At 41.3% G+C, this 144,179-nt stretch overlaps 2 protein-coding genes, 1 long non-coding RNA gene, 1 other non-coding gene and 1 pseudogene across 5 annotated transcripts; 4 read left to right on the forward strand and 1 right to left on the reverse strand.

Annotated features, from left to right (window-relative positions):
- The first annotated feature begins 1,398 nt into the window (after positions 1-1,398).
- On the forward strand, positions 1,399-57,223 carry SCAF4 (SR-related CTD associated factor 4). 2 transcript variants are annotated; one of them, XM_040621037.1, is made up of 20 exons: positions 1,399-1,875; positions 23,153-23,236; positions 24,125-24,169; positions 25,703-25,864; positions 26,969-27,104; positions 27,419-27,558; positions 28,176-28,352; positions 32,494-32,669; positions 33,329-33,437; positions 35,071-35,235; positions 35,763-35,848; positions 36,520-36,710; positions 37,632-37,732; positions 38,164-38,277; positions 39,212-39,368; positions 40,572-40,729; positions 42,279-42,444; positions 42,535-42,621; positions 42,775-42,966; positions 55,929-57,223. In XM_040621037.1, exons 1-20 carry the CDS (start codon positions 1,846-1,848, stop codon positions 56,858-56,860), a joined length of 3,408 nt encoding a protein of 1,135 aa, XP_040476971.1. In that variant the 5' UTR covers positions 1,399-1,845; the 3' UTR covers positions 56,861-57,223. The 2 variants fall into 2 exon arrangements, with proteins under 2 accessions (XP_040476971.1, XP_040476972.1); XM_040621038.1 differs by having other exon boundaries at positions 42,841-42,966.
- LOC121100396 lies at positions 12,437-16,220 on the forward strand. Its single transcript, XR_005832144.1, has 2 exons — positions 12,437-12,579; positions 14,076-16,220. It is a non-coding gene; the product is annotated as an uncharacterized LOC121100396 (long non-coding RNA).
- Positions 57,224-59,544: 2,321 nt separating the features above from the next.
- Positions 59,545-67,363, reverse strand: SOD1 (superoxide dismutase 1). The gene is made up of 5 exons (XM_040621040.1): positions 67,231-67,363; positions 63,440-63,533; positions 61,959-62,028; positions 61,012-61,129; positions 59,545-59,922 (listed from the first exon to the last, which is right to left on the reverse strand). Exons 1-5 carry the CDS (start codon positions 67,300-67,302, stop codon positions 59,815-59,817), a joined length of 462 nt encoding a protein of 153 aa, XP_040476974.1. The 5' UTR covers positions 67,303-67,363; the 3' UTR covers positions 59,545-59,814.
- Positions 67,364-88,351: 20,988 nt separating this feature from the next.
- On the forward strand, positions 88,352-88,452 carry LOC121100586 (annotated as a pseudogene).
- A 29,555-nt stretch (positions 88,453-118,007) lies between these two features.
- TRNAP-UGG lies at positions 118,008-118,080 on the forward strand. Its single transcript has one exon. It is a non-coding gene; the product is annotated as a tRNA-Pro (tRNA).
- Positions 118,081-144,179: the final 26,099 nt, after the last annotated feature.

Raw genomic sequence — 144,179 nt, forward strand, 5'->3', positions numbered from 1 at the left:
ACATGGTAAAGAATCTACAAGTGTTTACCATTATTCTACCTTCACTGGAACCTATTCCTTCCTCCCTATATAGCCCCGGAATTGACTTACAAACCCACCACCCACAACTCTCATCAAACCAGAACCTTGAGCATTCTCCTTGACACCTCCCTGTTCCTTCACCTCAGTCATTCTGTCCCAGCCAGTACATTCCACTTTGTAGTATCTGACCTTGTCTTTCCTTCTCCACTCTATTGCCTTAAGTCCTCGCATCCCCTGGGACTTAGAGCCATTCTTTACCTGACCTCACTTTTACTGCTACACCTTTGTTCTGAAAGAGCACATTACATGACACCACCCTGCTCTTAAAATCTTTCAATGTCTCCCCACTGCCTGGGGGACAAAATCCAAACTCCTTGGAAGGGCACAGAGGCTCTTCAGGACCTGGTCTCAGTCACTCCCTCTCAGTCCACCCTATTCCCTAAGCTCCAGCCGGTCCTCCTTGGGGGTAGGTGATGCCAAAGCAGTCATCAGGCTGTCAGTCCAAAACTTCTCTAAAGGCGCTGCTTCTTCCAGATGTAGCTTAGGTGCCACTTCCTCTGAGAGGCATTCCTGGACTTCTAGTCGGATGCGTATCTTTCTTCTTTGTTCCCCCTGGGTCTCTGCCCTAACATTTATCATGCTTTAGTTCTTATCTGCTCATTTGTCTGTCCTCCCCACTACACTGAGCTGCCTGCCGGCCCCAAAATTGCCTTTTATTTCCATATCCCCCAACCTAGCACAGCGGCCTGCAAACAGTTGGTACTCAAGGTACGTGAACCAGGGCAAAGTGTTTCCGCCAAAAAGGAAACGTTTGGGGGGAATCTGTATCAAGGTTTAGCGAATCCCGCGGCACAGGGCTTCACAGGGGTTCCTTCAGGCCTGCGTGGGTATCCGCTGCCTGCACGTCGTTCTCAGTGGTTCACTCTCGCAGTTAGAGCAGACGCAGGGCTGCACAGGCAGAGGCTGCACGGGCGCCTGCAAATGCACGCTCAGCGGGCTGAGGTTAAATCCTGCGCCCTTTGTTCCAGGCAGCTGAGAGCGAGCGGGTCGTGCCCACCCGCCTCGGCCGGGTGCAGGGCCTGCTTGGGCAGAATGGCACAAAAACGCACCGAAGAACGCCGCGTCGGGCAGGGGCGCGCGTGTGCGCGGGCCCTCTCCGTGCCAGCCTCCCGACTCCGGGGTCCCGCGCTCTCCGGCGCCCTCGCCGGGGCCCAGCCTTAATGCCAGGAATCTCCCGGGCTCGCCGCCACCGCCGGCGGGAAAGGGCCGGGCGTCCCGGCGTCACGCGCCAGCAGCCGGGCGCGCGGCGCGCGGGACGGGGGCGGGACGGGGGCGGGGCCAGCGCGCCCAAGGCGGGGCGGGGCGGGAGCCGGGCACAGGAAGCGCTGGGAGGCCCGAGCCATCCCAGGGTGCCCCGCGCGGCGTGGACTCGGGCCGCTGCCGCCATCCCGCTGGCTAGAGGGGGAGAGAGGCCCGCCCGCTCGCCGGTCGGGCCAGTGTGGGGCAGTGCGTGAGGGCGCGGGGGGCCGTGTCAGCGAGACGCAGAGCGCAGCCGCCACCACCAAACGGACATGTTGGAGCCCAGCGCCGCCGCCGCCTCCTTTTCCTCATCCTCCGAACGGGACTGAGAGGGGGCCCGCCACCCTCCGCCTCTGCCGCCCGCCCCGCCGCCTCGGCCGCAGCCTCTTCCTGCCCGTCCTCTGGCTCCTCCGCTCGTCGCTTCCCCCCGCCCCTCGGGCCTGGCCGGTTCCCCGGCCCCGCTCCGCCGCGGCGCGAGGTCTATGTGACCGGCGGGCCCGGAGCAGCCGCCGCCGCAGCGCGAACATGGACGCCGTCAACGCCTTCAACCAGGAGGTGAGGAGTGCTCGGGGCTAGGGGGTGCCGGGCCTTCCGCGGGAGCCGGGACTCCGTTTCTCCCGCCGCCGGAGGTTTAAAGCTTTGGTCGGGGTGGGGACGCTTCCTGCCCGGGTTCCGGGGCGGCGGGGCCTGCGCGGAGCGGCCTGTGGTCCGGGAGAGGTCGCGGCGGCTACGGGAACCGACCCCACACCCCTCCCCCATCGCCCACCCCCGGGCGGCGACCTCGGGCTGCCCCCCTTGGCCCCTTCCGGCCTCCCCCAGACCGCCTCGGCGCCGGTTACTCTAACTTCGCCTTCTTTCAGGTCCCGGCGCTCTCGCTCTCTGCTCCCAGCCCCGTTACTGGCTTCGCAGTGCCGGGAGCCCGCAAGGGGCTAAGAAAGAAGCGCGGGCGGGCGTGTGGGGTTGGGGGCGGGGGAGCGGGAGCATCTGCCGGTCGCTGGGCTGGCGGAGCGGCTGCCTCGGCTCTCCTGTTGCTCAGGCCGCGGCGCGGCGGCGGCTGGACTCTGATCCCGGGTCGGGGAGGAGTTGGAGAGGGTGTTCATCCCCTTCTCCCGGGATTCACACTCTAGGGAAATGGGGTTCCCAAATGAAGAGGGGTGGCTCCTTATCATTTCCAGTCATGAACACAATCCTCTTAATGGGCTCCGTGGCCCCAAAGTGACACCTAAAAAGTTGAATGGGAGAGGAGTACTTGCTCCGCCTCAGTCCGATAGAAAGCCGGCTTTGGCCTCCAGTCCCCCACCCTCGCCCTCCTCCCGCGGTAGTTAATCCGCGCTCCCCTTCTAGGGGAGCATTTACATGTGAAAACCTCCCAAAACCGGGAACAAAGCTGCCTGCCGCCTTAAAGCTGCATAGTTTTATCTCTAGTCATCCAGGTGCAGTTTTTGGAGTGTAGAGTCCACACATCCTCTTCATCAGAATCTATTTGGGGGAGGGGACTTGACCACTGGTGATTTAAAATACGGTTACAGAATGGAAACTGTTGTCATGTGTTGAGTTGGATTCTTTTCCAAACACTAAAGATAAACCCAACATTGAAAAAGTCAGATGTAGTGCTGTAGCTCTAGATGTCTTGATACGGCGTTAAAAACTTGCTGCATCTCATAATGAGATTTTGTAATTTCACTTGTAACAGAATTAACGTGCAATAACTTTCCTTTAGATTTGCAGTTCTGTAATATGGGATCTTCCAGTAACACTACAGTTAGGACGTTTTATTGCCTTACAGATTATCCTAGAAATGATTTGTCTTCAACCGATGGGTGCATAAAATGTCTTAACTGGAGTAGCAACTAGCGTTCGGCAGTGATGATTTTCAAAATAACGAAATAATATTTCATAATATTTGATGGCAAGAGAATTTGTGATAATGCTCCAAAGATTTCAGGTTTGGAATTTTGACTTGGTTTCCTGAAGGCAAAATTCACTGGAATGTTGGCTTTGTGAGGGCAGGGAGTTTCTGTTCTTTTCTCCTTCCCTCACTATAGGAAGCAAATACTTGTTGAATGCTTAAGAATTTTACAAATGGTACAACAGTTTTTTAAAGATTATAAGTGCATTTCTTTCCCAAGATAAAAACTTACTTTTTTTAATGTCCGCTTTCAATGAACGAAGAAGGGGATTTTTTAGAATATTCTTAAGATCAGAAGTATTGAATTCTGAGGTAAGCATTGTGGAAGTTGACATTAAGCACATTAAGCAAAATATCTTATGTTCTGGAAAAGCGTGATCATTAGTTTTTACTTTGAAAAACCAAAATAAGGTATGCTACTGACTTCTCAAAAAAGGGAAATGGTATTTTAACCTTTTTAAAATGTACAAAATGAGAATTTTCCTGTCATTGTTCATCTTTCTGCTCAAATAATTTTTATTTCCATTCCTACTCTTTATGAACTGCAAATTACATTATGTTAGGTGTGTGTTGCCAGTTTTAACTTTCTTCTGAAGAAACTTCCTTCTAGAGAAATTAGTCTGACTTTAAAATTCATCCTCTTGTGCTATTTGATTTGTAGTGCTTCTCAGTTATTTCTCCCTATTCATGAAATGTTATTGGTTAGTTTCCTGTAACCTCAAATCCTCCAAACTTAATTTTATAAACTTTTAAGTGCTGTAAAGCTGTGTCCTGAGTACTGGTACTACCAAGGAGCTCTGTCCCCTAGAGCCTGATCTAATAGAGGACATAAGACTTAGGCAAATACCGTGTGATAGAACAGCTTCCTTTGGGGCTCTTAAAAAGAGCCCTGGGATGGCTATGGGGGATCAGCGAAGACTTGGGAAGAGAAGGTGGAGTCAGTTTTAGGATTTCAGAAGGTGTAGGAAGTAGTGATTGAAGGGCAGTAGTGCAGAGGAGTGAACAGTCGTTTGATTCCAAAGGCTACTGGAAAGTAAGATGGCAAAGTAATTTGGGGCCTGACAAGTTTCATGTCTGTCTAATGTGTTTAAATTTCACTTTTAGGCTCTGGATAAACTGAGATTTTAAGTAGTGGGGTGATAGAATCAAGAAAACTGCTTGGTTTGTATATATTGTAGAAGGCAGAGATTTGAGGAAGATTGGCATTTTGAGGACTGAGGTAGAACTGAGTAAAATCTGAACTTGGCGTGTCTAGTGGCAGGGAGAGGAGGGGAAGGATATGGGCCAGAGGAATCCATGGACCTTGCCATCTAATAGGCTTATAAGCACCTTTTGCCCCCACAGTCTAGGTGCTGGGAAAGGGGTAATGCTATTAACACAAGTCAGCAGTCATCAAAAGCATGTTTAGTGGAAGGGGAAATATGTTTGGTTTGAACAGGTTGAGTTTGAGTGGAAGAGTCATGTGGCAATTTTTGGCGAGCAGTTGGGTGGGGTAGGACTCAAAATTGGAAGCAACCAGGAAATAGAGGGAGACATCTGGGAGTCACTCTCAGATGTGCCCTGGAGAAAATTGAGAGGGGGTGAGAAAAGGAATTAATGTTTAATAAGCATCTATGGCGTATCAGGCATTTTATAAATACATATCTAATATTCCCACAGCCTTGCACAGACATCCATTTATAGATGAGGAAACTGATTTTCAAAGAAGTTAAATAATGATTGGCTCAGGGGCATACTGTTAGCTAATGGTAGAGCTGGTATTTGAATGCACATCTCCCCGTCTTAATTGCTGCCTAAAGATAATATTTTGTATAATACCCGGGGAGCAGTTACAGGTTAAGACTTAAGAAAAAAACTACTAAAATTTGAGAGTAATGGGATCTGAAGTTTAAGGTTGAATGGTAATGAAGGACATAAGGAAATAAAGGTCACAAATGTCTTTTTTGGAAGTTCGGTTCTGAGGGATTTAAAGTTGCTTAAAGAATGAAGGCAAAGAAGAGCAATTAACAGTGTAGTATGCAATGGTGGTAGGCCATTTGTATATTTATATAGCATGTATGTGGTCTTAGCCTTAGTAAGTGATGTTGAAGCCCTGGTCTCAGATGGGAGTAGAAGTTTGAGCATGTTGGGGGAGGGAAAGTGTAGAGAAGCACAGTTTAAAAATAAGAAGGCTTGCTTAGAACAAAATTGTAGATAAAAGGAAGGGTACAGGTAGCATAGGTATCTCTCCTGTATGAGAGATACAGGAAGGAAGATAATAAAAAGAATGAAGTTATTAAAGACACCCATTAAACAGTACTTTCATGGTGAGACACTTTGTTAAGTGTTGTAAAAAGATGAGTGAAAAAAATGGGTGACCAATTACAACTAATACTTAATTGTTTTCTGCTATATTTATATACTCCTTGATGTGAAGAGTTTGGTATTTTGTTAAGTTTGTTGAAGTTGTGGATTGGGTTTTTTTTTAATCCATTGATTTCGTTTTTAGCCTTTAATCAATCTTCTCTGATTCCAAAAGAGCGTATCACACTTGGGGGCGGGGGAGAAACATCTCTGATTTTAAGACTTCTAACTAGGGGCAGCTGGGTGGCTCAGTCGGTTAAGCATCAGACTCTTGATTTTGGCTCAGGGTCCTGAGTTCAAGGTAGTTGGGCTCCGGGCTCAACGTGGAGTCTGCTTGAAATTCTCTCTTTCCCTCTGCCCCTCCCCCCACTGGCACAGGGCACCTCTGAGCACAGTCTTTCTTTAAAATAAAATCTTTTTTTTAAAGACTTTTAATTAAAGTATAAAAATACAGAGAAGATATAACAAGAATGGACAGTTGTTACTATTATAAGTGTTTTTAATTTAAACTTGAAATATCGCAAGTTAAAGTCCTTTCCTCCCACAGAGGCAATCAGAATGAATTTAGTATCAATCTCTGTGGTATCTAAGCAATATATAATCTATTTTGATATGCGTAAGTGGTATGTTGTACATATTTGTGGAGTTTTTTCCCTCAAGTGTTGCTAATATTAAGATTTCATTCTAATGCTGGGTAGTATGCCATCATTTGAATAAACCATATTTTATTTATCTGGTTCCCCAGTTGATGAACATTTAAGTTGCTTCTCAATTATTGCTGACAAACACTGCAGTGAACTTTCTCAAACATGTCTCCATTGTATAAGAGTTTCTCTGGGGCTCTCAAACTTTGATTTTGACTCCTTTAACCCTTAAAGGTTAAGGACTACAGAGAGCTTTTGTATCTATGGATGATATCAGACATATATATACACATATCATATATCTTTGGGATATTTATCGTCTTAGAAATTTAATCTGAGAACTGCATTTATTAAAAATGACAAATCCATTATATTTTACCATAAATAACATTTTAAATGAAAAATAATGTTTCCCCCCAAAAAGTGAGAAGAGTGACATTGTTTTACATTTTTGAAAATCTCATGTAAACTTTGATTTATAAACCTGGGTTCTGATATTTACTTCTTTATTCATTTTCTTGCATTTAGACACGTGAGGTAGCCTCTGGAAAACTTTGTTGTACACTTGTGAGAATATGAGTGAAAGGGGCAAGAAATGTTTTGGTATTAAAATGAAAACATTTTTTTACCTCACAGACCACTGAAAAGAACTCAGACCCCCAGGGATCCTCAGATTATTTTAAAAGAACTACAGTGCTGAGATACTGAGGTGCTGTGTTGAAGTGCAGGAAGAAAGTACGAGAACTTTAACATTCCTTTTTTTCTTTAAAATCAGACAAATTAAGCTTTATGAATACTTTATGTATGAATTTATGTTGGTACACTTATCCACTGGGCTGTCAGTCTTGGACCACCATGTTATCCTGAGGGAAGAGTTGTGTTCCATATCTCAGTAGGGGGCTTGCCACGCCTTTCTTTTTTCCACTGGAAATTTTTGTGTATGGACTGTTGTATGTTTTACCTTTTCATTACTAAGTATGGTTATCTTCCAGACTTTAAATCATATGATGAAGATACTTATATTAAGTATTTTTTTCTTAACCTGTTAATGTTCGTTTTAGTTGATTTGATCATTCCCTTCTTGGAGAGGTCTATCTAAAGCAGTGGACAAAGAGTTGACACAAGATTCTTATTGTGTGGAAGAGATGTAGAGGACCAGGCCACAGGTGAAGTAAAATTGGAGGTTATTTCTTGCCTCATTTGACCATGTTATGCTGTTACCACAGGAGTTTTAGATTATTAAAAGTTATCGTGATATTCCTCTGCTCTTTCTTGACTCTCAGAGAATTGCTTATCTCCAACAACAGTAGAGGTCTGGCCTTATGGTGAGTGTAATAACACTGGCTCATCAGAGCTTTCTGTTGCGTTATCACTGATGTTCTTGTTGAAAATATCCCCTACTGGCGTTTCATTTAGTATTTTGTTTCAGAAAAAAATTAGATGGACACATGATAAGGAATTGGAATAATGGAAAAGTTGGCTTATAAATCTTGTGAAACAGAATTCAGGACATAAAACTACCAGGCAGAAAGTTGACAAAATGGTAGTTGGTATTGGGGAAGGGTATTTTTTGCCAGATATAAATTGTATGTTCTCTGCCATGGAAGCCAAGTGAATATAATACAGCATTCCAGGTAACTTCCGTAGATATCTGCACACATTGAAATCTTGTTTTAAATATATTTTGCTAACATGGTAGGAAAAAAGTTGTTACATAAATGATGAACCTTAATATTATTCACAATATTTTTTGATATAATAATGCCAGATTTTTTTTAAGCATACTTCAGAGCAACAGCATACAGCTTTAATGATGAGCTAAAAGCAAGCTATACTACGTTATCAGCTATATAGAATAATCAGTTCACCCATTATTGGTTCAGATTTTTGGTAACATTAGTTGATTAATATTCTGTTCCTATGGAACAGGAAAAAGAGTTTGGTAGTAGTTCAGCTTGCCTTAGGACTAGGCCTTAAAAAGATCTGTTGAAAGCTTAGACTTGAAGAGAGATGTCTACATTTCTGTGTTAATATTACGTGTGATTAACAGTGTACTATCACGATTTTTTATTTTTATTTTTGAAAACTATTAAGATTTCACAGACAGTATTATAATTTATTATACCCTGGTCACCTTCATCCTATTAAATATTTGCATGGTTTATGATTACATTTCATTGCTTTATAGCTAGAGCTCCTTATTGGTGCTTGTGAAGGCATAAATATAGAAACTGATATTCCAGTGAAGCACATTGTATTGATTAGTAGTGAATTCTCCAAGAAATCCAATATAACTCTGGAGTAAAGTTAAGAATTAGAAGCTAAGGTTTTGATGGAGTCACAGGGCAGTGGAGGGGGGTAGTGAGGGAGATGGAAGGGCTCAGTGAAAAGTAGAGGGCCATCCAAGTTCCTCCGAAAGTTATCATTTGTGTTTAGATAATTGGTGATTTTGGTAGAAACCCATGTGGGTCAGTAATCCTAGTTGGAAGAGACTATAGAGCAGTGGCACGCCTTGCATATTTGACATCCAGAGCACAATTTTTCTTTTTAATACATCATTCTTCTACAACAAAATTAATTCCAGAAATAATCATGAGAATGGCCAAGAAAGAAACCTGAACTTTATGCCAGTTGCAAATATGTATTACAGTGGAAAAAAGTTAATATTTTAAAATTGCGTTGATACTTTTTTTGGGGAAAAAATAGAAAAACTTACATACTGGTCTGTCATAATGACTTCACTATGATATTCCAGTTTCTTTTCAAGCTTTGCCTTCCGCATATTTGTCAGTGACTGTCAAGGTGATCTTCACATATTTGTGTTCCATAGACAGTTATATCCTGCTTGATCAATCTTCACCCATAATCGATTGAAGAACACTTTCTGTTAGTTTTAATTATGGAAAGTTGTACATAAAAGCAACAAACACTAGTTAGGGAGTCTTAAACATAAGTTACCTTTGGTTAGAAATTTAGCAAAAAACCACTTCACAATAAATTCTAGAAATCTAGAACATCTTTTTTTCCACATTGATTGTAGTGACTTTCAAATGTTTCCTCAGTCAAAAAAAAATTCACTGAAATGTTTCCACCAAAAAATTCAGTATAGATTTCTATTAGTTAAACATTCTTTAAATTATGTGTAAATATCTACTTCCTTACATTTTCTTGAGTAGTAATGACATTCTCCATGATTTTTGTTCATGGATCTTCCTGCTCTGTGTTCCACTCTACCTTTGTTCAAGGCTGATTCTGGCTGTTCATAAGTACTTATACCAGAAAAAAAGATGTCAGAAAAAAGAATTGCACTCAGCTATCATATTTTGAATGTGTTCTTTAAACACATATACACGTATATAGGAACCACAGGATTGGAGAAACAGAGCCTGAGTGCAGGCTATACTAAATCTCTTTGTGGTGACTCTCCAGATGAACAGGTATGGCGAATTGGCGTGTTTAGGCACTGACCACAGAACTGGAGGATTTCCTAATGAACTTTCACTTAGAATAGATTGCTTATTAAAGGATATGTAGTAAAAAAATGTACAGATTTGATGCTTATGTATTGTTAAAACTTAACAGTAACCACAGCAGTAGATTAAAACTTAAGCATCTCCGTCAACAACATACTTTAGGGGAAGGAATATTTTATATCTGATATTATTTAGAATTGCCAGTGCTTAGTATGATAAAATGATTTCAGTCAGTTTTATTACTGTATTTAGAGTCTTTAGAGACAATTTACCCACTGATTGCCTGACCTGTATTTGCCTCTCACATTGTCCCACTGTCGGTATGCTGTTACCTTAGAGAGCAACTAGTTGACCAACTCTACAGTCTGTAAATCTCCCTCTGCAATATTTTTAATATATCTTTATGCATTTTATCATGAGTATTCTACTTTTTCCTCCTTTTGACTTTGTCAGAGCTGAGTTTTAGCTGAAGTAAAATTACACCCTGCTGAAAGGAAGCCTGTAATATGGAAATTTACAGTAATATGCCTTTTAAGCCTTTAGGAAACATAAAATATTCTTTAGACTTTAATGGGCGTATATCACCTCGTTCACCTTAATTAAGAGATGCTGAGTGATAAATCACTTTGGAAAGGACAGCCAAGTTTGGGGTTCATTGGAGATAAGTTCAAATCTTTATAAAGGCTTTAATTATTGTTTAATGTAAAAAATAGGCAAATCCATAGAGACAGTAGATTATTGGTTGGTGGCAGGGAGGAATGGGTATGGAATTTTTTGAAGGGGATCAAAGTATTCTAAGACAAAACAGTGCTGATGGCTGCCCAACTCTGAATGTGGTAAAACAAACAAAAAAACCCCGCTGAATTGTATACTTTAAAGGGGAGAGTTTTATGGTGTATGAATTATATCTCAAACCTGTTTTAAAAAATAGGAAAATGTTAGTTTTTAGCACATCGTTTCCATTGTTTTGTTGCTTGATCTGATTTTCTTTCAATTGAAAACAGTATCTAGGAGCTACCGAGTGAATCTGTAAATTATTTTGCTGATCCTGAATCCTAAGTTTGTTTTATAGGGTATCTTTAGTTTTTACATGCTATTTTAAGAAGTAATCCAGTGGGGCCAGTCCAGGGGAAGGACAGAAAAGGAATCCTGCATTTGCTCCTTAACTACCAGCCAGATGTCAGCTAATGGACTAAGAGTTTTATATAGGTGTGTCTTTCCATTCTTTTCCTTTTAAAGGTAAGGAAACCCAAGAGGTGGTGTGAATTGACCAAGGTCACACCATGTAGAAATGGCAGTTCTGAAATACCAATGAGTACTCTTAAGTACCCATCTGACCCCGGTCCATAGGCCCACGTGGTTGCGCTGAAGGTTTTTGAGCAGTGGGTCTTTGTCTGCTGGAGTGTTTATGAGGGGAGAGGGCTCACTAACTTTTTTCAGATGTAACAACTTTTGTACATCTGAAGCATGGTAGCAAGTGCACTATAATGTATACTTTTGGAAGGATTTGTAGAAGTGTAAGAATAATGAAGTTTGGTAAGTTTTTAAATCATGCATAAATAATCCATATTTAAAACTTAAATGCACTTTTAGGCATTTATATTTCTTTTACTAATTTATATTCACAATTAAAATTTTAAATTAAGGATTTTGTAAGTGCTAACATTTTCAGTTTTAGTCCCATACTTGTGCATAAATCCATTCATGACAACTTTGTGGAAATAACTGATTATAAATGAAATGCATTAAGTATGGGATGATTTTTCTTTTTCTTCTAATCAAGCGATTTTATGTCCAGGAACTAATTTTTATTTATTCTATTGAAGTTTAGGAGGAAATATTTAATTCACAAAAATGTGTTTTTTTAAGATTTTATTTATTTACTTGAGAGTGAGAGAGAGCATGAGCAGAGGGAGAGGGAGAAGCAGGCCCCGCTGAGCAGGGAGCCCAGTGTAGGGCTCCATCCCAGGACCCTGGGATCATGACCCAAGCTGAAGGCAGACACTGAGCCACCCAGGTGCCCCTCACAAAAATGTTTTGTAGTCAGTTTGGGGGGGACATAAAGTTCACTAGTGAACAGTAAAAGTAATTTTACAGTCTGGCATCTGCTAGTAGAGCAATGGCATAGATAAAATACTTGCCATTTCTTAAAATCAAATGAAAAGAAAGAAGTGGAGGATTGATTACAGTTCGGTGAGGTGAACCAAAACGTAGCTAAGGAATAGAAAAATGACCTTGTCCTAAGGACCTAATTGTCCTAAGCTGGAACTGAATGGGTTAAAAGCCCTGCTAAAGAGAGACAGCTTTGGTTCTAAAGTGAAAAGTTTGAGTGAGGGGTGCCTGGTTGACTGGGGTAGTAGAGCGTGGGACTCTGGATCTTGGGGTTGTGAGTTTGAGCCCCAGGTTGGGTGTAGAGGCTACTTTAAAAAATTTTTTTGCGTAAAAGGTAGATTCTTGGAAATTATAGGAGAGTTAGTCTTAAGTGAAGAATAAGGGCATACTTTACAAAGTAAGTTGTGAGAAATTAACTGCTTAGAAAATTAGTTCTGCCAGCAGCAAATGGTGACAAATAGGACTTGATGATATAATTTAAAAGCGGGGAATAATGCAGATGATGTTTAAACTGTTGTTTGCCATATTCCATTTTCTTTCTCTTTCTTTCTTTCTTTCTTTCTTTCTTTCTTTCTTTCTTTCTTTCTTTCTTCTTTCTTTCCTTCCTTCTTTCTTTCTTTCTTTCTTTCAGAGAGCTCCAGAGCGGAGGGGGAGGGGGACAGTCCCAGGTGGACTCCCTGCTGAGTGCAGAGCAGACTCAGGGCCTGATCTCAAGACCCTGAGATCACTACCTGAGACAAAACCGAGAGTTGGGCGCACAACCAGCTTTGCCACCCAGGTGCCCCTGCCATGTTCTATTTTCTTAATGCACATAGAAATATAAGTAGTTAACTCAAAAATAGTTTCGTATTTAATATTAACGTTTTTTATTTGCACTTATAGATGTCTATTTTATAAAGCATTACTCCAAATTCTGGAACTAGGAGAAAAGTTGGAGAGTTTGTAGGAGGATGTAATAAGGTAAAACAATGTAGGAAAAGTATGAAAAATTTTTTTGAACTTGAGAATATTATGTGCAGCTCTGTTGCTTGTAAAAATATCTGATTAGGGAATCTTTAGAAATCTGAAAACTGAATTTTGTGGGGAAATAAATGGAACTATTTTCTAGTGTTTAAGTCAAATGAAAGACTGCTCAGTAGGAGCCGGGAGACAATGGTTTCTTTTTCCCGACTCTTTGTTTTAAAAGGCCTTGTAAATTTGCTCCATTTTAGGATATTTCATATTAATGCCAGACTGTCTTGTCTCTCTGTACCTTCCTCTAAGCAAGTTGAAAATTGGTTAAACGTTTGGGTTTCAAAGGACTTTTGACTCTATGGAAAGTATATAGAATTTGCTTGGCAACGAAGTATGTCAGTAGTTAAAGGGATACTTTCTTTAATTCTCAGAGGTCAACAAAGTACAAAGATAGTGACTTCTCAAATCTGCGTTTTATATCCACTGGGGCATCAGTTATTATAAAGATTTAAAGGAGCAGAATTTTGAATTTATTTTTTAAAATATGTTATAATTTTGAAAATTTTTGATGGCTGTTAACTTCAAAGACAAGGTTTAATCATGAATAACTTATATCTGATAATGATGGATCTATATATTTATTGTATTTATTATATTTATAATCAAAAGTTGAGAAATGCATTTGTCTCCCAAAGTTTTTCATTTTTAAAATCAATGGATTTTAATTTTTTTCCTTTTAAAATTAATGCAAGTTATGTAAACTTAAATTAGGAAATAAAAGAAAATACCATCCCACTGAATACCATTAACATTTTAGAGTGTTTTATTAGTCTTTTTTCCCTCCCACTTGTGTTTGGAAATTTTTGTATGGTTACTGGATCTTTTTAATAACAAATTATTTTCTAATTTTAAAATAGTCATCATGGAAGATGTGAGCACATATGATTATTGTTTTAGATAAACTTCTAGAAGTGGAATGTTGGCTTAAAAGACGAGGTTGGGGGGTTGTTTTTTGTTTGTTTGTTTTTTAGTTCTTGATACATAGCTTTAAATTTCCTTCTGAAACTAAAACTCCCCAATTAGGTCTCATCAGCAGAGGGCTGTCTTTGCTCTATGCCAATCTACATTCATGCCAGGTAGACAATTGAAGAATTCTACCTCATTGTTTTAGTTTATACTTCTTTGATTATTGGTAAGGTTGAACTTTTTTCCTATGTTTATTAATTGGCGGTTGGGGTTTCCTTTGTTAATTGAGTTACTTTCCTCTGCATATTTTTCAATTTCACTGTCTCTTACTGTTTGTTCATGTTCTACTTTCAGGTAAAAGGACATGGTTGGGAGAAAGGCATTGTTCATGTGATTGGTTTGCAACTCTCTGTACGTCCCAACCCATCCCACATCATGTTGAATTGCCCAGTATTAAGGAATTATTAGTTTGAACAAACCTTTGTTAAAGTGTATATAATGCATAAAGTGAAAGCCATGTAAAAAGAGCTGTTAACTATCCCTTTCCTAATTGTTCCAGCAATATTTTATAGAGTTGTCTTCAGGCTGTAATTAGATGGACAAAGCATCTTTGCAGAAAAGATGATTTTAAAAAGTTTTTTTTTCATAATTGTTTCCTTTTGTTAAGAAATGCAATGTGTACTTTTATAAATTGTTTATATGTTAATAAACATTAAAGTTATGTTGGATTTAACTCTTGATTTGGTTGAAGCCTATGTGTCTGGTATATTGAGTCAAATGAATGAAAGGAAGATAAACTAGAATTAAATGCTTTGATATCTGCATCTGTCAGGAGGGAGATTTGAATACCAGCCTGTCACTGTAAATGTACGTATTTCCTTTTTGAAGCATTCGTATTTTTTCTTTAAAGTTTGAAAGTAAGTATTAAAAACACCAGCTTAAGGCAGAATTTGTCATCTTGGAGGTGGTAATGGCAAGGAAGGAACACTGCATATATAATCAGTATAATTCGTTATAAAATAAATTTCAGGAAAGCAAATTTTTTAAAGTTAGGGGGAAAAAGGTAGAGGTAAGTATTCCATTGAAAGATTCCTAAAGGAAACATTGAGGGATTGGGGGTTAGAAGAATTATTTAGACTAATATGGTCTTCTGATTCTTTTCACTGCTTTGGTAGCTCTATTTCAAAGATCAGGAGAAGGCACATTCCAGAAATCAAAGACTCAATGCCAATAACTTTTATCTTTGCTAGTTCTGTTAGTTTGTTTTATGAACTTCTAGAAATTTCTAATCTAGGAACCAGAACAGATACAATTCATAGCAGACCAAATTAAGCTTTTTTCTTTTGTGAAGTGTTTTATCTAAACCAAATATTTCAGAAAGATATTTGTCATGATTTCATCATGAATAAGTTAGAAAAATACAGGCAGGATGAGTGTATTTTTAAGTGAATTTTAGCTGACAGGCAGTGTCCAAGGAATATCAGGGTTGTCCCACAGGTAGGTCCTTTTCTTACTAATTTTAAAAAAACCATTGAGTTGGAAGAAGGCATATAAAAGCACATTCATGAAAGTTCATGAAATTTATAAGCTGATCAGAGTAGCTGCTACATCAAGTAGTAGAAAATTATTTCCAGATGATCTAAGTAGATTGAAAGGACTGTCAGAAAACAGCATAAAGTCAACATGAAGATCCAGTTTTGATAGAGATTCCATTGAAAACAGTTTGAGGGTTTTAGTTCATATAGATGTGAGTTAACAGTGAATTAAGCACTGTTGTTTTGTTTTGGTGTTTTTGTTTGTTTTTGTTTTTGTTTTAATGTTCTGGGCCCCCTGAGTGGCTCAGCCAATTAAGCCCCCAACCCTTTGTTTCAGCTCAGGTCATGATCTCAGGGTTGTGAGATAGAGCCCTGTGTCTGGGCTCTAAGCTCAGCAAAGTCTACTAAAGTTTCTCTCTCCCTTTTCATCCGCCCCTTCCTGCCTGCATGTGCTCTTTCTCTCTCTCAAATAAATAAATAAATCTTTTTAAGAAAGAAAGAAGGAAAGAAAGAGGAAGTTCCTCCCTCATCCACTTCAGAATCCTAGAACCTATTATATCTTGTCTTACTTTGCAGATCCGATTGGGTTAAGGATCTTGGAATGTGTTAATTATCTTGAATTATCTAGATGAGCACAATGTAATCCTAAGGGTCCTTATACAAGAAAGGGAGGAAAGTCAGAAAGTGATGTGACAACAGAAGCACAGAGGTCAGGGAGGAGAACATGCTGCCCTGTTGGCTTTGAAGATGGAGGAAGAGACAGACCATGAGCCAAAGGAATGTAAGCATCCTGTAGAAGCTGGAAAAGCCAAGGAACAGATCCTGCCTTAGAGCCTCCAGAAGGAATATAGTAGCCCTGTCAACTCCTTGAATTCAGACTAGGAGATTCTGATCTCCAAAACTGTAAGATAAATTTGTGTTGTTTTTAAGCTGCTAAGTTTGTGGTAATGTGTTATTGCAGAAATAGGAAACTTAAAAAAAAAAAAAAAGCAATCCACTGGATTCCATTAACATGGTAATACATCTGGATGATGTCCATTTGGGGATATCATACTTAAAAGGAATTAGCCAGGATAGATCTAGAAATATCAGTTCACTAATAGTTGAAGAAGATAGTTGAGTGGGAGACAAGTTTAGTTATCTTTAAATATTTTATCATGCAAGAGAGATCACTATTCAGAATTGGAACAGGAGAAGGAAGGTTTCAGAAGGGAGATTGGAGGTTAGTGCACAGGAGGCCTCTGTAACCATTGGAGCTGATTAGTTATGAGTATTAAGCCTTATGTCACTTGGCGGGAGCTGCAGATATATTATAAAAGTAGTTCTAAATTAGGTTTAAGTACCAGATGAGGTACTAAGGTGCTATACAGCTTTAAGAGTCTCTGATATATGGTATTGTCACTGTAGAGAAGATTTCTCTAAATGCAGTGTTTGAGGGGTGCCTGGGTGGCTCAGTCGATAAGCGTCTGCCTTGGGCTCAGGGCGTGATCCCAGAGTCCTGGGATCGAGCCCCACATCAGATTCCTCCGCTGGGAGCCTGCTTCTTCCTCTCCCACTCCCCCTGCCTGTGTTTCCTCTCTCAATGGCTGTCTCTCTCTCTCTCTCTCTCTGTCAAATAAATAAATAAAATCTTTTAAAAAAATAAATGCAGTGTTTGAATAGTAGATATAATACAAAAAAGATATTACGGTAAGCCATAACAAAAAATTTAAACTTGGTGTGTGTGTAAAGATTCCCCGGGCAGTGTATAGCTTTATTTAGTGAGTCACTTATATGTCAGGTACTAGGCTGAGATTTATGTATATTATCTCATTTAATCTTAATAGCCTTATGAGATGAAATGTATACTGTTAATCCCCCTTTTCATATTTAAAAGATCCTCGAGGTTTAGAGAGGTTAATTAAACTTGTCAAAGTTTATACTGTTAAATAGCAGAGTATCATGTAACTTGACTACCTCAGACTATGAATTCAACAGGTGTTACAGGCCAAATATTCTCATACTTTACCTTCTCTTGAAACTATTCCTTACTGATACAAGGGATCGTGATGAATGATTTTTCATAATTTTTAGACTACTTTGTGTATCAGGCTTCTCTGTATGTCATGTAGCAAGACTGTTCACATTTATACTTTTTGTAGTCATTCAGCTAGTGACAGCAAAAAGCCAAATACATCTGTTGCTGGCAAAGTGTGTTTTTTCTACTCCTGCCTTCCACAGGGGTCTTGTACCTTTTTCGGCCTACTGCTTTTGCTATTTTGTATGAGAATTGCCTGGGTTTCTCTGGCTGCTTTGACATATTTGTTTTCATTGACAGATTACACTAATTGTGAATAGAGGCTGTAATAGTAGGGAGAGTGCTGCTCCTGGTGATATTTATTGAGCACTTGCAGGTGATACAGTAGTCATTTCATTTGCAGAAAAACCAATTCAGTTCTCCTTGAAACCTCTGAAGTAGATAACTACCATCTTTTTTACACGTGAGGACACTGCATCCTACAGAGTTATGTAATTTGCCCAGAATTGTGTACATGGCTGGACCCAGAATCAAAACCAGGTCTTTCTGACTTTCCCAGAATACCCAAATACCTGATTTTTTTTTCACTAGTAGAGTTTGTTGGAATTATAGTAAATTTTATGGTTCTCACGCTTTTATATAAAGCCAATAGGCTTTTTTCTTGAGGTTTGTTGGCTGAGATTGGATGTTGGTCAGAAATAACTAGAGCCCAAATTATCTTTACCCCTCTTTCTACTCTATATATACTATCTATTCTAAACTTGATTGAAAAATATGAAATTTTTTTCTAACTTGACGGTCTGCTTTTTTTCCCCACAGTTTGTTCATAAGAAATATGTTAATGGCTTGAAGAATCTATTCAGTATTGAAAGTTGACAGCAGTTAGTTTAGGCTTTATTTCCCTCATTTCTAAAACAAAAGAATTTTTCTCTGAGTCATTGCCTTTGACTGTCACCCCTACAGTAAGATTTATAATTTTACATAGAGAGGTGTTTTTGCATACATACCCACACACAAAACTGAGAAATTTCACCAAATAGTACTTACCCTCACTGTGTACAATGCTGTTTATTTTTTATTCTATTCCACTAAAAAAATTCTGTCACATCCATTAAGCTCATTTTTATATTCTAATGTATCTCAGCCCACAGTTTGAAAAACACTCCTGGATTATTTCTGGATTCTTTCTCCTTTCAACAAAATTATGTGTGGTGGTAATAATAGGTAATGTCTGTTGTGTACTTACTCTGTGCTAGGTGCTGCATTAAGTGCTTTTTATATGTGTTGTTTGTTTTAAACTCCCCTTAGTAAGTAGGGGCTATTATTTTCATCGTACAAATAAAGAAACAACTTCTCATAGCTAGCAGGTGTCAGGATTTGCCAGAGAGTTGATTATTGATCTTGTGTTCTTAACATTACTTTAACAGAAATTTATTGTTTTTAAAAATTCAGGAACTATAATCTGAGTCTTAGGTCACCACAAGGTTGTATACTTCTGAGAGATTCCTCAGCCATCGTGTCAATTAACTCTTTCTTATCTAAGAATATTAAATTTCAACTTTGCTCTATATCCAGTTAAGGACTTAGTACCTCTGACTTACTGCTTGGCTGGACATAGCAGTTTACCTCTTATGTCACTTATTTTTTGTTTTTGTTCCTATTTTCTTTAAGTCTTTGGTTCCAGTCCCTCCATAACAGTTACATATTGGTATACTTTCTTACTTGGATCTACATGCGTGTGTGTGTGTATAATTTTTTAAACTTATTTGTAGAGTCTATCATCTTTAATGTCTGTGTGTTATTCATTCATCTAGGATAATGTATTATAGTATTAATGAAATGATTTCTTTATTGTTAGGTAGTTATTGGAAAGAACTTGAGCTTTGGGTAGTGGTGGACCACAGCTTAAATTTAACACCTAATTAGCTTTATGATTTTGAGCAGATTCTTGAACTTTTGTGCTTCAGTGTTCTCATCTGTAAAATGGAATTATATTGTCTTAACTACCACAACAGCTATTAGTGTTTCTATTTAAATAGGTAGTGTCAGTGCACATAGTTAGAGTAAGGTATATCAATTTCAGCATAATTTCTGGGTCTATGTGACCAGTGAAGGTATTGATCTAGATATCAGGGAACCTTTTTGCCTTCTGAAAGGTAAAGACTGATGAATTTGTGCCTTGAAGAAGTCAATAAAATAAACATTCATTGAGCTTTTAAAAGGTAATTTTTTAAACCTCCAGTTTTGAAACTCCTCTGCCTGTAGTGTTGTTTTTCTTACAAATTATACCAAATACAAATTTTCAGCTTTAATATTTAAGAAAGGCATTTGTAAAGGAAAGGTAAAGAACATCTAAAAAGAAACTTAAATGTGATAAAGGCATTGCAGTGCTCACAAGTAAGAGGTATTTTAGCGGTGGTCATCTGTAAAGCACTGAAACATGCCTTTGCCTCCTCTACGTACCAGTCACCGAGCTTCACACTTCCTAGGCACTCAGAAATTTGTTAAATTAATGAAAAATGATCCAAAACTGCATTTCTACCTCCTCACCTGCCACTTCTTTACCAGTTGGATTTTGAAATCACTTTCAAAAACTGGTATCTGTTCAGCCACCTAATAGTCAAACCGAACAAGGTTTGGTTTGCACTCTTAACCATTGACCATGCCAAATGCCTTTAATTTCTGGTATTTGGCCTGGTTTTATTCATTTGTGCAACCCCTTTCTCTATTCCACAGTGGCATTTTTTATATACTCTAGCTTATATGCTCTTGGCTTTCTTCTTACTGCAAACTTTACCTCACCCATACTCATGGCTTTGACTCTGTGACTTTTCATTTTCTAGCCTGGACCTTTTCTGTGTTCAAGATCCATATTCTCATGTCTGCCTGAATTTCAGTAGCTATCCCAAATTAAATTTAGTATGTTTAGTCATTATCCCTGAGTCAATACAATATATAGACAGGCACAGATGACTGCTTGATATTTTGTCTTTATTCCCCATCATAGTTAATAGTCTTGTATGTATTTAATCCTTAAGCAGTATTGTATTAAGGGTATGAATGTGCTGTTACTGGGAGCTGTAGGGGCTCCTGGGGAGGCTTAGTTGATTCAGCGGCTGCCTTTGGCTCAGATTGAGATCTAGCCCCGTGTTGGGCTCCCTGGTCCAAGGGGAGCATGCTTCTCCTCTCCCTCTGCCTGCCTCTCCCCCTGCTTGTGCTCACTCTCTGTCAAATAAATAAATAAAATCTTTAAAAAAAAAAAAAAAGGAATTGTGAGCTATAAAATCTACACATTATAGTTCAAACCCATTCCTTGGGCATCATCCAAAACAGATACAAGTAACTCTTTTTAGTATCATCTCAAAACGGGTGGAAGAGAATCTGTGTTAGTTAGTATGATTTTTTTCTCCCAAGTTTTTATTTAAATTCTAGTTAGTTATTAACACATGTGGTGAAATTGTTTTCAGGTGTAGAATTTAGTGATTCCACACTTCCATATAACACCCAGTGCTCATCACAGCAAGTAATACCCATCACGCATTTAGCCCATTCCCCACCCACCTCCCTCCAGTTGTTAATATGATTAAATAAAATTATATACCACTAAATTTAATTCCTCCTTATACATTGTAGACACTCAGATGTTGGTTCCCTCTTCTTTTCCCAAGTCATCCTTTTTTCATGAAATGTTTAACACCCTTTTTACTGTCTCTTAGGTAATAGCACTTGAGGGTTCTCTTGCTGGTATTTTGCATGAATGGTTATACTGCTATATGATATAGTCTGTATTTTAATTTTTTTAACAAGGTGTAATTTAAATATAGACTATGGAGTATTTTATCTGATGGTACATTGGTCTGTCTTGTGTGCTCAGTTGGCTGAGGTTTTTTAATATGGCAGGTTGCTTACTGCTGAAGTAATCAGGAAGTGCTTTTCACTTAGGCTGCATGAAAATATGATTCTCTAAGCTTTTAATGACCAGAGAAGTAGTTCTTACTGTTGTTCATTCTTAAAGATCGTGTATCAACTTTTTTGCATCCCCTTTCTCTACATTAAGGTACAGAGAAGGAAATAGAATAACAGCTATAAACAGTTGTCTTAATAAATTTTACAATTTATAAATGGTAAGAATATATCCTTTATAAATACATGCCATATATTTTATGCAGTGTTTACATTTTTAGAATTTGTATTTAAACTTTAATATTTTAAACTTTTTTCAGTTCCCATCGGTTTATATAGTCTCAAAGATTACTGTCTCCTTTCTAATTGTTTTCTGTTAATGAGCATTTATTCTCAAGGATAATTATTACATTGGTAAAGAAATAATAAAGAATCGTGACCTTCTTTAGAGAATCACATTTTTTAAAATAAATTCCTTTGTTAATATCTTTGTGTTTCTCCCATTTTTTCTTATCTTAGTATACCTATGGAAGAATTCTACCTTTCTCTGCTTAAACCAGAGTATCCGGTTCTTGTATTGATTATCTCTGACATTCCATGCCTTTTCTAATATTACTGTTACTGTTAGCTATAGTCTCATTGTGTCTGTAGTTGTCTGAAAAACTGTGAAAATTCTCTGAATTTTTAGGATATGTTGCCAAATAGCGTTATTTACCCTATGAAAAGAGACTTTTATACTTCAGGTTAACATCTTAGTGATCTAGTAAAGATCTGTGTCTTAAAGATTACGTATTTGGAATATCAGCATTATTTGGAAAGAAATGGAAATATGATTCATATAAAGCCCTGAAACTTAATTACTTCACAATATCTTTTTAGGGGTGCGTGGGTGGCTCAGTTGGTTAAGCATCTGACTCTTGATCTCAACTAGGTCTGGATCTCAGGGTAGTGGGTTCAAGCCACACTGTGTTGGGCTCCACACTGGGGGTGGAGCCTACTTAAAAAACCAGACAAACTACAAATTATCTTTTGAGAAGTCCTAGGGTGAGTATGTGCCCATGATTAAACAAAAGCAAGCTGGTGCCTGGGTGGCTCAGTTGGTTGAGCTTCTGACTCCTGGTTTAGGCTCAGGTCATGATCTCAAGGTTCTGGGATGGCGCCCCCACATGGGCTTCCCGCTCAGTGGGAAGTCTGCTGGTCTCCCTGTCTCTCTGCCCCCCTACCTCCCCCATGAGCAGATGAACGTGCACGCTCTCTTAAATAAATAAATTTTTTTTTTAAACCAAAACAAAAGCAAACAGAGAAGAATTTAAGAAGCTAGATGTAAGCTTCTTAATGTCAGGATTTTATCTTTGTAACTCTCTATGGGCTCTCATTATGTCTTGGTTGGATTTAAACTTTGAGGGAAGCAGTATGCGTGTGTGGTTAAATCTCATGGGGAGCACCTGATTGTTAGATTTACTGTCATGAGATTTGTTAAATATGGTGCCATTTTTATGCTTGACTAAATCAAGAAATTGTGAATTCCAGCATTTTAAATTTCTTGCCTAATTTAATACATCTTTCTCCAAATGACCCTTAGAATTATTTGAAGTTCTCCAAAATCTCAGGTTTGCATTAAATATTGAGTCATACTGTTGCCACTTTCAGTCCAGAAACCCCTGGTATGTTTCCATTCAAATTATTTTTGAGTTCTTAAGTAAAATTTTATAGGTTTTTCAGTTAGAGATTTTGTATATTTTTTAATGTTTTTTCTTTCTTTTCCTTTTTGCTATTTTTAATATCTTTTCCCCTGGTATTTTCGTGGTAGTGTTGCAGGTATATAGGAAAGTGCTTGGATTTTCTTTACTAGCTAAGTTGTTCAACTTCATTCCAAAAGTTTGTTATTCTTTTAGTTGATAAATTGCATTATCTTTGCAGACCTGGGGGGAATTGACCTCCAGCTTTTAATTTTTAAATTATTTTTGTTTTTTAAGCTCTTTTCACTTATGGATATGAAACCACCCATCTCTCGAGCCAAAATGATTCTTATCACTAAAGCTGCTATTAAAGCTATTAAGGTAAGAAAATAAATTCGAAAAAATGTTTTTGAAATTTTGAAAATATTGTTAAATGTGAGAATTCATCCTGTTAGCCTAGGCCTGAATCAAAGAGTACTAACTAGCTTTTGCTGAAGATGCGATAATACAGTACAGTATATTTGTACTGTAGCATAGTATTTCAAAACCTGCTTTTTTCATTTTTTGGTGTTGTTTAGTATCTCCCCCTTTATATTTTTTCCAGCTTTGTTGAGGTATAATTGACAAAATCAAATAGATTTAAAAATATAATAGAGCATGATGCTTTGTTACACATACACGTTATGAAGTGATTTACACGGTCAAGCTAATTAGCACTCCTATTGCCTCACATAGTTGCTGATTTGTGTGTGTGTGTGTCAGAAAGTTGAATTAACAGAAGTAGAGAGTAGAATGAAAGGGAATTTTTCTTTAAGTTAATTCTTGTCATAAATCAGCTGAGTATTAGCTTCATATTTCTATTAAAAAGAAAAAACAGCTCAGGCTCCATGAAGTTCAATTTTTTTCCTCAAGATCACACCTAAATAGCTGACTTACTTTAGAAACTGCATTATTTAATTCCAGTTCACTGTTCTTACCTGTTTCATAAAGTTGCCTGAATATACTGCTTTATTAAGGTTTATTGATTAAAAATCTAAGAAAAGGACCTTCTTTTCAGGGGGATTTTTGTAGTTTCTGTTTTAGTTAATTCCCTTCTGATTTATGATTGTTCACTTGTTGACTAGGGATTATTTGTCATGGTTCATTCAGTATTATTTTGAGAATTATTCAGATTATGCAAATTTTAAGGTTTTAAGTATTTTCTAATTACATTACTGAATATGTAGAAATATGTAAACTGTACAGTAATTTTCTTTTAATTCTTTTCAGCTTTATAAGCATGTAGTTCAAATCGTAGAAAAGTTCATCAAGAAGGTAACTATCCGTTTCATTATTACCTCATTTTAGTTATGATCGGTATTTGTAATTTACTTTGTAAATTGTAACTTGGATGCTTGCTTCTAAAGCCACTCTACAAAAAAAGTTGTCACTAGGTGTTCTGGTTAATTGATTGAGCTTGTTTTTTGTTTTTTTTTTTTTAACAAAACAAGAATGTATAGCAATTTTGATTGAGCACTTAGTATGAGGTAGGTACTCAACAAGTTTCCCATGTACTCAGCATGACTCTTCCCTGAGTCTGATGTGCCTCCTCTGCCATTTGTCCTGTCTACTTTGTTGATATTTAACTTGCAGTATTTCAAGTGAAATAACTTTGTAAGGTTTTTCCGGCTTTTCCCTGCTCCTATCACAATTAAATCATTTTTCAGTTTTACAGTTGTATCTGGTTTTATAACCATGTGATTAGCACACATCTGTCTCACCAGAGGACTGAGAACAGAGATGTAGACATCTCTGTCTTCTCCCCCAACCTGGAGCTGTGCCTTGTAGTACATACCAACAAATGTGTGTGGTGGCATTGTCCTTGATCCATGGCCTTTGAATACTAGCTGAGAGAGAGGAGTTAGAGTCCCAACAGACCAAAAAAATGATCAGTAGAAGTTGTTATAGTAGCAAATCAAAGTACAAATAAGTAAAATGGAAAAAAATTAAAATTACCTACATGCCACCGCCCCAAATTACTATGATATTTATATTTGGATCTGCTCATTTTTTTAATTATGTACACACACATTCATAAAAGAAAAACTGGTGACATTGATAACCTGTTTTTCCCTCTGAATTTATCATAAAACGTCTGCAAAAAGTATTCCATTGCATGATTGTTTCCACAGTTTACTCATCTAATTCCTTTTGGACATTTTCGCTTCAGTGGCTGGCCTTAAGGAAAAAATTAGATGCGTCTTAATGGTTTTCCTTATGACAAATTTCTAGATGTAGGATTGTTGGATCAAATAAGGCTTTGCTTTTATTGCTAAATCATCATCCATAAAGGTTGTACCATCAGAAATATATATAGGTGTCTGTTTCTCTTTTCTTTTTGTTAATTTGGTAGGCCAAAAATGTGATCTCTCTGTTAAGTTTTTCTTTTTTCTGGTACTTCAGTAGAATTAAAATTGATGTTGTTAAAATTATCTTTTTGATAACTTTAAAAGGTAGAAATTATTTTTTTAAGCAGAATGAATTGAAGTAGAGAGTATCATAATAAGTGGATTTGTGTGGAAGTGGCTTAGGGATTGGTAAAGTAATGTTGATTCTGGGAAATTGTGGGGAGGTAGAGGGATCAGAGGAAAAGTAAAATATTGGGGATCTGAAGTATCAAGAGAATTGGTAGTTTGGTACAGACCTGTGGGAAATTTGACAGCCTAGCCAATAAGAGAGCTAAACATTCAAGCAATTTCTAAATAGAAACAGTCACTGGATATACAGCGTTTTGTAAAAGGGAAATTAATGGGTGTCAAATTGTGATTTTGCTTTTCTTGTATTAACTTTGCATCTTGATCTTTGTAGTGTAAACCGGAGTATAAGGTTCCGGGATTATATGTAATCGACTCAATTGTGCGACAGTCTCGTCATCAGTTTGGAACTGATAAAGATGTTTTTGGGCCAAGATTCTCTAAAAACATAACTGCCACATTCCAATATTTATATCTTTGTCCATCTGAAGATAAGGTATAGCTAATAATTTTTAAATTAAAACTTGTATTTCTATATTTATTTAAATCTATTTTAAATGTATATTATATATTTGAAAGAGAATTATAGGGTGATCTCTGTGAATTTGAAACAAAACCCAGTGTTTTCTGTTGTGGCCATCTCATGTTTATGTATTTTCTTGTGAAATTCTTCTGGAATGTTGTACTGTTGAAAAAGGAGTTGGAAAGATATACTTGTAGGTGAGTGATAAATTCTGCCATAGAAAAAGGCGCAGTACTCATCTCATATTGTTGGTTATTCCAGAAGGAAGGGACCAGTAATTGATGCCTTTCTCCAGCATTTGGAGAGGCTGGAGCATAGATGGTATTCATTAGCAATCAGACTACAGTATTTAATTCCTCATATTTATAGCTGATTTTACTATGTACTATAAAAAAGTAGAAGAACATTACAGACATAATAACTGGACTCCAGTAGGTGGGAGAAATGCACTGCTAAATCTCAGAAGAATGAAGAAATTTACAGCAAACAATGTATTTCTTGGAGGAGTGGTTCTTGTGGGAAAAATACACAAGAGAAAAGATCATTTCTTGAGTAGGACGTAGCATTATTCCCATGAATAACATCTTTTCTGGATCTCCTTCATCATATTTACTGGGCCATGAAATGACTTACCTATCAGTTACAGACCAGTTTCTTAAGTATTTTAACTGTTAAAATCATCCTGAAGAAATTCTTCACTTCATTTACTTTTCTAAGATAATTACTTTTTTTTGTCAGTGATGGTATTTCTTTGTAATCACAAATAAAATACAATGAACACTTGAAATACATTGTTTATTATATTTGTTTTGATTAGCTACGTTATATTTATTTTCTGTTCCTTCCCCCTTATTTCCCCCTTCTTTGTTTTTTACTCTAGTTTATACTACTGAAGAAAGGCTGATTAGAGTAGTTTTAACCAAGTTGTAATTTTAAAGATAAAAATTTTTTTCTGTTTATGAAACAGACTTAGGATGGAAATATTAGCTTAGAGATTTATTTCTTTTTTAGTTAGAGGTGTAAGACATTATTTATGCTAATATTTATTGCATATTCATGTTTTGTTACATATAACAGAGTAAAATAGTTCGTGTGCTGAACCTTTGGCAAAAAAATGGAGTATTCAAAATTGAAATTATTCAACCTCTTTTGGACATGGCTGCAGGAACCAGTAATGCTGCCCCAGTAGCAGAAAGTGTTACTAATAATGAAGGTATGGCCAAGTATATCTTTGAACTTAGAAAATGGTATAACTTTTGTATATGAGAAGTTTGGAGTCTGTTTATATTGGTGGAATTTTTCAATAAGAAAGACATTTGAATTTACACCTTGGAAGGTATGGTTTTCTTTTCACAATTCTTATTTCTAATAAAAATATGCTCTTTCATGTATTTGCTATAGTACAGATTCTAGTACCATGATCTTTATTTTTCCTGTATGTTAATGGAATGTTATTTTAGTAAAAAATAAAAAGGAAAATGTGAAGATTAAAGTTTTTGTAGGTCTTAATGACCTTTTCTTTTTTAGGTTCACCTCCACCTCCAGTTAAAGTTTCTTCTGAACCGCCCCAAGCCACTACAAACTCTGTACCAACTGTACCACAGTTGCCCAGCTCTGATGCTTTTGCTGCTGTGGCCCAGCTGTTTCAGACAACTCAAGGGCAACAGGTAAACTACCTATCTCAATATTAAATTCCTTGCAGTTAGGTACTATTGTCAGTTTTTATTTTCCATTCCTAACTAATGGGCACATTCAAGGGAAGAAATATTTCTACTTTTCACCTAGAAAAGCCTTTACTAGGCAGGTAATGGCATAGGGATAACAGGGGAAATGTGGGAAAGGTAAGAAATAAGGGAGCCATACACTGAGCAATAGCAATACCCCTGTGAAGAGAACTTCAGAACTGCTGGCTGGTTGGTATTGTTGCTCATGATTCTAGCATTTTGGATTAACTTCAAAATTATTTGGATTGGAGATGATTTTTACATTTTTCTAGAAAACATTTCTTTACCTTGTTCACAGTTCAGTTTATTTTCTCTTTTTGACTGTCATTTTCTGCCCAGTGGGGTATCAGCATACATATTTAACCTTAAATGACACACATTGTATCCCTGGTATTTATAACAGACTTAACCTTTACTAAAAGGTGTATTCTTTTTCCAGTTTACTTTGTGTCTATGCTATTTTGAGTCACCTTTAAGATTTTTTTTTTTTCCAGTAAATCAATCTTTGATACTATGGTTATACTTTGTTATATGGTTTATCAGTTTTCCCATTCTTTAAGCTTCAGCAGATCCTTCAGACTTTTCAACAGCCTCCAAAACCACAGTCTCCGGCCATTGACAATGCTGTGATGGCTCAGGTCCAGGCTATCACAGCTCAGTTAAAGACAGCTCCTGCACAGCCACCGGAACAAAAAGCTGCTTTCCCCCCGCCTGAGCAAAAAACTGCATTTGACAAGGTAGGCTTCTCTTACATAACCCACCTTAACTGTTTCTACCACTCAAGTTGGGATATGGAAGTTACTTCCTTACTTTCTCTCTGGATTGTTCATTTTGTTGTTTTTTAGTTTAAGGGATTTTCCCCCTTGATAACAAAACATTGGTTATTTTTCCTGGTTATAAGTGTGTAATATATACTCACTGCAAAAATTTTCAGTAAATAGGAAGTAGAAAAGTAAACAGAACTTTCACCATTAACCTCCATACTTGGAGATAACTACTGTAAATTTTTGCTGTATATTCTTCTGAACTCATTTCCTGTGGATATAGTTTTTTATTTGGTCTTAAAATGTATGTATATTATAATACATAATGTATGTGTGTATTATACATAATATGTAAATATATATATACACAGGGTTTTTAACTTGCTTGTTTTGATCTTAATCCTCTTGTCTGTTGTCATTGTTAAGATTAGTAGATTTAGATCTACATTTTTACTGAGTGCTTATTATGAGTAATAGTCCATTACACATACATATCACAGTTTAGCCATTCCCCTATTGATAGACTTTTAAGTTACCTTTTACTTTTTGCTCTTAGAACTTAGTTACCATATGTATAACTTGAGGGTTTTGTTGGTTCAGTGTCTTCCAACTGCTCTGTTGTAGGCATGTTTAAGGAGCTGCAACTTAGGATATATGTATGCTGGATTTGCAGAGCTTCCTGTAGAAATGTTAACCCAGACAACTCTGTCTTACCTGTTTTATGTCTTGTTTATTTATTGGGTTTATGACTATATACAATTTTATTTTATTGGTCTCATTGCCAAAAATACAAAAGTTTGAAAACCCTAGAACTAAGTGAAATTTTTTGTTTAATCGTCTCTAAAATGTTTTTTTTCTTTCCAGATTTTAATTTTAAGATAAAATTTTATTGCTGGTAGTCCAAATTAGGAATCCATTTGGTAAATAATAGTCATTATATCTTAGTGATTTATGAACAACTGATTAAAAGAAGTTTGGATAAAATTTTGAGTCGGAAAGGGGTACATGCTTATGGGGGGGAAAAACACAGTACAGGAAGTTCTAAAGTAAAAAGGGAAGCAATTATCTGCTTGGAACAGATTTTGTGTATGTTCCTTCAGAGTTGAGGAAAACTCTCCCTGCGTATATATTTCCTTAATTTTATATTTTTTTTTGGTAGTTTTATATTTTTGTTTTTTATGTTTGTCTCTTCATTCCATCTGGAACCTGTTTTAGAATATGGTTCAGGATAGTTGAATCTTGAACTTTTTGGAAATAGCCAATTCTCCCTATTTTTGTCATACATTGGATTCTGAATTCTCATTTTTTCTGTGTCTGTTTGTGGACATTTGGACTCTGTTGTGTCCCACTAATATAATTCTTTCTGCATCATAACAATTTAAATACTTGCAGCTTACGTACTATATCCCGTATTTCATTTCCAAGTATTACACGTGCACAGACGGAAAGGGGAGAGGGAGAGATTGGTTGATTTTTTTTTTTTTAAGGAATTAAAATTGACAGAGTTGTGGAGGCTGGCAAATTTGAAATTTGTAGGGCAGAAGGCAGGCTGGAAATTTAGGTAAGAGTTAATGTTGCAGTTCTGAATCTGAATTCTACAGGGCAAAGTTTCTATGTTGCTGTCTTGAGAATTCCTTCTTCGGGAAACCTAAGTTCTTAACTCTTGAGGCCTTGGCTGAGTGGTTGAGGCCCACCCATATTATGGAGGGATTTCTTTATTCAAATTCTATTAATTTAAACATTAATCACATTTTTTAAAAGACCTTCACAGAAACATCTAGGTGAATATTTGACCAAACAACTGGGTACTGTAACCTAGCCAAATTGATACAATTAACCATCACAGGGTACTTTTCAAGATGAACTTTTAGCATAAATTTTAGAATTTATAGGTTAATTTAAGAAGTACCAAGAACTTTACACAGGTTCTCTATTTATTAAAATAAAATTCCTTTTCATACAAGTCTCATACATTTATTACATCATTTATGCCTAAGATAGTCATATTCCCTGTTTATCTTTTAAATGGTCATGATACTAAACATAGTTTTCTAATTGGTTCTCTCAGATTTCTGGGTAGCTACTACAGTTGACTTTTCCTCTTCAATATCTATACCTGTTTCTTTTTCTTATTGTACTGGTGGCTAAGACTTCAAAAAATGTTGAGTAACAGTAATGCTAATGGAATCCCTTGTTGTTGTTGTTGTTGTTGTTGTTGTTAATTTGAATTGTATTTCCTCTAGTGTTTTACCTCAAGTGGGTTGGTTGGTCATTGTTTGTCAGTTACATGAAGTTTAGAAAAGGAAATTCTGTGCTTTTCCTTTGACTAAAAGGTCTGTTTTAAGCTAGAATAGCTTGACTGGGAACAGTTCATTTCAGCTGCTTCATAGATCTTCAGTTTCCTGAAAACCAACAAAAATGTCTTTTGGGATCTCAGTTTAATTTTTTAATTTCTTCAAATCATTTTCCAAAGCAATAGGTATAAAACTTAAAACTTTAAACAACATATCTATAGGTGAAAAAACAGCAAAAACAAGACGTTTTGTTTTTTGTAGGCAGTCTAGACTGAGTGTTAATTTTGACTCCCATCTCTGACTCTGTCTTGATGCTGAGTCACTTAAATATTCAGTGTGCAGCACTGTAAAATAGTGATGGCAGTGCCTAGGCTTTACTGTTGCTGTGAGGGTTAGATATGCTAATGTGTGGAAGACAACAAGGTGTCTGGGTCATAATTAGAGCGCTTAGTTACTACAAGAACTTTTAATGACATGGCCTAGAATTACAAAGAAAGAAACGGTGTTGTCTAAGAAGGGGATTTCCCTTCCTAATTTAGAAATCTCATTGTCCAGGGGCGCCTGGGTGGCGCAGTCGTTAAGCGTCTGCCTTCGGCTCAGGGCGTGATCCCAGCGTTCAGGGATCGAGCCCCACATCAGGCTCCTCCACTGGGAGCCTGCTTCTTCCTCTCCCACTCCCCCTGCTGTGTTCCCTCTCTCACTGACTGTCTCTCTGTCAAATAAATAAATAAAATCTTTAAAAAAAAATTTTTTTTTCATTGCCCAGTAAAGTAGAACCAGAATTTCTAGGCAGAACTACCACAAAACAACACAAGTTTAGGAATTTGAAGTTGAAAATCCATTACCAGAATGGATACAGCTTGAGGGAAAAAACTGCTTGTTGAATGCCAGACTGAGAGATTTGAAAAAAAGAACAGTGTCCGCATCCCAGTTCTGTCATTTGCTGGCTGTGCAGTCTTAGTAATGTTTCTTCATCACCTGGGCCTTAGATTCCTTGTCTGTAAAAAGAAGAAACTCTATCTAAACTATGTCTACATTGTAGGCTTCTTGTGATGAAGTATCATATGTAGATATTTAAACAGAGTATATAGTAGTAGTAGTAGTAGTCGTAGTCGTAGTCGTAGTCGTAGTAGTCGTAGTAGTCGTAGTAGGTGTTTGTGGTGTTACCTTCCATCCTTTCTGAACAGATGTCATCTTAGTTTTAAAAATGGCTCTTCTAAACATGTGATCTTGTGACGTGTTGAGGTTCCTTCCTTCCTTCCTTGTTTCTGATAATCTGGCATGAGCTGTGAAGTTTTAAGGAAGAAACTAGTGCCCACGTAGTAAGTTCTTCATAGCCCTGTCTATACCATTCTCTTTTTTGTCATATTAGTATGTTTTTGTGCAAGCAGCATACAGACATTTTTCTTCAGGCATTTATAGTGATTGGATGAGTCTTGGTACATTTTACAGTTAACTGAAAATGTACACCCATTTTCATATGTGCAAAGTTCCAGAAGTTTTTAGTGTGTTAAAGAGAGTATTTTAATATTTATATTGCTAAATTAACTATAAAATAAGCATATAGAAAATAATCAAAGAAAACACTGCATTTATAGTTGGTGAAGAAAAGCAGAGTAAAAAATTCTTTTTCAGATGGCATTTGTGTAGTAGTGGTTTGTCTGTGAACCAAGGTCCTAAGGGGCGAGTGGGAACGTGAGATGGTACATGACTGTGTTGGGATCATAGATGATAGGAAGCATCTGTTGTTTTTATCAAGACTTTTGTGTAGTGTTTCCCAATCCCAATTTTGAAATGGGATATTGACGTAACTATTCCAGAAGCTACTTGATAGATTTGATTATGATGATGAGCCAGAAGCTGTGGAAGAATCAAAGAAGGAAGATGCTGCTGCTGCTGCCACCGCCACCGCACCTGCTGTGGCTGTTGCGCCTCCAGCGCCCTCCGCCACTGCACCCACCACCGCACCTGCTGCTTCCCCTCCGCAGGCACCCTTGTAAGTTTCTTTCTATGCTCCTCGGTGGATACAGAGTTGGGAATCATTATAAGGGATAAGACAAGTACAGTTGACCCTTGGCACAGCGTGGTGATGAGGTAGGGTTGCCAACCTGCCCAGAGTCCAAAATCTGCATTATAACTCGCCTCCCCCAAAACTTACATAGCCTACTCTTCACCGGAAGCCAAACCTGTACACCTAGTTTGTATGTTCTATGTATTGCAAACTGTTCTTCAAATAAAAGTAAGCTAGAGAAAGAACAATGTTAAAATCACAAGGAAGAGAAAATATGTTCACTGTATTACACTGTAGCCAAAAAACTGTGAGTGGGACTCACACAGTTGAAACCCATGTTGTTCAAGGGTCAGCTATAACTTTAAAGTAACAAAATCATTTTTCATAATCATTATTTTTTAAAATTATGGTATTTTGGGTTGTCTTTTGAATGGGGAGGGGATCCTGTCAGATTTACAGTTAAAAATGGCTTTTATGTTGGGAATAATGCTGAATGTGTCAATTGGTGTAGGCAAGTACATGATTCAGTAAGATGTTAATAATGACTCCTGAACAACATTCTTAATGTCTTTGTAGTATAAATGTGGCTTAGAATCTTACGTGTTTTTGAATGGATAAAATGAAGATTGCTCATCTTTTTTTAGTGGGTTTCCTGGAGATGGCATGCAGCAGCCAGCATATACACAACATCAAAATATGGATCAGTTTCAGCCTCGAATGATGACAATACAGCAGGATCCAGTGCACCATCAGGTATACACATTTTTCTTGCCGCTGAGTTTTAAAATGTGAAGATCTATTCATTAGAGCATATGGATTGCACTTCACAGACCACTCTTATTTAGCTGTGTGTTTGGCTAAGTAGTACTGCAGCTGCAGTCAAAGCTGTTGAGCATATAATTGACTTGTTTTTTTAAAAAGCTTTAATTAAAACAAGCATACTAAATATTACATGCTTATAATTTAATAATAAGTATTTTTTTTACAATCGTTTAGAGAGAGATTATAGTTCTGTTTCAGGGACCTGGCCTGCTTAATGGTGCATCTCTTTCCCTTGTGAGGAGCTTTATTGGGGTAAATGTTGTTGAGATGTTTTAGAGGGTTTTTAGCTCTCAGAATTCAGAGTATAGTTTGAAATCTGCAGTGAAAGGAACATAGTACTCTGGAAAATTGCAAGAAGTTAGTAGGGATTTGTTTATTGGGTTTATTTTAGCAAATCCTTTATTCAGAGTTTCCTAAATTTGACTGCACAGCTAAATTACAGAGGTAGGGATCTAATGCTAAAGCCAAATCTAAAGAATCTGGTTTCCTGTTTTTTTTTAATTGTATAGTTTCTGTTTTATAACCAGCTTTGGGAAAGAACTACTTCATATTCTTGGTTTAGAAAGGGTTCTAAGAAATCTCTTTAGAGTATGTTCATGTTCTTACGTGTATCATCTTTGATCCATTCTGTAAGTTGCTAATATGAAATTGATACTGTGATTTTAGTGATTTATTGATGAATGAAGTTAGAGAAGTATTTTATAAGCTTGTTTAAAATATGAAGAAAACCTGTGGACTTATTTCCAAATGTTTAACAGTTACTGAAATTTTATAAATAAATTAGAAGGAATACTTCTTTGTGATGTTATAATTACACTTTTTTTTTTTAAAGATTTAATTTATTTGAGAAAATGAGAGAGCACGAGGGGAGGGATAGGGAGAAGGAGAAGCAGGCTCCCTGCTGAGCAGGAAGCCTGATGTGGAGCTTGATCCCAGAACCCTGGGATCCTGGCCTGAGCCATAGGCAGTTACTTAAGCAACTAAGCCACCCAGGCGTCCCTATGATTATGTTTTCAATATTGTTGGTATTGGATTGGCACATGCAGAAATAGGTTACATTGTGGTTTACTCTCATTATTATTATGATATTTAAACCCTAAAAGTAGGGATATTAGTTGAAATTCCCCTTGGAGTAAATTTTTAAAAAGTGAACCTATACGTCAATGCTATAGTCACTCTCCCTTCCAAAAGGTTTAATTGCCTTTGAAGTTGAAGGGAGACAGTTTTCAGTACAGTACCTCTCTGACTTTTAAGTTTATTCTGTCACATTGTTCCTCATATAAATGAAATTATGTCTTTAAATATATAAGGTCAAGCCTATGTATATATAATTTTTTAAATGAGTTCTAGAATTTTTAACCTATATACTTGGATATGTAACAGTTCTTCAGATAAGCATTATACCTGTGGAAATTGTTAATCGTTGTGTGTCAATACACAGTTTTTCTGTGATCGAAATTTGTTGAAGATATTTTAGTTTTATATCAAGGAACTAAGGGCTTTCTGAATTATTTTGGTAGCTGTTACTTAAAATCTACTAACATGCTTTCTTTAAAAACAAAAGGTTCCACTTCCTCCTAATGGACAGATGCCAGGATTTGGCCTTCTTCCTACACCTCCATTTCCTCCCATGGCTCAGTCTGTGATTCCTCCAACTCCACCCGTCCAGCAGCCTTTCCAAGCTTCTTTTCAGGCACAGAATGAACCACTTACACAGAAGGCACATCAGGTAAAACTTTATTCTCAGATTGGTTATCTTTTTGGTTGCTTTGACTTATGTGCAGATTCCTGCCTGTTTGCTTGTTATCTTCATTTTTGAATGTGAAGAAAGACTATTTGTTGGGCACATATTCACCCTTTATGTGTCTACAGCTTTTCATCTGGAAAGTGGACGTAGTAATAACACCAATTTCCATAGGATTCTGTGAGGATTGAGATAGAGTATAGAATGCTTAACTAATGTCTAGTTTACCACTGTAATCAATGGTTTAATAAAATCGTATGTAACTTAATACGAATTTCCAGAAGTAGAGAAGTGTTTCCTCTAATCTTGTAGACCACATAAAATTTTTTTCTTTTCACTGATGGACAGTCATTATTAAACTTGTAATGTGGTGTCAAGTAACCAGAATAAAACTTTCAAGGCAAGAGATTTGTAATTTAGCATTTTTTAGATTTTGTCATCTTGCCTTTATAATTTCAAGTTCTCTCATTTAATGATGGGTGGTTGTTTTTGTTTTTTATTGATTTTTAAAGGAAATGGAAGTAGAACAACCTTGTATTCAAGAGGTTAAGCGGCATTTGTCTGATAACAGAAAGTCAAGATCTAGGTCAGCATCCAGGTAATTGATAGAAAATGTTTTTCCAATCCTGTATGTTTTAGGAGACAGATTAAAATCAAACTGGATTATTTTTAGATATGCAGTATTAATAAAATAGCATTTAGTATATTTGTATGTCTGTACATGTAGAGTGGGAGCAGAAGTAGTAATTTAAAAAACTAAGGTCAGTCATCTTAACCCATGCTTTTCCCCTTGAGTTGCTTCAATGCCTGCATGCATATATGCATAGAATGATAGGAATTATGTATTCACAGTTCCTTTACAAGTTTATCAGCCAACAAAAGTGGAAAGATAACAAGTAAAACTATAATCAGATAACATTTTTAATTGCTGCAGAAAAGAAGTTAACTGAGAAGATACCAGTAGTAGCAGTCTATCTCAATGGCGACAGCTTCTTACACTCCTGAGTACATAATTGAGTATAGTACCGAGTTATCAAAGATGAGAGATACTTTTATAAGCTTAACAACCTTATTTATCTCATTTAGAATATGTGCATGCTTTCTAACTTGCAACATATTAAGATTTTTAAATGAATTCCCTGCTATTGAATTATTACATGTCCTGTCATTAAACTACCTAGTTATATTTTTTCTTTTTCAGATTAATACCCGCTTACATTTTCAGTTTTTTCTCTGTTCTATCCATTCTTCCCCTTGTGAAAATGTTAGGTCACCAAAAAGAAGGCGATCTCGATCTGGCTCTAGATCTCGAAGGTCCCGTCATCGACGTTCTCGATCTCGGTCCAGAGATAGACGCCGACATTCTCCTAGATCTCGGTCCCAAGAAAGGCGAGATCGAGAAAAAGAAAGAGAACGCCGACAAAAAGGCCTTCCTCAAATCAAACCAGAAACTGCGAGTGGTAAATTAACCTTATGTTCAGACTTCTTGAATTATTTTTTTCCGTGTTCTGGGTATAAAATGTTTTACAACTGTTAGCAAAATACTGCTTTATTGTCTCTTGTTTGTTTGTGCTTTGGCATACAACCCTTGAGTTTGCTTTGATATGTTAAGCTAGCTGTAAAGCCGCAAAAAGGAGTGAACCTAGTTAATAGTGATGAGGAATAAAGTGACAGCGTGTCTTGAATTTAATTTATGAAATGGAAAGCAATTAACTAGCTCTCCTATACATGGAAAGGTTTTATTTTTTTTTCCAGATTAACTGTTTTAAAGATTTACAGTTTACAGTATCTATTAGCTTGCATTATCTCCTGAATCTCATCATGTATTTAGAATATAATATGTTTAATAAGGTGTGCTAGACCCATTCATTCATGATACAAGTTTGTAGATACTATTAAAATTTTAATTTATAATACAAGTAGGGCATATGTAGCGCTTCTGATTCTGGGAGACTTATTACCTAGGACACAAATAAGAGAAAAACTGTCCGTAACACTCAGCAGTTGGAGAGGGACAGCTGTATTAGTGGACAAAAACGCTGGACTGGTTTTTGATCGAGAGAGTTGGGATCGGGTCTTCTGCTGCTCACTTGCCAAGGGTGGCCTTGGGCAGGTTATTGCATCTCTGGCCCCAGTTTAGATCTGACCACAAAAGGGCCAGATTTTTTCAACTCTTATGTTGTTCACTATCGTTCCATTTCTGGAAGTATTACCACAATTTTCTAGAATTTTTTAGGTGTATATGGGATTTGCTACTTAACCTTACGTTATCATATGACCTGTGCATTTTTTCTATAATGATTTTCTTTTTAATTGTAGAAAAGTACAGTGCTGCTCATTATCAAATGTGTATATTTCTATCATTTTAATTTTATTTTAAGTTTGTAGTACTACACTCTGGGTGGGACAGCTGGACAAAAGGACTACTCAACAGGATGTTGCCAGTCTTTTAGAAGAGTTTGGTCCAATTGAATCAATTAATGTGAGTGTTTATTAAATTATGTAATGACAGTGGACAGGTGTGATTAATGTCATTTTATGAAATTAAGGACTAGAGACCCAAGTTAAAATTTGCCCAGCTTTGTAGAAGATGTAGCTAGTGTAGGGGTTGAGTCCATGTTTAGCACTTTCTGCATTTAACCACATTTCATAGATAACCAAGTCTAATGTGAAACCCTTTTCTAAAAAAAATCTATATTAACAAAGCTTGGAGAACTGTAGGTTTATTAAAAACTGGCAATTGAAACCAAACTTGAATTGCCAGTTTATGATATCTTAATCCCCGATTATAGAACCTGTCTTGGTGGGATGGGTAGGGGGCAGGGGAGTTGGGATCGTTGGAATTGGTTATTATTTATTTTATTTTGTTGCTCTTTGATTTGATTATATTTTTATTAAAATGTTTTGGAGCAGATGATTCCTCCCAGAGGTTGTGCCTATATTGTTATGGTTCATAGGCAAGATGCTTATCGTGCCCTGCAGAAACTGAGCCGAGGAAACTATAAAGTGAACCAGAAATCCATAAAGGTACAGTTTTATACCTTGTAATTCATTTTTTAAAAAATTTAACACATAATATTACTTGGCTCTTTAAAAACTAAATTTGGACACTGAGGTATTTCGTATATATCTTTTTTAAAAAGGTTATCTCCTAAACATTAACATAAAATTTTAAATGCTAGCTTCATGTAGAATTTCATTTTTTAACAAAAAATGTAGATAGGTTCATCAAGGTATAATTGGTGCTTTAAATATCATGTTTAGTAAAAGATTTTGTCATTCAAGATTTTTTTGATCTTACACATTAAAAAAAAAATTTTTTTAAGTTTTATTTAAGTAATTTCTGCACCCAGTGTGGGGCTCAGACTTACGACCCCGAGATCAAGAATCACATGCTCTTCCAACTGAGCCAGCCACGTGCCCCTTGATTTTGCACATTATTTAAGTTTGCCATCTCATTCTTAGAATAAACTATTAAAAATACTTAACAGAGATAGAGAAAAAGATGTAGATACATGGGTATTCTTCCCATAAGGGGCTAGAGTCAGCATTTTCTCAGTGTCGTAACACTTTACCCTTTGATTGCACTGCAAGAGGATTTTGTCTAATGTTGAATAATTCCAAGGTGTCCAAGACTTTGGACAGTGGTCCCCAGTATGCTGGACTGTTCAGCCTTTCCCTGATAAATATTTTCCTTTTCTCTAAGTTTTATGTTGGCTAAATTGAGAAGTAAGGGGTTGGAGGAATGGATAAGGAATTAATGCCAGTTAAATTGGCACAAAGTGGGAGAAAAGGTTAACCAGTTTCCTGGCATCAAAGTGAAATCCGGAGATAGCAAGGCCAGATTGCTCCCCTCTTGCCTCCAAGTTTGAGTGATTAGAAATTCGAGAAACAGTTAACTCTCAAAACTGACATTCTTCTCCCTTCCTTTCTTTTTATATTTTGATTAATGGTGATATAGATTGCCTGGGCTTTAAACAAAGGAATAAAGGCAGATTATAAGCAGTATTGGGATGTAGAACTGGGTGTTACTTATATTCCATGGGACAAAGTCAAGCCTGAAGAACTGGAGAGTTTTTGTGAAGGAGGAATGTTGGACAGTGATACACTTAATCCAGGTAAAGCAGTATTTAATTTCATCTAAAATTCATCTGTTTTCTTGATTGTACGTATGAAAAATGTTTCTTCGCAGTAGGAAGTGATTTTTGAGATTTTTCAAGTACCCACTATGTGCCAATCTCTTCATTATAAACTGAGGAAACAATGCTAAATAAGACAGATGTGGTCTTTGCCCTTAAGGCAACTTTTTAGTGAGACAGATTCAGACATAACTGAAAGAATGCTGATTGTGGGGTTAATCAGTAATTACAGTGTAAGTAGATTGTAAGTAGAATTTTTCACTGCGAAAACCTAATGGATCAAATGAGTCTTAAACTGACCTTACTAGTATTGCGTTTTAAACCAGTGCGTCATAATAATTTCTTTGAAAGCATTTAAATGCCCAGAGAAGCAGTCAAAAGTAAACATGTAAGACGAGGAAGTTACCTGTGCCATGAATATTAAAAATGGCACATTGACAGTAGGATTACAGTGGGGAAAAGAGCAGCAGGTGTGGGCATGACCTGGAGATTGATAGATAGCTGGACAAGGAGGACTGCAGGGTGGTATGGCAAAATAGAAGTAAGTGATTAAAGGAGTTTCAAGCAAGCAGAGTTGGTTTGAGAGCCAAAAAGAAGTGAAATGATGCTGGGCCATTCCCATACCTTGACCTCTTTCCCCATAGTCCGTGATGCCTTCACTTAAGAGTAGAGCTGGGTTTTTGTTCAGGCAAATACGTATCAGGGCTCTACCGTGTGCCAGGCATTCTGGTCAGAGTAAAAAGAATCTTGCTTCTCCCTCCTGGGATTTTTAATCCAGACAAGAACATAGACCCTAGAGCCGGAGGTGTGTATGTTGAGTCCCGTCTCTGCCACTTATTGGTATGTGACCTTGTTTTCCTTAATTTCCAAATTGTTTTCCTCATTTATAAAATGGGAATAATAATGGGACCTACTTACAGATGGTTATGAGAATTCACTGAATTAATACATATATAGAAAACACTTAGAATTGTGCCTGGGACACAATAGGCATTCTCTTGCATGTTTGTTATTGTTGTTCGTTCACCTAATTAATACTTACAAGATTAGCACAGGCATTTCTTTAATAATCATACTGCTGAGTTTTTTAATATAATCAGCATTTTTAAAATAATTTCTAGATTTAAAGTTACAAACTGAAAATGGTAGACTTGTGTTGTTAAATTTCTTTAACTCTCATAGATTGGAAGGGAATCCCCAAGAAGCATGAAAATGAAGTTGCTCAAAATGGAGGGGCTGACACCTCACATACAGAACCAGTATCACCCATACCTAAACCTTTACCAGTGCCTGTCCCTCCTATTCCTGTCCCTGCACCTATAACAGTGCCACCTCCACAGGTAAGAATATTGGGGGCACTATTTAAACTTGTGTGTGAAAGAAAAACCTTTCTAAATCTTATTTATTTAGATGTATGTCTAGATTAATGTTCAAAGACATGAATACATAAATGTGCATATTGTTAATATTTTGGTATGTCGAACCTAATTTTTATAAATTCCAACACATATTTTCATAAACATCAGTAAAAATCAAATTAAATTCATATAGCCTTACATCTGTCTAGATTTTTCAGTGTCTTTATAATGTTTCAGACTTGAGATGCAAACCTGATAGCATTTTATATTCGGCTTCCTCTCGTTTTCTTTTATTGGATCTTTGTTCTTTGGGGACTTTATGTTCTGAGGGAACTTAAAATATATATCCCAACAAGCAGCTGTTTTGAGGTAAAGAGGGTTTCTTCATTTTCAGTTTGTGTGGTGCTATCATGAACTTTTTTAATGGATGAGCCATTTAATAAATTGAGTGCCACTTAACACGAAGGTATATTCTTAAACGTCTGCTATCTGGTCAGTGCATCACTTCAGAGGAGAGAATCTGGATTCTAACAGAACATAGTTTGAATCCCAGCTCTGTTGTTTATTCTTTACAACATGACTTTGGGCAAGTCACCTGATCTAAGCTTTAATTTCCTATCTGTAAATGTGCAAATTCCCTTTCTTGGCTTTGGCTCTGGTGTTCTTCCTAGGTCAGAGTTGTTTTGAGGATTAAATGAGATAATGTATGTTAAATACTCAGCATGTTTCCTGTACCTTTTTCAATTTCTCACATTAAATCTGAATCAGATAAATCTGAGCTATCACAAAAGTGTCACCTAGCCTTGCATGTATTTAGCTGTGATATTTTATAAATGGATTTCCTAAATTGGCAATCTCTTTAGTTGATCTTTTGGACATGCCCATTCAGCACGGGTTCTAAATAAGGTTCAGTGTATATCACCACTCATTTAAAGAAACCTGACTAATCCGTTAAAATTGATCATACTTATTTTTTTTTAAATAATAGCTAACATTTGTTGGGTGTGTATTAAATGACAGGCCTTAGAACTTAACGTGTATTACTACTTTAATCCCCATAATTATGTGAGGTTGGCACTTTTTCATTTTACAGATGAGTAAACCGAGGTCTAGAGATTGTAAATAGCTTACTCGGGGTCACAAAGCTGGTTAAAAGGAAGAGGGGTCAGGCAGTTTGACCCCAGAACCTGGGATCTTAATCACTGTAAATTGCCAGGTAGCTTTTCTTAGAGTTGTATTTCTCACACTTACCTGACCATGGATCATTTTTTAACATATCATATTCTGTCAGATCACCAATAGATACTCGTGAGGTAAAAAGTAAATTTGCTATCATAGAGTAGTGAACAAAAATTTGAATTCTGTCATTTATAGTAGGTACTAATTACCATCTGTTATTAGATAAATTTATTCACACAATAAGTACAAGTTTAGAAATAGCTTTTTCAACAAGATCTTTTCTTCATCTCTACTTACCATATAGTTGGGAAGGCGGCTGCATGTGGCTTCATTATTCTTTCTTTGTTTTCAGGTCCCACCACATCAGCCGGGTCCTCCTGTAGTTGGTGCTCTCCAGCCACCCACTTTCACGCCTCCCTTGGGCATTCCCCCTCCAGGTTTTGGTCCTGGTGTTCCTCCTCCACCTCCTCCTCCACCATTTTTGCGCCCAGGATTTAATCCGATGCATTTACCACCAGGTATACTGAGTTTATTCAAGAAGACATTCTTTTTTAGAGCCCAAAATAAGGTGACGCAACATAAGTTGACATTTATTTTTCTTATTCTAGGTTTTCTTCCTCCTGGACCCCCACCTCCTATAACTCCACCAGTATCCATTCCTCCTCCTCACACTCCACCAATAAGCATCCCAAACTGTAAGCATGTTTTTCCTTTGTGTTCACTCGTCCTCTTGGAGTTGGGAGTAAGAGGGAGAATGGACCAGTAATAGGGTCTATAGTATGGCAAAAGAATGTTGACTGGGGAGATAATTATTCAGCTTCACATGTTGATGTAATTATATTCCTTAGCTACTATCGCTGGTATAAATGAAGACACTACAAAAGACTTATCTATTGGAAATCCCATTCCAACAGTGGTGTCTGGGGCTAGAGGAAACGCCGAGTCTGGTGACAGTGTGAAAATGTATGGCTCTGCTGTGCCACCTGCTGCACCCACGAATCTGCCCACCCCTCCTGTAACCCAGCCTGTTTCACTTCTTGGTAAGTTAATTTTTTTTATCATTAGTCTTTTTTTGCCCCCCACCCCAGTTAGAGGGGTGTGTGTGTGTGTGTGTGTGTGTGTGTGTGTGTGTGTTTTAAACAATGCTAATTTCGGTAAAATGTTCTCTGAGACTGATATTTTTCTTTGAGGAAGGTCTTCCTCTTAAATATGTGCACTTGGTCTTTACCGAGAGTAGCCAAAAGACAGCCTCAGAGATGAAATTGTGTTTGTTATCCTGAAGAAAAGTGTGGATTTGTACATCTTAATTTGGTATAGGAAAGTGATTAATCTCTGTGAGAAGGAATTGGTACAGAGTCCATGATTGATATAACCCCAGACATCCAGCTTTATAAGAGATAGCATTTCTTTGATCACCTAGAATTTTTTCCTATCTGGACCAATTTTTATAAAACCCTGGGCTGTGGTAACCCTCTCTGTTGGCTAGTAAAGAAATTATCTTTGATACATTGTAATAAAATGGCTTTATTGCCTCAGTGACAGTTGCACAGCCTGGGGCAGTGCTTTCTCACCCCTCAGTTTTCTTTACCCACAATTTTACGATCAAGGAAAGTATGATTTATATTGTTTACATCTTTAAGGGTCTTTACCCTTGCTTGCTTGAATTATAAATGGTTATTTCATATACTTGTTATGGTGACCATCTTTTACATTAATAAAATGTTGTATTTTGAAGTGGTTTTGCCGAGTATAATTAACACTTGATTCTCCCTAGTGGGTAGTTAATTCATCCTTAGTATTATAACATTGTAGTCCTGTAAGCCCATTGTATTTTTCAGAGGTATATGTATGTGCACATACGTGCTTTCATAATCTTAGATGTTTTTTAAGGAGAGAGCACATTCGTTGCCTCTGAGATGTAGGACTGTGGAACATTAGTTTGTGATGCAGGACTTTTACTTTTCACCTACACCTTTCAGTGTTGTTGGAAATTTTTACTTTGTGCACATACTACATTTATAATAAAAACCAGTTTGTTTCCAAATAGCATGCTGTCTTCTGCCCTCTCTAAGACTGAGCTTAGTCTGATAATAAACTTGACTTTTATTTCCTTTAGTACACAGACTGGGTAATGGTAAAAGAGGATTTGGGATTAAAATTTGTCACCAGTAATGTAGCGGTAGTCATCATAATGACTGGAAATAGTTTGTGAGGAATTTGCTTAAGAGGTCTGCACCATAATGGAAATCATGTAGTAGAAGGAACATTGTTCTAGGAGCCAGGAAACCTTAAAATCTTTGGATCTCAGTTTTGTTATGCATTTTGTTTTTCATATCTATAATAAGATGGTTGCATAAGAATCACAGAATCTGAGTTGGATAGTATTTTCTGATCAACCCCTTTCCTCCACCTCACACTGACACCCCTGATTGTGAATTCTCTTTTTAATGAAATTTCCTAGTGTAGCATTCATGGGTATTAGGTCACCTGAGATTATTTACAAAGTGGCATTCATTTGTGCTTTTTTCTGGTGTTAGTAAATCCACTGAATGAAATCTTTCTTCATCCCCAAGAGTTTAATAACCACTACTTTCAAACAACCTTGAAGACTAAGTAGCCTGCCTCTGATTTAACATTTAGGTCTTGAAGACTCCGCCCTTTATTTCTTATCACTACTGAGGTGCATAATTTAAACTCCGCATCCAACATGTGAAACAAAATAAAGCACAGATGAAAAGTTGGTGAGCTTGAAAAGCAAACTTAGTAAGTTAAGTACTGCTAGAAAAATAATTACATTTCTTAGCATTTATCATTACCTGACATACCTCTTTGTATGTCTTTCCCTCCTTCTCCCTCCCAAATAAATACATACTAGAATAGAAACTCCATGAGAGAGGGACATTTGTTACTTGAGTAAGTGGATCGATAGATGGATAGATAGTGCAGAGCTGCTTATACTTTACCTCTGCTGGTGATCTTTGTAACTTTCAAAGCAAAATTTAGAAATTGGAGGCTGTTCCAAATCTGGACCGATCAAAATGTGACATAAAAATGAAAACTGTTTTTGTTAAAATAAGTACTTTTAACTAAGAAATGCAGTTTAGTTCCAGTCACGAGAAAGCCTTTCATATTCCTTCAGTTAGAAATCTTGAGAAGAATATCCTATAAATTTTGGCCTTTAGAGAAAGGAAACTTTTTACTGTGTGTGCAAATAAAGGAGGATTTATCCAAAAGAGGGATCGCAGTTCCATCATTCTGATAAAGAAATGCAGTAATCACATGTAATACTGCAGCACTGAAGGACTGCTAATTAGGTTGGGATATTGTTGATGTTGATCAAGTAATAGAATATTAGAACTAAGATACTTTCAACTTTATTCTTGGTGCTCTAATGTTTTTTCTTATGATAATAAAAAGAAGTGCTATGCTGTACCAGGAAACTTTAAGCCTAGAAGGTGATATGAAACTCCAGGTTCTTCATCTGTTACAAAAAAAAAAGGAATAAAAATGACACAACAGGTGTTGTGATTCGGTGAGCTTATGTATATAATACAACTCATGGGGCCTTCCACAGGGTAGGCCACCCATGAATGGTGGGTGCTTATTACAGGGAAGGAGTGTCCTAGGCAATATTTAGAATACCTAGACAAGAGCTCTACTTTGTAATGCTAAGATTATATTACTTCAGCTGTGATTCGTTTTAAACTGTTTTATTTGTTGGCAAAGGAAACAAGTTTTTTAGGGAAAAAAAATGTATCTTGACATAGTCCTCAGATATTTTCGTGGTAGAATAGACCAGGTCATAAGTTCGCACATTTTCAAGTTCCGTCACTTGGCCTGCTGAGGAAATGCATTAGTCATAGTGGTATTTCATTGAAATAGCATAATATGATATTTGTATTCTTCCCATTAATGATACTCAGGTAATTTTCTTACAAGGGAAGGTGAACCTATCTTGGATCTTAATTTCTGAAACATGGCAATAATATTTTTAAAGTAGCAGGGGCCAAACAACTATTCATCACATCTCCCAAAATTCAGTAGTAAGGCCTGATTATACGGAGAGGAGGCAATGCAGTGCTGCAAGGATTGGCTTAAAGAATTTTAAGAATTTTCTGAATGATCAGGTGTAAGTGTGGGTGTTAGTTTGGAAGTGGTAACTACCTATTTCTGAAGTTGGGCTGAGATACCGCACACTACCAAATTTCTAAACCTCCATCTTGTAGAAATTCTGATTATTTTAATAACTGGTAATCTGAAAATAGGAAGTTATATGATACACAGTAATAATTCATTATCACTTGATTTTGAAGAAATCCATTCTTTGTACCTCACACTCCAAAATAGCTAGTCAGGACAGTGGTGGTTTCATAAAATCTATTGGTAACAGTTGTTGATCATTTAGGAGAGAAGGAATATTAATGATAATAGCAATTCAGTTTATTCTCTTTACTGTATTAAGTGTATGTGTTTACTTTTCAAAAACTTGTATAACATGTATCTCTAATATGTATAGCATATTTTTGATTAAAAAGTTCATTGTAAATGTGAAATTTGGGCTACTTTGGTGTTGCAGACAATAAAAAAAATACACAAAAAAATGTTTGTTTGTGTTACATATCTCTGCTGTGTTACCAGTATATCCAAAATACCATTTCAAGGAAAAATTATGCTAACTTGGACGCCTTCCTTTTGTGGAAAATTAAAGCCTTTTCTCTTGTCGGATACATTTATTCATTAATTGTTAATGTGCAAATTCTCTCTAGTTTTGTCACATTGCTATAGATGATGGTGAAATTTATAAATAAGAATTGGGTATTTCTAAGATTGCTTCCAACTTACTGATAATTTTGGTTACCAAAGATCTAAAGCAGAAGTCACAAATTGGTGGCCTTCAGGCTGAATTGCTAGACAGTGGTGTGATGCCCTTCAGACTTGATTTCCACACATCCCTGCATGAACTCAATAAGCATTTGAGTTGATGTTTCCAAATTTGGACACTTCAAGAAATTATGTGTACAGAATTGGTTTGTGAATTATTGTATACTTAAATGGGTGTGTTTGCTTTTATGCAATAGTTATGATCCTTAAAACTGCCCAGAAGATGAATAGTTTTACCATCACATTCAATAATTACCTTAAAATTGATAATTTGATTTTGGTGATTTCACTTAGCTTGGATTTCTCTGTCTAGAATTTTATTTTTTTATAGTTAGTAATTTTTAACATTTAAATAGAACATTAGAGCACCAATCTAGTGTGAATAACATTCAAAGAAAACCTGAAGAAAATTCTAGAAAGTAGTTTTTTTGATGGTAATATTTGATTTTTAATAAAACTTTCATCTTTTAATATTTTTTTTCTTACTGTGGACTTTGCTATAATGTTTGGTTATTTTAAATTAAAAGCTAGATGGATCTACTAGGTGTTTGATTTGGTACCCCAAAAAGGCTGTTGACCTTTGTCCTATAAAGTCTTCTCTTTGAAAGCTAATTGGTACTCTAAATATTACATTGGTAATTATTCCACTAGTGTTACATAGTAGAAATGGTTCCCACATACTCATCACAGTACCTTCAATTTAGTATATAACATTGTTCGGTGGATACAGTAGATAACTAATAGCTATTAATCCACAACAGTTCTTGCCTTGGATATGAATTGATGCATGAATACACTATATTTTCTCAGAAGGTGAAGTACTTCAAATGAAACACACAGGGGGAAGGTCTTGTACAAAAACTTGAAAGCTGCTTATCACATTGTCTCCATGTCCCTCTGTGCTTCCTAGGCTATAGAACTCCAACCTAAAGAGTCTCTCTTAAATTTAAATCTTTCTGACCTATATCACTTTGGGCTTGAGGAAGGTGGAGGGGCAGACACTCTGGGCTCTAGATTGATTTTGGTAGGCAGTGGTGTTGCTGTGAAGAATTTCAGGTAAGATTTTTTTCCAGCTAACGTTGAAAGTAAAATTCCCTAGGGAAATCTCATTCAGTGATAGGTGAGTTGTTTATTCCACACTTCTTGACTCTAATAGTGCAACTCTTAACTCTAAGTCAGAGCTGTTATACTTTGCCGCTTATAGTAAAATAGCAATTTGTGTGCAAATTGTAAAAAGTGACTATAAATGAACTATAGGAAATTGACCAGACAGAGCCTATTGTGCATTATTTTCCAAAAAGCCAAGGAGTCATTTTAAAATAATCTGTGTCTGATTTCTCTTCATTTGAAATTCTGGTTTTCATGTATTTGGATTTTATCAAAATATAATGTACCCCTGTGCTAAAAATAGATCCACCTCTCAGTATACCCGCATTATGTATTAATTGAAAACTGAAATTTCTCTTGAAGATCTCTCGTTAACATTCTAGGCACTATTTGTTTTTGATATAATCTTAATGTATAATACGGTCTAAAATGTGCTTTCTCATTCTTTGAAAACTCTAGCTCCTTACTCTTTTGTTCTCTCCAACTCCCAACATGGTACCTGCTATAAGAATTGCCTGGGAGTCTTCAAAATAGTTATGCTCTAAATGTTACTAAATGGTAAATCTAGGCAAAGGAAAGACGTGTATGGGTCGTACTAGTATTTCCATTTTCTGAAGGTCTGGAATGAAAAAAAGACATTTAGTGATTTTTTAAAATTATATATATATATATGTGTGCATGCCTAGGGATTTCAGGGTATTGGTGGGATAGATAAGTGGTTGATAAATTTTTTTCCTTGTGTGGGAAAATTTCATTCTGGATTCATGCAAATGCCACAGTGACCTTCATTTTTTGGGATCAGATTAAAAAAGGTGGAACTGCAACTAGGAAGAGAAGAGGAGGTTGTGAAAGAAAATTGCAGCCTTTCTCAAAATAAATTTCAGATCTTTGTAGGTTAACAGCGGAAAGACACTCCGCGCCCTGGGGGAGAAACCTGGACTTAGAGCCTCTGCTCTTGGACCCTGAGAGAGATTTTCTCCTTGATGAGTTTGGTCGTCACCTCTGCCACCACCATTGATTCGTACATTCAGCATGTGTTTATTCAGTACCTACTGTATGCCAGGCACCCTTCTGGATACTAGAGATACCGGAATGAACAAAACAAAAGCCTATCTTTGTAGAGCTTATATTCTAGTAGGGACTTAGATAATAAATAAACTGATAATTTCACATGGAGATAACCCTATGAAGAGTGAAACAGAAAACACTTAAGAATTGGAGGAGTGTCACATGGGATGTGCTATTTTAAGTAGGATGGCTCAGGAGGGCATCTAAGGAGGAGATACGGAGAGAAATGATGGGGAAGAGCCATAGAAATAGAAGACATTTCAGGTAGAAGACAAAAGGAGGCCAGGATTGAGAATGAACTTGGTTTATTTGAGGGACCACAGTGAGCTAGTGTGGCTGGAGCAGGGTGAACAAAGAAAAGAGTGGCAGGCTATTAGTTTAGAGAAGGTTGTTAAGGGCCTGGTTATGAGCGCAATGGGGAATGTTGTAGTTCTAATCCGATGTATATTTTATAAAGGATTATGGCTATTACATAGAAAACAGACTATAGGAATTGGTAGGAGTAGAAAGCAGACACTAGATGCTGTTGCAGTCGTTGAGATGCAGGCTAACCGCTTGGGTTGGGGGTGGTACAGTGGAGGAAATGAATTGGACACTGAATTTATTTTGAGGATAGGGCCTCCCTGTTGCCTTTTTAATATGGGATATTAGAGAAGGGAGTCAAGAATGAGTATTTGACCTGAGCAATCAATGGGGTGCCCATTCCTGAGATGGGCAAATGTTAAGGAGGAGTGGGTTTGCAGAGAGGATATCAAGTTAAAATGTTGGATATTTTAACTTTGAAATTTAGGTGCAGATGGTAAGTAAACAACGTGGTGAGTAAAGTCTAGAGATGTGATTTCAGATGTCATCCACAAACACATCAGCAAAGCCACAGGAGCCTGTGAGAGTACCTAAGGAGGGAATGTAGAGACATAGAGGGATGAGCCCAGGAATACTTCAACACCTAGCACTTGAGAATACAATACTGAGAACTAAGGCAGGCATAGTTCCCTATGCCAGGAACTCTCCTGAAGAGTGTGTATGTATCAGTCATTTGAGCCTTACAGTCCTAAGAGGTAGGTACAGTTTCCCCATTTTATAGATAAGGAGGCATAAGCATGAAGAGAGAAAGTATCCTGGCCAAGTCAGCAGCTACAAGTGATAGGTCCAGAACTAAAGCTAGCATTGCTCCAACACCTGTGGTTTTAACTGCTCTTCTATACTGTTCTATTCAGCAGAGGATACTGGAAGGTGCAGCCAGTACTAGGGCTAGGAAGCAAAGTACAGTTCAGGAAGGCGGGAGGGGTCAACTATCAGTTGTATTGACCGGTCAAAGAAGGACACTGAAGCTTGCTGCCTGGATTTAGCAGAATGAAGTCTCCTGGATAACCTTAGAAATGTGGTTTCCTCAGATGATGGATCCAAAAGCCCAATTATGTAGGGTCAGGAGAGAATGAGAGCTGAAGAAATGGGTATGGTGATTTTGGACATCTTTGAGGATATTTGTTTTATAGAGGAACAGTGAAATGGGGTGATAGTTGAAAGGAGATACAAGGTAAGGCAGGGTGGTTTTTGTTTTTTTTACTTCTAAAAGATGGATGAAAAACTGAAGCATCTTTTTTGGAAAATTCAGCAGAGGGGAAGTTTTTGGTGCAAGAAAGAAGAGATGTTTGCTAAGTTGATATCCTTACATAGGTAAGAGGGCATGCTTGGGTTCAGGGTTTGAATAAAGGGCTTAGCCCTTGGAGCATAATGTTTTCAGAAGGAGTAATATGGATACAGGTAAATTGATAGATGTAGGTAAGTGAATGAAAAAGTCATCTTCCAACGACCTTTATTTTTTTTCATGATAAACCCCAATATGTATATATAATAAATGGTTTCCATTATAAACCATATAATGGAATAGTACTTGGTAATTTAAAAAAATGAAACATTTAAACATGCTACAAGATGGCTGAGTCTTGAAAAGATAGACCAAGTGAAAGAAGCCAGTCACAGAGGATCACATATTGTATGATTCCATTTATATAAAATGTTCAGAATAGGCAAATCTGTAGAGACAGAAACTGGAGTATGTGGTTGCCTGGGGTAGGGGGGTGGGGGGGGCAGTTGCCCAGAAATGGGGGTGGTAGAGTTTGTTTTTTTTTGAAGCGATGAAAATATCCTAAAGTTGATTGTGATGTTTTCCCAGCTCTGAATATACTAAAAACCATTGATTTTACACTTTTATGTGGGTGAATTGTAAACTGTGAGTTTTATCTCACTGAATTTGTTATAAAACAACCCCCCCCCCCCCAAGAGTAGACAGGATTAAGGAGAAACAGGAACAGGTGATTTAGATATCTAGGGAAATAAGAATTCGAACAGACTAGGAAAGTTAGGATCGCTAACCAGAATTAAGGAAGCACTTGTGGTTGTAGTTATAAACTTAAACCAGTCGGCATGTTGAGGGTGGGGTGGCCCCCAGACCTGTCTGTACAGGTGAGGTAGAAGAGTTGCATTCAAAACCATTGAGGTTTTTCCAGGGAACTGTGGTGAGGGGGCAACCCTGTACTCTGAGGCAGATAAGGAGAGGGAAGTAAAGACAATGGAGGGCATTGTGGGGGCCTGACCCTCATGAGATCAAAAATTATTCCGGGAAGCGTGCTTGCGGATGAGGGTTTGGAGGGGATTTAGGTGTTGGCAACGAAAGGGCCAGGATTTGAGAGGTGGTGGTTTTGGTAGGACAGAGGACAAGATCATTGGTGAAGAGCTAGAACTGCCTTGCCTGGATGTTTCCGTGTACTTTTCCTCCCTCCCCTTTTCACCTAGCAAGTCCTTGCTTCCCTTAAAGGATCCCACTTAAATTTACATCCTCTTTAAAGCATCCAACTAACTGATGCATTTGGGTCACTCCCACAGTATTTAATTCAAACCTTTAGTAACTTTGTTATGTGTCTCCCTGTCCTCCCCCCCCCCCACAGTCCTTAGCAGAAAGCTACATGTTGGGTGGAAAGACACTGTGTCTCTTATTTATGTTCTGAGATTTCAAGGTCCACATTGGTCTCCAGCCATGATACCAACTTCCCCTTCCTTGCTGCCCTTACAGCCTTTTAACATACCTGTTCTTAATGTCACATAATTCTGGACAGCTTTGCTCTAGATAGCAATGGTACCTCCTCTTTAATCTTATTTTTTAATTCTGAAATGTCTAGTTTTTTACTCATCATAGGAATATTCATAGTTAAGTCTTGGTTATTTTGAGTTAAACTCCAGGGTATTTATTATACTTCTCAAATTTGGGGCTGTCCCTTTTCCTGCATTAAATTCTGCTTTATTAAAATTTCGGAGACTTTAGGGTGGTGTTTCCTCGGGTCTGAACTCTTCCCTTTTCTCACCTGAACTGTGGGTAACACCGGGACTTCCCTTACGAGCTCTAGGTACACATACCAGCTGCTTCTGCACATTTCCACTGGATCTAACCCAGTCTCCTCTAGCTCTCAGTAGAAATTTGTCCTGTCTCCCCAAAAATAGCTTATTTTCTCCAATTCCTGCACTTCATTGATGGCTTCCATCTACTCATTCAGAGCAGAAAGCTGTGCTCCTCATCTCTGGCCCCTCTGTCTCGATTCAGTCTCATTTCTGTCCCCTGGATCCCAGGGGTAAGAGTCCACCCGCTCTCTGCTGTCTTTCCCCTCCTGGCTCTCCTGTACACTGCTTGCTAGAAAGGTCTTTCAAAAATGAACACAGGATCATCCCTGCAAATAATGCCTTGGTCATTGCCCCCCGACTCGAAGTCAAAGTCCAGCTTTCCTCTTGTGGCGTAGCACACCTCTGAATTGCCCTAGCCCGCCTGCTCGGCCTCAGCCTTTCCGCATAAGTGATAGTAGTTTGTATGCATGCAAATCCTTTCTTGCTGCTTCAGTAATAAACCTCATGTTCTGTATTTGTCTTCTCTCTCTAGTCAGAAGGACATTCTGTTGCAGTTCTCTTGACCAGTGATGTTCTCCCCCCTTTCTGTTGAGACCCCGTTCAGACACCCTGGGCCTCGCACTCCGATTCATGCACACCGGCTTCGTCAGTTCCGCCTTTGCCGCCATAGAGCTTGTGCCATTGAAGCAGTTGGCATGTTTCTTTGTACTTAGGCTCTATCGTGTTCGAGGGAAAGGACTGTGTTTTGTTTAGCTTTGTATCTCTAGCACATGGAATGAGTTAATAATGTAAAGCTCAGGTGTTCCATATGTGTGAATTAATTTTTTTTAATTTGTAGCTCTAGAAAACCTATCAGTGGCATTGCAGGTCATACTTCCAGATCAAATGAATAATTGCTTGAATACCCTTTAGACCTGAGTAACTCACTGTATGTTTAGTCCATTGATGTATGTATAATGTCAGCTTTCCTAATTAAAAATGAAATTCAGCTAGCATGCCTATCAAGGGCTTATGCCACCTGGTGTATTTTTATTTAAATATAACTTTCATTGTAAATGCAACACATGTTGACTACAAAAATAATAATCACAATTTTGTCACTCTCTGTGCACTCTCAAATACATGTTATAAAGGACTTAAGAGATGTGTTCCTAGAGACAGGTTTATATTTTAAAGAGTATCATTGCCAATTTATCTGTTCTGTACGAGGGCGAGGTGGCCTTGCATCCTTTGGCCATTGTCAGATTGGTGGTTGAAGAAGCCAGTGTTCGGTAAATCAGGAAATAGGACCTTTCCATTGTCCGCAAGAGTCACTGTTTCCTCTTAAAGATTCATCTGAACCTAATTCTTTTGTTATAATAAGATGCTTTGAACCTTGTTCCCATTTTTCTAGTGTTATTTAAAAATTCGGCATTGGCCTTTTGAGCCTACAGATAACTACAGTGGTCATCTTAAAGGCTGGTGGGAAAGTATAGCTCAATTCAAGTGTTATCTATGTGTGGCATCTCTAGTAAAAGGGCAGTAACTTGGGTGCATGTATTTTATGTTCGAGTTACAGTCCACAGATGTTGGGACTCGTTTAGAAGTGAGAGAAGGGACGTATCTTAGGTGCTTTTGTTGCCCTGCTGTATGGTATATGGTCAGTGTTTACTAAATGATAGGAATAACGTTTGCCATTGTGAGTTCCTTTCGATCTGAAATATGGGATAGGTTCTGAATGTGGTTTTGGGATTTTCAAGGAGAGTCTGAAGAATGAGGAGACAAGGTCTTTGCCTCCTTTGTCTGTTTCATAATTTCTAGCTTTTTACTGACATGTGGAAGCTCAGTGCGTTCACATTTTTCCCAGCTACTAAAATGCTTGACTTTAAATTCTGGTGGTATTGGGGGACCACAAAAGGTTAATAAGATCCGAATCAGAAATGAAAAATGCATTCATTTTAGTCAAGTCAGATATTTAATGTTAGGATATTTATCACCCGCCAAAGTAGATGTAATAATTTCAGCATTTAACTATGGACAAGTCTCTCAGCTCGCTCTTAGGTATTTTATCCCGTTTATTCTCAGCAAGAAGCAGGTAGTATTCTCGTTTCTGAGGCACATGTCCAAGGTCATTCCTAAGTGAGATTTTATTCCACCAAACATAATGTACTTCTTTTTAAGCATTTGAAAGAAGGTGTTGTGTGTAAGTAAATACCAAAGCTGTTGAGTCTTCACGTTAAAAGTTATAAACTGCTGTACATACATTTTCAGGTCCACTCTATTTAGTCCTTAAGTCTGACAGAATAGTATTGGACCACACGTTGTGAGGAGCAGAAACTGAAGTTAGAAACTCTTGTTTAGTATTGCTTATACAAAAAATTTTGGAGAGAGCAGAACTTGTTAAATGTTTGCTGAAGTACGTGGGGGGAAGTGGTTCAAGCTGATGTTGGGGTGGGGGGCAATACTTAGTATTAAAGTATTGGATTTGCTTTTCTCTTACCGTTTCTCTTACCATTGTTGGTCAAGAGTCATAACCAATAACTTGCTCAGAGGCCTTTCTGCAGTACATGGGTAAATAGTACGTATTCTAACAACATCTGGAACATTTTGCCTTGTGATGTTGATATTTCAAAGAAATAGAGAGATGATGCCTTCGTGTTACTTAAGTGGTGAACCAAAACAGAAGTCCGTACTGTTTGCCCTAACATTTTAATGATGGGTTGTTGGATTTGTAGGACTTACACCAAAATGTGAGCAAACTCTCATGTTAATGGGAAATAAAACCAGTAAGTCCTTGTCACTGTCAACAGCACCAACTTCGTCAGTCTTGTCGCCTTAGGAAGAATGAATGGCTGAACTGTGAGCTTACTTTCGTCACTGTGGCCCAGCCAGTTAGCACCTTATGCTGTGCTTTGAAAAAGAACCTGTAAAAATAAACTTTTCACTGGTGTATCAGTCTTATTTTATAAGCATTACTGTTCCAGTGATGCTTACTGTATAGTAAGACATTTTAATGAATCAAAGAGACCTCCCCTCTTCGGTGAATTTTCTGGGTCAGTCACCCCATTTGTTTCTAGTATTAAGACTTTAAAGTGTAAAATTTCCTAAGAGTACACCTGAGCTGGCCTTCAGGTGACTCAGTTCAGCCCTTTCTCATTAGGCCTAGTACATTGTATTTCTTAGATGTTTTAAGTATTTTGAGTGTTTTAAGTATTTTTACCAAACAGCTGCTAGTGAAGGCTATAGGAGACTTTCCAAAATTGGTATATTTCAAATTCCTTTTCCACCTTATTTTGACCTCTATCAATATTAGATACTAATTATCTATACACTAATTATATATACATATATCTTCATGGAATATGTATAGTATCATATCTGTAAGACTGCATGCCAGGGTTGTTATTGGGCCGTCACATTGAATTTCTCACAGGTAGACTGGCAAACACCACAAAATTTGAAGATTCTGGATTGAACTTCATTTTGACTGGAGCTCCACAGGAAACAGGTGAAAATGGAATGCCATCTTCCATGTTACTTTATATACATTTTTGTTTTTACTTTCTCTTAGGTACTCAAGGAGTTGCACCTGGTCCTGTAATTGGGCTCCAGGCACCATCCACTGGTCTTCTTGGTGCCCGACCTGGCCTGATCCCACTTCAGCGCCCTCCGGGAATGCCTCCGCCTCACTTACAGCGATTTCCTTTGATGCCACCTCGTCCCATGCCACCGCATATGATGCATAGAGGTCCACCTCCAGGACCGGGGGGCTTTGGAATGCCTCCACCTCACGGAATGAAAGGCCCCTTTCCACCGCATGGCCCCTTTGTTAGGCCTGGCGGAATGCCAGGGCTTGGGGGCCCAGGGCCAGGCCCAGGGGGTCCCGAAGACAGAGACGGAAGGCAGCAACAACCGCAGCCGCAGCAGCCGCCCCCGTCGCAGCCACAGCCGCAGCAGCCGCCACCAGCGCAGCAGCCGCCACCAGCGCAGCAGCAAGCACAGCCGTTTAGAAATGATAACAGGCAGCAGTTCAATTCAGGTAGAGACCAAGAGAGGTTTGGAAGAAGATCTTTTGGAAATAGGGTGGAAAATGACCGGGAACGGTATGGGAACCGTAATGATGATAGAGATAATAGTAATCGTGAAAGGAGAGAGTGGGGAAGAAGGAGCCCTGACCGGGACAGGCACAGAGACTTGGAAGAGAGAAATAGACGCTCTAGCGGGCATCGAGACAGAGAGAGAGATTCTAGAGATAGAGAGTCTCGTAGAGATAAGGAAGAGAACCGAGGAAAGGAGAAGCCTGAGGTGACAGACAGGGCAGGTGGTAACAAAACCGTTGAACCTCCCATTAGCCAAGTGGGAAATGTAGACACTGTTTCAGAACTTGATAAGGGGGAGTCTGAGTCTGCAGTTGTAAAATCTTCTGAAGAGTTACCTGCTGAGGCTACCTCATCCGTTGAACCTGAAAAGGATTCTGGCTCAGCAGCAGAGGCTCCTCGTTAGAGACTGGAATTTGTCAAAATGTGACAGTGACACTTCTGGAGTGTAGAGCTTGAGGTGTACAGATGCTGTATTATATTTGCTCCTGCTATATCACAGCCCCGCAGTAGTGGGTGGGGAATTGTAAGCAATTTGATTGCTTCCCTTCTATTTAAAAATAGCCACAAAATAACAAAAAATACTGAAAATATGAATAAATATTACCCTTTTTGCTGTAACTTTTTAAAAGTTTTGACTTTAAAAAGTTTACAAATCGTAATTAGAAGTGCTCTCTATTTTTTTTTTTTTTTAATTTAAGACAAGGTAACGGTGAAAGCTCCTCAAAACAATAGGGATGTTTTTAATAAACTCTATTTTCATAACAAACTTTAATGTGTGCTATTCTTCCTACACTGCATTAAGGTGGAAAAGGATTGTTCACCATCAAAGTTTGAGCTGTTAATACTGTATTGGAGTCTAAATTAGACTTGTTTATTTGATGGAAATAGACATCTTTATGTAGTTATTCTCAACACTTTCATTTGTACTACTTTTGAATTTTAGCATTTCAATCATAAGGTGTAAAGTTTAGTTGTTTTAATGTTAATTGAAAAGCTTGTTAGTTTTGCAGTTCAATCAAGGTTTTCTTTTTTACCATTGGCTTTGTGGTAAATGTTGCCCTAATTAATTTGTAAAGAGAAATTTTGCTGGGGGAAAACTGGATCCCAAAGTGACCCGATTGTACTATAGAATTATCTGGTTGCCTGGGTATTACCTATTAGAAATAAGGTTGAGTGTTTTCTTACCATCCCATTAAATTTTTCAGAAGGGTGAAGGAAATCAAGGTTAACACATTTGCAACCTAAAAGCTTTTTGTCTTATTTTATATGCTTAAGGACTTAAATGCAACCTGTTGTTTCCTTATAAGCCTTGACTGTTGCCTTTCTTTACCATTTTTTAAACTCCCCTGCTGGGCAGAGGTTGACCGAACTTTTTGTCACATATAAGAACATATAAAGTATTTTCTCTTTTGCTTAAAGTTGTTGGGTTAACTAGGAAAAAGAGATGTAGTTATCCAAGAACTATTACATGAAGACGTCCGAAGCCGAATCAAACCTGTATCTAAAATAGTACAGAAAAGCAGTTCCATAAAACTGCTTTCTTTCCCCAGTGCCAAGGAAAAGACTTGTTACACTGTCCAAGTATTTACGGCCTTGTTGAAGCTTTTTTTCCTTAAACTACCTTTTTAAACTGTCCTAGTTTTAGTGTGAACAGGTAACTTTTTTTTTTTTGCCCTCATCCCCAGGTGAAGCTGCTTTATTACTTTGGTTTTTTAAATAGTACTCTGCAGCAAGATCTTTGTTTTGACGGGGAGAATGTATCTAGGACAATGTTCTTGTGTTCCTGGCTTTAGAAAATGAGAGAAAATCCAGGTTGATATCTGCACTTGAATTCTAAAACTTGTTCTTCGTTTGATGTTGGCCCACCTGAGACGCTTAAAAGTCCTAACTGAAACTGCTTCTGGAAAGAAATATACATCTGATTATTTAGTGTTAAGATTTCAAGGACTTAAAATCCATATTTCCAAGTACTGGAAACATCCTATTTGCACATGACAAACCCCCCCCCAACCCCAAAGTACTGAGTGGTAATGATTACACTTGAGGCTTTAAAGGTCACAAGCGAGGCCCTATGTTTGAGTCTTAATCTCACATACATACACCAAACTGTACATTAATGAAATCCGTTACCGTTTTTAAATTCTGAGTGATTTTAACCACTTCTGAGCATGTTGTTCTTTTATCACCAATTTTAAAACTTTGAGAACACTACAAATTGTCCTTTCCCAAATTGGCTTTTCCTCTCCTACCCAATATCCTACATTTGATAAAAGTATATCCTATATTATGATCAATCAGAATTGTAGATTATTTCTGATTTCTCTATCAGAAGTATTCTACAATTTTCAGTTAATAAACAACTGTAATCCAGAGTCAAACCTGAATTAGGTTAACATTTCATTTAAAAGCAGTTTCTCATAGGTACATAGTTAAGTATTTACAAAAAGAGAACTAGACTTAAATTTACTAACTGGATGTGTAAATTCTTAACTAGCCATAATCCACATTCAAACATTTCCTTGGTTCCATCTTCAAATGCTGTGGTATCTTTCTTTAAATGGCTAATCTGAAAGCAGACTGTGCCCACCTCTACCTTTACTATAAACTAAGTAAATGTTCATAGGTGTATAAAACGTGGAATATGTACCATTTTGACAGGTAGGTAAATTTATTCTTAGCTGAGGCTATAACTTGCTGTTCACAAAGGGTTCTCTCAAACGATAAATAAACTTAAGTACTTTTTCAATCAAAATGCTAAGTAGATAATCAGGGAAACCACCTTAACTTCCTGAAGCTGACAAAGGGTATCTCTCCAACCAAGATTCAAGTTGAGGTTAGTGTTAGCTAAAAGACCAGCTGCTAAAAATTTAAACATCTTATTTAAAATACTTTGAAAAGCGACCTCTATGAAACAGGTATTATCTGTCAACATTATTACTAAATCTGTTCCATTCAAGCTCTATGTATGCATATCAAGAGCTAATTCATAGAGTTTCAATTTGGATACTTTAACAGGTTCAAAATTCAGTGCCAAATGGTGTATTTGTTTATTGTGGGCTTGAATGAGCATTGAAGAAATTCAGACAATTAAGTTTAATACCCATATATGATTATTAAGCCTGGCAAAATACAGAGATCGTTGAAACAGACATTTTAACTGAATAGCAGTTTTATAAAATTATACAAATCTTCCAAGTGATCATAAATCAGTTCTCATTACAGGTACTTAAAGCAATTAAAAAGTCACACAAATTACACTTTTAAGGTTACAGTGTTTAATGTTTCTCAAGTTAAATTTCTACAACTAGCAAGATAACATAGGAGCTACTAGGACTCAGATCGCATCCTAGGGAATATTTACTTGGCGATCCCAATGACACCACAAGCCAAACGACTCCCGGCGTTTCCCGTCTGTGTACTTTCTTCGTTGCCACCTTTGCCCAAGTCATCTCGTTTCTCGTGGACCTTTAAAAAGTTTTAAGAATGTTAACTTAGCACTATCAAGTAATTACCACCTATTTCCAGCAATACCCAAAAGACTTTTAAAAACCACTTAATATTAGAAAAGACCAAGTTAAAATAATCCTAGCAAGGAGATATACTAATATTTAATCTAGTGGTAAACAACAGAAACCTACTACTCAAAGCTTTTTCTTGATGATACAGACTAAGTTCGTTGTAAACACTAGGTAAGTGTTGCTATCTCCAAATGAAATACTAAAAACCCGAGACAAGTGTTACAGGCTGCCATGTGCCAGTTTGAATCCTCTAGGAGAAATTTTAGTAGCCTGAGTTGTAGCCGCCTTTTATAATAAACACTTTGGGGGGGGGGGAGAAGAGTGAATTTAAAAAACTCGAAAATGTGCCTAATGAACTATGAGTCTGTAAATAAATAATCCTAAAAATATCTTCAACTATTTAAACAATAGTATTTTAAATTTGGCTCCTCAAACATTGATCAATGATTTTTCTGCTTCGCAACTATAGCTGAAGAAAACTCTAGGGTCACCCGGAAGGAAAGGACTACAGAACGTTAACTGTCCTCTGGGGCAGGCAGCACAGAACCTACGCTACTTGGTGTCTGCGAGAACCAGATGCAACTCCTGTGGGTAACTCAGGGCAACTGCTTCCCACACGTTAAACAAGTGATGGTGACCTGCAGACATGAGTAAATACTAATACTGAGGTCCATCTCAGATTTTAGACTTAATGAAACATTTTGTTTAACTACAAGGGGAACATTCAATCATGGCAGGAAAATCTGGCCATTTTAAAACTACACAAAGACTACTTCTGTTTCCACAATACCTAATATGACCAAATGTAACCTACTTAACCACCACATCTTCACAGAAGAGTGTCATAATCAACCTACATCATTAATTCACCCTCACTGTAATCATCAAATAAAGTAATTGCTTTTCCTAATCTGAACTAAAGGTACAATGTATATGGATCCTTAGAAACCAGGATTAATAATCATGAGCTCATGAAAAGATATATGTCTGTGTATTAGAAGAAATGGTACGCAGATCCTATCATATGAAAACTCACCACCATTGTGCGGCCAATGATGGAATGGTCTCCTGAGAGTGCGATCAGAGAATCTTCCAAGGACACGGTGGCCACGCCATCCTTGCCAGCAATCACATTGCCCAGGTCTCCAACATGCCTAACAAGTGAAAAAGCATCAGGAATTAGGACTGATTTCCATTTAACATCAGGATAGTTGGTGAGTTAAATTAAAAACTGAGATACATAAGGGTGGATACTAAGAGGTGGCTATGGTATGCATCAAATAGGACCCACTTTTCCAGACTGACAGAATTTTGGAACATACAAGAAACAATCTGACGTTCTAGACACATTGCTCTTCAAACAAACCTTCAAATCTACAAAGTAATGCTCTGGGAAGAATCATGGGATGGGGGCACATCTCTAATTTCAGAGGTAAAGTACCAAAGGGTAAACTCTGAGTTACTGAGTTATGCCTGTTAATTCTTGGCATGGCTAAGAATGCTATGCCCCAGGCCTCTGTTATAAAAATAAATTAATCCCTGTCCTTAAATTTAATATTTTCCTGAAAGGCTCTTAGGAAACACACATACGAATGGACTCACTGAATTTTCAATATCAAATTTTTATCTACAAGGCTTCCTATGTTTCACAATGATGGTTTATGTTGCTAGTGGTTGACAGTACTGTTATTCATGACATTTCCTGTATTAGTTCCCTTTGGCACTTGTATTAGTTCTATATTCAATAAATGCTACAAAACCAAATCGTCTTAAGTGTCCCCATTTGTCAATTCCTCAGCCCAGAGAGTAAGCCACTCCAGCACTTGAGGCCTAGGGGTTACCTGGGGGGCAACAAATTCAAGAGCAAAGGTGGGGAGGCCTACTCAGTTATGTCAGCGTGCAATGTGCAAGTGGTATAGCCACACTGACCCCAACAAGCCATCACCATAATTTTAGTAAGAGTTAAAGCACTTTCTCACTCACCTCTCTTCATCTTCTGGCCCACCGTGTTTTTTGGATAGAGGATTAAAGTGAGGACCTGCACTGGTACAGCCTATTTGCCAAAAACAAAAACAAAGGTACCCAAATTATGAATCAATTTCAAAATAAATTCTAAAAAGAAACTGGTCATTGCTAAAACCTCAAATACAGAAAATACCTACATCATGACTTCTAGGTAAAAACAGGAAGCAACACCTTACCATAACAAAATAGAAAAGCAGTAGAGACAAATACTAACTAGTGTGTAACACCAGTAAAGGTAATACCCTTCTCTGGGCTTTGGTTTCTTCACTGCCCTGTACAATGAGGGCCGGACTAGATCTGCATGGTTGTTCTATTATTAAAACTCCATGATTATGATCCTGTTTTATAAGGTAGCGTACCTTAACTACAAGAAACTTACCTCCCCAGCAACATACTACCAGCAACTACTGTTGGTGGCTTTTACTTGGTGCAAGCATAATACAAATGGCACCTTATATCTAAGAACCAAGGCTGTTCCTCACAGAATTCCAAGGGGTGGCATTCAGAATATATTCTGTAAAAATGGTGCTCCCGACCTTCAGGGAAAGCCATTCTCACAGAACACAACAATGCAGGAGGCTCTTTAGTGACAGGCTTTCTTCACTCAGCAGGTAACGGAAAGTTTCCATTGTTTACAGCTTCTACACCCAGCTTCCCCAGGGAGAAGACACACAGGTTACAGGAAATAGAAGAGTAAATCAAAGACACAGGGCAAATGCCTCCCAAAGCAGAGGCAATAAAAAAGAACCTGAGGAATTTCAATTGTCCAAACGGATCAAAGCTGGTCATTAAATCACAATTTTTACAGAAACCAAATTACAGAAGACGAATGAATCAAGTTCTCATCATAAAAAGCCAACACCGAGTTCAGGTTACTTGAATATGGTAAATGACTAAATGCATTTTAATCCAAAGCTTTTAACTTGCTCCTAATCCCAAACTGAGAAAACGAAACTCAGTCGAAAGCACCGATAGTTTACATTCTTTTTTCAGATTTTACCTTACTTCTGTCCCACTAAGGCCCTTGTGTTGGGAGTTATGGAGCTACCCTTACAGGGCAACGCATATAAATGCAGACCCTGGGCTTCAAGCACCCACTCTCAACCCCAGCTCACAAACACCTGAGATCACCATGAAGGGTAAGAAAGCTTAATTTTTTTTATTGTTTTCTTAAAAAATATTTGAGATACTTTTATAATCAAGGTATAATCATGATTAAAAACAACAACAACAACATCCATTTTGCCCCTTCCTTTCCACAGTTAAGTGTCACAAACTGGTTTTCTGGCTCATTTCCCTAAGGCTGACCTTAGTAATCCTATTGACTTTTCTTTTCCCTGCATGTTGAGGGTTTTTAATGTTTAGGGGTAGCTCTACTCAGTCCTATTTATCCTACTAGCTGAAACAAGTAGGAGTCACTAGACCAACAGAACACCCACCTTGTGTATTATCTCCAAATTGATGGACGTGGAATCCATGCTCGCCTTCAGTCAATCCTGTAATGGTTCCTGACACCACAACAGGCCCACCTCCCTTCAGTCAAAGAAAAGTGCAAAAAGTTTAAGAGAGCAAGTGCTTCCGAACAAACAAAACAGTTGGATTATCTTTACCAATCACAGGAAAGTGGAAGGAACACAGACGTGGGAGTCGAAAGATCTGTGTCCAAATCCCAGGCCCATCACTTTCTAGCAAGCTATTTAACTGTTCTAGGCCAGGGACCAACACAAGGGAGCTGTGACCTTGTTCTAACACTCACAGGCCAGGAGCCCTGCAGCCCGCATCACAATTAATAGCACAGAAAACGCACCTAGCAGAGTGACAAGTAGAGTGAGCGCTAAAATGGTGGATTTACAGACTTTGTAGGGTTTGACTCCCTTAGATGGATATGTAACAGGAATAAATTTTTATTTATTTTGTAAATGCATATGAGTATATATCAAACTTTTTAACCCAAATGTTAGGACATCATAGCACCTTGTTTCCTTCATGCAGACACTCTTCCACAGAACAAACATACAGAATTGCCATCAAAAAAAAAAAAAAAAAAAAAAAGGCAAAGAAAAAGACACCCTGGAAATGTCCAACTGGTTACCCTAGGATTCCTGTTCTCCACTCTCCCACTAGGGGGATATTTATCAGTCTCCAGCATAGGTATTTTTTATTAGTAGCCAGAAAATATCCTATCCCGCTCTCCTTGGGGGACTGATTCTGGTCTAAACAAAGGTAATTGTTTTCTAAAGTCATTTTAGGCCCATTTTAGGTTTAGATAACCTTTCCACTCAAGACCAAAAAGAAAGGGCAATAAAAACACGAAAGCAGAAAAACACAGAGGTAGCACCATGCAGGCAATGGTGATAGGTTAACAGTGCTGCAGGGCTGCATAAAGAAATAAAGGAAGTTAAGTTTTACAGCTAAAAGATCTTAGGAAGGAAAATAAAATGCACACAGCATCCATACCACACAGTCTACACGTGCTGGTGTCTTTGTTTTTAGCTTGGTTTGGTTTTTAATAGCCAGGGCCAACAGTTGCAAGAGGTGTTAGCTTTGAGTATTTGACTTTCCACTGAACACCACTGCTCAAAGGAAGTAGTATGTCAACTCCTGCCCTTCTTTGCTTTTCTTTCTGAGAATATAGACAGACTAGGACTCTTCTAAGCTTTAATTCTGAAAAAACTAAAACATGAATGTTATTCCCCAAAACGCACCGTGTTATCAACAGCACAGAGACAAAAGGGCAGGTTCTTCCAAGCCTCCATTAAGGGGTAATGGGTAAAGCACAAAGCACATATGAGCATTTCAACAGTAAGCTGCCTGGGTACAACCCTTTAGGGGCCAGGCTGTTACCTTAAATGACTGAAACAGGTCAGGAAAGCAAAAAGGAACACAAACTCGTCCTGCAGGGTGCTGCCCTGAGCTAATGAGGGCTCAGTGTGGGCAGATCTCCAAAATTTTCAAGAGAAGCTAGTAATTTGGACTTATAAGTGAAAATTTCTGATTTTTAAAAATTGGAAATTAATCCAAAATTTTTAGACACTATAGGCCAAACAAATACAGTTTATTTCCAATTTAACATTCCTGCATATCCGTGGAGCTATAATGCTTAACTACAGAAGGCTCTTTTATCAGGTACAAACAGCACCACCAAAATGAAGTTTAAGAGGGAGCCACACACATGACTCAGGGAAGGTAGAAAAACTCAGTTATGTATGGATTCACAGCTTGGCTTCTGAAGGTAACACCCAAGCCAGAGGGAAGGTTTCCCTCAGATACTTCTTAGATTCTCTAGTATTGGCGAAATTACATAAGAAAGAAGAGGAGCAAAACCAAATCTGGCAAATGAAAAAAGCAAAATTTAGTCAAATGACAAAGCCTTTTCCAGAAAATTCGGGAACCACTTAAAAGAAAAAATTAAGCTCCCTTGCATAAATTTCAAAGATTATTTTTCCTGTTGTCTCACATTTCTGTAAGCCACTTTAAATCTCATTCGTCTATTAAATATTGTTATGATCATCAAGCCAAGTACAACAAGCAATTTTCCATCAGTTCCTAACCTCACTAAGATTTGGGGGACAAGTCTTATCACAAGCACCTTCCTTGTAAAACATGTGTTTTGCAATATTATTAATGAGTATCTCAGTAATGGGCCTACTGGTAGAGCAATTTCAAAACCACTTTACAAAGAATTTGGTTCAATGAATGCCCCCAACAATAGAGCTAAGTGAAACTCTCCACATCTCCTGACTTCCAACTCCCAAACCCCATCCACTACCCTCTACCAACAGTTCTCAATTCTTGGTGCAAATTAGTACTACTGTGGAAACTTTAAAAACAGCAAAGCTCAGACTGCACCCTGACAGATTTTGATATAACTGATCTGGAGTTGGGCCCTGGAATCACCATTTTTAAAAAGTGCCCCAAATGAGCCTACTGTGCACCCAGGGTAAAAAAAATAATAATAATTTAAAGATACATAAAAAATTCACAAGTCCGGAAAACAACCAAGGGAGCGATTAGATCTCTGGCTTCTGGGGCTTTGGAGGTGGAAAAGGAGCTTCGTCCAAGGCCATCTTCTCTGCCTTTACAGCCTGACCATGACCCAGAGCAAGGATCAGCAAATTACTCTCTAAGGTGCCACATAAGGTCTCTGTTAAAGTCAAAAACAAACGGAGACCAGCCTTGAAAATTCCCTGATCAGACAAAACCAATTTAGTCATACAAGCATAGCTTAATTGGCTTATTTTTGCAAGACTAACTTGACCTCGGTCATTTCTTACTTACACCTCTGGGAATCCTAAGCAAAAGCTAAAACTGTCTCCAAGTCTGGTATATGGTAACCACTAACCAATTTCTTACCATTTAAGAAAACTATCGTGACCCATCACTGTGAAAAATAACAGTCCCTGCCTTCTCACTATATAAGCTCCTTTATGACAATATACCCCTCATCCACATTCTATGGTTTGGTCTGCGTGCTCCCGGTTCACGATTATCTCCAGGTGTGTGCACAATACGCTTTTACTAATTACTACTTCTGGGACTCAATGGTTTCATTTCTGACTTGACAGTCACATGATTGTTTTTCAGGACCCTTTGAACTAACAATGTACCAGCCACCCTCTTAGTTCCGGGGCTGTCCAACACCCGCCCCGGGACCGGCTGTGCCCACAGGCTGAAAGCTGCAGACCCCTGAGCGGAAAGGAAGCCCCAAAGTGGGGTAACGGATGCGACCGTACCCAGGTGGCCCTGCCGCACTCCCCAAACCCGCCCCGGACCTCAAGGGCGGGCCAGGCCCGGGACTGCGCAACTCCGAGTCCGCAGGAGCCTCAGGACCCAGAAAACAACCCCGCAAGGAAGGGCCACAGCCTCTTCAAAAACGTCACGTCTCCGCCCCGGCCTACAGACGCAGCGGCCCAGGCCCTCGGGCCAGCCGGCCTCCGCCCTCCCTCCCGGGCCCGCGCTCCGAGCACGCCCCAGGGTCGGCCAAGGATCCTTCCCTGCATCCCCGCCCAGGCCTCGCCACGCACCACCGCCCCCGCCGGGCCCGCCCGGTGACTCAGCACTCAGCCGCCGCACCGCCGCGGGGCAGAGGCCTCGGGCGGCGCGAACCCTCAGACCCGGCACGGCGGGGGCGTGACGAAGGCGGCCCGAGGCCCGGCCGGCCGCCGCGGCTGGGCACAGGTGTGCGGACTCGGCCTCGCCGCCGGCCGTCGGCCTCCCCCCCAGCCCTTACCTTCTGCACGAAGTGGATGGTGCCTTCCACCGGGCCCTGGCCCTTCAGCACGCACACAGCCTTCATCTCCATGACTCGCGAGGGCGCGCTCCGGTCCGGGCTCCGAGGACTGCGAGGGCTGCGAGGACTCCGAGGGCAGCGGAGGACGCCGCAGAAGACGCCGACGCAAACCGAGGCGGGCGCGCCGCGTGCTCTTATACGCCGGAGCTCCGCGCCCCGCCCACCCTGGCCGGGAACCAATCGCCGCCCGCGCGCTCAGCCCGCTCCCCACGGGGCGTCGGCACGCGAGTGGCCAGGAGTGACCGACCGGGGGGCGGGACCAAGGGGCCGCGTGGGGAACCTGGCGTCCCGCGCCGCCGGCTCCCTCCGCCCAGCGGCTCTGAAACGCCCAGAAACGTGAAACTGTGGAAAAATTCGGCCTTTCTCTTCCAAGCCGTAGATTGCAGTACGCGAAATTGGGAAAATGAGGTATACGTGGCACGCTTTTAATATTTTAAGTCACTTTGTGTGGAAATGTCATTGGTTTCAAGAACGTCGTCTCATCTGTCCCTTAGAAATTGGGATGCGTCGAGCTGAGTGCTTTTTGTCGTTTCATTTCTTGCCTTGTTTTTTGGGTTTCCGAGTGTGTGTTAAGTCGGCGCATCTCTATCCCTGCCCTCGCCTTTTCTTCCCTGCAGTTTTTTTAGTCCTTAGCGCACAGCGTTACCAGTTGGAATTCTGCGTTCTTTTCACCTTTTCCCTGTTTGGCAAGGCCCACAACCGTAAATCACCAAATCGTCAGCACACTGACTTCTGCACATCTCTCGTGTGTTGTCTGGCTCCACTGCCTCAACCGTCAGGCAGAAGGGCAGAGTGGGTGCACGATTTATACCTCCAGACGCGGGAATCTTACTTAGCCTTCAAGGGAGATCGTTCAAAAACGTGTTATGAAATGAGCAAACAGTTCAGACTGTTTTTGTGTATTTTAAGGATAAACATGTTCACTGTGTGCTCAGAAATGTCTAGAAAGATGTACAGGAGACTGTGGCACTTTTTACTAAGTTCTCTTAGAATGTTTTTCACAACAGCCGTGAATTGGTTTGTAACGATAGGGCTTTGAGAATCCTACCCGCCCTCCCCCGACACACCTTTGTTAGGAGAATAGTTTGATAAGCCACGGGGGGGGGGTGCGTGGAGGGGAGTAGAGTCTTCATCTTCCATCCCCACAGGGCATGCCTGACGGAATGCCGGCAAAGGTGGCCGAACTGTTTTTGGAGTAGGTGGTGAGCTTACCTTCACGTGGAAGTGTGCAGTAGACTCACCCAAAGGGCTTGTTAAACTGCAGGTTGCTGCGTTTGACTCGGTGGGTCTGGGATGGGAACACAGAACTTGCATTCCTAACTTGTTCCCAGGTAACACTGGTGCTGCTGGTCTCGGACCTCACTTTGAGAACCTGTGACTTGCAGGTGTTCTTGCCCAGTGAAGCAGGCAAATTGGGGCCAAGAGCCAGACCTACTGGACTCCAAAGAAGAGATGGGAAAGTGTCCTGAAAAGAAAAGTGGAAACAAGGAGACGAGGACAGGGGCCAAGAAGGGACAGACCTAAAGGAGAACAGCTCTGCCTGCTGGGGATTTCTGTTCTGTTTGCTTTGTGGGATTTTTAAATCTTCCCCATTTCCTGAGAACTCACCACAATCCCTATTTCCCTCTAATGCTCCGTCGGGAAGATTCAGTTATAAGGATGACAAAATACTGAGGCCTAATTCAAGGCCAGAGTGAAACTAGGACAGGGGCTGCTTCAGCCGCATCTGGGCTACACCTTTTCTTATTTGCTTATTTAGACCCTTGGATTCTAAAGGTGTTCTGATCAAAGATACACAATCCACATTTTTTATCAGCCTCTAGAAAGTGCACATTATTTGTAATTTTCCTGATTGTACTTACTAGTATTCTCTAGGTAATTGGCATATGCTAGTAAGTTGCATAAATGTGCAAATGCTAGCCAAAAGGCCTTTGCCCAAGGTCTAAGTTTCTTTGGGTTCCAGGAAGTTAGAGAGTCGGGTTTCAGTTCATTGTATGAACTTGCCAGGGGACCAGACCAGGGACCAATCCCTGGATACAAAGAGCAGCCCTGGGACAGGGAGTTGGTTCTCTTTTGAGATATTCAGATGAAGCCAGGACAGCCCCCAGTTTTGGTCAGTGGAAGGGCTTTGTCTTCTACAGGTTTAGAGGACCCTGAGGTACTCTAAATTCATTCCCAGTACTGCCCTCCCACTGGGCAAGGGAGTCCCTGGCCCTGAGCTCCGTACTTTAGAAGGCCCTGTTCTTTCCCTCCCCAAGCCAGATCTGTGGGGCAGAGCCTGTGGAGCCAAGAGGGTGTTCCTGCCCAGAACCTTACCCCTCCTTCTAGAACAGGGTTAAGGAATATAAATACGTGTGTACCTCGTTTTATTGCACTTCGCTTTATTGCACTTTGCATATGTTGTATTTTTAACAAACCGAAGGTTTGTGGCAACCCTAATGGAGTAAGTCTGTGGGCACCATTTTTCTTTTCTTTCTTTTTTTTTTTCCCAAAGATTTTATTTTTAAGTAATCTCTATACCCAACGTGGGCCTCAAACTCACAACCCTGAGATCAAGAATCACACACTCCACCGACTAAGCCAGCCAGGCACCCTTTGGCACCATTTTTCCAGCAGCCTTTGCTCACTTCATGGCTCTGTGTCACATTTTTGGTAATTCGTGCAATATTTCAAACTTTATTATTCATTATATTTGTTACGATGATCTGGGATCAGTGATTAGGACTGGCTGAAAGCTCAGATGTTGGTTAGCATTTTTTAGCAATAAGGTATTTTTAAATAAAGTCTATATATATTTTTAGACATAATGCTATTGCACACTTACCAGACTATTGTGTAATGTAAACATAACTTTTACATGCACTGGGAAACCAAGAATTTCATCCAACTTGCTTTATTGCAATATTCGCTTTATTGCAGTGGCCTGGAATCAAACTCACAATATCTCCAAGGTATCTTGAACAGTATTTGTGTCCACCTACAGCGGGGTATCTCAGTCTTGGCACTATTAACATTTTGGGTCAGATAACTACTTGTGGTAGCCATCCTTTAGCTTGTAGATGTTTAGTAGCACCCCTGGCCTCTACCCACTAGATGCTCTTAACAGCCCCCTCCTCAAGCTGTGACAAAATATCTCCAGAAGTTGCCAAATGTTCCCTGAGGGGCAAAATTGCCCCCAGTTGAGAACTACTCTTCTAGAACACTCATTGAATATTTAAGACATTGGAATTTCTTGGTATCCCCGGTCTGTTTCCAGGGCCTAGACGGGCTAAAGATGAACTGTGCCACCGTGGGTATACACCTAAGTTTGACCATAGGCTCCCTCAGTGCAAATGGAACCTGCAGTGGGGAAAGAAGGAAAGACCCGGGACAGGGGGCTGGCTCTCTTTCTATTGCCACCTTCCTACATAAGAACTCAAAGAAGTCCAAGAATGTCATATTTGAACCTGCCTTCCAGGTCTGTATTAAGATGTATTTGTTAAAGCAGAAGATAGGATATATTTTCTCTGGCTGTTATCTTGATTTATATCCTTTAAATACCTAGTGTGGGTGTGAGGGCCTCCATTTGTGCTCTCGCCCCAGTCTAGTAAATGTCAGGGCAGACCTATTCATTTTAACCTTGAGATTCCATGGTGGCTTTGGAGTGCTCCTGCCCCAAAATTTCGTGCCTCAGAGTTCATGTGTTTCAAACTGCAGTGTGACCAGAGTACTCAGGTAATTTTGAAAAGTTCACTTTTGTACCAGGCCAATCCTGTTGAGCGTCATTATCTCCAAGAAGTCAAAAAAATCCAAAAGCAGCTTGGGCGGTCTTGAGCCCCAGAACGTGGTCAGAAGGGGGCACGGGTAATCCAGAGAGACTTTGATTTTATAGCAAATGGTGAGGAGGGATAGATGTCTCAGATATCGCTGCAGCCTGCATGGATAACTGAGTGGCTTATGGGGTGTCTTTCTGGCATTCGTGAGAATGAAAGTCAATGTTTGGGGACCTCTATAGTTAGGAGGTGAGCGAGAGGGTAGACCGAAGTTCGGTCTTTTCCATTATTTCTTCTTCCTCCTCTTCCTTTTCCTAGGGCTCATTTTTCTATTTTTCTCCTTTATACCTTCATCATTCTCAGTAAATACATAGTTTTCTGTTAATCTCCATTATTTTCCTCTTCCTCCTCTTCCTTTTCCTAGGGCTCATTTTTCTATTTTTCCCCTTTATACCTTCATCATTCTCAGTAAATACATAGTTTTCTGTTAATCTCCATTATTTTCCTCTTCCTCCTCTTCCTTTTCCTAGGGCTCATTTTTCTATTTTTCCCCTTTATACCTTCATCATTCTCAGTAAATACATAGTTTTCTGTTAATCTCCATTATTTTCCTCTTCCTCCTCTTCCTTTTCCTAGGGCTCATTTTTCTATTTTTCCCCTTTATACCTTCATCATTCTCAGTAAATACATAGTTTTCTGTTAATCTCCATTATTTTCCTCTTCCTCCTCTTCCTTTTCCTAGGGCTCATTTTTCTATTTTTCCCCTTTATACCTTCATCATTCTCAGTAAATACATAGTTTTCTGTTAATCTCCTTCACATCACACATCACAGAGGTATTATCACCAAGGCCTTTGCTTATGAAAGACATATTTTTTTAAAAGATTTAATTTATTTGTCAGAGAGAGAGCACAGGCAAGCAGAGTGGCAGAGAGAAGAAGAGAGAGACTCAGGCTTCCCATTGAGCAAGGAGCCTGATATAGGGCTTGATCCCAGAACACTGGGATCATGACCCGAGCCAAAGGCAGCCACTTAACGACCGAGCCACCCAGATATCCCGACATATTTTCTTTTAAAGATTTATTTATTTATTTTAGAGAGAGAACAGGAGGGATGGGTAGTGGGAAGGGGAGAGAGAGCATCTCAGGCAGACTCCCCACTGAGTGTGGAGCCGACATGGGGCTCTGTCTCAGGACCCTGAGATCATTACCTGAGTGGAAATCAAGAGTTGGATGCTCAACTGACTGAGCCACCTAGGCGCCCCCCCAAAAGACATATTTTTATGTGAATTGTAGGAAAATGCCAGAGCTAGGGAAAATCCAAAAGAAGCAAAGTACAAAGAGAGAGGTTTTTTAATGCTAAGAAATAAATGCACTAACAACTAGGAAGCAAATGAGAAACAGAAGTGGCATTAGCTAGTTTTGCCTGCAGATATTAAAATGCAGATGTTAGCAAATCCACAAAACTGAAACCTATTACCAGTGAACCCTGAAGGAAGATTTTATCACAGAATCATGAAGTATCTGAGGCATTCTTAAAAGTTGGAAAGTGAAAAGTGTAAAAATTAATGTAGATTGTTAGTAAGCAGGAGTGAACAGTCTGTGATTAGAAGTTTGCAAACTGTAATTAGGAGTTAGCTATATATTTAATAATCTTGTCAATAAGCTGTGTCATATGCTATATTTTCAGCAGTTCCAGCCTGGACTGTGGCTCAGTCTGGCCCACTGTATCTTCTTGGATAATTCTCTCTAGACCTCAGCTGTAAATTGAAGGTACCTGGGCTATACATTAGAAAGAATTACCTGGGAGCTTTTTTGAAAACACTGGGTTTGGGCCCGATTACATTCAAATCTTCAAATTGTATATATGTATACAAACTATAAATGCACATTATGTTACTGTAAGATGTAAGAAACTAAGAATGGTTTGAGGTGCCTGGGTAGCTCACTTGGTTATGTGACAACCTTCGGCTCAGGTCATGATCCAGGGATCCTGGGATCGAGCCCAATTGGGGCTCCCTGCTCAGCGGGGAGTCTGCTTTACCCTCTGCCTCTCCCCCTCCACTTGTGCCTGTGCACTGTCTCTCAAATAAATAAATAATCTTAAAAAAAAAAAAAAAAGAAACTAACAGTGGTTTGCATTGGGAATGGGCCACTTACCTTGGCACTTCATCATGTGAGAAAAATACACCTTTATTTGGTTAAACAAGCATAACCAGGTTTCTGTTACCTGCAGCCAAAAGCAATTTCTAACTGATAAAGATGGAAGCCACCCAAGAAGTTTTAGCAGGAAGCAGTATGAGTATGTTCATGTGTAAGAATGACCCTTGGGGAAGGCGCCTGGGTGGCTCAGTCAGTCGAGGGTTGAGTGTCAGACTCTTGATTTCAGCTCAGGTGATGATCTTGGGGTCATTGGATTGAGCCCCACGTGAGGCTCCACATTCTGCACGGTGTCTGTTTATCCCTCTCCCTCTGCTCCGTCCCCCCCACCCCTAGCATGCCCTTTCTCTCCCTCTCTCTCTCTCTCTCTCAAATAAATAAATAAAATCTTTTTTAAAAAAATGATCCCTAGGATATCTGAGTGTGTGGACTGACAGGGGGTGGAGTGAGACTGAAGGCAGTGAGTCCATTTGGGAGCCATGATAAGGTCCTGGCCTAAGGCCATTACTGGAAAAAAAGGGGAGAGATAATGGAAATAGAACATAAGCTTCAGTGACTATCTAAAGTGCAGGATGAGGGAGGGGGAAGGCAAATGTAGTTCCCCCGTCTCAGGCTTGGGCCACTGGGTGTATGGTGCTGCCATTTACCAAGGAAAGCAAGTGGAGGAATAAAGATCCTCCCTCATTCAGGAAAGGGTGCATCTGGGTTGCCTGAGGAACCTAGATGTGCCAAGCTGGAATTGTCCACTTGGATATGGGTCTGAATCTCAGGGTCATTTCTAAGTCTGGGCTCTGTATAAAATTTAACACACACGCTACTCAGATTTGTAAAGAAAATGTAGTTATTTATTCCATCTAGGGGATGTAATTGTCTTCATGATCCTTTACCACTTTAGATGGGTAAGAATCAGGTAAGACTTGGATGTGCCAATGATGTTATGTCAAGTTCATTTGGTTTAAACAGTCTCTTTAGAGCGGTGATTTGCATGCATTAGTAAAGAATTAGCTGGAAGGCTTACTAAAACCCAGATTGCTGGTTCCTACCCCCAGAAATTTTTTAAAAAGAAATAGCTTTATTAATATATAGTTTATATAGTATAAAAAATTCACTCATTGTACACTTAAGTGATTTTTTTTTTTTTTTTTTTTTTTAGTAAATTTCTGTAGTTGGCCATCATTACCAAAATGCAGTTTTAGAACATTTCCATCAGCCCAATAAGTTTCCTCCTGCTGGTTTTTGCTTAATCCCTTCTCCCATCCCAAGCCCTTGGCAACCACTGATCTGCCTTTTTCTCTATAAATTTGCCTTTTTTTGTACATTTCTTTAAATGGAACCATACAATATATAGTCTTTGCATCTGGCTTCTTTCATTAAGTATAATGTTTTAGAGCTTAATCTGTGTTGTAGCATGGATCAGTAGTTCATTCCTTTTTATGTCTAAATAGTATTTTATTATATGGATATACCACAAATTGTTTTTCTACTCACAAGTTGCTGGACGTTTGGATTTGTTGTGGTTTGAATTGTGACCCCTCCAAAATTCGTACTTGAAGTCTAACCCCATGTGACCTTATTTGGAAATAGGGTTTTGTAGATTCCTGATCTGTTGACTCTTTTATCACCATGAAACATCTGTTTTTGTCTCTGGTAATATTTCTTGTCCTTGCTTCTATTTTAGCTAATATCCACATAAGCCACTTCAGCTTTCTTATGGTTGCTGTTTTCATGGTATATCTTTTTTCATCTTTTTACTTTAAGCCTATTTGTGTCTCTGAATCTAAGTGTGTCTCTTGCATATAGTACATATTTGGATCTTGCTTTTTGTATACAATCTGAATATCTCCATTCTTTGATTGGGATGTTTAGGCCATTCATATTTAATGTAATTCATAATATGTCTGGATTTACATTTGTCATTTTGCTATTTGTCTCCTATATGTCTCCTCTCTTCTTTGTTTCTCTGTATCTCTTTTATTGCTTTCTTTTGTGTTAAATAAGTATTTTTTGGTATATCATTTAAATTCCTCTGTTAACTTTTCTTACTATCTTAAAATGTATTTCCTTAATGGTTGCTCCCTAGATTACAGCATCTTAATTTGCCAAAATCTAGTTGAGACTAATACTAATTTAATTCTGGTAAAATATAGAAACTTTACTGCAGTAAAGCTCAGTTTTCTCCCCTCTCCTTCACATTATTATTGTTATACATATTACATTTATATGTGCTATAAACCCAACAATACAGTGTTATGAGTATCGCTGTACACAATCTTATGTCTTGTAAAGAAATTAAGAGGAGAAATGAGGCAAATATATTTAGAGTCTTTTATATTAACCCACATATTTACCATTTCCAGGGCTTTTCATTCCCCCCTGTGCATCCAATTGCCATCTGATGTCACTACCTTTCAGTCTGAAGCACTTCCTGTAGTATTTTCTGAAAGGCAAGGCTGTCATTACTTCCACTGACATTGCCACTGGCCATGGGCATCACCCACTACACCAAATCCTGTGAGACCCTCTTAACAACAGTGGCATAGCTGCCATCCCTCATGACCTGTCCTGCCCTGACAGAACCTTTACACCCACTGGGCTGGAGGAGATGGAAGCAATACTAGGCCAGAATGCCTCAGACATCTACTATTCTTACAGTTCAGGAGTTTTGAAGCTTAAACACCTCTCAAATTGTCATATGCCTTTGGTTGGTTTCCAGAGCACTGAAATGGTCATTCTTGTCAATTTTGTCTAGCTTTATATTATAGTTGCATTCTGGGAAGAGGATTTGCTGACCTTTTCACTTGACCATAGCCAGAAGTCAGCTTTCTCCCCCCATGTTTCTGATTCATTAGACCTGGGCGTAGTGGAGAATTTACATTTTAGTGAGTGCTCAGATAATGCTGCTGGCCCAGAGACCCCATTTGAAAACCACTGCTTTACATTAACTCAGTCTTTTAGATACTAAAACAACTTTCTCATGAATTTATGAGCACACATAAAATTTTTTTTATTATGTTCAGTTAGCCAGCATATAGTACATCATTAGTTTTTGATGCAGTGTTCAGTGATTCATTAGTTGCATATAACAGGCAGTGCTAATCACCACACGTGCCCTCCTTAATACCCATCACCCAGTTACCCCATCCCCCCACCCCCCTCCCTTGAGCACACATAAAATTTTATTTAAAATTGCTGCAGGGTAGGGCACCTGGCTGGCTCAGTCGGTAGAGTATGTGACTTGATCTCAGGGTTGTGAGTTCAAGACGCACATTGGGCATGGAGCCCTTAAAAAAAAAATTGCTGCAGGGGAACAAGGCATAGAATAAAGCCAGTTCAGAGTAAGAAACTTTTGATAGACGTAAAGGTGACTAAATATATTGTTAACATTAGGTTCAAAAAGGCCTGCAAGGTGAACGATTGTCTATTCAATGCCAGCCTGATGGTTAGCAGTTCAGGTGATTCATAACAAGATAGTACAGGAAAATCTAACTGCCCACAGAAGCTCTTAATCTCATCAGAGTCTATGAGAAGATTGCTCAATTATTTTCTCATAAATGCCAGTCACTTTCCAGAGGAGGTTGTAATTATCCCAAATAACACAGTTCTCCAGACTGCCTTCCTTAGACTGTGGACAGTTTCCTGTCTCACTGGTAGATGCTGAGTTTCCTCCCATTCCTTTGACCACGCTCCAGGATGGACTCTGGGCATCTCACTGGCAGTGTTAGAGGAGAGCACCTCCTATCCATGTGATGTCCTTGTTGGTTTCTGCTGCAGAGCAGCTGGTCCAGTCTGGTTCTGGACTGGTGACAGCCATGGTGTGACTGGTCCCCCCACTGTCATCTGAGTTTCAGATTGTTTGCCTTTCACCAAGTGCCCACTTCTTTGCACTGCTCCCAATCTTCTGCTGGTCCACCAGTTAACTCGGTCTTTTTGTAATCCAGCACTTGGGCCCACAGAAACTTCCGGGTGCTGTAGATGCTAGGCACAGGCAATGTGAAGCTCTTCAGACTTCCCTCTCCTGACGTCTCCCTCCACACCCAGCTGGGCTGACCTGAAGCCATGTTGAAATGTTTCCCTGTGGACCCTCTCCAAGACCTTTGATCTTTTTCCACTCACTTTGTATGCATGCCACTAACACGCCTAAAGTTCTCAAGATCTTCCATTTCTATCTAGGTGTTTCCACTTCAGCCCTCAGAACAGGGAGGGGTGCCTGGGTGGCTCAGTCAAACGTCTGCCTTTGGCTCAAGTCATGATCCCAGGGTCCTGGGATTGAGACCCGCATCTGGCTCCCTGCCTAGGGGAGTCTGCTTCTCCGTCTCCCTCTCCCTCTGCTCCTGCTCCTGTGCACTCTCTCTCAAATAAATAATAAAATCCTAAAAAGAAAAAAAAAACTCACAGGGAAAGAGGAAGTAAGGACCTGTGTGGCTCATACCACTTGTCTCCTCTATCACTCTCCTTTTCCCTCTCTTCCCACACTATTGAAGAAAAAGTGTTCCACTTGCTCCACCTCAGAGGATCTCAAGCTTTCTCTGAATCAGAACCCCCTGGAGAGCTTGTTGAAGCACAGATGACTCAGCCCCACCCTCCAGAGTTTCTGATTCAGCTGGTCTGAGATAGGGCCTGAGAATGTGCATTTCCAGCAAGTTCCCAGGAGATGCCTCTGCTGCTCGTCCGCTAACCGCACTGTAAGAACCACTGATCTCTACCTTCTACGCTGATTTCTTGCTACCCCTGACTTATAGTAAAATTCTGTAATCTTTTTGTAAGGGTTGACTTTTGATTTGTTAATGGATGCTAAGGAACTTAGAAAATCCTTTTCTTTCTAGAAAAAGTTTTCAAACTATTATCTTCTAAGGTGGGCTGATTTCTGTAGTTTACCGTCCAAACTGGAATACCTTTGATGGTAAAATGGATTGATACTTAAAATAATGCTAAGACCGTAAGTATAGATGGGACTGTGCTAGACAAACCAGGATGGCTGGTCACCCCATGCTACAGCCTTAGGAAAATCAGCTTTGGAACTCAAAGCAATTACTTCCTTGTTCCAGGGGTGAACAACCCCTCCTTTTCATGACTCAGACTTGCAGGTGGGAGGTTACCAGGGAATGGGATTTCAGAGAGAAACAAAAACACAGTAGTTTTATATTTTCACAACACCATCTCCATTGTAAATATTTGTAGTCATCCACCTGTAGTCCCAAAGAGCCTGAGTAGCCTGTAGCCACAAATAAAGGCAGTTTGCATTTACCTCCTGGCACAAGTCCCCACCAGCTTGATTGGTTATTAGCCCTTCTCCTCATCCCCAGGTGTCCTTACTTATTTCTGGGCATATCCAAAGTAGCAGCTCACATGTGTCCACAAATCAGAGTATCAGCTACAGATTTCACATGCTCTGGCTCCTTGTCCCCAGCCATAGTCCACAGAGCTACCTGGAGAAGTTTCATCCCTGCTACTGCCTGTCCTGAGAACCCCCCGTTCCGTGCCAAGGTTACTGCCTCCAGATTCTGCTTAGTCTAATGCTAGAGTATAGCTAGGTTTTATGCAAGCCTTCCCCCAAAATCCCTGTTTCCTGGGTCCCAAGTTGGATATATTTTGAAGGCAACATCAATAGGATTTGCTGATGGTTAGGATGTTCGGTGCAAGAGGAGAGAGGTCCAGCATGATTCCAGAGTTTTGGCCCAATGAATGAGGTTGTTATTAATTAAGATGGTTAGGAAGACTGTAAGTGGAGCAGGTTTGAAGGAAAATGTCAGTGGTTTCATTTTGGATATAGTTAAATTGATGATGTCCTTTAGTTATCTAAGACAAGAAAGGTAATAATGGACCTTCTTTTTTAACATCTATGCAATTACCATAGACAGAGTTCAACTGAACTGTAAAGATTATTTTCCGGGGTACCTGGGGTTGCTCAGTGGGTTAAGTGTCTGACTCTTGATTTCAACTGAGGTCATCATGTCAAGGTCATGAGATCAAGCCCTGTGCTTGAGAGTCTCTCTCCCTCTTCCTCTGCCCCTACCCCTCCTCTCAGGAAAAAAAAAAAAAAAAAGATTATTTTCCAGTTCCAGCAGGTACTGTTAAGCACCAGCCCAACCACCCAGATTTTGTTTCAGAGTCTGCCCTCTCCTGTGACTGGAGCCAGGTGCACCAGCCAGGGGCACCCCATTCTGTAGGTCAGTGATGAGTTTAGGGGTAAGCCTGACACCTACCTAATCCTGGTCAGTGAGACATGAGGGGCATGCATTTGGAGCCTTCTGGGAACTGTTCCCATTCTTTAAAAAAGATATGCAAAATGAAGAATTGGTCGGCTTCTTCTGGATGTCCTGGGGCCACCATCTTGCAAATGTGACAGGTGCTAAACTGAGTAAAACAAACCGAGGGCATCTTCTAGCCTGATGATTAACTAGCTGGAACCACCCATCTCCAGAACTCTTCTTCAAGATCATATACCTCTTCTTCATCAGTTAACCCATTTCTAGATGAGTTTTCCTCACTTGTTAAAGCATCCTAACACAACATACGAGGGGAAGATCATTCTAAGGAGGAAACCACAGAAAGTTCCAGGCAGTAGATTAAGAGGCCCAGTTAATTACTGGCAAGGTCAGGCCAGTGCAGCAGCAGGAGGATTTCCAGGGCAAGGACCTGACTTGCTCATGAACTTCCAGAAGAAACTCCTCGTTTGGTCACAGATCTGTACTTTTCTTTTGCCAGTGAGGGCAGGAGTTCCACATGTGCGTGTATCTGCACCAGTGGCCCTTGTGGGATGCGGCCTCCCATCTACTCCTAGCTCACCCCTCATGCACAGGGCTTTTCCTCAGCACCCAGAGTAGTCTGTGAATTGTTCTCATGCTCCTTATTGCATGCTGAATTCACAAGCACCTGTTAGAAGGCCAGGATGGTATCATAATTCCCATTTTATAAATTGAGGATTAAGACTCAGGGAGGTGGTCATAGCCTTGAAAGGGTAAAACCCAGACTTGAACCCAGATTTTCTGAATTCTAGGCCAGCACCCTTCAACGATACCATGGAATTTATTTTAAAGTCTAAAATAACATCTTATCATTGTCTTTGCTTGATTACTCTAATTTTGCATATTAAGTATGATTAAAGTAACTAAACACCATAAGATTCTCATGAGTCTTGATTCAAACAAAACATAGGATGTGTTTGGTTTTACCAAACTGTCCAAAAATAACAGTAATCTTTTTTTTTTAAGATTTTATTTTTAATTAATCTCTATACCCAACGTGGGGTTTGAACCCACAACCCTGAGATCAAGAGTTGCACACTCCACTGACTGAGCTAGCCAGGTGCCCCCCTTCCCCCAAATAATCTTCCTTCATATGCCACTTGATCAGGACTCCTTTTCCCCCTTACAGTTTTCTTACAACATGTGCTTTCTGTTAACCTTTCAGTGCCTTAGAGAACAGAGCTCAGAATCACATTAATTCTAGAAGCGATCTTTTTATTACTCTTGACAGTGAACAGGGATTTAAATTTATAGCAATCCTGTTGCGCATGCATTAACTGTACATGGATGGTATGATAGGTGTTTCTTCTTGTGAAGCTCTTCGTGTGCATGGGACTGAAAACCCTGAACTGGCTTAAAGTGAGAAATCTAGTCTAGTTTTACCAAGGAAGATAAGTCAAGCAAGTTCAGCTGGGTGAAAAAATGATTCTTAATAAATTGGTTTGAGAGTGAGTATGGAACATCCTTATTGTTAATTTTTCTTCTTAAGATGAGAAATGTTCCAGAAATATTAATAAGCTGATTTTTTCAAAGAACAATTCATATTTTAAATGTTCCAGAGAAGTCGATTATAACAAAACATATTTGACTTGAAAGGATGTTTGTCTTCTAATTTATTATTTGTGTACACATTTTATAGTGAAAACACCCTTATTAACCAGGAGATCTGGGGTTGAGTGTTGATTCTTCTCTCTGGTGTTCCTGGATCTCAGTTTCTTCCACTGGAAAAGGAGGAGTTGACAAGATGTCTGTTTCCTAAGGCTGCTATCACAAGTTACCACAGACTTACTGGTTTAAAACAACACACTTTTACTCTCTTACATTTCCGGAGGTCAGAAGTCTGATAGGGATCTCACTGGGCTAAAATCAAGGTGTCAGCAGATCCATGTTCTTTTTTGGAGTCTCTTAGAGTGAATCCATTTCCTTGTCTTTTCCAGTTATCTAGAGGCTGCCTGCCTTCCTTGGCTCCTGGCCACTTCCTCCATCTTCAAAGCCAAAGGCAGCAATGGCCAGTTGAATCTTTCTCACATCACATCATTCTGTCACTGACTTTCCTGCCTCCCTCTCTGATTTTAAAAGGGATAGCATTGAGCCTACTTTTATGATTATATTGATCTGGCTCATCCAGAGTCATTTTTATCTTAGGGTCAGCTGGTAGGCAACGTAAATTCCATCTGCAATGTTAACTCCCCTTTGCCACATAACCTAATGTATTCATAGGTTCTAGGGATTAAGATGTGGACATCTTTGGGAGCCCTTATTCTGCTTGCTACACTAGGCAATCTCAGCTCTTTCCAGCTCAAAATTTTATAAAAAAGAATCAATATAATTGTCTTCTATTATTTTGGCTTTAAAGGGCAGACAAATAGGGGTGCCTGCGTGGCTCAGTCAGTTAAATGTCCAACTCTTGATTGCGGCTCAGATCATATCTCAGGGTTATAAGTTCAAGCCCCACATTGGGTTCCATGCTCAGCAGGGAATCTGCTTGGGATTCTCTCTCCCTCTCCCTCTCCCTCTGCCCCTTGACCTACTTGTGCGCACATGTACACACATATTCTCTCGATCTCTCTCTCTCAAATAAATAAATCTTTTTGAAAAATAAAGTGCAATAAGTAAAACTCAACTAGGTTATAGAGAAAGAAATAGAATCATATTTTATTTATTGTGTGAATTTTATTTTTTTTTAAAGGAACTATATTCACGTAGTTTGAAAACCAGAACATAGTAAGGAATAGCTCAAGGGTCTCACTCCCATCCCCAGTCATCTGTATATTATCATCATTTATTGAACTGATCCCTTTTGTGTCAGTTTCCTACGTCTGCCATAACAAATCACCACAAACTGGTGTGTCAAAATAACTGAAATTTATGCTTCTACAGTTCTGGAGGACAGAGGTCTAAAATCAAGGTGTCAACAGAGTTGTGATCCCTTCAAAGGCTCTAGGAGAGAACCCTTCCTTGTCTCTTCCATCTTCTGGTGGCTTCAGGCATTTCTTGGCTTGCGGCTACGTCCCTCCAGTCTCTGCCTGTGTGGTCACATGGCTTTCTTCCCTGTGTGTGTCCTCTCTTCTTATAAGGACACCAGTCACTGGATTTAGGGCCCACTCTGATCCAGTATGACAATATCTTAACTCAGTACATCAGCAAAGACCCTATTTCCAAATAAGATCATGTTCACAGGTACTAAGGGTTTGGACTTACCTTATCTTTTGGGGACATATTTGAACCCATTACACCTACGGGTGGACTTATGGATGTTTCCCATGATTTGCTGTTGGAACAGATCTTGCGTATTTTCTTATGGATTTGGCGTGCATATTCTTGTGAACTTGCAAAATGTCTCTGAAATACGAATTCCTGCAAGTGTATATCCTGAGTCATAGGTTTTTGCCAAATTGTACTTGCAAAAGGTTGCATTAGAGTGCCTGGGTGGCTCAGTCAGTTGAGCGGTCGACTCTTGATTTTGGCTCAGGTCACCATCTCACAGTCATGAGATCGAGCCCCATGTCTGGCTCCACACTCAGCGGGGAGTCTGCTTGGGATTCTCTCTCTCCCTCTCCCCCTGTCCCTCCACCTGTTCCCACACTCTCTCTCTCAAATGAATAAATCATTTTTTATATCATTTAAAAAAGATTTTTTATTTATTTTATTTATGAGAAAGAGAGAGTGTGAGCATGAGCAGGGGGGAGGGGCAGAAGGACAGGGAGAAGCAGACTCCCTGCTGAGCAGGGAGCCTGACACAGGGCTTGACCCCAGGACCCTGAGATCATGACCTGAGCTGAAGGCAGTCACTTAACTAACTGAGCCACCAAGGTGCCCTATAAATAAATCTCTAAAAAGAAAAAAAAATGTTGCACTTATTTTCATTCCCACCCTCAGTGTTTGTTTCCCTGCAGCCTCACCAGATCTTCATAGGACCAGTCTCTTCATCTGCCAGCTGAGAGCTTAAAAATAAAATCTCATCTTTAATTTCCATTTCTTTGATTATTCACACAGATGAGCACACCCTCCCATGTTCATTGTCTCCATAAGTCCATGAATTGCTAGGTGTTTCCTATACCCCTTTGAGCCGCTAGTCTGCTTTTTATTTACTCCACTTCAGACACTTTAAGTGGTTATTTTAGGTCACCATCCTTTCTTTGTTCTGTCGCTTGAATGGAGCTTGATCTTTTACATAAACCTAAGGCAAGAGATTGTGTGAAAGAATGTATCTGCCGTGAAGGCGTATTAGCTTCTCGGTGTTGAAATTGTTTGATGCAGCTGTGATGTGGGTCTGCAAAGCACCTAGTAAGATTATGGATCTGTGCTGGGTGCAGTTTCTGGACACACGCATGCAGAGCGTAAACAGTTACACCGGAAACGAGGTGTGTTTGAAAGTATGTCAGTGAGTGGGACTTTCTGTGAATCTGTAAGAAGGCAAAAATCCCCCTCTCTTTAAATGAGAGGGCTTCAGCTGGGTTATCAGACTGGTGGTAAACATCCAACAGACAACCTGTACATCCTGACTTTCTCTTGCAACAGGGTCATTTAGTCTGTAATTAAGAAAAGCAGGGAGGGCAACTCCACTTCTGGGCATATACACAAAGGAATTGAAAGCAGGACCTGAAAGCTATCTGTACACCCATAGTTTTCACAGTCTTATGTGCAATAGCCGAAAGGGAGAATCAGCCCAAGTCTCCATGGACAGATGAATGGGTAAACACAACATGGTATAAGATACAGTGGAATATTATTCAGTCTTAAAAAGGAAGAAAGGAAACCCTTACACTTGCTACAACATGAATGAACCATGAAGGTACCTTTCATTACGCTGAGTGATACAGGCCAGACACAAAAGGACAAATACAGTATGATTCCACCTATATGAGGGACCTAGGATAGTCAAGTTGTAGACACAGAAAGTAGAATGGTGGGTGCCAGGGGTTGGGGGAATGGGGAGCTGTTGTTAAATGGGTACAGAGTTTCAGTTTTGCAAGATTAAAACATGTGGAGATGGGTGGTGGTTATGGTTACACAAGTATGAATGCACTTGGCACCACTGAACAGTGTGCTTAAAAATGGCTCAGGTACGGGGTGCCCAGGTGGCTCGGACTTTGGCTCAGGTCATGATCTCAGGGTCCTAGGGTCAAGTCCCCACATTGAGCCCCCACATCTGGCTCTGCACTCACTGGGGACTCTGCTTGTCCCTCTCCCTCTGCTCCAACCCACTGGCTGCAAGAAGTCTTACTGGAAACCAGAGAGGCTCCTAGTCTAGAAGTGGCAGTGCAGAGCACTGCTTGGGGACAAAAAATGGGTGACTCACTGGACCCCTGTGTTGTGAGGTCTGTTTCATTTTTGTTGTTGAAGGAAAGCACAGTAGAACATTGTTCAGGATCGCTTGTTTATATTAGAGGCATCGGTGGTGGCCACAAATCCCTTGCACTGTAGATGATTTAGGAAGGAGGGTACTTCCACTTCCCGGCTTAAAGCTCTTTAGTATACGGTTAGGGTAGTGGGAAGGGGGATGTTTTTGCTCTAGTTGTCCCACCCCTCCCTAGCTCTAGACCACCTCCAACAAGGAGGGGTGGCTAATTACCGTAATTTACTTATTATGCTTATTCTTCACTCTGTTCTCCTATGGTAGAATGTAAGCTCTCATGAGTGCAGAGACTTCTGTCTGTTTTACTGGCTGGTGTATTCCAAATGTCTGGATCAGTGACTGGCAATCAATAAGCATTTGGAAATGAGTGACTTCTGTGTCTACTCCAAACAGCTGGTTGGATATGAGAACTCAAGGCCTCACACGGGGGTTGAGGACTTGTCCTCACCCCTGCCCCCTTTGTCCAGCAAGCCAAGACCCTCTGGTCCAAAGATCTCAGATAGGACTGAGGATGAAGGAGAGCTGGCTAGGAGGCCCCACTTGGGCATTAAGCCCAAACTTCACCTACCAACCCTGGGGTAGGGAGCTGGAGATGGGTTGGGAGAGGAGGGCGGGTGACTCTTACCCATGTACCCTTTAGGGCCATTTAACTTTGCCATGCTCATGTACTACGTTAACTTTCCCAAAATTATTATAGTTTTAAAAATGCTTAACTATTAAAAATACTACTAAGCAAATTTTTATGAGAGATAAGGTTGACCTTTGGTGCCTAAAGGACTTAAAAACAAGGCAACCAGCCCAAAACTGGGGTGCTTATGTTAAGCCCCACATCACCACACCAAGACTTAACTGAGTGACAGTTTTGGCTCTCTCAGAAAGGGAGTTGTAAACCAGTCAGTCAGGAACCAGCACTAGTTAGGTATTCCGCCTAATAGACCCCCTGCCATCTCCTGAAGGAAAGTAACCTTGCAGTAACCAACCTGCTTTTTTGTCTAGTCTAACTTTCTTCTTCCTGCTCCCTTCTGACTATAAAAGCCTTTCATTTTGTATAGCTCCTCAGGGCTCCTATCTGCTAGATTGGTTGCTGTCTGATTCCAGTCGATTTTTGCTGACAGTCTTAAAATGTTTAATATGCCTCCATTTACTTTCAACAAGACTGAGGTAAACTTTTTAGTTCTCAGAGTTTTTCCCTCCGGCATTGAAAATAACTGAAAGCCATCTCATAGGGGTGTCTTTCTTCGACTTTGACTTTGCTTGTCTTGTTCATCATTAAATCTCTCTCTAGTACCAGCAAAGCGTTGCCACAGAGTAAACCCTTAATAAATATTTGATGAATAAATTAATTGGTATCAAAAGAAAATTCAAGCTGCTTATGTTCCTCAATTCTGCATTTTGCCAAGGAAAGGATATTTGTGTCAAGTATGATATTGTGAGGAAATATATATTTGGTCTCCTTCCATGTCTGGCCCAGAGCTCCTTAAGCCCTTGGAATTCCCTAAGTGATAAGAACATTAATGAGGTGACTTTTGGAAGCACCTGAGGATGGGAACTGTTTGCCTGAGAACCAGCGATGGGATTAGGGGGTTAGAACTGGAAGTCCCTGACCAAGACTAGGGAAGGCCTGGACATTGGATCAGTTACCAGTGGACAGTGGCTTAATCAATCAAGCCTATCTGATGATGTCTCCATAAAAACCTAAAAGGACTTGTTGAGAGAGCTTGTGGGTTGGTAAACACATGGAGATTTAGGAAGAGTGGCATGCCTGGCGAGGGCATGGAAGCTCCACACCCTTTCCCCAAGCTTTGCCCTGGGCATCTCTTCCACCTGGCTGTTCCTGAGTTATATCCTCTTATAATGAACCAGAAATCTAGTAAGTAACATGTTCCTCGTAAGTTCTGTGAGCTGCTCTAACAAATTAATCAAGCCCAAGGAGGGGGTCATTGGAACCTCCAATCTATAGCTGGTCAGTCAGAAGCCCAGGTGATAAACTGGGCTTAGGATGGGCTTCTGAGTTTGGGGGGTGGGGAGACAGACATATAGGGCTGAGGCCTTCACCCGTGGAATCTGATGCTCTCTCTGGGTAGATAGTGGCAGAATTGAGTCAAACTGTAGGACAGCTAGCTGATGTCCAGATACTTGTTGAACAGCGTGGGGAGCACCCACCCCCAACACACACCCATTGGGATTGGTACTAGAATCATTTTACATAGAAATTAGCCGAGTATATAATATTTGTTGTTCATTAATTGCGATGATGGGTGAGAACCTCAAATTTTAGATTGGGCCAAGATGCCCAGACTCTTAAAACTAGAGAAAGACAGAAGCTGTCTGACTAGTAATGGAATCCCAAGATGCTGGTTGATTCCCGTTAGAGCAGCTGGGATGGCCCACATGAAGGGAAGGCCTATTTCAGTCATGTCACATTCATACCGAAGGAGCTGACCATGAAATGATCATTGAGACAGATCAAGTCTCTGGGGTCAATCCATGGACTGCCAGATTTGGAAGACTGTAACAGACTCCTGTCTGGGAATATCAGATGAAGCCCCAAACCAAGAATAGCAGTTACATGTGACAAGATCTTAACATTCTTTTTTTTTTTTTTTTAAGATTTTATTTATTTATTTGAAAGAGACAGAGAGAGAGCACAAGTAATGGGGAAGGGGCAGAGGGAGAGGGAGAAGCAGACTCCCTGCTGACCAGGGAGCCCAACACAGGGCTCCATCCCAGGACCCTGAGATCATGACTTGAGCTGAAGGCAGATGCTTAACTGACTGAGCCACCGAGGTGCCCCAAGACCCTAACATTCTTAAGAGAGGTGTAGGGATCTCCCCTCATAACTTGCTAATAGATGGCTGGACCAGTTTTTGACCGGGAACCATGCCCTCCTGTGGGCTCGATAGGAGAAAGGGAGGGATCTATCAGGCTGATCAAAGTGAGCATTTCTTTGAAGAGCATGTTGGCTTGTAGGAGGGAAGGGTGATTTTCCACTGCTACCCCCCAAACTCAAGGCAAATAATGCCTAGAGTGTGGGGGTTGCCTGCCTGCAAAGGAGGAAGACACAGTACTGGGCCAAGCTGGAGGAGGTTCAGAGAGTGGCTAGTAGGGGGCAGGAATTGTAGGGTATTGGGGGACAGAGGAGGATTTTGCTTTTCATTTTACTTTCTGTTCTGCTTAATTTTTTTTTTAAGTTTTTGTTACGTTTGGGGCACCTGGGTGGCTCAGTCTGTTAAGTGCCTGCCTTCAGCTCAGGTGATGATTCCAGGGTCCTGGGATCAAGCCCCACGTCGGGCTCCCTTGCCCAGCGTTGAGTCTGCTTCTCCCTCTCCCTCTGCCCCTCCCCCTCGCTTGTGCACACTTTCTCTCTCTCTCTTTCAAATAAATAAATAAAATCTTTAAAAAACGAGATTTTATTAAGTAATCTCTATACCCAACATGGGGTTCAAACTTACAACCCTGAGATCAAGAGTCACATGCTCCAACACTGAGCCAGGCAGGTGCCCCCTGCTTAATTTTTAATTGTTAAAAAGCTGATTATATTTATTGCTTGCTTTGGCAGCACATATACTAAAATTGGAACTATACAGAGAAGATTAGTATGACCCCTATACAAGGATGACACACAAATTTGTGGTGTTCCATATTTTTATTATGATGAGCACTGAATAATGTATAGAATTGTTGAATCATTGTATTGTACACCTGAAATTAATATAGCACTGCATATTAATTATACTTGAATAAAAAATAAAAAGACTGAATAAATGTAGAGATAGCCCATGTTCTTGAATAGGAAGAGCAAATATTATAAAGATATCAATTCTCAAATTATTTTATATTTTTAATGTAGTTCTAACGAGAATTCCAGTGGGTTTTTTGGTTGTGTGTGTGTGTGTGTGTGTGTGTGTGTGTGTGTGTGTGTGGAGTACTGACGAAGGATTTGAAAGCTTGTTTGGAAGAATAAATTGGTGAGAATGACTTAGCAAATTAAAAAAAAAAAAGCTGGTTATATTTATATTTAATTTGTTTAAAAGCCACTTTGGCCCCTCTCTTAGGACAGCAACACTCAGAGATGTTAAATCAATGCTTCCCCAGTCTCTTTTTTGTTTTTTTTCTTTTTTGGCTTTTTAAGTTTTCATATAATTCCAGTTAGTTAAGGGGCTGGGTTATTAGGGAGAGCCTACACTCTTGATCTTGGGGTTATGAGTTCAAGCCCCACGATGGGCACAGAGCTTACTTAAAAAATATAACAATAATAGTAACAGTAATTCCAGTTAGTTAAAATACAGTGTTATATTAGTTTCAGGTATGCAATAAAATGAATGCTTCCCCAGCTCTCACATGCATAAAATCACCTGGAGATCTGGTTAATACAGGCTCTGATTCAGCAAATCTGGGGTGGGGCCTGAAGTTGTACATTTCCATCTAGCTCCCAGGTGACCCTTTACTGCTGACGTGGGGACCACACTTTGAGTAGCAAGGATTAAGCAGCTTGCCCAAGGCTACCCAACCAGCACTGGAATTCTGATCTATTGTATCCCAAAACCCTAAATAAAATTAACATTTACTTTTGACAAATAAAATATATCTACCTATTTACTAAAAAAAAAAAAAAAAAAAAAAAAAAAAGATGGACTTACTCTCACCCTTTTCTTTCAGTTTATCTTGACAACCCCTGAAAATCAGAATGTTATAGATGGTCGCAAGCCCCCTGCATTGCCTGTTATACCAGCTGTTTCCATGCTGGTGTGGGGAAATGGTTTCTTTTACAACAATTACAAGTGATTCTGTTAAATCACAGCCTTCCATAGAGTTATGTTTCCCCTTAGGCAGTTATGTAACCAGTTATATAACCAGCAGCTTGAAATAGTGCCCTTTGTCCTTTGCTAAGAGTTTGCTAGAAAAGAGCCCACCAGTCAGTAAAGGTGTTCCTTACCCCCTTTCCCAACCCTACCTTTGGGACACCAAAGGGAACCCTGCTTATCCCACTGAGCAGTCCTCCCGGGCCATTCCAAGGACCTGTGATGTGTAGCTGGGCATCACCCTGTGGGGTCCTGTGTGCTGGGCCATTGCATTGGGCCCTTCTGGGCTCCCTCAGTGGGAGGGTTCATTATACCCCTTTTTGAGATGAGGAAACGGAGGCTCCAGCTCATTAAGTTTTTGGCTAAGGTCACACACCCAGAACTCAAAGCTTTGTCCCTCTGATGCCGGAGTCCCTGCTCATTACCACTTCACTCTGCCAGAAATCATACGGGTCCGCATTGGGGCAAGTCTTGGAGGAAGACCCTGGAGCCTTTTTGATAGGTTTCAGTAGAGCAGCCCAAGGCCCTGTTCTGTAGCCTGCCTTTCCTCCTCATGGAGAGGACTGTAGCTTTCTTAATTTTCTATAAAGGAGATTAATTTCTGTTTCAAACACTTGGAAGTCATGTCTCAGCCAGTTCAGTTCACCTTATTTAATTCCACATTTTCTGGGGCGAGTCAGGGTTTCTTCATCAAGTCAAGGTTGTTTCCCTTTTCTTTTCCCACAGAAGTTCTTAACATTGCTGACTCATTCTTGTCTTTCAAGTCTTTGTTTCAATGTCACCTTTTTTTTTTTTTTTTTAAGTGATCTCTACACCCAGTGTGGGGCCTGAACTCACAGCCCCACGATCAAGAGTTACATGCTCTTCCAAATGAGCCAGGCAGGCGCCCCTCAAGGTCACCTTCTTAAAGAGACCATTTCTGACCACAGGAAAACCACCCAAACACTATTTTACTCCCCTGTAAACAATGGCCACCTGCTGGTATTTTTCTGGTTTGTTTATTTTTGTTGTGTCTGCCCATCATCACTCCCACCAATGCTTGGCATTAATAGACGCTCAGTAAATATTTGTCAATCAACAAGTAAAGTATCCCTGGGAGGAACCTTCTGGTTCCTTTACAGGAATGAGACGGGGAGGGAGAGGAGCAAAATCATTAATGACAAGGCTTCTCATTATTTCAGTCTTGTGCCCAAAATAAGCACCCACCAAGGCTTTGGTGACCCAGGTGTTAGGTTTGGGTCTTTCCAAGATTTAGTCTGTATTATGAAGGAAAAAAAACTGGTTGCCTATGGCGGTGGCTTCCTATCCAAGGAAGGCTGAAGAGAATGGAAATCCTGAAGACAGCTGGGATGGGCTTGGGAAACCAGAGAGAAGGTGTCCTGTCCTCCTTCAGGACACACCAGTGCCCTTAGAGAAAGCTCTGAGGTAAAGTGAACGAGACTTTTCTCTGCACTCCCAGCTCCCTCTCTGCTCCTCCTTCTTCTCCTCCCCTCTGTTGTAAGACTTGGCCTCATCTCTATTGAACTTTGTGCTGTTTGGGGATAGAATATTTTTCCAAGCCTCAACAACATACCCACAGCGAAGATTTAAAAAGCGAGTGAAGAGGTGAATTTACACCTTTTGCACAAATTGCAAGCCAATTTTCATTGTAACAGTACCTCGCCGACAAATGTAATTTGATAGAAGAATGAGGTTTGTTAATCTTTTGGATTCCTTTTTTTTTTCTTTCTTTCTTTTTGCTGCCTAAACTGAAAATGTGTGCCTCCTAGGGGTCCTGGATGCACTGAGAATGTACCAAGGCCAGCTGGGCCTGACCCCAGAGACAAGTGGGCTCAAACTAGCACTTTTCTTCCACCCTTGACAAGCAAAGTATGGGACGCAAATTCCCAACCACCAAAATCGACTGTACTTTTCTTGCAGAGGGCCGTTATTAGAGTCACTTCTGTGTTCCCTTGTGCCACTGCTCCCTTCTGTTATGCTCAGTTTCCATTACCAGTCCTGCTGTCCAGCCAGGTGGGATTTCTCCATCACTTTTGTGCGGGTGCAGAGGCTGAGCGCTTCTCTGATGGTGAGCAGGTACCCTCACTTGTTGTAATGGAGTCCAAAGAAAGGGCATTGGGCAATAAAGATTTAACCTTGCCCAAAGAGAGATCTGGTCTTTGCCCTCAACCCCCAGGAGGTGATCTCTAAACCCTTAGAATGTCCTGCCTGATAAGAGTGATTTTGTTTACTTGGATGCCTTGTGCCATGCCAGATAGTCTAACAATGCGATTTGTGGTGAGGGCTTTGGTCATGCAGTATCAGCTCAACCCTTGGATAGACTGGAGCCTGAGGTTAGCCATGTGGACAGCCGACCACGTCCTCGAGATCAAGCCCCGATAAAAACTCCGCACACCATGGCTTGAGTAAACTTTCCTGGTTGGCAGTACTCCATGCATATTGTTACGCATTGTCTCTAGGAGTTGACACTATCCATGACTTCACTGGGAGAGGACAGCTGGGGGCTTTGTGTATGTATGGAACTCTCCTGGGCCCCATCCTATGTGTCTCTTCCCTTGGCTGATTTTAATCTGTATCCTTCCACTGTAATACATAACAGTGAGTACGATATGTTCCAGCAAGTTCTGAGAGTCCTTCTTGTGAATTCTTGAACTTAGGGTGGTTGTGGGGATCCCTGGACTTGCCATGGGTGTCAGAAGTGAGGGTCGTCTTGGGACCTGTTCTGTAACTTTCCAGGCTCTTACTTGGAATCTGAACATGTGATCTCCAGTCCTGGATTCTCCACTTACTGGCTGAATAAGCCACTTCATCTCCTTGAACCTCCTTTTTCCCACTTAATGGGGAGGGTGTTGTCTGTGTGCCCTCTGGAGAAGACTGCTGTGTGGGTTGAGATGGAAGCAGAATGGCTGGGCAAGTTGTCCAGGTCCATGCAAAGGCACCACTGGCACAAATACATTGAGTGCCTTCTTTCTCTAGGCAAATTTGATAATGATGTTGATGGTGACCATGATGACCCCATTCTTATAATCCAACTAACCGTACCTGTCTAGACAGGGAGGAAAGAGGGGTTGGGGTTGAATAAGTCCCTGGAGCCTGAGTGGAAGCCATTTCTCTGAAATAAGGTCTTAGGAGCCACTTATCTGGTGGAAGAATGCAAGTTCTCTGCCCACCACAAGACAAGAATTGAAGCCACAATGCACCTGTCATCAGGACAAAAACTCAAAATCTTGACAAACTACTCTGTGGCGAGGCTGTGAGGAAGTGGGCACTCACATGTGACTGGTGGGAATACAAAATAGTATATCCTCTGATGAAGGGAATCGAGCAATATCTAACAAAAGTATATAGTATTTACCTTTGACCTAGAAATATCACTTCTGGGTACTCTCCTGAGTCAACCCCCCCATACATATCTTCTTTATATCTTTCATCTAGATTCACCAGTTAACATTTTTGTCACATTTGCTCATGAACACTCCATATATGTTCGTGTTTGTATATGTCTAGATATACATGTATGTATATGTACCTATGTATTTATCTAGCTAATATAGAGACATTTTTGCTGAATCATTAAGACTAATATGTACCCTTCACACCTAAATAATTCAGAGTATATCTCTTAAGAACAAAGACATTCTCTTATATAATCCCAGAAAAATCGTCAAATTCAAAAAATTAATATAATATTATTGTTTAATGTATTTTTCATGTTTACATATTGCCAATTGTTCCAATAATATCCTTTATAAACCTTTGTTTTCAAGCTTGGCTCCAGTCATGGATTAAGCAAGACATTTAATTGTCAAATCTCTTTAATCTCCCATAATCTAGAAGCACTCCCCCACCTTACTTTGTCATGCCGGTTACGTTTCTGAAGAGGACAAGAGCCTTGTTTTGTAGAGGGCCTCTCAACTGGGGCTTATCTGATTGCTTCCTGGAGATTATTCTGGTTCCACATTTTGGTCTAGAGTAATGTGATTTCAGATGTCCTGTTACTAGTGTTTGAATGTTGGACACTTGCTGTGGTGGTCAACATTATGATGCCGGGAATAGTTCTCCACCATACAGGTACTCTTTCCTCTGTGTAATTAGTAAATCACTTGTGGGGAGATACTTAGAGCCTTCATTAATATCCTACTCCAAACTGTTTCACCCCAAAGAATCAGTTAATGAACTCAGACTTTGTAGAGAAAATGGAGTCTTCCCCGACTTTGGCAAGATCCCAAAAATATACCCATCAGTGTGGTATCTATTTTCAGGGTGAACAGGACAACCTCAAGCTCAGGAGTCTTTACCCGTTCTCCCCAAGGGGTCCTTGGATAGAATTCAGGGGGGTCTTAAACTTGTCTGGGAAAGCAGTTAGGGTGATATTTTCACCAACCTCTTCATAAAAATCGTTATTCTTTTTAATTATGAATGAAACAACAAAGCATAGCAGTACCAATGGCTATGTCACCCATGGAAATTCCAGATGTTTTTATATCACATTACAACTGACACAGAATATTATTTACACTCGTCATTCCTTTGAAATCCTAACAGTTATTAGACTCACCAATAGATCTTGTTATTCAGGGTATTAATAAGGAAAGCACCTACACTACATAGCAGATTTTAAATACATTTTGCTGTTAGGATTTCAACAATATTTCCTTTGTAAACCTGTGTATTTTATTTTCTGCACTTGTCTTAATGCTCTTGGGCTGCTGCAACAAAATACCAGAGGCTGGGTACTTTATAAGCAGCAGATGTTTATTTATCACAGTTCTGGAGGCTGCAAGTCTGAGATCAGGGGCCAGCAAGGTCAGGTTCTGACGAATGCTGTCTCCTGCTGGCTGCGTCCTCACATGGCATCAGAGTCAGGGAGCTCTGCCTGGTCTCTTTTATAAGAGCGCTAATCCGGTGCATGGGGGCTCCACCCTCCTGACCTAAGCACCTCCCAGAGGCCTTGCTTCCTAATTACCATCACATTGGGCGTTAGGAATTCAACAGACGAATTTCTTAGGGACACAACCAACCAGACCATAGCAGCACTTAGGAACATTATCCTGAGCAGGAGTCCATGGCACAGAAAAGGTTAACAACCCTTGGGTTGTTAACCTCAGTCCTCTCTCCTCTCCAGCTGGTACACCGTACTTGGCCAGGATCACCTTTTGAAAACACCAGCCTTCCGGGTTTTCCTGCTTTCCTCCGTGGCTCTGGAACATCTGCTGGTTTGGGCACCAGCATAAAAAAAACTGCTTGGAAATTTGCCACAATCAGGTCTTAGGTTTCTCATCTGCCACTCCCACTAATCTGGCCTCTCCCAAACACCACTTTGTTCTGTTGCTCAGGAAGTGACCAGCGGGGGAGGGAGGGATGTCTTCTCTACTGCTTAAAAAAGAAAACCTGTTGCTCTTCCAAGACCCCAGACCAAATCATTCCTTCCCTTTGTGTTTACTCAATGCTTTGTTTGCTTCCATAGCCCTGATCAGCACTTGCAGGTGTGTGGACTTAACCTGTCTCTCTGTCTTTCTCACTGGATGGGAAGCCCCTTAGGGACATCCTTCATCCAAGCAGCTCCTAACCACATGCTGGAACACTGCACATGGTTATAAGTTAGGTTTGTGGGGTTGAATAGATGCAGATCCCCACTTTGGAGTAAGAACAAGCAGGCCCAGGTGAGAAGCCCCAGGGTTGGAACCTAAGGCTTCTGGTCCCTGGCCTGGAGTCCCCGATCCACTACAGAGCACCAAGGGCATGGCCAGTTTCACCATTTTATGACCCCGAATTTCTCTCAAACTACCATGACTTCTGTGGTCTTACTGGATTGAGGAAACAATCTTTCTGAGACAGGCTTAATGCAAAGATAAATATGTCAGCAAGAATTATACCCACCAATTTCTGTTGGATGTGACATTTGCACATGAAATGATTCCCAGAACCCCTGAATTTCTTCCTCCCAAGAGCCCCACTGGCTCTAATTTCCATATATGAAAAAATGCCAAATAGTCAGAAAAGTACAGAGAATGATTTAATGAACTCATCACCTACATTCAACAATTACCATTTTGCCTTTTTTTGCTTCATGCTTTCCTGAAGCATTTTAAAGTCAATTACAAACATCATAGCAGCTCAACCTTAAATAAAGGACAGTATCTTCCAGAATCATAATTCCTTAGTCGCACATAAGAAAATTAATCCCTTAGTGTCTTCTTATACATAGCCCATAAATTTCTCCAGTTGTCCTTAAAAAACAAAACAAAACTTTATTATAGTTGGTTTGTTTCAGTTAGTGTAGAACGACACCCAAATTTGGGGTGCCTGGGTGGCTCAGTCATTAAGCATCTGCCTTTGGCTTAGGTCATGATCCCAGGGTCCTGGGATTGAGCCCCGCATTGAGCTCCCTGCTCAGCGGGAAGCCTGCTTCTCCCTCTCACGCTCCCCTTGCTTGTGTCCCCTCTCTCGCTGTCTCTGTCTGTCAAATAAATAAATAAAATCTTTAAAAAAAAAAAAAGTTAGAACAGCACCCAACTTTTCCTCTGTTTCATATCATTGTCTTTTTTTTTTTTCTTTTTTAGAGAGAGGGAGGGCGGGGAGGGGGAGAGGGTGACGGAGAATCTTAAGCAGGCTCCATGCCCAGTGCAGAGCCCAATGCAGGGCTTCATCTCACAACCCTGCGATCGTGATCTAAACTAAAATCAAGAGCTTAGCTGACTGAGCCACCGGGCGCTCCTCATGTCATTGTCATATTAAGAAAACCAAATCAGGGGCGCCTCGTTGGCGCAGTTGTTGAGCGTCTGCCTTCGGCTCAGGGCGTGATCCTGGCGTTGTGGGATCGAGCCCCACATCGGGCTCCTCCGCTGGGAGCCTGCTTCTTCCTCTCCCACTCCCCCTGCTTGTGTTCCCTCTCTCGCTGGCTGTCTCTATCTCTGTCAACTAAATAAATAAAATCTTTAAAAAAAAAAAAAAGAAAACCAAATCAGTTATTCTGCAGAAGGGCCCTCATTCTGGATCTGGCTGGTTTCTTCCTCATGTGGTGATTTAAATTGTCCTCTATTCTTCCTGTCACCTGGTATTCACATCTAAAATCTTGCTTTAGACAGGGTGCCTGGGTGGCTCAGTCAGTTAACCATCCAGCTCTTGATTTCAGCTCAGGTCATGATCTCAGGGTCATGATTTCAGGGTCATGAGCTCAGGCCCCGAGTTGGGCTCCCAGCTCCGCCCTGGGTATGAAGCTGCTAAGATCCTCTCTCTCCCTTTCCCTCTGCCCCTCCCCCCCGCTACACCTTCCCCCTCCCCACCTCACTCTCTCTTTAAAATCAAATCAAATCCTACTTAGACTTAACAAAAATATTAAATATTTTTAGTAAGAATATTTAAAAGTGATGTGTTGTGCTTTGTATTTCAAAACACCAGGTTGCATAGACAATCTGGCAGCCCCATTACTAATAATGCTAAGATCTGGTGAGTTCTGGTTATGACAGCCTAAGACCTTGTGGTAGAATTGTGTTTCTCCCTTTCAACCAGCAAGTCGTCTCTGGCATGACACTTGGCACCCTGTTTGCCATCTGTCTTTCACCTAAAGGTTTCTCATCTGTTGATGAATGTTGCTTTAATCAATTATTTCATTAAAGTTTACACAACGGTGATTTTATATTACGATTTTTCTACATTTATCAGCTGGCCTCCTCTGTAAGGTCTATTTGGTCACCCTGAAATACGGTTTCTGTGGGAAAGGCAAGATAAATGTCCACATATTTCCCTTTAATGATCCATATTCCAAGTAAGGAGTTGGAGCAATAGCTACCATCAGTGGTGACAAAAGCATTTTGTAGGGGAAAATGCTCTTTTGTTAAATATCGTAATGAGTTAATGGTTTAGGGTTTTCCTGGGGGGGGGTATTTTTTAGGTCTCATTCTAGAATCTCTGTAAAAACTATTTTGTTTTTTACCTTGTTAACTCATAATTATAGTTCCCCATCTTATCCATATTGTGATATGAGACAATTTCATTGCTCTCAACTGGTCACCAGTACACTTTATGCTTTCCATTTGCTACACTTTAATTATAAATCCCCTTGGGTTGGGCACCTGTGTTGCTACCCATACTTCATATGATAGTTAACTTTATGTGTCAGCTTGAGCAGGCTATGGGGTACCCAGACATTTAGTCAAATATTACTCTGTGTCTGTAAGGGTGTTGGTTTTTTTTTTTTTTCAAATGAGAATAACACTTGAATGGGTAGACTGAGTAAAACAGATGTCCTCCCTGATATAGGTGGGCCTCATGCCATCCACTGAAGACCTGAATAGAACAAAAAGACTGAGTAAGACGGAACTTCTCCTGCCTGCCTCTTTGAGTCAGAATATCCACCTTTTCCTGCCCTCCGACTGCGCTTACATCCGCTCTCCTGGTTGTCCAGCTTGCCGACTGCAGATCCGGGGACTTCTCAGCCTCCGTCATCACGTGAGCCGATTCCTTCCCTGACTCCTACACTTTGCTCCCGAGACGTAGCTTCTCATACATATTTCTTTGTGTCCCTGTGCAAGCATGAATTTGCCACGTGATGGGCAGGCACACACTTAACTGCTCTGTGTTCCGAGGCACTTCCCTCCAGACTGGATGAACTTGGTTAAACAGCTGCAGCTGTGTGTGAGAGTTCGTGATGCCTCACATTTTCATTGACACTTTATTCACATTTTTTTAAAGTTTATAGCATCTCCTTTCTGCTCAACAGCCTTCCTGGCTTCATTCAGCAGGAAGTCCACACGAATCAAAGAGCCCACAGGAACTCATGTCCCACCTCCTCCCTTGCCACCAGCCAGCTCTTTGCCCCGTCTCTTACTCTCGAACTACCCTCTCCTGCTTCTAGCCAGGTGGGCCTTGTGCTACCCCTGAGCCACACCATTTTTGTCCCACCTCAAGCCCTTCCCTTGGCTGCATGCTCTGCCTGGACAGCCCCTCCCATAGACACACTCACTCTACGACTTCTCCTTGAAGATGTCTGTGATGTTGTGATTTATAATAAGAAATACATATTTTGGGGGTGCCTGGGTGGCTCGGTTGAGTGTCTGCCTCCTGCTCAGGTCATGATCTCAGGGTTCTGATACAGAGCCCCACACTGGGCCCCCTGCTCAGCAGGGAGTCTGCTTCTCCCTCTCCCTCTACCCCTTCCCTGTCAGATAAATAAATAAAATCTTTAAAAAAAAATACATATTTGGTCTTTGTCCCCACCCCTGGCTCAGAGCTTCTAAAACCCTTGGAAGCTCATGACAATAGTAATAGGTATCTTGATATTCATAACAAGCCCCCCTCAGCCACACATGAGTTTATGTCAATGTGGTGATTTTTGAAACGCCCCTAAGGTTGATGGCTGGTTGCCAGGGAAACAGACGTGTGATTGGAGGTTGAAACTTTCAGTCCCATCCCCTGACCTTTGGAGAAGGGAGAGAGGCTAGAGGTTGAATCACTTGCCAATGGCCAGTGTTTCATCAATCATGCCTATGTAATGAAGCCTCCATAAAAACCCAAAAGGATGGGGTTCAGAGAGCATCCAGGTTGGTGAGTAGGTGGGGGTGCTAGGACAGCAGTGCACTCGGAGAGGTCGTGGAAGCCCCACACCCCTTCCCGCATACCTTGCCCTCTGCATCTCTTCCATCCAATGGTTCCTGCATTATACTCTTCTAGAATAAACAGATAATCTAGTAAGTAAAATGTTCCTCTCAGTTCTGTGAGCCTCGCTAGCAAGTTAATTCAACCCAAGGAGGGAGTTCTGGGGTGGGATCCTCCAATTAATAGCCTGTCACCAGAAGCACAGGGAACAGCTTGGACTTGCAACTGGCATCTGAAGGGTGGCGGGGGAGGGAGAGGGAGCCTAGTGGCCCCGAGCCCTGACCCTGTGGGATCCGACGCTATCTGCAGGTAGATAGTGTCAGAATGGAGCCAACTGCGCATGGCTGTGGAGAAAACACATATTGGAATTTCATTCCCTTATCTTCGCCTCTGGTGGAAGTGAGCATAAGTTCATGTGACTTCCATTCACGCACGTTTTCTTTCTGCTTGCGTCTTTTTTATATAATCCCCTTGTTTCAATCAGTTATGGTTATTAGTCTTTTTTTTTTTTACCCTTAGAATATATTTATTAGATTAAGAGAACATCTTTCCTGGTGATAATCATTTCTAAGTATTCTTTTCCTTTTAATTACAGTAAAATATACATAAATTTACTGTTTCTAAGTGTACACTTCAGTGGCGTTAAAGTACATTCACATTGTTATGTAATCATCACCACCGTCCATCTCCAGATACATCTTTCCTGGGTGTGATCATTTCTTTTTATTCATTCATTCATTCATTCATCCCTCCATTTATATATTTATTTTTTTTTTTTTTTGTCATCTCTACACCCAACGTGGGGCTCGAACTTACAATCCTGAGATCAAGAGTCACATGCTCTATCCACTGAGCCAGCCAGGTGCCACTTTTTTTTTTTAATTGTGGTAAAATACACCACAGTGAAATGCCACTGTGGCATTCAGTACATTCACATTGTTATGTAACCATGGCCACCACCCATCTCCAGAACTTTCTCATCACTCCAAACTACAACTCTGTACCCATTACACAAGAATTCCCTATTGCCCTCCCCCTACCCCCGGTACCCACCATTCTACTCTCTGTCTCGCGAATCTGGCTACTAGTGTATCTCCTATAAGTGGAATTGCACAGTATTTGTCTTTGTGACTGACTTATTTCATTTAGCATAAGGTTCATCCATGTTGTAGTATGTATCAGAATTTCCTTCCTTTTAAAGGCTAAATACTATTCCGTTGTATGTATGTAGCACATTTTGTTTATCCATTCACCCATCAGTGGACATTTAGGTTGTACGTTATTGGTTTTGATGCTCAGATTTTCTCACCTTGGGGCTTTGGGAATTCCTTCAAGTTGGTTATGAGTTTTCATGACAGGACACTACTGGTCTTTGATCTTGCTTTCTGCAGTAGAAATGTCACTCCTCTCCTACATTCCCTGCCAAAGACCTGAGGTTTGGTCTTTCTCAAAGAATCCCAGGTTCCTCTTAGTTGGTAATGACATTTAGACATCAAAATGTGGGCCTGTGTACTACACGTGTCATAACTTTCCTACTAGACTCTGTTGCATGAAGAGAGCTGCTACATCTTATTCACCTTGGTTTTATCTCAGTACTTTACCCACAGCAGGTGTGGAATCAATTTTTGTTCCTTTAGATTCAATAAATATCTCCACTTTTAGGGCTCCTGGGTAGCTCAGTCAGTTAAACATTGGACTTTTGGTTTTGGCTCAGGTCGTGATCTCAGGGTCATGAGGTCAAGCCCTGTGTCGGGCTCCATGTTGGGCGTGGAGTCTACTTAAGATTCTCTCTCTCCCTCTCCTCCTCTCCTGCCCCCCCACATGCATGCTCTCTCTCTCTCTCTCTCTCTGGAAAAAACAAAAGTTTTACTGATGTATTTAACTGACATATTTGTTTCAGGCGTACAACATAATGATTCCATATTCCTATACATTGTGAAATGATCACTACATTTCTAGTTAACATCTGTCAGCAAATGTAGTTATAAATTTTTTTTCTTGTGATGAGAACTTTGAAGAATCTACTCTTTTAACAACTTTGAAATATCAAACACTATTATTAACTATAGTCACCATGCTGTACTGTACATCCCCAGGACTTACTTATTTTATAGCTGAAAAACTGTACTTTCTGTTCTTCACGCATTCCTCTCCTGGCCTGCTTGTCGCCCCAGCAACCACCAATCTGTTCTCTGTATCTATGGGCTTTTTTGTTTGGTTGGTTGTTTTTGTTTTTGTTTTTTTAAGATTTTATTTATTTACTTGACAGAGAGAGAGACAGCCAGCAAGAGAGGGAACACAAGCAGGGGGAGTGGGAGAGGAAGAAGCAGGCTCCCAGTGGAGCAGGGAGCCCGATGCAGGGCTCGATCCTAGGACCCTGGGATCACTCCCTGAGCCGAAGGCAGACGCTAAACGACTAAGCCACCCAGGCCCCCTATTTTGTTTTTTAGATTCCACATATAAGTGAGATTATGTGTTATTTGCCTCTCTCTGATTTATTTCACTTGGCTTAGTGCCCTGAAGGTCCACCCATGTGTTAGAAATAGCAGGATTTTGTTGTATACCACATCTTTATCCGGTCATCCATCGATGGACACTTAGGTTGTTTCCGTGTCTTGGCCTTTGTAAGTAATGCTGCGGGGAACATGGGGGTGCAGATATCTTTTCAAATTAGTGTTTTCATTTTCTTAGAATAAATACCCAGAAGTGGAATTGCTGCATGATATAGTAGTGCTGTTTTTAATTTTTTTAAAGTAAGCTGTATGTCCAACGTAGGGCTTGAACTCACGACACTGAGATCAAGAGTCAGATGCTCCTCCTACTGAGCCAGCCAGGCGCCCCTTAATAAACCTGTTTTTTAAAGTGAGCTGTATCACCAACGTGGGGCTTGAACTCATAACCCCAAGGTTAAGAGTAGCATATTCTCCCAACTGAGCCAGCCTGGCACCCCTCAATTTTTTTCTGAGGAACTGCTACCATTCTGTTTTCTACAGTGGCTGTACCAATTTACATTCCTACCAAGAGTATACAAGTGTACCCTTTTCTGTACATCCTCACCAACACTTATTATTTCTTGTCTTATTGATACTAGCCATTCTGACAGGTGTGAGGTGATAGCTCATTGTGGTTTTGATATGCGTTTCCCCGATGGTCAGTGATGTTGAGCATCTTTTCATGTGTCTGTTGGCCATCTGTATATCTTCTTGGGGAAAATGTCTATTCAGATCCTCCACCCATTTTTAAATCAGATTGCTTGATTTATTGTTGTTGAGTTGTGTGAGTTCTTTATATATTTTGGATATTAACCTCTTACCAGACAAATGATTTACACATATTTTCTCCGATTCAGTAGGTTGTCTTTTCACTTTGTTGATTATTTCCTTGGCTGTGCCGAAGCTTTTTAGTTTGATGTAGTTTAGGTGCTTACTTTTCATATAACAAGGCCATGTATCCTCAAGCAATTATTTCAACTGATGCTCAATTGAGAATAAACATAGAAACAGCAATCTGCTCATCTCTGATGTCAGGGAAGAGGACTATTTTGGACAGCTAATATGTCACTCATCAGCATATTGTGTAAAGATGGTCCGTTACTGAGAACTTAAGATTCATGAAGGTAATTCTGCCAGCAATAAATTCTAGCCTTTTATGTAGTCTTTAAAATTAAGTTCCTAAGAAAGCAGAGTCTGCTGTTTTTATCCTGCAGAATGGCTGTATCAGTCAGGGTTCTCCAGGGAAACAGAACCAATAGTATGTATGTACACGCGCACGCACACATGCACACACACACGCGTGCATGCATGTATTTTAAGAGATTGATTTTAAGAAGTCTCTTTAAATTGATTGATTGATTGATTGATTGATTTTAGGAGATTGATGTTAGGGAATTGGCTCATATCATTCTGTGGGCTGGCAAGTCTGAAACATGCAGGGCAGGCTGGAGACCCAGGGAAGAGCTGCAGTCTTGAGTCTTCAGTCAGACTGGAGGCAGAATTGCTTCCTCTTCTATGGGCCTCATCTTTTCTCCTAAGGTCTCAACTGATTGGATAAGGTCCACTCACCTTGTGCAGGGTAACTGGCTTTACTCAAGTCTAAAGATACCTTCACAGCCACATCAAGACTGGTGTTTGACCAAACAACTGGGACCACAGCCTAACCAAGCTGACCCATAAAATTAACCATCACAATGGCTACAGTGGGAATCCACTGAATGAATAAATGCCCAATTAATTCCTTCATTGACTTCATTCCTTTTCTTTGTCACCAAAAGCAGTAATATCTGTTTGACAAACTGAAATCTAAATGATGAAGGAAAACACCAACTGCTTTCCCTTAGAATCATCAAGACATCACCCTTGGAAATCTGCACGGACAGTAACTGTTCCTGAGAAGTGAGAGTAGAAGAGGAGTTTGAGAGTTTGAAGACCAGGTTCCCAAGGAGAATCCAAACAGATGCAATCACCAAGATCTATAAAGAACTTACCAAACTCAACACGCAAAGAACAAATAATCCAGTCGAGAAATGGGCAAAAGACATGAAGAGACTTTTTCCAAAGAAGACATACAAATGACCAACAGACACATGAAAAGATGCTGAACAACACTCATCATCAGGGAACTACAAATCAAAACCACAATGAGATACCACCTCATACCCATCAGAATGGCTAAAATTAACAAGTCAGGAAATGACAGATGTTGGCAAGGATGCGGAGAAAGGGGAACTCTCTTATACTGCTGGGGGGAATGAAAACTGGTGCAGCCACTCTGGAAAACTCTTGAGGTTCCTCAAGAAGTTGAAAATAGAGCTACCCTATGACCCAGCAATTTGCACTCCTAGGTATCTACCCCAGAGATACAAATGTGGTGATCCAACGGGCACCTGCACCTCAGTGTTTACAGCAGCAATGTCCACAATAGCCAAACTATGGAAAGAGCCCAGATGTCTCTCAGCAAATTCATGGAAAAGAAGATGTGGTATATATTTACTACAGAATTTAGTCAGCCATCAAAAAGAATGGAATCTTGCCATTTGCAACGACGTGGATGGAACTAGAGGGTATTATGCTAAGTGAAATAAGTCAGTCAGAGAATTGTCATATGATCTCACTCATATGTGGAATTTAAGAAACAAAACCGAGGATCATAGGGGAAGAGAGGAAAAATAAAACAAGATGAAATCAGAGAGGGAGACAAACCATAAGAGACTCTTAATCGTAGGAAACAAACTGAGGGTTGCTGGAGGGGAGGGGAATGGGGAGATGGGGTAACGGTGATGGACATTAAGGAGGGCACGTGATGTAATTGTAATGAGCACTGTGTTCTATAATACTGATAAATCACTGAACTCTACCTCTGAAACTAATAATACACTGTATGTTAATTGAATTTAAATAAAAACAAAAAAATAAACACACAGTAGAGATAATCTGTTCCAGTCAACTTTTGCCTTGTGGGAATGTGGCATCTAGTGTTGCCACATTATGCATTTTTGTTAGTGAATCTGGAAAGTCAGATTTTATGTGAAATCTCCAGATTTTTAAAAAGTTGAAATAATTGGGGCACCTGGGTGACACAGTGAGTTGCGTGTCCAATTCTTCATTTTGGCTCAGGTCATGATATCAGATTCGTGAGATCAAGCCCTGCATTGGGCTCCATGCTCAGCACAGACTCTGCTTGGAATTCTCTCTGCCTCTACCCCTCACCCCCCAAATAAATAAATAAACCTCAAAAAAAAAAAAACTTAAAAAAATAAACAGATGGAATCAAAGGACATGAGGTCTGCCGAGACTCCTTTCAGAAGCTATAGCTTCAGGGATGCGGAGGCAGAAAGCCCCAGGGAAGGAGCTTCCGCCAGGCCCAGGGAACTTCCTGATGATGGACCCTGGATGCCGTCTTGCATGGAGCCATCTGGCTTTAGGAGCTGCTGAGAAACCCCGTAATCAACCTTATTAAACAGAGTTTATCTTTGTAAGAACCAACAATGTAGGGGTAAACCGATGGTCTATTTGTGAATTACTAAGTAGAGCTCAGCAGAATGTGGGGTAGAACGGACATTAACTAAATCTGATTTATTTCATTAATTTGATGTATTAATGATTTATAGAAGTATATTTATTTTATTAAATTTGCTAATCTCATGGTGGAATTTGCTAGATCTCAAAGATTCCACACCAAGCCAGGGACTCTCACCAACAAATAAAAAGGTTGATTCCATTCAGTAGGTTGTCCTTTTGTTTTGTTGATGGTTTCCTTCGCTGTGCAAAAGCGTTTTTTATTTGAGTGTAGTCTCAATAGTTATATTTTGCTTTTGTTTCCCTTGCCAAAGGAGACATATCTAAAAAAATGTTTCTGCGGCTGATGCCATCAATGAAACAAAAAGACAACCTAGTAAATGGAAGGAGTTATTTGCAGAACACACACCTAATAAGGGTTAACATCCAAAATATATAAAGAACTTATAAAACTCAACACTAAAAAACCCCAAATAATCCAATTAAAAAATGAGCATGGGACATGGATAGACATATTTTTTCCAAAGAAGACACACGGATGGCCACAGACACATGAAAAGATGCTCAACCTCACTCATCATCAGGGAAATACAAATCAAAACCACAATGAGATATCACCTCACACCTGTCAGAATGGCTAATATCAAAAACACAAGAAACAAGTATTGGCGAGGATGTGGAGAAAAAGGAACACTCGTGCTCTGTTGTTAGGGATGCAAGCTGGTGCAGCCACTGTGGAAGACAGTATGGCATTTTGTCAAAAAACTAAAAATAGAATTACCATATGATTCAGTAATTCCACTACTGGGTATTTACCCAAAGAAAAAAGAAAACACTAATTCAAAAAGATATATACACCCTGTGTTTATTGCAGCATTATTTACAATAGCCAAGATACGGAAGCAACCCAGGTGTCCATTGACTGAGAATGGGTAAAGAAGATGTGATGTGTGTGTGTGTGTGTGTATGTGTGTGTACACACATATACACACAATGGAATATTACTCAGCCATAAGAAACAAAATCTTGCCATTTGCAACCGTATGAATGGATATAAAAGGTATAATGCTAAGTGAGATAATTCAGTCAGAGAAAGACAAATACCATATGAGTTCACTCATATGAAACAAAGCAAATGAACAAAGAAAAAAGAGACAAAAATACAGAACAGACTGAAAAAAATAGAGAACAAACTGATGGTCACCCGAGGGGAGGTGGGTAGGAGGATGGGTGAAATAGATGAGGGGATTAAGAGTACTGTTACTGATACTAGCACTAAGTAATGTACAGAATTGTTGAATCACAGTATTGCATACCTGAAACTAATACATGATGTTAATTAAACTTGAATAAACAAATTTTAAAAATTTTGGGTCCCTGACTGGCTCAGTTGGAAGAGCATGTGACTCTTGATCTTGGGATTGTGAGTTTGAGCCCGATGTTGGGTGTAGAGATGACTTAAAAAATAGGAAGTTTTTTTAAAAGAGACACAGCTTCAAATTCTGGTAAAAGTGAGTTTGTTAACCTAGAAACTCCTACACCTAAGGAGGTGTTCATTTCCAAAGATGTGTCCTTAAAGGGTAGGCCGGGCGGGGTTGGGGGCCGTAGGGTTGTGCCTCGGGGCTCAGTGTCCCCGGGGAAATGTGGTGATGCTTCTTCAGTCTGGCCCCACACCAGAGTCATCACACAGGCTTTAACAGGGGAGGCTCTCGGGAGCAGCGAAGGGAGGGAAGCTGATGAGGACCGGGAGATAGTTAACTAAGCCAGAACCTCACCACTGCTGTTTCTGATTCCAACCCCTTCAAGTGCGGGCTGGCGTGGAGAGCCCCAAAACCTCCCCATGGAGGGGCGCCTGGCTGGCTCAGTTAGTAGAGCATGCAACTCTTGATCTCAGGGTTGTGAGTTCCAGCCCCACATTGGGTGGAGCAATTACTTAAAATCTAAAAAAAACAAAAAACCTCTGCATGGAAAATTACGAGTATTGGCAAGGATGTGGAGAAACTGGAACCCCTGTGCCTTGCTGGTGGGCATGTGAAATGGAACAGCCATTGTGGAAAACGGTTTCACTTCGAGTTACCATATGATCCAGCAATTCCACTGCTGGGAGTGGGGCCAACAGAACTGAAAACAGGGACTCAAACAGATACTCGCGTGCCATTTATAGCAGTGTTATTTGCAATAGCTAAAGGTAGAAACAACCCAAATGTCCATCAACAGATGAATGGGGAAGCAGAAGAGGATATACCCCTACAATAGAATATTATTTGGCCGTAAGAAAAACGAAGTTCTGATACGTGTTACGTTCTGTTGGTTGTGCTGAGAGAGGAGCATGGACCTGGGGCTCTGCGTTTATTAGGGTCAGAGGATGGGGTGTCTAGTGGCTAATTTGAAACATCAGAGCAGGAATTAGGGCATGGGAGAGTGAGGCAGGGTCACTCAAGGGGTCAGGTATCTAGGCTGTCCAGGGTTTCCATAAAAGGAACTTCATGGGTAGGAGAGGCCTCGCTCCTTATCTGGTCATTTTGCTCATGGCCGTGTCACACAGCTGGTGATATGTGTATTCAAAAGGAATGTCTTTTAAAATGAACACCTCAGCATCAAAAGCTTCATGTCAGGTATTTACACTACACGCTACAACATGAATGAACCATGAGGACATGAGGCTAGATGGAGTAAGCCAGTCACAAAAGGACAAATACTTCATGACTCCACTTATATGAGGTACCCAGAATGGGCCAATTCGGAGACCCAGAAAGTAGAATAGAGATTACGGGGGGCTGGGGTACAGGAGATTGAAGAGGAGTTGTTTAAGGTATATGGAGTTTTGGTTTGGGATGATGGAAAGTTCTAGAGATGGATGTTGCCAACGGTTGTAAAATAGGGTGAATGTACTTAATGTCCCGAATTGTACACTTATGGGTAGTTAAAATGGTAAATATTATGTAGAGTATGTTTTACCACAGGAAAAAAGAGAAAAGAAAACCAAATCCCAGCTGTTTCCAAAGTGGCTGTGCAGCCAGGATCCTGTCTTCAGGGCAGGAGCTGGCCCAGGGTGGGCCTGCCTTGCACTTAGGACCTCCAGGCCTACTCACTGAACGTCAGGGAGGCTGAGTCTGCTGGGAAGTCATTTGGCCACCACCCCCTTGATGCCCTTTCCCGTCTTACAACCTTGGCCCCAGCTTTTCCTACCTCCCAGGCTCTATCCTCCCAGGCTTCGCTCCTCGCTCTCGGGTCCCCACTGTGCCAATCGGTTGCCCAATTGGCTTTTCATCCTTCAGGCTGGCGTAGGGCTGCAGAAGGCCTAGCTGAAGTTTTGTTGATGCCTCTGACCCGCTGGGCGAGGTTTGTGCATCAGGCCTCCTTGGCCCAGCTCAGCTAGCTCCCTTGCAGCTCACTGTCGATCCAAAGCTCAGTGGCCACCAAGCCTGGGCCACGCTGCCCTTCCTGGGCCCCTGCAGTCATCAAGGGGGTGGCAGGACAGCACAGAGGATCCAAGTGCCAACTCAAGCCAGATGACTTGGCCCATACCCTGCTCCACTGCTTCCCAGCTGTGTGACTTTCAACAATAGTTTAACCTCTCTGTGCCTCAGTGTTCTCACTTTGACACAGTGATGACACATGTCACTCAGAGGATCATTGTCAGGACTTTGAGGGTGACTGTGTCACATTTTGCTCTCTGGCGATCAGGAGGTTGGCTTTTCTATCTGCGGTCCCTCGTGTGTGGCTCCCCTGCCCCCATCCATCTCCTGCCAGAGATTAACACCAATTAACTACAAGCTGTGAGAAAGCACTGACTCCCTCACTTCCTCCCTCTTCCCAATCATCCAGAGCTTCCTCAACCCTTGGAGTGCCAGCTCGAGTTCCATTTTTTCCAGAACTTTCTCCTGGCTCCTACTGGCCTGCTAAGCCCTCCTCTCCCTGAGGCCCCTCTGCCTTGAGGGTCAGTACTCCATGAGAGACATGGAGGGGGGCTCCTTGTCTTTTACCCCAGCGGAGATGAAATTCCTACATGGAATACAGGAACTCTTCCTTATTTATCTTTGTCTCCATACCCTCAATAAAAATAATAATAGGAGCTATAGAAGATGCTGTTGATGCCCAACCTGATTCCCTCGATTAGACCCACAGTGCTCGGAGTGTTTGCTCCCCCTCACACCTACCCCTTCTCTAGAGAATTACCCTCTGGGGGCAGGAGCACAGGACCCAGGAGGTTATGCTCCCCCAGCCCACCCACAGCAGCCCACAGCTGGTGACTGTCCGACAGAGGCAGACAAAAGGCCAACCCCTGCTGTAAGTGGACCCAGCCCTGTGGAGCACTTCATGCCCCAGAGCTCCCTGTGGGAGCAGTGCTTAGTTAACCGCCTCCCTACCCCACCTGCTTCCCTCACTCCCCTTCCCGTGACAGCCGCCCCTCAGCAAATCCCTAGAACCCTGCTTCGAGGGGACCTGGCTTAAGACACTAGTGATCTGGCGCTTGCTTTGTACTAGACACCATTCTGTTCTAAGCACTTTACCTACATGCATTCATTCAGAACACGTACATTAATAATGAACAAGATCCACGACTCCTGTGTCTTTCTAACCCCTACAACTCCTGCTGACTGATGATGACGTGAAGCCTCCATTACGTTGGTACATCCATTATCCGTTCTCCCTTCCGGCAAAATTCTTGATCTTCCTCTACTCCTTCAAGTCAGTTCCGGTGGTTTGAGCCGGGCTGACCCTTCCCCCGGGTTCAGGGGTGGGCACATGACCCAGAGCTAGCCAATCAGAACATTCCATTTCTATGGCCACAGTCATTGGCTCGGGGATGGGCACATGATCTGAGCCAGGCCAATAAAACCCAATTCCTGCAATTCCACTGAACCTATTGGGAAAGAAGTTTTTGTTGCGCTAGGATTGCCAAATTGGGAGGATGGGAGTCCAAGACAAGATGGAATTGCAGCCATCTTGCCCCTGCAAGTGAACGTCTTTNCCTAAGTGAGACCATCAGAGAGGAAACTAGAGCCAGAACAGCTGGAGAGATGGATTTCCAAAGTTACCACTAAGCGCAGGGATCCGCTACCCCAGCCTCCTAGTTTTTAGGCCAGTAAATTCTCTTCAGTTTAATGCAGTATGAGTCAGATTTTGGTTAGTCACACAAACTATCCCAGTACAGACTGGTTTCTTACCAGGATGCCAGGGACATTTATTGGAATACTATTATGTAACAGGGCTACCCTGTTCATGTCACAGGCATTACCTCATATTTTCAAAACCACTTGTCAAAACCATTTGGTGACGGTGATTCACCATTTTTATTCACATACATTCTAGAAGAACTTTGAAAAAAACTGTGCCCCCCGCATATGCTTTCTAAAGTTTTAACATTTTAAAAACCATTTTTCATGTTAAGTTTAAGTTGTCGCAAAGAATGTAATTTCTCCCATATTGGAGATACTGACATTTTAAAGTAAAACTCTTAGATCACTTTTTTGGGGTGTAAGGTTTCAGTTATGCAAGAGGTGTAAATTCTAGAGATTTGCAGGACAGCATTGTGCTTATAGCTAAGAGTTCTGTAGTATACACAGAGTGTGTTTAGAGGGTAGATCTCATGTTAAGTGTTCTTACCACAAAATAAGCCTCTAGGATGACTTGCAAATGCCTCTGATGGAACCTAAATACCCCGGAGATTTAATACCCATCTTTATCCACTTGCAAAGCACTGAACAAACTCTTTACCAGTCAGAAATTGGCATCATTTCCCTTCAACTTCCACTGCTATTCCATATCCCCTACAGAATTCTTCCTATTACAATACAAGCCTGAAGAGCTTTTGTTGATCATCCAGCATTCCTGTCCAACTAAATTTTGTAAATTGAAATATTTTCCATTTCCTGTGATCATAGGTTGTAAGGTTTAAATTTTCTTTAATTTGGATTAATTTACAATGATTAGTAATAGAATTGATTAAAAGAACAAAAATATTGACACTATTAAATGTAAACAGTAATTTTATTAGAAGTACATTTCTTCATGAAATGGATGATTTTTTGGTGACACTGAGTTTATCTTGTTGGTAATAAAAATTACTGCTGCAATGAATCAGGCTTTGGCATCAGTTCTAGCTCTATTCTTCATATAGAAAGATGTATGCATCAGCAAACAAAAAAAAATTGATTCATGCGACAACTTGGATGGATCTCAAGGGCATTACGAAGACTAAGAAAAAAGCCAATCTGGAAAAGTCAGATACTGTATCGTTCCATTTATAAAACATTCTTGAAATGACAGAATTATAGAGATGGAGAACAGATTAGTGGTTGCCAGGGGTTAACGATGGTGGGATGGGGGTGGATGTGACAGTGAGGGGACAGCATAAGGAAGATCTTCATGCAGAGGGAATAGCGCTGGACCTCGTGTATGAAAATGACATAGAACTACACACACACGCTGGTGTAGTTTCCTGTTTTGATACTCTCCTATAGCTCCATATGATTAATCACTGGGCAAAACTGGGTGAAGGGTACATCAGATCTCTCTGTATTGTCTTTGCAACTGCCTGGGAATCTAATTATTTAATAATAATAATAATGAGAGAAGCTGAGAGACCAGCTTCACTTAGATCAGGTGGTGGTCTGGAAGGAATTTTATCACACCAATATCATTCAATTCTTTTAATTCCTTCAGCATAATATGTCAGAAATCATTTAGCGATCTTTCATTAAATTAATTTTAATGATCTAGTAATGAGCAATTCAATTAGGTCCTCTAATTTTGCTTAAGACAATGCATGGGAAATGACCTGATTTATCAGGACTGGCTACTCTGTCATTAATCATTCACGTTCTCACTGCAGGCACGGATATCTCCATCTGTCCCTTGTTTGGTGCCCCAGGATCACCCCCACCCCTTCCTGGGGACAGGGCACTTCAGTTAGACTGAGGGGAGATGACAGCGATGATTTCCTTCTGTGAGGTGGGAGAGAAGAGCCTTTGGAAGTGGGAGGGAGACTGAAAATGAGTTTGACACTTCATCCACACTCGTTGTCAGACAGATCAATCTGGGAACGAGGGCAGGTGGAAGTTGAGGATCTGGAAACTGTTTCTCCCTTTGCAAAGTTATCCAAAGAGTCCCCACCACTCCAGGCCGGCATAGCCAAGACTCCATTCAAAGACCCTATTAGTAGCTCTATTTTTACAGCAGAGGAAAGGAAGCTAAGAACAGTTAAGTAATTCACCAAGACCACCAGCGAGTGGCTGAGCTGGGATCGGAACTCCGGTGACTAATTCCAAAATCTGTTTTCTTTCAGCCACACTGTCCTCTGAAAACAAAATGTCTGTGTTTCCCTGGTTACCAAAGCCCACTTCCCTCCTCACAGAATTGTTGCCTTGTGACCAGCAGGTGGCGCCAGCACCTCATAGTTGTCTTGGTGACCGCACTGCTTGCTGACTCATTGATTTGGGGAACATTCTGTTTACAGTCAGCTAGACATAACGGTGAAAAGGGAACAAAGTTTGCAGCCCTAGTCTTCTCTCCCACTCACTCCCATTTTCCCCCTCAAAGATGGGTAACCTCATTATCTGGCTCTCATTGATTGGGTTTCCCTGAATTTCACTTCTTCAATGCCAAAGATGTTAGCTGGTAGTTTGGGCCATGATTAGGCGAAGAACAAATACATTATTGTATTATTGTAAGAACTCACTTTCTGAGTGCTCACTGTGTACCCAGCGCTTTGCTTGGATTGCCTCATATAATCCTTACAAAAGACAAGGAGGCAAGAGCTGTTTTGATAACAGTCTTTCAAGCCTGGGGCACCTAGATTCTGTTTCATTGTTTTACTCTTCACTAACTAACCAACATGTTTTTGGAAATGTTAATAAAATATTACATCAATTTTTCTCATGGCAGATCTATCATTTATAAACTTTTATTGGATAAAGTGGTCTATTCTGGGTGACTGTAATAAAATGTGAGGATGATCAAGTGGTTCGTATTTCGTTTGATATTTTCGCTTATAACCATTATGTGTACACGTATTTATATTTACTATATAAATATATGTACGTGTGTGTGTGTGTGTATCACTGGGGTAAAGAAGACTGGGCAAGGTCTATGGGTCCCAGTTCTCACCCACTCACCTGGTATCACATCAGCTCCAAGCTTTAAGGAAATATGTGCGTGTCTCCTTCCCAGATGAAATACTATTACTGAATTTCACTATATGACAAAAAGATTTCCAAACCCAAGTCAGTAGCTCACTTAGAATCATTAGATTGACCTGGAATTACCCAGCTAAACCCCTTACCATGCATATGATGATATCATGCTCCAAAGAAGTGGTGATTTACTTTGGACACACAGTGGTGGTGGTGGCAAAACTCTGACCCTACCACAGAGTTCCTTCCACGTGGATAGTTCTGACCTTGTGTGTTTAAAAAAAATTCCCAGGGGCACCTGAGTGGCTCAGTCAGTTAAGCATCCAACTCTTGGTTTTGGCTCAGGTCATGATCGCAGGGTCATGAGATCAAGCCCCAGGTAGGGCTCTGCACTCAGTGCAGAGTCCGTTTGTCCTTCTCCCTCCCCCTCTGCCCCTTCCCCCACCCACTCACACACTTTCTGTCTCTCAAATAAATAAATAAAATCTTTTTTTAAAATCCCAAAGACAGGGCTTCTCATTTATCTCTTCTTAAATGTCATCTTTTTCTGGGCTTCATGACTATTTAGGTTTCTTTTTTAAAAATTAAATCTGTCATCTAATTGACAATATATCAAATTTTGGGCTTTTTACGAATTTCATAATGTTTTCTATGTTCTTTTCTGCGACTTTAAGAAAAATGTTGAGTGACCAAGTTTGATGATATAACTTACATACAAATTCCATTTAGGATCACACTGATTCAATAAACCCAGAAAACCCAGAAAACCCAGAACTGATTAATTTGTGGGCATCCGCATAAAATGAAAATGCAGGGGTGCCTGGCTGGCTCAGTCGGAGCACGTGACCCTTGATCTCAGGGTTGTGAGTTCAAGCCCCATGATGGGTGTAGAGATTACTTTAAAGATAAATAAACAAACAAAATTAAAATGCAGGGCCTTCGGTGCCTGGGTGGCTCAGTCAGTTAACTGTCTGCCTTCGGCTCAGGTCATGATCCCAGGGTCCTGCTTCTCCCTCTGCTTCTCCCTCTGCTGCTCCCCCTGCTTGTGCTCTCTCACTCTTTCTGACAAATAAATAAAATATTTTAGGGGCGCCTGGGTGGCACAGCGGTTAAGCGTCTGCCTTCGGCTCAGGGCGTGATCCCGGCGTTATGGGATCGAGCCCCACATCAGGCTCCTCCGCTATGAGCCTGCTTCTTCCTCTCCCACTCCCCCTGCTTGTGTTCCCTCTCTCGCTGGCTGTCTCTATCTCTGTCGAATAAATAAATAAAAATCTTTAAAAAAAAAATATTTTAAAAAAAATAAAATGCAAGGCCTCTTGTTCAAAAATTACTCAGAATTTCAAGGTAAAGCTAGGAAAGCATTAAACTAAGTGTGGGCCCTTCTCTGCGTAGGCCTTTATATGATTGCACAGGTCACACACCCAAGAAACCAGCCCTGATTTAACTTCTTTGGTTCCTTCATCCAACTTGCTACAATTGGCTTCTCTAAAGTAAGCTGGAATTGCTTCCAGCTCTGAGTAACAGCTATCCCAACAAACAAGGGCTTAAGCAAGTAAGATTTTACTTTTTCCATGTCACTAGAGATCCAGAGACAGCTAACCCAGGATTTCTGCCATTCTCTACTTTTAGAACCAACTTTCTCTTCTTGGCACAGGATAGCTGCAGAAACTCAGGCCATCATATCTACATTCCAGACAGGAAAAATGAGGCATGACAAAGTACAAAGAGCAAAAATCCTCTCCTCTTAAATATTTGCCTTCCTAATTCAGAAAGAGAAAATCTCCCCAGGGATATCTGCGTATATCTCATTGGCCAAAACTGTCACATGACCACACCTAGCTGTAAGGGAGTCTCTGAATTTGAGTGTCCCCCTTTTGAAGCCTCTGGTATAGAGAAAGACAAGTCAAAAAGGAGATGAGAGGGTGTGGGAAGTATTTCAATAACCTACTGCAGGACAAACTGCCCCAAAACTAAATGGTTTAACAGAAGCATTTTATTATATCCCATGACTTTCAAAGTCAGACACTGGGGCAAGGCTCAATGAGTGATATTTTTGTTTCTCGTGGCATTGGTGGGGGTTCCTGGGTAGCTGAGTCTGTGCAGTCCAAAGCAGCTTCCTTCACATATCTGGCACATTCTCTCAGTGGTGAAACTTACATGGCATCCTGGGGCTCCCAGGAGGCTTTCCCAGAGCGCTCCAGCATCAGAGTGGGAGTTACACACCTTTATCACTGGCCTTTTGGAATCACTTCCACTGGACTCTTGATTAAAGCCATCACAAGCCTGCCTAGATCCAAAAGAGGAGACGTAGACCCAGTGGGGTAGTGGAGCCAGCAAAATTTTCAAAAATTGTGTGAGTCAGTTGTTAAACACAGCCATCTTTGACATCGATCATGGTGGGAATATTTACACCACAAGGGTGCTCAGCCGGCTCAATCAGTAGAGCATGCGACTCTTGATCTTGGGGTTGCAAGTTCAAGCCCCATGTTGGATTTAGAGATTACTTAAAAATAAAATCTTAAAAAAAAAAAATGTATCCCACAGAAATTGTCAGATAGATACTACAAATCAGGGCTTTTTTCCTCAGAGAGGAGGCTATTAGACATGTAGCAACATGACACTGCATAGACCTCACCTCTCTATAGGAAGGGTATCAAAACCTTTGCACCATACTTTAGATCATCCACAGCAAACCAACCTCACATCCTCCAGAAAACTTTTTTTTTTTTTAATGATTTTTTATTATATTATGTTAGTCACCATACAGTATATCCCCGGTTTCCGATGTAAGGCTCGATGATTCATTAGTTGTGTATAACACCCAGTGCACCATGCGATACGTGCCCTCCTTACTACCCATCACCGGTCTATCCCATTCCCCGACCCCCCTCCCCTCTGAAGTCCTCAGTTTGTTTCTCATAGTCCATAGTCTCTCATGTTTCATTCCCCCTTCTGATTACCCCCCCTTTCTTTATCCCTTTCTTCCCCTACCGATCATCCTAGTTCTTATGTTCCATAGATGAGAGAAATCATATGATAGTTGTCTTTCTCTGCTTGACTTATTTCACTTAGCATTATCTCCTCCAGTGCCGTCCATGTTGTAGCAAATGTTGAGAACTCGTTCTTTCTGATAGCTGAGTAATATTCCATTGTATATATGGACCACAACTTCTTAATCCAGTCATCTGTTGAAGGGCATCTCGGCTCCTTCCACAATTTAGCTATTGTGGACATTGCTGCTATGAACATTGGGGTGCATATGGCCCTTCTCTTCACTACGTCTGTATCTTTGGGGTAAATACCCAGTAGTGCAATGGCTGGATCATAGGGTAGCTCAATTTTTAACTTTTTAAGGGACCTCCACACTGTTTTCCAGAGTGGCTGTACCAACTTGCATTCCCACCAACAATGTAGGAGGGATCCCCTTTCTCCACATCCTCTCCAACAATTGTTGTTTCTTGCCTCCAGACAAACTTTCTTTAGGCCAACCCACATTTCTGTTTGGTCCACACGGATATCTTGAGAGCTCTTTCCAGATGCTTTCTGCAATCACAACCCACTAGCTTAGTAACTCTACCCAAAACAAAATTCAGATGCTTTTAGCCCAACTTATTCTAAATAAACCCATGCTGGCATCTAGCATCACCACTTTCTTTTCCAAGTACTCACACTGTCAGTTGCGTCACTTATCCTAGAATTTTTTTTCAAGGATTATTTTGGTTTGTAATTTCCAGAAGCCTCCATTTGTTTGTTTATTGGAAGTTCGAACAAACTATTTTTTAAAGCTTTTGATTATGTAATTCAACACATTACATAAAGGTACATAAAATATAAGTATGTACTAATTGATAAATAACTATAAGTCAAACATCCCTGGAGCTAACCACAATCAGTAAGTTGAATGTTGGGAGAACTCCAAAAGCTAAGGAGGAATTGTCTCCTTCCCCGCAGGGAACCACTTTCCTGACTTGAGTGGCATTCTCTCCACCGCTTTTCTTCCTGGTTGCAGCAAGTTCCTGCACATTCCTAAGACGCAGAGTTGATCTAGTGAATATTCTATGAATGGATCCAGACTCTGTATATAATTGAGACAGACTTTGTCCAACACTGACCTTCTAGGTCCTCTTTCTTTCTCCATAGTTTCTCAAAGATTAACGAGACTGATTTCACAGGCATAGTTGAAAAATCTTTGAGACAATTTTAGGCCAAAACCTCCTAAATCTTTGATGTGCTGGCATGAGATTTCCTCAGTATTCATCAAAATGTTAGCTTCTCAGGAAATGGGAGAGTGAAAATTTAAATATGGCTTTTGCCGAGCTGGGTCTAGATTTTCTTAATCATTTATCAAATCTACTTTGAGAAAAAAATAGTTACAAATATTATAATATGTATAAAACAAAGAATATATAAAATATTATACATAGTTACAGATATTATACAACATAGTTTAGATCTACATTCTAGCACTTGTTTAGCCCTGACCACCACCCTGTATTTATGTGCTTCTCAGTGGAGCTGCCTTGACAAGACTGTCTCCTAGATCAAACTTCAGGTTCATCTGGGTCTTCTTCTGAGCATTGACCTTGACCCCCACCCCCAGTTTTAGCAAGAGTCCTGCTATATCACTTTAAAGAGAATCCCCTATCTGGGGCACCTGGCTGGCTCAGTCAGTAGAGCATGTGACTTGGGATCTCAAGGTTGTGAGTTCAAGCCCCATGTTGGGTATAGAATTTTTTTTAAAAAGATTTTATTTATTTATTTAACAGAGAGTGAGAGAGAGAGCGCGCAAGCAGGGGGAGCAGCAGGCAGAGGGAGAGGGAGAAGCAGGCTCCCAGAAGAGCAGGGAGCCTGATGCGGGGATCTAGACCCTGAGATCATGACCTGAGCCGAAGGCAGATGCTTAACCAACTGAGCCACCCAAGCGCCCCAATAAATTTGTTGTTTAAGCCCCCTAGTCTGTGCATTTTGTGATGGCAGCCCCAGAAAATGAACACGATGGGGACTACAGGGAAGACCAGCCTGGGGATGGGTGGGAGGCAGGGGAAGGAAGCCAGTTTCTGTGCACTGATTTAAGCTCTTCCCTCCCCCATCAATCAGACTCAGCCAGGCCCCATCATGCCCCCAACTCACATTGCACGTCTTAGGGACCTCACTCACGCTGGGACTCGCGTCAGTGCGGAAGGATCCACTGCCTGCACTAGACTGTGAACTGCTTGTTCTGTGTTGAACATTTCACAAGGGTGTCTTGAAGGGAGAAAGGCATGTTGTTCCTTTGTGTACCGCATGACGAGCTGTCTCCGTGTATCGGAGTCATGTTCCTTCTCCAGGCACCTTCATGTGTTAAGGTCTGCAGTTTAACAGAATTTAAAAAAAAAAGGGGGATCATGACTTGGAGAACCTTAGTAAAGTGCCCGAAGATGTTATAGGTTCTCCAAATCCTTCATGATGAAGTAGAGGCTCAGTCTCAGTGGTAGTCCTGAGAGCGCTGGGGTAGCCCACATTCCTCGAGTCCCGTGCAGTCTGTGTCAGAATGGGTGTGTGTGTGCGTGCACGCGTGCGTGTGCAAGCGCGCACCCATGTGTGTCTAATGAAGCTGTGAACAGGGACGCTGTGGACAGATGGCTGCCTGGGGTGGGAGGCTGGTGTCTCTCCCCCCCTTCTGAGCCCTCACAAGTTTCCAGGTATGAGACTGGCTAAAATGGGCTGAGAAACATTAGGATAAAAAAAGCCGAAAAAAGACACCAAATTTAAACAGTGGACGGCGCAAGACCGAAGCTCGGACATTCACGCTCTTTCTCTGGGAATTTGTCTTGCCACGACTTGCAAACACCACAGAGAGCGAATATTTTTAGCAGCTGTTAACAAATTGCAGCTCTGGGCAGCAACCATCCAGCGGGCTGCTGCCGTGTTCCTCGTCGGCATCTGCCCCTTGTCGTGACGTCGCCTGATTTCTTTCAAGGTGTCGGAGCGCTTCTTTTAGCTTCCCACTCAAGGGCTGATATTTAAGGGCCTGTTTTGGTTCCATCCTTAGTTTTGAATTCATGTAACCCATGGCAACAGCGAGGCTCCTGAGCTGACTGCTGTGTTCACTTCCTACAGCACCGAATTACGAGTCTGAGAAAAGCAGTTGGTCGCAGCAAGGAAGATGGCAGCAGGACAGGGAGACGCTGCTTCGGGGAACCTGGTGGCATCCTTGGCCACACAACCTCCCAGGGGCGCGAGGCTCCTTTTCAGACCCTTCTGAGTGGAATGAAGTCCTGAGAGCAGAGTTAAGCTGAGGCCAGAATCTGGGGGTCGAGTCCACATGAGTCCCGTAGCTGCAAATGGAGAAACTGTGTTTCCACAGCCACAGCCTAAATCACCCACTTGGGTCAGTCTCTCAAAAAATGAGCTCTTGATGGGGTGCCTGGGTGGCTCAGTAGGAATGGCACGTGACTCTTAATCTCGGGGGTCATACATTCGAGCCCCACGTTGGGTATAGTGATTACTTAAATGAATAAATACATAAATAATAAGTAAGTACAAATTTTTTTAAAAAGAGCTCTTATGATTATGCCCGGACATGGCTTGAATGCTCTCTTTGGGCACAGGACCACTGCACAACTCCAGGAGGCGCCAACTGCATTGTATTCCTTAGCGATTGGTGTCCCCTCGACTGTGTATCTTCATGAAATACAATGAGAAGTTGCCCCCACCCCCAGGGGTACAACCTGGCATCCCGGTTTGAGGAGGCAGTTTGGGAAGGGAGTCGAGAGACCTGGTTTTGATCCCAACTCCACTATTGACTCGTTTTGTGGCTTGTCTCTGAGGCCATTTCTCATTGTACAGAATGATTCAATCAAGCGATTTGGACTGCAAGGGATTCTTCAAGCTCTAGCGTACTCCAGTTCTCAGTGTATGTGTGTTGTCTATTGGGCCTGTCTTAGTCCATGAGGGTTGCTGTAACAGAATACCACAGACTGGGTGGCTTAAAGCACTCAGAGGGTTCTGGAAGCTGGGAAATTCAAGAGGTTCAGTGTCTGGTGAGGACCTGCTTCTTGGTTCACGGACGGCTCCCTCTAACCTCACATGACAGAAGGGAAGGGGAGCTCACTGGGGTCTCTTTTATAAGAGCATTCACTCCATTTCATGACGGCAGAGTCTTCCTTTTTTTTTTTTATTTTTTTAAAAAAGATTTTATATTTATTTGAGAGAGAGAGAGCATGAGCAGGGGGGAGGTCAGAGGGAGAAACAGACTCCCCACTGAGCAGAGAGCTCCACCCAGGGTTCGACCCCAGGTCCCCGAGATCATGACCTGAGCTGAAGTGAGATGTTTAACTGACTGAGCCACCCAGACACCCCAGGGCAGAGTCTTTCGAAGGCCTCACCTAATACTATCTGTCACATTGAAGGTTAGGATTTTGACGTATGAATTTGGGCCTTATTTCTCTTGTCCTTTTGTACTGGGAGAAATCGTTTAAATAGATAGAAACCGACCGGGGCAACACAAATATTCCGTCTATAGCAGGGTCCTAATGTACAAGAAGACCATTTAGCACCTTGAAAGCATTTACTGCTCCTCGTATTCTTCTCGTTCCAATAGTTACATGACGATTTGGGGTTAAATCAATGTTTCAGAGTTTACTTGTTATGATTATCCAAAATATCAGTCATTGCTAAGCCAAGTAGTCCACCACGGCTATGTTTCCTTTCTTATACAAGTTTTTGCTCTTCCTGAAGTTTTTTATCCTCCCCTTCTCCGCTGTCGTAATGGAAATCCGCCCACCCAATTTATTACATGGCACTCGGAGACACAGAACCAATACGAACCAAAAGGCTATATATATGGAGAGAGAGATTGAGAGACAGAGACAGAAAGACTGAGAGTGATTTTTGAGAGTGATTTGAGAGAGAGAGAGAGCTCACATACAGAAATTGGGATGCAAGAAGACAACGAAACAGTCCCTTCAAAATTCTGAAGGCAAATTATTGTCAAGCCAACATTCTACACATAGTCAACTTAACTCTCCAATTTTTTGTGTGTATGACTTCTCTCTCTCTCAGAATTTGTCTCTGTCTCTCTCTGCCTGTCTCCCTGTCCCTCTCTCTCTCTGCTCTATCTGTACAATCCCCAAGTGTCATTGGGACCTGCCTTGCGAGGTTTTCCTCCTGCTGGCCAAGTGTAGGCTCTTGTAACCCAGAAACTCAGTTCTCTCGATTGCTGAACCATTCTTGGAATGCTCGAATTCTTGAGCATTTTCTTGAATTATTTCCATGGTAATTTTCTGTTTTCTCACTTCTTTGTGCAATTTATCTGATCCGGCTGATTACACCTTGTGTATGGACCCTCTATTTTTTTTTTTTTTTTATCTTATCTCTTCTGTTTACTTGCTTTGTATTTTTTTTTCTGGGAGATTTCCTCCATTTTATCTCTCAATCCATTGGTTGAATTTTTATTTCAGCTGCAAAATATTTTTAATAGTATATTGTTCTTATTTTAGGGACCCAATATTGCCCTCTTACTTCTCTGAAGAAAGTAATTATGCATTTAAAATTTGTTACTCCGTTCTCTGGATTGTCTTTGTTTCCTTCCAAACTTCAAAACACCTCTGTTGGGTTTTGGTCTTTGCTTTCATATTGGACCACAGCTGGTTGAGATCCTGCGACAGGACTGGCCAGTGATCCACAGAGGAAGGCCGCTCAACCCTGCTAGGGAAGCTTTTCCTCTCTGGGTAAGAAGACAGTGTGGCCTGCTCACCTCGTCTCAGCTTCCTGCTTTTGTTTAGATGAGATGCCTGAAGCCAGAGAAGCCAAAATGTGGTAGTTTTCAGAACTGTGGTCCGGGGACCTGCAACAATCCTCAGGAACTTTTGGGGGAGGGGAGTTATGGGGTCAAAACTCTGTTAATAATAATACTAAGACATTATTTCCCCTGTTCTCATTTCTTCGTGAGCGTATAGTCACAGCTTGCCTGCCTGGAGTCTGTCTTTCCCTCTCGGCCTCGTCTGCTTCTCTTCCTATCACTGAGTCACACTGATGACACAGATGTGGTTAACAGCACAGAGCCGAGGATGGTGCAGAGTTTTCTTCTCTTGCTTTGATGAACTTTATTTATTTGTTTATTTTAAGTAGGCTCCACGCCCAGCATGGAGCCCAACATGGGGCTTGAACTCATGATCCTGAGACCATGACCCGAGCTGGGATCAAGAGTCAGAACCTTAACTGCCTGAGCCCCCCTCCCCTGCTCCCCAGGCGCCCCTTCAGCAAAGCCCACACTGAGACAGCTTCCGTGAGGGGAAGGAGAGGGGCGGGGGATGCGGGGAATCATCCTGTTGACGGTTTGGGTGCAGACTGAGCTTGTAGTGAACTGAACATTCTAGGCCTTTTTCATGAGATCAGCTGTTTTTGTGCACTTGGTATTCTGAACCTGTGGGCCAGACGTTACATTTACCCTGATTAAATTTCAAATGTTAGATTTCATCCATTATTCCAGCCTGTCAAGATATTTTCCAATCTTAATTCAATCGCCTGGGATAGCGTTTATCCCTCTGAGCTCCTGATAAGCTGCCCTCTCAGCGCGCAGCATGGACACCGCCAGACAGGCCAGACAAGCACTGCGGCGGGCGCATGGGCCCTCACTACCGCCGCTCTGTTCAGATAAAGAAAGAACAGGTGGTGGAAGGAGGTCTAATCAAGGATTTGGTATTTAAAGGATAAACTCTTGGATCCTTTTTTCTTGTTTCTGGCTTTCAATCCTAGGACTCGGTTTCTGGACCTGCTCCCCAGACGCTATGGACTAGAGATGGGACTTCCAAAGGAAAGTTCCAAATGGAAGTTTCTGAGAAGGCCCAGATATATTACGCAAAGAAGCGGTGACTTTGGTCACTCTTTCTGACTTCCTTTTCTGCCCCCTGGAGTCCACAACTGACCACAACATCCTGGTCCTCTTTGTTCGAGCTGCGTTAGAGAGTGTCCCAGAAATCAGCCACCTAATTGTCCAAGCAGGGAAACTGAGGGACAAGTTCCTGGCCTTGTCCTCCCTGGTACAGGGCGAGACAGCCAGGATGGGAACCCCAGCCCTTTGCTCCACACTGAGCCATCTCAGTCAGGTGACTGTGATCATATGTGCCGGCCACCACTTCCTAGAGAACAAATGTGCATCCAGAATCTGGGAGAAAACATTGATTTCTTTTTAAAATATGCAAGGATGCATATCCTGAGTGGCTCAGTCGGTGAAGCATCTGCCTTCAACTCAGGTCATGATCCCAGGGTCCTGGGATGGAGCCCCACATGGGGGCTCCCTGCTCAGTGGGGAGTCTGCTTCTCCCTCTCCTTCTGCCCCTCCCCCCACTTGCACGCTCTTTCTCACTCTCTCAAATAAATAAATAAATCTTTAAAAAGAAGAAAACGCTTTCTTCCAGGTTAAAAGCTTCGTAAGGTGACTAGTATGCCCCTGAGTCCTCTCTGTGACACACGGGCTCATTCATTTCACTCTGTGAGGACATTGGTCAGTCCTTGCAAAACTCCAAGGAAGCAGAAAGGCTAATGTGATTCAGACTCATTTCCCCTGGCTGTGGACTGACTTTATTATCCATAATTAACAGTGAGTAACTCGGTGGATGGTATCCCTTTGTAGGCACGACTTTCTAACCAAGGAACATCTTTCAGCCCCGAGCATTGTTCAGTTGAATGTTGCCATGGGACTGCAGCTGTTTATTCCCCGTGACATTTTCCCAGAGAACTGTGACGTGGCTCTGATGACAGAGGGGATTTTTCATAGCTACACCATCTTTTCTTATTTTCTCTTATTTAAAAAAGAGAAAAGAAAAATGTCATTGGTATTTTGATCAGGATGGCATTGAAAGTGTAGATTGCTCTGGGTAGCATAGACATTTTAACTATTTATTCTTCCGATCCATGAGCATGGAATATTTTTCCATCCTTTTGTGTCTTTTTCAATGTCTTTCAAGAGTGATTTGTAGTTTCTAGAATATAGATCCTTTACGTCTCTGGTTAAGTTAATTCCAAGATAACATATGATTTTTGGTGCTATTGTAAATGGAATGGATTCCCTAATTTCTCTTTGTTCATGTTCATGTATAGAAATGCAACTGATTCCTGAGCATTGATTTTGTATCCCGCCACATTACTGAATTGCTCTATAACTTCTAGTAGTTTGGGGGTGGAGTCTTTTGGGTTTTCCATATAGAGTATCATGTCCTCTGCGAATAGAGACAGTTTGACTTCTTCTTTGCCAATTTGGATACCTTTTATACCTTTTTGTTGCCTGATTGCTGTTGCAAGGACTTCTAGTACTATGTTGAATAATAGTGGCGAGAGTGAGCATCCTTGTCGTGTTCCTGATCTTAAGGGAAAGGCTTTCAGGTTTTCCCCATTGAGAATGATATTCGCTGCAGGCTTTTCATAGATGGTTTTTATGAAATTGTAGAATGTCCCCCTTATCCCTATACTTTGAAGTGTTTTAATCAGGAAACAAACAGCCCTTAAATTTGTGTGGAACCAGAAAAGGCCCCGAATTGCCAAGGAATTGTTGAAAAGGAAAAACAAAGCTGGGGACATCATGTTACCTTATTTCAAGCTATACTGCAAAGCTGTGATCACAAAGACAGCATGGTACTGGCACAAAAACAGACACATAGACCAAGGGAACAGAATAGAGAACCCGGAAATGGACCCTCGGCTCTTTGGGCAACTAATCTTTGATAAAGCAGGAAAAAACATCCAGTGGGAAAAAGTCTCTTCAGTAAATGGTGCTGGGAAAATTGGACAGCTACATACAAAAGAATGATACTTGACCACTCTCTCACACCATACACAAAGATAAACTCCAAATGGATGAAAGACCTTGATGTGAGACAGGAATCCATCAAAATCCTAGAGGAGAACATAGGCTGCAACCTCTTTGACATCGGCCACAGCAACATTTTCATGACCTATCTCCAAAGGCAAGAGAAACAAAAGAAAAAATGAACTTGCGGGACTTCGTCAAGATAAAAAGCTTCTGCACAGCCAAGGAAACAGTCAAAAAAACTAAGAGGCAGCCCATGGAATGGGTGAAGATATTTGCAAATGACACTCCAGATAAAAGATTAGTATCCAAGATCTACAAAGAACTTCTCAAACTCAATACATGAGAAACAAATAATCAAATCAAAAAATGGGCAGAAGATATGAACAGACACTTTTCCAATGAAGACATACAAATGGCTAACAGACACATGAAAAAATGTTCAAAATCATTAGCCATCAGGGAAATTCAAATCAAAACCACATTGAAATACCACCTTACTCCAGTTAGAATGGCAAAAATTGACAAGGCAGGAAACGACAAATGTTGGAGAGGATGTGGAGAAAGGGGATCTCTCTTACACTGTTGGTGGGAATGCAAGTTGGTACAGCCACTTTGGAAAACAGTGTGGGGTCCCTTAAAAAGTTAAAAATTGAGCTACCCTATGATCCAGCCATTGCACTACTGGGTATTTACCCCAAAGATACAGACGTAGTGAAGAGAAGAGCCATATGCACCCCAATGTTCATAGCAGCATTGTCCACAATAGCTAAATTGTGGAAGGAGCTGAGATGCCCTTCAACAGATGACTGGATTAAGAAGATGTGGTCCATATATACAATGGAATATTACTCAGCCATCAAAAAGAACGATTACCCAACATTCGCAGCAACATGGACAGGACTGGAGGAGATAATGCTAAGTGAAATAAGTCAAGCAGAGAAAGACAATTATCATATGGTTTCACTCATTTATGGAACATAAGAAATAGGAAGATCGGTAGGAGAAGAAAGAGAAGAATGAAGGGGGATTAAAGAAGGGGAAATGAATCATGAGAGACTATGGGCTCTGGGAAACAAACTGAGGGCTTCAGAGGGGAGGGGGTGGGGAATTGGGATAGGCTGGTGATGGGTATTAAGGAGGGCACGTATTGCATGGTGCACTGGGTGTTATACGCAAGTAATGAATCATGGAACACTACATAAAAAACTAGGGATATGCTGTATGGTGACTAACATAACATAATAAAAAATTATTATTAAAAAAAAAGAGAGAAAAGAAAGACCCTCACCATCTGTATAATATTTCCTGTGAATACGTTAGAATGTCGGAAGGGAGATCGATGCCGAAAGTCTTGGCAGGATAGAGGCCCCTTCGGACTGTGTAATTTCTGTGTTAATCTGATGATGCAGGAGAAAGTAGATTTGTCTTGAAGAACCAAACATTAGGGGCGCCAGGGCATCAGTTGGTTGAACGTCTGCCTTCGGCTCAGGTCATGATCCCAGGGTCCTGGGATCAAGTCCTGCATCGGGCTCTCTCCCTCTGCCCTTCCCACTGCTTGTGCTCTCTCTCTTTCTCTCAAATAAATAAAATCTTGAAAAAAAAAAAAGAACCAAAGATCATCAAGATTTTGCTGAACATTCCGATCGTGTGGTTACAAACATATACGTCCTGGAATAATAGGTCCATGGGTTTTAGAGTAAATACATTCCCTATATCCTCCCCAGTCAGTACCTTGGTGCCCGTCTGTTTCACAATATACCTATGTGTGTAGAGAACACCCATCGGATTTGCCTGCCTATCATCTGCCCCTTCTTTTTCAGCTAAAACACCTCAGATTTCGTTGGGGGATCCACCCCTCTCCAGGGCTGATAGTCAAAGTGTATAGCGACTGGGATGGCATGGATATTCCCACACCCAAGCACTCACAATGGGCTCGGACTGTGGCAGCTGCTGAACCCAGAGGCACTCATCAGCTACTCTTTTGATGAGTCCTGAAATCAAGATGCCCTGCCCTTCTCCAAGGGCCAAGCATGAATCAAACTAGGCCAAACAGACTCTCTGTCCCGAGAATTTGCATAGTGATCAATGACACAGAAAGCATTTGGCACAGATGGGTCCCGAAGGTTGCCTGGGAATGCCAGCTTGTGGAGTGCCCTGCTTCCTGTCCTTTCTAAGACCTCCTTGTTTGGCTTTTTCTTTGTTTTCTAAGCTACCACCATATCCATCCAATGAATTGTATTATTTACTTAAGTACTTTTTTGTTTATTGCTTACATGCCCCAGAATTCATTTCTCTTGCTTACCACCAAGGAACTCTAAGACAGGAATTCAGAAAATAAGACATTAAAACAAATTTTCTGCCATGGAATCCTGTTTCCCTGGGTCATTTTATTTTAAAATTGTAAAAATGATCCTGTGGAAGGAAAAAAGCCTTTGAGAGAATAAGTAGGAAATACGATAAAAATGGAATTAAGAAAAGCAGGGCTGGTGGGGGCAGGGACGGCCTCAGTTTACTCACTGATGTGGCAAAGGGCTTGAACCCGGTACAGCAGTAGCACTAAGCTTAAAGAAATTAAAGTAGCTTTCTACTTCTAGGATTGCCCTTTGACCCTTAATCACTAAATTAAGTCTTCCAGAACATGTTTCTTGCACTCTAATGCACATATGATCACCTGGAGTATCTCATAAAAATGCAGTCTGATTCTACATTTCCAACAAGCTCCCAGTGATGCCAGTGCTGCTGGCCCAAGGACCACACTTTGGGCATCAAGGATCCAGGTTAGAAGATTCCTTTCCAGCCCAGCTTTCCCAGATTCCCAACCTAGGGGTACCAGACCACCCCCCTCCCCTTTGTCTTCGTAGAACATGCTTGTCATACCACCCCTAGCCAGCAGGTGTCACCAATGCACTCTGAGAGTCCCCACTGGACAGATTCCTAGCTAGGGACCAGTTGATAGGTTCCAAAGGATTCACACAAAGTAACTTTAACAATAGCCAAAGGAAGCATATTCCATAGCATTTGGTGATGGTTTGAACCCCCAAGCAAAATGGCCAATGAGGGGAATCCTGGATAAGTGTTTTTATAACCATTGAAATTTCTTTTTGATTTTCAAATCATCTGTCCATGCCACACTGTGGAAATTCGGCTCTCTACATTTTGTAATTGGGAAGTTAGAGGTAGTTTAGTAAAGCTTGAAGCAGTTTGATTTTTTAGAGGGCTTTCTCATGCATTATTGTATTGCTAGAAGGATCTTTACTACTGTTATTCCCAATTCACAGATGGGAAAACAAAGGTGCAGAGGGGAGAATTTAGTGACTTGTCCAGTGCAACAAAGAAAACGAGGGACAGAAATGAGATCCAACCTTGAGCTTCTCCATCCCTCACTTTACCCGACTGCATGCAGATGGAGAGGCAAAAAGACGACCAGGGGTGTCTTCTGCATTAAACCTCATTCTTCTCAACAAGATTGAAAGTTAACTAATCTTTATCAGGAATCAGAACCCATTGTTCTGGGCATAAATTCTCCCCAAATACAATGATGCACTTTGGATACAATTATCTGAGATTGCAAGCTTTCTATAAACAATGTGTTTATTCACCATAACCAAGAAGTCCCTGGCCCACATATGTATCAGAGCTCCTTTTGAAAAATTTGTGGGGAGGTTAGACAGTAGTGAAGAGGTAACATTTTGAGTATGTTTAAATTAAAGAAAAGGCTTTTTTGCCCCTGAGGGTGAGGTGAAAGGAGTTGCTGTCTCTCATCTTGGAGAACCTCCTACGGGTTTTGCAGCCACAGTAAACTCAGAGGGCTACTCTGATCCTCCCCCTTCCGGCTCGGGCTCCACCCTCAGCAACCCCCCCCCCCGCCCCCCAGTGTCCCCAATCTGGCAGAAAGCCATTGCTGTCACCGGGCTGGCCACAGGAGCAGATTCTTGAGCACCGAATCTCAGGGGAGGAGGCGCTCCTATGGGTGATGGCCGAAGCCCCCCTGACTCCAGGAACCTCAAGATCACCGACTACTTCAAGCATTTTGCAAAATGGTTCCTGTGGGATGTTAATATAGAAAATTAGGAAGAAAAATGCTTCCGTGGTCAAGCAAATTTGAGCAACGCTTGTTTGGGTTTTTTTCCTAAAGATTTTATTTTTGGGACACCTGAGAGGCTCAGTCAGTTAAGCGTCTGCCTTCAGCTCAGGTCATGATCCCAGGGTCCTGGGATCGAGCCCCACATCGGGCTCCTTGCTCAGTGAAGAGACTGCTTCTCCCTCTGCCTCTGCCTGCCGCTTCCCCTGCTTGTGCTCTCTTTCTCTGTCAAATAAAGAAAGAAAATCTTTTTAAAATTTAAATTAAAAAGAAATTTAAAGGTATTATTTTTCAGTAATCTCTACACCCAACATGGGGCTCGAACTCACAACCCTGAGAGCAAGAGTCACACGCTCCGTCCAGCCAGCCAGGTGCCCTGAGCAATGCTTGTTTAAATGGAGTTACGCACATTTCTTTCTCAGCAGGGCTTCGGTGGAGGTGTTCTTGTGCCTGGTGAATCCAGAATGGGGCGTGCTCCCGGCTTCCCAGGTAGGAGCTGAAGGACGTGTTTGTTCCCGGAACATCTGAAGTTTACGGAACACTGGCTGAAAATCCCGATTCCCTTCATCTTCCCATACAGGCTGGGCCAGCTTCATGGGGACAGCTGTACAGCGACCCGGGCCCCACATGTGGTTTAATGCTCGGCTGTTACTGTCTTGAGATTCTTAGTAAGTGTCAAACAAAGCCTTTGCATTTTGGTTTTGCATTGAGCCCCACAGATGTGTAGCTGGTCCTGCCTGTGAATGCCCCGGGGCGGGGGGGGGGGGGTTCCAGGAGTTGCTGGGTGTTGGCCTCAATGTTCCAGATGCTTTCCGCGTTTTTATCCCTGTGTTTTCCTCTGTCCTCTTCCCGCCTGTGCTGGCACTCTCCTCCCGTATCCCTGCTGCTTCCCTTCTTGTACCTCCTCTTCTCCTCCTCCCTTCCTTTTTACCCTTTCTCTTCTACCGGAGGACAGAAGATCCTTTCTCCAGCCCAGGTTGAGCAATCACTGGAGTAAGGTTCTCCGTTTCCTTAGTTCCCTTTGCGCTTGTAATTATGGGAAGTGCCATATACTTTAGCAAGTGTTGGTGGCTGGGAGGCTGGTCAGAGTGACACCGAACTGTGCTGTTGAAACAACACTGGGCTGCCTGGGTGGCTCGGTGGGTTGAGTGCCCGACTCTTGATTTTGGCTCAGGTTATGATCTCGGGATCCTGAGATCAAGCCCCCTGGGCTCCATGCTCAGTGGGGAGTCTGCTTGAGATTCCCCTCCTCTGCCCTCACCACTTCCCCCTGCTTCCTCCATACACACTCTCCCGCCAAAATAAAGAAATAAATCTTAAGAAAAAAGAAATAAGGCTGGCATGCCAGCCCTGCTCTGGCTACCGCTGCAACTTCTCGTTGACATCGAGCATTCAGGGAGGCCAGCACAGAACAGAGTCAAGAGCAGGAAGGGAACACACTGCCACCATAATTAAAGCAGCGCTTTCTGGGACTAATAGCCTCTTTTGTCTAAACTTATAAAATCAATGGTTTGGAGTGAAATGGTCTGTTAGCTTCTTCTTACTGAAGGGAGGGATCCGTGTGGTGCCCCTCAGCTCCCAGAGGGAGGAAATCAGAACTGAAGATGACAATAGCTTTTCTGACCAACAACCAGAAAGGCAAACTCCCTGCCTGGCTTGCAGAGCCCTCGAAGAGCACGCATCCACCCGACCCTGCTGCCACTTTCCCCCCCTTACCTTCCATTCTTGTCAAGCCTCCTTCTGTGGCGAGTAATGTAATCTCAACTCAAACCACTGTAAGGAAAAAAGATGCATTGTTACCTTATAACTGAGCAATATTGCTTAAGCTGAGCAATAAAGCAATTAAAGGGTGTGGAATGGCTTCAGGTATAGCTGGATTCAGGCGCCCAAAGCTTATCATCTAGACCTCTTTTGTGCTCTGTCTTTATCTGTGATCTCTGCTTTCCTTGAGGGCACATTCTGGGTCTTGATCTCTCCATGTGGAGGCCAGGACCATCCCCCAAACAGCCCTCAGCTTACACTCTCTTTGTGGCTCATGATCTATAGAGAATGTCATTCCCCCAAGGGTTCCATAGCATAACTGAAGGGGAGAGTCAGATTGGCCAAAGGCTATGATCCTATCTGATGAGCCCACCCCTCAGTTAATTCAGTGAGGAGGAGATTGGAATGCACTGGTGAGGGTCATGAGCCCACCCATGGGATGGTCCTGGAAGGAAGAATGGGCTCTTGTCCAATCGCAGAGAGTGGGTTCTCTTTAGAAAGAGGGTTCCTCATGCTAGAAGAAGGAGAGGAAGATGTGTCAAGCAGACAGAAAATGACAACTCTAGGTAACATCCCCTTCTCTGTTTTGTTCCTTGACTTCTCCCCTCCTCCCATACTTTGCTTACCTCCCTTCCTCCACTTTCCCAAATCTGATCAGACCTTCAAGTCTAAACCTACAGCGAGTGCTCAGAAAGTACTTAACGGACTCTTGGGAGCGGTTGGAACATCGAAGTGGTTTCATGAAGGAGGCAGATGTTTTGTGGCATTGAAATGAGTTGGTTCTACTCTAGCTACTTATTTTCCTCCCTTTTGTGTGAGACTCTATACTGGTCAAGGCTTTTTAGCTAAAAGGATCAGATAGACAAATGAGTTAGAATGAAGGAAAGGGGGTAGACTAGAAGGAGCTGAAGACACCTCGTAGAAACAAAGAACAGCTGAGCCTCGGGAATCTGGAAGCCATCAGGTGACAGGAGGAGACTCAGTCCTGCTAGAGCTCTGGAGAGAGACATGGTCTCCAGCCCCAGTATCTGTCTGTCTGCACGGCTGTCTGGCTTTCCTCAGCAGCCTGCTATTGTCTGATGACTCATCGCTGCGCTCTGTGGGAAAGATGACCGCCCCAGCCTGGTATCATCACCTTTTGGAATACATTCTCTGGGTCTCTTTGTTCAGCTTTCTGAGAAAGAGAGAATACATTTGGTCACTGACCAGCAAGTGTATTGGCTCTCCTTGGGCATTCCCCATCTGTCCAGTAAACTGTTCATATAGGGTTTTATAGCACATGTACTGTTGCCTAGGTCATCAGTGGGAGCAGGTCTCCAAGGAGAGGCTGTGGCCTGGGCAAGCACCCCAAAACATGCTTCTTGCAGATACATAGAGCAGCTGTTTCATAGGTTAATCAGCTAAAGGGAAGAGAAGTTCAGTGATGCATGCAAGGCCTCCCAGCCAGGGAGACGTCAAGGATGGCCTGAGACCCAGGTGTCCACCCCAGGTGCTACTTTTTCACCCCTCTAAGGAAGAGGGGCTGCCCAAAGCCCTAAGCATGGATTCGTTCTCTGAAGGAGCAAGGCTGTGGGAAAGGATCCTAGGAAGGAGGTTGGACTTTGGCAAATCCCACAGAAAGCACTGAACGTAGGTGCCCACGTGGAGAGGAACAGAGTAAGACCCTCAGATTTGACTAGAATGGCCTTGGTGGCCTTCAGGGAAGCAGGTTTGGGGATGCTAGAAACTGATGCTGGAGTTAAGGGTGAGGTGAAGAAGGGATGGAAATAAGCAGAATAAAAGGGAGGAATGGATTATCAGAAATAACAAATGGTGGAATCTTGGTCCATGCTGTGGCACCATGGACTGTGCCCTCTGCTCCACCGAGTTATAAGAAATTCTGGAATAGCGCATGGTCCAGCGGTTAAGTTAAAACGAGTGGAAGGACTTGCTACTTAGATAAACATGAGGTTCTCAGACGCTAGTACACTTCAGAGAAACTAGGAAGTGTGTGCTAAATAGGATCTGGGTTGAAAAGGTGCACTTAATAGAATAAAGTTCAAGCAGACAGCTCTATTGAGGGATTATCGTTAATACGGGCAAGGCCTTTTTCCAAATTACAGGGAAATATCTTATTTCTTGTTGTATTAAATGCTTTTTGCCCTCTGGAACTCTTCATCAATTAGGAATGTTCTTGGGGCACCTGGGTGGCTTAGTTGATTTGGCGTCTGCCTTCAGCTCAGGTCATGATCCCGGGGTCCTGGGATCGAGCCCTGCATCCCGAGCCCTGCTTAGCGGGGAGTCTGCTTCTGCCTCTGTCCCTCCCCCCACTTGTGCTCTCTCTCTCACTCACTCTCTCTCTCTCTCTCTCTCTCAATTAAATAAATAAATAACCTTTAGGGGCGCCTGGGTGGCACAGCAGTTAAGCGTCTGCCTTCAGCTCAGGGTGTGATCCCGGCGTTCTGGGATCGAGCCCCACATCAGGCTCCTCTGCTGGGAGCCTGCTTCTTCCTCTCCCACTCCCCCTGCTTGTGTTCCCTCTCTCGCTGGCTGTCTCTCTCTCTCTGTTGAATAAATAAATAACATCTTTTTTTAAAAAATAAATAAATAAATAAATAAATAATCTTTTTTAAAAAAAGGAAATGTTCTTAGCTGCTCATAATAGAAAATCTAACTAAAACCAGTGTAGGTTATACAATCTGTTTTAGCAAAAAGGCTAGAAGTAGGCATTTCCAGGGATGGCTCAGGTATCAACCATATTATCCAGGATCCAGACTGTATTTTTCTTTTCTTTTTTTTAAGATTTTATTTATTTACTTGAGAGAGAAAGAGAGTATGCAAGTGAGAGAGAGAGAGAGAGCGGGGCGGAGGGTCAGAGGGAGAAGAAGCAGACTCCTCACTGAGCAGGGAGCCCAATGCGGAATTCAATCCCAGAACCCTGGGATTATGACCTGAGCCAAACACAGACACTTAACCAACCGAACCACCCAGGTGCCCCCAGACTATGTTTTTCATTTCACCTGATTTTTCATTCCTTTAACTTGTTACTTCATGCTTTCAAGATGACTCTGGAAACAAGCCACCTTCTTGCACTTGTCCCTTTTTATCAGGAAACAAATTATCTTTTTCAGAAGTACCCCACAGGTTAGCTGCAAGGGAAGCTGGAAATGTAACTATCCATCAAAATGGAATGTGATCGATATCCTTGACATGGGGGGTGCCTGGGTGGCTCAGTTGGTTAAGCATCTGCCTTTGGCTCAGGTCATGAACTCAGAGTCCTAGGATTGAGTCCTGCACCGGTCTCCCTGCTCAGTGGGAAGCCTGCTTCTCTCTCTCCCTTTGCTACTCCCCCTGCTTGTGCTCTCTCTCTCTCAAATAAATAAATAAAATCTTTAAAAAAAGAAAAAGATATCCTTGACATACTCGGCTCAATCATGATCCATCCCCTGGGGCTATGCCAGGGTTGGACCTGTTACACCTGAGTAAAATCCATGTTCCATCAACAAGGAGGAAAGAGGGGGCGCCTGGGTAGCGCAGTCATTAAGCGTCTGCCTTCGGCTCAGGGCGTGATCCCGGCGTTCTGGGATCGAGCCCCACATCGGGCTCCTCGGCTGGGAGCCTGCTGCTTCCTCTCCCTCTCCCCTGCTGTGTTCCCTCTCTCGCTGGCTGTCTCTCCGTCACATAAATAAATAAAATCTTTAAAAAAAACAAAAAAACAAAAAAAGAAAAACAAGGAGGAAAGAGTGAAGGACACCCAGAGTATCTTTTACAAGCACTAACCTCTACTAGGGATACCGTTTTCATAGTGAGCGTCCTCACCATGAAGATGAATCATGCTGAAGCCTTTGTGTCAGTGATGGAGTGTGTGCCTAAATCAAAATGGCTCCAGTATTTGGAATAAGATACGTTTCAGCAGAAATTACCAGGGAATACCTCAAAACTCCTACTTGCCACTTAAGTAGCTTGGGTTTGCAGATACAGTGCTCTTTAGTGAAGGAGTAATTTTATTTTTATTTTTAAATAAAGATGTACTCATTTATTTTTAGAGAGAGAGTATGCGGGAGTGGGGGGAGGGGCAGAGGGAGAGGGAGAGAATCTCCAGCAGACACCCCACTGAGCATGGAGACTGTCACGGGGTGATCCCACGATCCTGAGATCATGTCCTGAGCTGAAATCAGGAGTCCAATGCCCAACCAATTGAGCCACCCAGTCGTCCCAGTGAAGGAGCAATTTTTTTAAATGATATTTCTTATGCTTCATTTATATGAAAGAGCTCCATCTGTTACAAATGTGTAATTACTTGTATAACACGTCACAATGTCACCACCGTTGGTTTCATAAGAATGAGTGTTACCCATATCCAGGAACACCAATTACTTGGTGATTCTCCTGGATGTGGGAGTGTTGTACTGGGCTTGATTTCTTTTCTTCTCATTTTGTTTGTTTATTTATTTATTTATTTATTTATTTATTATAAAGATTTATTTATTTTAGAGAGAGAGAGAGTGCACACACATGCACAAGAGTGGCGGGGAGGGGCAGAGGGAGAGTATCTTCAAGCAGACTCTCCCCTGAGCCTGGGACCTGATGTCAGGCTCGATCCCAGGACCCAAGAGATTATGACCTGAGTCGAAACCAAGAGGCCAATACTTAACAGATGGGGCCACCTAGGCACCCCTCTTCTCATTTTAAAATTCGTATTCACTAGTAGGATTAAAATAAAATAAAAATAAAAATAGATAAATTCATATTCAGTACATAGCAAAGTATGTGTAATTGAGAGATTCATTTATTTTGGGTTTAATAAAAGGTTATCTGATTTGTCGACATTATAAACAAAAGAAAGTTAACTTAGAAGCCATGTTCAAATAATTAAATATTATTCAAAATCTAGCAGTTGTCTAAACAGATGCTCACAGGAGCTGGAGGCCTGGTGGGGGTCTCTGCACGCTGGTGGGCGTCTCTGCATGCTGGTGGGCTTGTGACATGTCCAATGACTGTGCCTTGAAGGGGTTCAGATCTTCTGCTTTATCTTTTCTTTATTATCTTCTGCTTTTTCAAGAAAAAACAGAAATCTGGATTTGGGGGAAATCCCAATTTTATGAATATTGGCAATGGAGTTTCAAGATTTTAAAACACTGTAGGCCAAAACAAACCAGATTTATGGGCCTGATTGAGTGGACGGGCTGCCACTTTCAACCTTGATATAAGCCCCTCGTTTGAGAGATAAAATCATGGAAGTCCAACATAAAAAGGGAGCAAGTCCAGAAAGACAGACATTTCCTGGGGGCCGTCTCCAGGCCAGGCAGGGGCTCCCCTTCACCGAGTGGTAGGTGGCGTCCCCAGGGAGCAGAAGGTCATGTGGATCCTGACTTCCCCTTCAGGACTAGAGAACTTTTTCCCTCAGCTGCTGGGAAGGTTGTCTACTGACAGCTTTCAGCCACCAGCCTTCTTTGGAAACTGGTCTCCCTCAAGAAAGCTGCCTCGCCCAAAGACCCAGCCCTGTCTCATGGCCCCCAGCGTCCCGTGAGCCCTCTTGTCCCGATAGACCAGCTCAGCTCTGATCTCCCCACAGGGTTGCCTGAGGTCTTCATTGAAACTGTATTGTAGCGAGACTTCTCCCTCTGCTCCATCTGGTCCTTCCCTTCCCAAGTGCTCTTGATCCCAAGGGCACTTCCTGCAGGCTTATCTCCAGCTCAGCTCCTGCCTCCCCTGGAACATGATCTGTGACACTTGGCTCCTCTCTCTGTCTCCTTCCTGTGTCCCAGGTCAGTGTATTTTAGTGAGCCAGGCCAACATAAGATAGTAGCAATCCTTTTCTTTAAATTTTATCTTATTTATTTTAGTATTTTTTTCTATTATGTCTTTTCTTTCTTTTTTTTTCTTTTTTAAAGTTAACTTCAATTAGCCAACATATAGTATTTATTTTTTTTAAAGAGAGAGAGAAGGCGGGGGGTGGGAGAGGAGCAGAGAGGGACAGACAAGCAGACTCTGCACTGAGTGTGGAGCCCGATGCAGGGCTCCATCCCACGACCCTGAGATCGTGACCTGAGCCGAAATCTAGAGTCAGATACTCAACCACTAAGCCACCCAGGCAGCCTAATAGTAGTAATCTTTGACGGAGAGATTGTCCTCATCAATTCAAAGATTTTCTTCAAGTGATGTAATTTGAAAAGAGCTCCCCCTTCACACACATTTATTAAAAATACACACCTGGGGGCACCTGGCTGGTTGAGTAGGTAAAGCATGCAATTCTTGCTCTCAGGGTTGTGAGTTCAAGTCCCACATTGGGCATAGAACTTACTTGAAAAAAAAAAAGACACACCTAACAAAAAAATGTACGTAAGAACTGCAGAGGAACTTTCTGGAATGCCTGTCAGCAAATGAACTGCTTCTTCCATCAAGTATCAAACCTGAGGGGGCTTGCAACCTCTGTGACAAGTATCTGATGAAACATATTCCATCAGCCCATCAGAAGACTCCAGTCTTCTGGCCAAGACCCAGACCAAAATGTGTTTATGTGGGTTAGATGTCAGGATCCCATAGGGCCCCATCCCTAGAATCAATTTGAGTTGTTATGAGCTATCTATCTATCTATCTATCTATCTATCATCTATCTCTCCATCTATAATTTATTATTGTTTTTTAGAGAGGGAGGGAGGAGGGGCAGAGGCAGAGGGAGAGGAAGAGAGAGAATCTTAAGCAGGCTCCCCGCCCAGCATGGAACATGACAAGGGGCTCGATCTCATGCCCCTGAGATCATGACCTGAGCCAAAATCAGGAGTCGGATGCTTAGCCGACTGGCTAAGCCGACCCAGGCCCCCTCAGTATGAGCTATTTAAATAAAACAGGTTCAGAAAGAAAAAGCAGTGGTTGGGGATGCTGGAAGTTTTGTTTGTTTTCCCCAATGATTGTAAAAATAAAAGTTACTCAGTTAAGCCTTTCTTTTCTAAATCTGCGACCCCACATTGAAGGGTTTATTTTATAGCACGTATTTGGAAGGGCCATTCATTTCTATGAATAGTGGTGATAATACTGGAGCAGGCATAATAGGAGAGACGATCCAAACAGATAAGAATAAAAAGGGAAATGATTATCTCCCTCTATTACATTTGCAGATGCCAGTGGGAAAGATGTGAGCTGAGATCCAAATGACAGATGTTACACACTCTCCCAGGTGCTGCTAGACATAAACATTGTTTCCTCCCCACCCCCACTCACTCCTCCTTCTTTGAAGTATCTCTACCAAACTGTCAGCCCACACGCAGGGGAAAAAATTAAAGATTAGTACAGATTCGGAATGTAGTTAATGTTGTAACAGATTATCATTTCAGGACCAGAATTTTCTCATCTTGGCCTACACGCACGTGTTTCTATGACGCGAACAAGAAGAGGCACATTTGCCACTCTTCTGCTTAATGACTTCAAAAGTATCGGCCCTTTCCAGTATCTCCTACTACAAAACCAGCAGACCTAGTACAAAGCCAGCTCTCTTCCCCAGGCCTCCCTCATCTCCAAAGTCAGTGGAAATTGTAAGGAGTTTTAAAAGATGGGGTTTCCAAATAGGAACTATTGACGAATGCGACGTTAAATCAGGTGTGGAGCAAAACAAATTAAATTCGTCCGTGGCTGAAAACGACTAACTGTGTGGGGCGCCTGGGTAGCACAGTCGTTAAAGCGTCTGCCTTCGGCTCAGGGCGTGATCTCGGCGTTCCGGGATCGAGTCCCACATCGGGCTCTTCCGCTGGGAGCCTGCTTCTTCCTCTCTCACTCCCCTGCTTGTGTTCCCTCTCTCGCTGGCTGTCTCTCTGTCACATAAATAAAATCTTAAAAAAAAAAAATGAAAACGACTAACTGTGGACAAATGTATTGAATCGTTCCTTGAATAAGGGATCCGTACTCTGAGCCAACAATTAGAACTGGTAGGTTTCTTAGAAACGACGCTACTCAAGCATCTCTTCGTAACAAGCCCTTTGGGGAAAAAGAGGGAAGTGCGTTTAGCAAGGAAAGGAATGGCATCTACTATTTCGGTTATGTTACGTATGTGTAGATTGCTTGATTCCAGTTAAGACCTAAGAAGGACTGCTTCACTGGCTCAGTCCGTAGAATGCGAGACTCTTAAATTTTGGGGTTGTGAATTTGAGCCACATGTTGGGTACAGAGATTACTTAAAATTTTTAAAAAACAGGAGTAATAGGGANNAAGAGCATTTTGTAATATTTACAATTGTCAAATCACTATGTTATACACCTGTAACTAATATAATATTATATGTCAAGTTATACTTAAATAAAGCAAAAAGTAATGGGGGTAATCTAATCATTCTAAATAGATACAATAAACACACACAACTACAACTCCTGAAATACACTGTATTTTCATTGTTTGCCATAAAGTGGGTATAGTAGAAGAATAATGGCCTCTAAAGATGCCCAGGGTCTAATCCCTAGAGTATGTGACTACTTACATTTCACAACAGGGAGGAATTAAGATTGCAGATGGAATTAAAGTTGCTAATTAACCAACGCTGACATGGGCAGATTATCCTGGATTATCCGGTGGGCACACATAATCCCAAGAGTCCTTCGGGGTAGAGCAGAGTCCAGGTCCGAAGGGTGCAGTGTGAGAAGGGCTCCACTGGCCATTGCTGGCTTTGAAGACGGAAGGGCTCCACGGGCCAAGGCGTGTGGACGGCCTCTGGAAGCTAGAAAAGGAGAGAAAACAAATGCTCCCTGCAAGCTTCCAGAGAGCACTGCAGCCCTGCCAACACCCTGATTTTAGCCCAGTGAGACCCCCATTTCAGACTTCTGACTTCCGGAAATATAAGACAGGAAATGTGTGTGGTTTCCCTAAATTTGAGATCACTTGTTACAGTAGCAATAGGAAACGCATGTAGCAGGTCAGTCAAGGAAAAAACGAAGTTCACTCGGGAGATAACCTCTTCCTTAAAGCGCTATTTATCAGATGATCGATATGAACATACTGTTCCGTGCCCCGATATTTCGTTCTACGACCCACTTCAGCGAAAGCACCTGTCGGTCCTGTTTTGCACATCTTCTCTTTGGATTAGAGCCAGTGTTTATTACACAAAACAAACTTTTTTTGTTTTTTGTTTTTGTTTTTAGCAGGAGGGATTATTTTGTCCTTTTGGAGCTGGCTATTTAAAATGACTTGCAGGGCCCCTGGGTTGGGTGCCCCAAAAGTCTGTTGGGAGGCTGCCTTCGCTCAGGTCATGATCTCAGGGTCCTGGGAGAGAGCCCTGTGGAGGACTCCCTGCTCTTCGGGGAATCTGCTTCTCCCCCTGCCCCTCCTACCCGCTCCTGCTCTCTTTCTCTCTCAAATAAATTAATAAGATAAGATAAGATAAAATAAAATAAAATAAAATAAGGTGGCTTGCAATAATATCCAAGCTCTTTATTTCCCATCAGGAATTAGAGTGGTGAAGAGCGGGGAAAGAGTGCACCTTTTGTATTTCCATCAGTTGGCCGAAGAAAGAGGACAGGAGTCCTAGCTAAACACATGGGGGAAGATGCCAGGGTGGCTGCACTGGGCCGCGGTTTCCAGTTCCCAGTTTGTAAATTGGGAAGTCGGGGTTTGGCCAATCCGAGGAACTGATTGCAGTAACAGGGACTCCGAGGCCCTGGAATGCTGCTGCTTACATAGCACAAGTTTTGAAACGATAAAAGCAACACTTGTTCTAGAGGGGAAAAAACTCACTTAAATCCTCAGAGGAGGGATTAATGCAGCTCCTGAGAGGCACCTATGGACAGCCTGCGGGATAAGGCGGCGTATGTGGTCCGCCATGAGAAAGGGCCCCTGTCCCCAGCCCAGCCGCTCCCCCTCGGGCCCTGGCCACCGCGCCTGCACCCTCCGTCCCGAGAGCCCCATGACCGCAATTCCCCCTCACTCCTGGACTTTAAAAGAAGCACTTAGAAATCGCAACAATGCATTTTTTCCTCTCCTTTTTGAAAAGGAGAGAATAAACGCTTCTGAGGACGGAGGACACTTTTTCAGTGACCCTTTGCTAACTAACCAAAGAATCCGATTGAATTCAACACACGGTTACTCAACCAGGAAAATGGACCCAAACACGATGGGAAAAGGGTATCTGCGCTGACCCCCTGATGCTCAGCAGTGGTATGTGCGGCGGTGGGACTTGCTAGGGGCCGAATGGGGCCTCCCCTCCAAATTCCTATGCTGGAGACCTGCCGTCCAGCACCTCAGAACGGGACTGCGTTTGCAGATGGGGCCTTAGACGGTTATGTTAAAACGGGGTCCTTCGCTTGAGCCTGAATCCAATAGGACTGCTGTCCCTTATGAGAAGAGGAGATCAGGACAGAGAGGGAGACACCAGGGACCCTTGTGCAGAGAGGAAAGACCATAGGAGGACGCCGGGAGGGGACAGACATCTATAAGCCAAGTGCAGCCGCCTCAGAAGAAACCAGCCCTGATGACTTGATGTTGAACTTCCAGCCTCCAGAACAGCGAGGGAATACATTTCTGTTGTTTAAGCCCCCAATCTGTGGCCCCAACAGACTAATACAGTCCTTAAAAAGTCAGACTGTTACACTTCTTCTGAGACACACGGTTCTGCCCCAACAGCAGCCCATGCCAAAACTCTGGGGTTCGGGGGCACCTGGGTGGCTCATGGGTTAAGCATCTGCCTTTGGCTCAGGTCATGATCCGAGCATCCTGGGATCGAGTCCCGCATCAGGCTCCCTGCTCAGCAGGGAGTCTGCTTCTCCTTCTCCCTCTGTCCCTCCCCCAGCTCATTCTTTATCTCAGATAACCTTAAGAAACCCAAAACTCTGGGGTTCCAGTGTGGAAGCCTGATCCTGCCGCACCACATGCTCGGCACGTCCCTTCCAGCCCTGCACCCCCCGCCCCATTGCTATTTCCATTCCCGCTTTCCCTGCTTGCCTTGCTCCTCACTGTGCACGTCTGGAAGCCGGGAGAAATCATGGCTTCTGTCTTTGCATTGCCCCTTGCCTTCAGCCCTGGCATGTTACACGGCACAGAGCAGACAGTTTTAAATGCCTGCTAAATCCGGGCATGTCCGTAATCAGTGCACATTCCTTACCTTCCAAAAAAAGTGGAAAAGAAGACTGTCCTGGACACACGAAGGGGGATGGGGCCAACAGACCCTCTGGGAAGGGAGGACGCTGGGTCCAGAAAAGAAACGAGAACTTCCAACAGAGATTCTTGCTAACGCCTCCAAAATGGATTGATCTTCTGCCTCAGATACAATGTGGTAAGTGTCATAGGCACGGGCTGCATGTGTCAGCTCTGAAAAATGGAGTGACAGGTTCTGTTTGGGAGGTGGGGAAGCAAGGGCTAGGGAAATCATCAGAGGTCTCCCTCTGGGAGAATCACTCGTTAGTGCTTTGACCTGGGGCAAGTTACTCAGTCTCTTTATCTTTTAAACGGAGGTTATAGAACATATTTTGGAAAGTTGATGCGAATATGAAATGAAAAGTCGGATCAGAGACCGCATAATGTAAAGCCTCACACACCACAGGTGATGAGTAGCCATGAGGAAGAAGAGGGTCCCTGACTTTGAATGGGGAGCAGGATCGCACCGTACAGAGAGAACTGGGACCCAAGAAGGTATTCCAGGCAGAGGGTCGGGGAGAGAAAAGGCTGGCAGGGGGAGCCCTGGGTCATCTCGTGTAGATGGGGAGCAGGACAAGTTCGGGAGCATTGGGGGAAATCAGACAGGCAGGATGGATCTTCAGTGCCGGGTGAAATCAGTGCTCTTTATCTTCTATTTAGGGGAGAGACTTTTCCAAAGAGTGAGTGACAGAGGGATGGAAACCGGAGGTGGAAGGACCAGTGAGAAAGCTATTGCCATCATCAGAAGGTGGGGGTGTGAGCTGGGGCAGGGGCAGGAGCCAGGGCCTGCAGAAGGGAGGGTTCTAGAGTCGTTTCCAAGGTTGAATCTACCCACAGATAAACGGCTTGGGCATTTATTTGATGAGGAGTAAAGGGTGGGGTAAGTCCAAGCTGCCTCCCATTTTTCTAGCCTGAGCACTGTCTCTGTAGGTGGGAAGGCCAGAAAGTGACCTGGGCAACAAAAGAGGTAATTGGGTGGGGGTGCCTGGCTGGCTCGGTCGTTAGAGCAAGCGACACTTGATCTCGGGGTCATGAGTTCGAGCCCCACGTTGGATAGAGAGGTTACCTAAAAATAAAATCTTAATTAAAAAAAAAAGAGGTTATTGGAATTTGTTGATTGTTGTTTGGGGAAGGTGGTGGAGCAGATGCAATGAGATTATGGACATGTTAATTTCATGGAGCTCTTTGGGCATCTGGGGAGAGAGGTGTAGCAAGCTTGTCAAAAACGAGTCGAGCCTTCTGGAGGTGAGTCAGGGATCTGTAGGTGTCTCTAACATCGGTCAAGTGCTGGTCTAAGTTCTTTACTGTATGGAGTCATCCCATCCTCATAACGCCCCACGAGATGGACAGTATTATGAGCCTAGTTTTACCGATGAGGATTGTGATGGACTGGATTGTGCCGCCCTCCCCTAGTTCATAGGTTGAAGCTCTCAGCCCCCAATGCACCTGTGTTTGGAGATGGGGCACTTAGGAGGTAATTAGGGTTAAACGGAGTCATAAGGGCAAGGGGCCAATCCAACAGGGCTAGCGTCCTTATGAAAAAAGGAAGAGACACCAGAGTTCTCTCTTAGCATTGCGCAGAGGAAAGGCCAGCCGAGGTCACAGCAAGAAGACAACCGTCTGCAAGCCAGGAAGAGAGTTCCCTGATGGCACCTTGATCTTGAACTTCTAGTCTCCAGTACTGTAAGAAAACAAATGTCTTTAATCTATTCTAAATTACAATAAATGTTTAACCTACCCAGTGTGTAGTATCTTGTCCTAGCAACCTGAGCTAATACAAAGGCAATTAAGCAGAGACGTTAACTAAACTTCCTCAAAGTCACACAGCTGGGAAGGAAGAGAGGCAAGATCTGACTTAGGGCAGAGTCCTTGCTTTTAACCACTAGCCTCTCTGCCTTTAATGCTTCTCTAGAAAACGTGTGTGCATGCGTGCGTGTCTGAGTGTGGAGGGGCAGTATCCCCATACGGATGGAGGGACAGCAAAGGGGCTGCCCCCTTCTTCCAAGAAGAAAGGTGGATTTCCGCGGCTCGGCTGCGCCAGCCTGCTTCCTGGGGAGAGAAGCTTCTTTTAAGTCTAGTGATTGTTTCTGCTGAGGCAGC

The sequence above is a fragment of the Ursus maritimus genome, unplaced genomic scaffold, assembly GCF_017311325.1.
Source record: "Ursus maritimus isolate PB19 unplaced genomic scaffold, ASM1731132v1 scaffold_4, whole genome shotgun sequence".
Taxonomy (NCBI): Eukaryota; Metazoa; Chordata; class Mammalia; order Carnivora; family Ursidae; genus Ursus; species Ursus maritimus.

Bases quoted from the DNA above. Each gene is read 5' to 3' on its own strand.
- SCAF4 (XM_040621037.1), top strand. From the start codon at position 1,846: ATGGACGCCGTCAACGCCTTCAACCAGGAG. The intron at 35,236-35,762 runs GTAAAACTTTAT...TGATTTTTAAAG, and splicing joins TTACACAGAAGGCACATCAG to GAAATGGAAGTAGAACAACC. The intron at 38,278-39,211 runs GTACAGTTTTAT...ATGGTGATATAG, and splicing joins TGAACCAGAAATCCATAAAG to ATTGCCTGGGCTTTAAACAA.
- SOD1 (XM_040621040.1), bottom strand. From the start codon at position 67,302: ATGGAGATGAAGGCTGTGTGCGTGCTGAAGGGCCAGGGCCCGGTGGAA. The intron at 61,130-61,958 runs GTGAGTGAGAAA...TTCACTTGTTAG, and splicing joins GGGCCAGAAGATGAAGAGAG to GCATGTTGGAGACCTGGGCA. The intron at 59,923-61,011 runs GTGAGTTTTCAT...AACTTTTTAAAG, and splicing joins TCATTGGCCGCACAATGGTG to GTCCACGAGAAACGAGATGA.